The 143,786-nt window shown below is 39.0% G+C and overlaps 5 protein-coding genes and 1 pseudogene across 8 annotated transcripts; 1 reads left to right on the top strand and 5 right to left on the bottom strand.

The window, feature by feature from the left end:
• Window positions 1-10,251: 10,251 nt before the first annotated feature.
• On the bottom strand, window positions 10,252-11,909 carry LOC131674137 (lipase 3-like; annotated as a pseudogene).
• Window positions 11,910-12,967: 1,058 nt separating this feature from the next.
• On the bottom strand, window positions 12,968-14,621 carry LOC131674136 (lipase 3-like). Its single transcript, XM_058952658.1, has 7 exons — window positions 14,466-14,621; window positions 14,210-14,390; window positions 14,020-14,134; window positions 13,712-13,952; window positions 13,491-13,649; window positions 13,202-13,429; window positions 12,968-13,129 (listed from the first exon to the last, which is right to left on the bottom strand). The coding sequence occupies exons 1-7, from the start codon at window positions 14,619-14,621 to the stop codon at window positions 12,968-12,970; spliced, it is 1,242 nt and encodes a 413-aa protein (XP_058808641.1).
• Window positions 14,622-16,797: 2,176 nt separating this feature from the next.
• LOC131674135 (lipase 3-like) lies at window positions 16,798-18,473 on the bottom strand. Its single transcript, XM_058952657.1, has 7 exons — window positions 18,321-18,473; window positions 18,072-18,252; window positions 17,896-18,010; window positions 17,567-17,810; window positions 17,339-17,494; window positions 17,049-17,276; window positions 16,798-16,959 (listed from the first exon to the last, which is right to left on the bottom strand). The coding sequence occupies exons 1-7, from the start codon at window positions 18,471-18,473 to the stop codon at window positions 16,798-16,800; spliced, it is 1,239 nt and encodes a 412-aa protein (XP_058808640.1).
• A 4,380-nt stretch (window positions 18,474-22,853) lies between these two features.
• LOC131674141 (glutamine amidotransferase-like class 1 domain-containing protein 3, mitochondrial) lies at window positions 22,854-25,136 on the top strand. Its single transcript, XM_058952664.1, has 5 exons — window positions 22,854-22,873; window positions 23,258-23,403; window positions 23,878-24,163; window positions 24,236-24,399; window positions 24,923-25,136. The coding sequence occupies exons 1-5, from the start codon at window positions 22,854-22,856 to the stop codon at window positions 25,132-25,134; spliced, it is 828 nt and encodes a 275-aa protein (XP_058808647.1). The 3' UTR covers window positions 25,135-25,136.
• Window positions 25,137-26,702: 1,566 nt separating this feature from the next.
• On the bottom strand, window positions 26,703-92,921 carry LOC131674138 (uncharacterized). 4 transcript variants are annotated; one of them, XM_058952662.1, is made up of 5 exons: window positions 79,376-79,420; window positions 78,982-79,153; window positions 30,198-30,238; window positions 28,596-28,749; window positions 26,703-27,692 (listed from the first exon to the last, which is right to left on the bottom strand). In XM_058952662.1, the coding sequence occupies exon 5, from the start codon at window positions 27,621-27,623 to the stop codon at window positions 26,706-26,708; it is 918 nt and encodes a 305-aa protein (XP_058808645.1). In that variant the 5' UTR covers window positions 27,624-27,692; window positions 28,596-28,749; window positions 30,198-30,238; window positions 78,982-79,153; window positions 79,376-79,420; the 3' UTR covers window positions 26,703-26,705. The 4 variants fall into 4 exon arrangements, with proteins under 4 accessions (XP_058808645.1, XP_058808644.1, XP_058808643.1 ...); XM_058952661.1 differs by lacking the exons at window positions 28,596-28,749; window positions 79,376-79,420 and adding an exon at window positions 92,603-92,921; XM_058952660.1 differs by lacking the exon at window positions 28,596-28,749.
• A 27,763-nt stretch (window positions 92,922-120,684) lies between these two features.
• On the bottom strand, window positions 120,685-122,645 carry LOC131674139 (uncharacterized). Its single transcript, XM_058952663.1, has 3 exons — window positions 122,481-122,645; window positions 121,823-121,939; window positions 120,685-121,739 (listed from the first exon to the last, which is right to left on the bottom strand). Exons 1-3 carry the CDS (start codon window positions 122,535-122,537, stop codon window positions 121,470-121,472), a joined length of 444 nt encoding a protein of 147 aa, XP_058808646.1. The 5' UTR covers window positions 122,538-122,645; the 3' UTR covers window positions 120,685-121,469.
• Window positions 122,646-143,786: the final 21,141 nt, after the last annotated feature.

The following is a 143,786-nucleotide window of genomic DNA, read 5'->3' as shown; positions in this document are numbered from 1 at the left end:
GTAATCGTGGATGATTGAAAATCTCAGGACAGTCTTATTGGAAAATTAACGTAGTCGTATGTGTCTTATCGCTTATATATGAATATATCGCCCTACGAGAGTAGTAAGTACCCGCGGGGGCTCGACACTTCATCCGTCACAATGCGAAAGCTCTCGCGCGCCAGACAATGCCCCTCATGGCTTTTATCGTTCTAGCGGCTCTCTCTCTCTCTCTCTCTCCACTCTCTCTCTCTCTCCTCTCCTCTCTCTCTCTCTCTCTCTCTCTCTCTCTCCTCCTTTCTCACTCTCTCTCTTTCTCTCTATACTCGAGTAATGAAATGCTTACTCGCGCGCGTAACGATGAATTTTAATATAGCTGAAAATCTGTCTTACCGGAGTTATTCACCTAGCTGTGAAATTTGGAGTGACAGAATAATTGATAAAATACTAATATTTTTATAATGCCAACAGTATGGAATCAAAAATCCAACAAAATTTCTAGCAAGTATATAGTAATCAGTATAACTAATAAATATAATAATTAAATAATAAGTAAATTTATATAACATAATATAGTAATTAAATCATAATTAAAGGGTAATAAATAATTGCATATTTTTCTAGTACCGATTCATGATTATAGATAAAGATTCATGCGTTAGAATATAATTTTAGAAAATCTTAATTTTTTTAAGTACATTAATATTTAAAAATTCATCAACCTTAATAAACGAAATAGAGGGAAAAAACTCATTATCAATATCTTAGTTTATTTACTACGTATTTTTGAGTATTTTAAACGAAACGATTGTCTACTTAGAAAATATTAAAATCTTTAGATAAAGATTCGAGAAAAACTTGCAGAAGGACGTAACGTCACATATTTTAATAAGAAAGCTTCGGTAATATTACTGTTATAGATGATTTCGTTATAAGTTATAATTATTTCCTTAGTTTAAAACTTGGAGAAGAAAAATAAACTATACATAAAGATAGATTAGTCCAAATTAATCGAATTTCATTTCTACTGGTGGGAAGAAAACTTCCTGGACCTCCGATATGTTTTAGATAAGCTCTTACTAATTTATTTTAAAGAAATATAATATAAAATATCTTAAACCTATTGAATCTTTGATACAGAAAAATTTGTGAGGGATAAAAGTGATTATTTTTTTGATGGACTTTTGGAAATATCTGTATCTGCGAATTGCAGCCTAGAGGAATGCACTGACGTAAAAAGCATGAAACATAATCATCTGAGAAAATGACTTGGAAAATTATGAATTTATTTTATTTACGACATATGAATGAGTTATCAATCGAATAAATTTTGGTTACGTACTCTTTTTTTAAACAAGGAATATGTAACCGCAGGAAAAAAATATGTGATCTCAAAATCACTTAACAGTATTGAGCCAATGCACGAAAAATAGCGACGCGTCTCCTTTATGCCTTGGCAATAACATATCCAGAAAGTATAAAATCCATACAATATACATCCGCCGGCGAAGTTTATGCCGTATAAAACACATAAGGGGCGAACATGTCCGTCTCCGTTTATTCTTTTTCTTGCTGGCGTCAAACATACGAAAAGAAACTTTTTCGCCGACAGACTTTCTAAGCGTCCGCGCGCGCCACCGTGTGTGTGCACACTTTCCGCATTTATGCCCCTGCCGCCGCCGAGCTAAAACGCGTACACGCCGAAGAAGAAGCTTTCAATATTCTATTTTTTTTCTTCGCTTTCGCGCGGCGCACGTTGCATTGCTTATATATACGCGGTGCAGCTTTGATCTCTCGCGCGCTGGATGCTCACGTGCTTTTGGCACGCGCCGACTCGACAAGGATGCGTTATTATGCATGCACGCCGTGATTTTTTCGAGCGGCGCGTGGATATGTATGTTATTCACTTTGTGCGACGCGAAGAGGTGCGAAGAGATCTTGCTCGCGTTATGAATCGCAAGATCTTTGTTTAAGAATGTAATGTACGTGCGAGAGAACTTTCGCGAATCTATATATACTCGGAATGTCAAAGCTGACTTTTTTCATATTGCACCTTTGCTGCGCTTGCAATGCGCCCAAGAAAATAAGCAAATGTAGTGTTATCGATTAGCTTCTTAAAGTTTGGCTCAAAAGCGCATCGATAGACAAGCTTTCGAGCAGTAGTTTCGAGTAACCTCTTGAAAATTCTAATGACACAAATGGCTTGGCAGTCCGCCAACATGAGAACATAAAGCCACCATCTATATCGATGAAAAACTATTACCGTTGAGTGTATACACGTTATAGGTGCGCGGTGCAAAAGTTCTCACATTTCCAAATGGTTGAAACGGGAGAGAGAGAGAGAGAGAGAGAGAGAGAGAGAGAGAGAGAGAGAGAGAGAGAGAGAGAGAGAGAGAGAGAGAGAGAGAGAGAGAGTTAGGATGATAAAATCGGAGGCAAGTCGCGCTAAAGGAAATAGAGACGCGAGGCAGCTGCAAGCTATAGGTGCGTTACCGGGGTAAGATGTAATTTTCAATACTCGAGTCTCTAGAGAGGACACGCGCATTGCCTACCTTCCGCCTGTATGAGAGAGAGAGAGAGAGAGAGAGCTTGAGAGCCACAATTTCGGGGTTTTACCGCGACCCGTCGACGTAAACTCTCTTCTCTTTCAAGCGCTCGCACGTTGTCCACTCGGCCGCTCTCCAAGCTATTGCTGTATGAATTACAGAAATTTGGGATATGGCTGACTTTGGGCCAGCACGAACTCTGCGTGAGTCTTCGAGAGCGAAAATGCACGAAGCAGGGTCGCTGTAATTGCCGTTCGACATGAAAAATCCGAAAGCTGGCGAACGTCAGGGGGCCGTCCGTCGGAAAGCCCATACCTATACGATCAGTCAGTCACTCGAGCCATCCACTTTACGCCAAAGATCTGCGAGCGATCCGCAGGCTTGCGTGACGAAACGAAGCCCCGACGCTCTTGCGTCGTGTCTCAGGAAAAGAGAAAAGCAGTAGCAGTCACTTTCGACTAGACAAAAGCGTATAGGGATCGAATCGAGTTTACCGATGGTAGCCCTGGGGACCCGGGCGCGCGCGAGAGAGACTCGCACTGATCTTTGCCTTTTGTCCTATCTGCCTTTCTCGCGTAACATACCTTTGCTACTCGGCGCACACGCCACACGCCCCGTTCCCCGGCCGCTCGCCTGCTCGTTGGATATTGAAGCTAAGGTGCATACGTGCAGCGTATCTTTGGCACAGGTTATATCCTCTCTAAGGAGGCTCGCTGCCTGGCTGCAAGAGGATACCGCGATATTCTCGTGCAGACTTGGTGCTGGTGTCGCTTGTGAAAAGCGAGAGATAGCGAACATTTTCAAGAGAAATCTTTATGTCAATGAGCACTTATACTCAGGAAGATCGCGGCTCTTGTATACGAATATAACCTTATCAATATAACCTTCCTCGACTTAAAATTATTACGCACGTACAATCTAAAGCATCTGTCGGAGAATTTTCATACCTGAAAAGGCAATTTTCAGGCAATAATCAGGATTCTTTGAATTTTACTGCTAGATATCACTGTCGCAAACGTTCATTTCTTAGAATATAGCGACACGACGTGGCTAACGGCATTACGACACACATCAAAAACATGGCAATCTTTCAGTGTGGTACATGCAAACATTATATTACATTACTATGTTAAATCTAGTACATAACCATTCATTTTCATCGATTCTCATTATCGAATCACTCACGTACAATCGCGCACCGATCCCCGAACCTCGTAAATTACTTGGAGAAATGCGATCGTCATCTAATTGGAATTCGATATCGTCACGGGTACATAACGAGCACCGTGAACTTTTTTTACCTCCCTTCGTCAGCTTCGTCTTCCCTCTTCGACTTTCTTTTTCTTATTTTTTTTTATCCCGACCGTTCGCGCGTGAAAATTTTTATCTGATTTACGGGCTTGATGTTTGACGCTTGAGTTTCACTAACGCGCCACCAGGATTATTCATGAGAATTAAGCAAATTTAAATACATCGTGAAAGACAAATCATTGATAATTTAAAAATGCACAACTAAAAAAAAATTACAATAAATATCGACACGTGAAAGCCTTTCAAAAGCCGAAATATTTAATGAAGTGCAAGTAGTCGCAGTAGTAGCCAAAAAGCCACTAAACATACTACAAGCGACGATCGACCGATCAAATCTCTGTTGCTCTCGGGAAAGCTCGTGAATAAGCCAACGAGCGGAGTGTGCTCGGGCGAGATACGTCTACTCAGACGAACTACTCAGGCGAATTAGAAGACGAGGATGAGGCGAACCGCAGCATGCAAGCCCTGCGCGCGCTAAGTAACGTCGGAGAATCCTCGTGGTGCATATATACCAACTACCACTAGCATCCCATGAGACATCAACGGAGCCGAGGCTCGCGCAAGCTTTCGGAAATCTCGGCGCGAAGACGTTGTGTGCGACGTTTTGAGGAATTAGCCGCACGGATACAAAGAAACGGGATAAAAAAAAAAGAGCGAGATACGCTGCGCAGATACAGTCGCGAGCGAGCGCGAGCGACGCTTTCGTCCCATGAGGTCTGACGGTGTAATTAAGCGAGTGCACCCTCGCACACGTCTGCGTGCGCCCGCCGCCGAAGCCCTCTATCCGTCCCTTTTCATTCGGATGAGTCGTGCCAGATGTAAAGCAAAAGAGCTCGTCGCCTACAGCTTGCTTGCGACGATACTTGCAGCGGTGTCGAAAGGTGACAGACAGAACAAGAAACGAGGCTATGTGGTATAGCGTCAAAGGATGTGGAGGTACCATGTTATTTCTGCGATTTTCATGATGATATTGCACAGTACGACAAGCTTTGCGCACTTCTGTAATTCGAACGCAGTAGATTTTTTTTTTCATAACGTATTTTCTTTATCAAGAACTCGTATCGTCGACTGACTTTTCTAGTTGGGTGTTGGTTTATCGGAACGAGAAGAACGTATTTCTTGTATAATTGTAGATTCATTTGTGTGAGTCAGTTGAACTAACATTGATCTTAAGCGAAATTAAAAAATGACATAATATTATACAAATTGTTATAGTTTAAATTACAGCAGTAAACGGAAATGTAAAAGGGCCATGTCACTAGCACCCGTCGAAAGTGAAACATACGAACAATACAAAAATGCAGTTCTATTAGTCGAAATAAAATTGCCTAAGCAGTGATTTCGTAATTTCAACGCGACTAGTTTTTAGAAAGGTTGCAGCAAAATCAATGTCTCCATCTAGTGAAAAATAACAAAACAGAGCAAAACGTGTAAAAAAATAAAACGAAAACTTTGAACAAGAAATAAAAACGCGAAAAAGAAGAGAAACGCATCCACGTTGGTGTAGTCGTTGCTCGTCAATCGATCAAGCTGCAGCGGGCGGCGCAGGGCTGACACCTCCCGGGCCGTATCTACTTGCGCGCGCATTGCAGTTCCCAGGAGGACCGCCCAGCAGCTCTCACGGCTTTATTCGTCGAATCGGCGCTTTTCCCTCCTCGCGACAACGAAGACGGCGACGACGATCGCTTTCTTAAATTATCGCGGGAGACCACCGCGTTAGCAGTTTTCGATTTCAACCGTAATCGGCACGTTTCGCCGCGCGAGCGCTCGTCATTGGCAACGATAATGAGATAATTTCGAGAGAGAGAGACGACAAACTTTACCGATGAAGAGTTTGGCTTCCAACAACTTTAGTCTTCGGAGAACTTTGAAATTGGTAATTAAAAAGTCTAACACAACGAAACAGAAGCAATGAAAACTGCTATGCCTCAAAGTGGCTACTTGGTCTAACAAGCCAATTTACGAATCTGGCGAAACATTTGTCAGAGAGCGGAGAGCGACAGCCGATGGGTACGATCAATCGTCGTATTTTTTGCGCGGCGTCAATGAGGCAGCGGCAGCTAGCATGCGGCTACGTCATCTTGCGCCGGTACGCGCGTATGGTAATGGAGGGCCAATCATGCGGTAACTAGTCGCCCAGGGGATAGTCGCTGCCAGTGCGCTAGCGTGGTCAGCCCGTCAATGTGTCACTTACGTTAGCCGCATACACGCGTACGCGCGAGCCACGCCGATCCCTCGGTGCACATCTCGGGCATAATTCCGACTCGGAAACGCGACCTGACAGCCAATCGCTAATGGCCGTACACTCAGATTCGCGAAAGCACTGCGCACCGCTTCCTCCCTCTCGCTTCTTTTAGTTCATTTTTTTTTTTTTTTTTTTTTCACTCGATGCAATAAGCCCTCCCATGAATTATTTCCAGGTGCAACGCGAGCTTTTATCCAAAACGTATTTATATTTCGAGTGTGCGCGCTTGCGTTAACAACTTCGTTGATTATTTACGAGATATTAAATAAGAGATGCGCGTACGCATTGATTGACTGCGATATCTTCTCTTTCTTTTGTGCCAGAACTGTTTTAATTCGACCCGATGTGCCGAGTACATTTTGCCGATTGATATTTGATGAGGCAACTGCAAGTGAAAAATTCAGGTGCACTTCCATATGAATTTGCTGTACAATTTTCAACCATCTTGATGGGGCAAAACTCACGAGACCGGCGGATTGAAAGCGCCGCGTATATTTTGTCATCCATTCCTCCGCCTCTTACCCTCAAAATCGTCATCTATCGACGCTCGAAGTTCGGGAGACACATCATGCGATAGAAAACTCACCAGCGTCCATTTTCCCAAGCGTCCGATCGTAGCCTCCAACAGGGGGGTGCGGCGACGACGACGAGAGAGAAGGCCGCTCCAAGTTTGGGCCAACTCGAATTAAAGTTAGCCAAGTGCCGACGACGAAAAGTAGTTTAGCGGTATACGGACGCAACACGACACGGCAGCGCGAGATACATATGTGCCTGGGAAGAAACAAAATAAAAGAGAATGACTTCGAAGAAGATCGGCAACTGAACTTGACGAAGGTTCTCTCGCGGTTGACTCGTAGGAGCTGGGTATACGATCCATGGAAAAAAAGAGCTTTGACTTCACAGTTGGCTTAGAGACACAGCTTTTGTCGATTACACAACAAAAATCGAATCAATAACTTCCTCTCGACTCTTCAAACTTCTCTATCGAAAGTCTTATAAACGATATGAATAAGATGGCGATCGCTTGAGCATCGAGAAGCTTGCACGTGGTGTAAGAGCTCAGCAATGTACCAACGAGAAAGCAAAAAAGAGCAGTGCAGATAGAAGGCGCACGAAAGACGAATAGCCCGATATAGAAAAGAATAAAAAGAGAGAAGCGACAAACAGGGCGATAAATAACTGCAGGATGAAAAAGGGGGAGGGGGCGCTCTCTCTCTCTCTCTTTGCACCCCCGTGGGGCTCCTAAACCTAGACGACGATGCTTCCATCTTCTCTCGCTTTCGTTCGCTAAACCCCCCACTCCCTGACCATGTGAACTTCATGCGTGCGTATGTGTTGCTAAGTGCACAGCAGCCCAACCCCGGCAATTATTTCCTCTCGTGCTCGCGTGCAACGCCAAATGTTTTATTGCGCGGGTCGACTGCCACCACCACTGCTGCTGCTGCTGCTGCTGCTGCTGCTGCTGTTGCTGCTCGTACGTAACAGGAGAGACTGGTCATTCGGGAAGTGAGGGAGATGCTCTTGTTCTTCAAACTTTCAAGCTGGTGAACATTTGTGGCCTGTTGAGTGAGATAAATTAATCGGCACAGTAAAATATTTACTGCGTCGAAACTGCACTCAAGCTACTAGCTCAAATTGATATCTCCTTCGTTCAACATTTTGCATCCCCCAATTTCACAATCGAACAATCCTGTAATGAAAATGCCATCGAGGAAAGGAAGAAAAAAATGACGACAATGCGAGTATGTGACTGGAGACGATGGAAGTGACGAGATAGGTATGTCTATCTCACCCCTCGCCAACAGAGAGCTGCGGGATATGAGGTCGCCCGACGCGAGCGAGCTGCGACTAATTTCGTAATCCAGACTCACGCTACGTACTAATTGCTCACTAAAGCATGGCGGATCCAATCTTCTCGTCGATGCGCGCAGACACAATTCTCCGTGACGTGATTCCGACAGCCACATGCCTGCGCATAGAAAAAGCTCTTGATCGGCTTCCAAAGAGCATCAAATGCTATTTAAATAATTATCTACAAACCATTAAAATTACTGGAATTTAGCAAAATTTAATTAATAAAATTTAGCAGATATAACGCATCGAGTAAAACTCAATAAAGCCCGCAACTCATCTCGTCTGTTTCCCAATAAATAGATCATTAGCTGGTGAATAATTCGGCAGCTCGTTGCCTCAGTGCGAGGGCAAACGATTATTGCGCGAGGCACGCGAGATTGCGTTGGAAAATTTGCAGCGTGCAATGGCTCGCAAATTGACCGTTAATTAATTAAAAATGAAGAGAGACGCACGTACCAGCCCCTCGTCGTCGTCCTCGTCGTTGTCGTCGTCGTCGTCAGCCCTTCAGTCTTCTGGTAATCGGGTTAAATTAAACTCGGTTAGCGTGTATCTCGCTTGGGCGCGTGTATAGTTAGCGACTTGTTATGTGCGAAATCAGGCGCACGCGCTCTCGCATAAATAGCTAAGTCGGTATATATACCCTCGTGACACGCGCTCGCACACCGTACGCTGATGCTACACATTTAGTGGTGGCTCATCGAATTATGACTTCTTAATAAATCAATTGGATTTCGTTTTTCTCTTTAAAATTGTAATTTTCTTCATCTGTAAATGTAATAATAACGACGGATCAAACGGAAATAGGATCTATAATTTGACATACAAAATACAAACGAAACATTGATCAAGATCTGAAAGCTTACAACGCTAAGCACAATATCTAAACTGCAAAAGATACTACTGAAAATTAAATTCACTAAAATAAAAAAGATGGGTTATCATCAAAATTCGCGTTCGCGAGAGTTAACGTCTCGTTAATCGCCAAGGGACCGAATAACAGAAAATCACGAGGTCGTATCGATTTTTAAATTGCGTAATAAATAAAATTAGTAGCGACGAGAAGGGTGACTGTCGGCGTGCGCGCACCGGCCTCCTGAGGGGCTGCGAGCAAGTCCTAACTTAATCCGAAGAAGAGAGAGAGAGCGAGAGAGAGAGAGAGAGAGAGAGAGAGAGAGAGAGAGAGAGACTGAGGGCAACTTTTGGTCCATAGCTTAATAAAACTGTCTCAATTTTTGCCTCATTACCAAGCTACGCCTACTGATTTTCTTATTTGATTCGAACGAGTTTTTTATTATTGTCATTTTTGCGGCTTGAAAAACTAAAAATTCCAATTCATTTATATCTTTTGAAAGCAAATTGAAAATAATAATTTTTAATAATAATAAATTTTAATAAACTTTAGAATTAGTAAAAATATCATTCGGTCAATAAAAAAGAATCAGTGGGAACTTGCATTTTCGACAAATCGTTGCTGGCGGAATAGTACTGTAACTAGCTCTCAAGTTTCCTTTAGCGCCACAATCGAAGTTTTTGAATTTCCCGAACTCGATTAGTTGATCATAATGAGCTCCTAACTATGCCTATGATGGTGCCGGATCATAACCAAAGATAAGTTGAACAATTGACTTCAAGAAGACATCATTTTTAATTATTCAATAAAAGTAATCTTATATTTATAAATATATAAATTTTGTCAATAACTCTTACTTCAGCGTGGGTAAAATTGTAGTCAATGTAAGGAAAAATATATGACAAACAAATATTTATTAAAGCAAATTAGCTAGAAAAGTATTTTGTAATACATTGAAGTTTAAAATCTCGGTGGTAAATCTCACCGTTTTTTAAATGAAATTAAAAATCAAAATATATATTTAACTTATTTTTATTGAATTTGCGAAAAAATATGCGTACTACAAACATTATTTTTATTTTCATCATAATATTATTACTTTCTGAAGCCATTATGAAATAAACAATTGTTAAATAACCCGCATATGCAATTATTCAAAATTGTACAAAACACGTATTTCTTATAAATGCCATTTATTTATATCAATAATTAACTTCAGTCTCTGTCTAACTCTTTCCATGAATATATCGAAAAGTCTTATTAAATATATTCTTATCGATGCTCAAATATTCGATTTCGATATTAAATCGGAATCGCATTTCAATTTCAAATAAAAGTCTCGTGTAATACTTAAAGTTTGTAACGAAGAAGTTATATAAGAAAAGCTAAATTTTAAATACTAATGTACCCATTAAAAATGTATAGCAGTCGATACTAAAAATGACTATAATTATGAATATGAATACCTCATGCTTAAATTATTTAATAATATACTACTTATCGCATTTCTCATCATTAATAATAGAAATAACATTGGAATAAATTTTAGAGCGTCGATTCTATAAGAAAAATCTATGTGATTAAAATAAATATATGGTACTTTATAATACCAAGTTTTCGATCGGAGATTGTTATATAAGCGTTTCACATCGTAAAAAATAAATATATATATAAAAAATAAATTATTGTTCTAATGTTTTGTATTTATAAATATAAACTCAACAATTGGATCAGCAATATTATCATTTTCTCCCCATAAGAGTAACGGGAACTTGTATTTTTGTCAAGTTGTACTCTGGTGGAAATATACTTTTATATGCCTTCAAATTTCCTATAATTCCGTGATCGAAGTATCAAAATTTTCCCGAATTTATCGACTGGCCGTAATGAGTTGTTACCTTTGCAGCTATTGGTGCTAAATCATGATCCCAACTTATAGGAAGTAGAGAATTTAAAAATAAGCACAGATTATTAAGAACGCGGAAAATACTTACGTAATCTATTTGCGCATAATCAAATCGGACACCAAGAAAAACAAAAAACCATCAAAACTTCTTTTGGAATTCAGTCAAACTGCAGATGTATTTGATCAGAAATTCTCGAAAAATATCTTGTCGGAAAAGTTCTTTGTATATGATACGAGTAAAAATGTAAATTATAGTTAAAACAATGCAATTATTTACTAGAGATAAATAAAAACATACAACAATAAATTAACTTGAATAGTTAATGTCAGAAAAAAAAATTTCCTCACTTTTATAATACCATAATTAAAAATAATATACGACTTACGTCATACAATGGTGTGAAAGGAGCTAGAAAATGAAGATGACCTTTTATATGACTCATAAAAGCTGTAGGTGCAAAACAAAAGATAATTTTTATTTTCGATGCGATGCCAGGTCGTTCAGTACCGCAGTAATAAGCGCTGCAGTATTTCCTATTGAATGACCAACGACGAAAATATCACCGCTATGTATTTTAGATATGTAGATAATCTCAGCGGGAATATAGTACATTCCCATTTCATGAAAACTAAACATTTATTTATAATTTCATGAATCAATAGACATAATTTTGCAAAGTAAAACATCTTTTTCTCAAGTAAAGTCCCAGAAAGTGTACTCGGATGAAGTATATTTTACACGGCACCTTGAGTAGCACCTCTATCATTTGCTAGCCAGACATCGTAACCTTCATCAGCAAGAAGAAATGCTGCACAGGCACAAATTAATTGTTTATTTTTTAGTCTTGAATATTTATAGTTTTTTTTCTTATATATTAATGTTACCTACCGAATCCTACATTTTTATCGATAAAAATCCAATCAAACGACGTTCCAGAATATCCGTGATGTACAAACACGACTGGAGCACCTGCTGGACCTATAATTCTATTCATCATTAGCAAGTACTCATCTTCTGTCAGAATCAAATGATCTTCGGCTGGATAACCTTCTGCTGTTATAAGCTCAAACTAATATATTTAATAAATTAAATGGCGTGGAAATATAACATATATTTATTATTCTATAAGACTTTTACGGGAGTTGTGAGATTCTTATATTTTCCCTTAATACCGGTGATACATTTCGATATTGATTTATTTCCTCTAATAGTGCCATTATATCCAAAAAAAATTACCAACTTTGAAAGACAAAGAGATATAAACCATGATAACTACTTTACGAGACGTATTTCCATATTAATAAACATGGCTTGAATACATGGTTTCGTCTAGTAATCTATTGTGTCAATATCCAATAGTCATAGCAATATATTTAAATTGAAATAATTATAACGTAATAATCGCGAATACTAAGTTATTTAAAAAATGGAAAAACAACTTTTGAAACATTGTGTTATCATGTTATAATTCATATTTGAACATATTATCAAAAAACTTAAGTTTACCATAATAGTCATGTTGAAAATTTTCGCATATAAAATGCATAATTTAGATTTTTAGTAGAAAAATAGATTTAAAGAATAAAAAAAAGCCATAAAGGTGAAGGAACTGACTCGCCTAAACGCATAAGGACAGTCTCGCGCTCAGTTGATAAAGAAATAAAGACTCGAGAAAGTTGGCTGCTACCGTTCGGAGGGTCTCCCGAGAGGCCTTATGACTTAAAGTCTCCTTACTCCGTTAATTCCGAACATTAACAAAAGTCTCGCTAAAACTCGCCAGCGCAACTTTGGCCAAGTTCTCTTGGGGACGCGGGCGCGGCACTTGTTAATGAAAAAAATACAATAAAAGTCTAATCGGGAGATTTTCGCGTGACTGAAAGTTTTCTTTTCTTTTTTTATAACTTGGCGATTGTTAATTTTTGTCCCGACTTTTATTCTCGGAGATTTTTTTTGTAACCTTTTGTTGTTGCTTTACATTTCAAATGAACTAGAGATTCGTTAGTATAATTTTATGAGGGAAGCTATTCGTACAAACTGAAAGAAAATAAATATTATGAATAAATTTTGACATGTTAAATGTGCTTGATACTTTTTCATATAGCAAGAAAACGCTGTTGTTAACTTAGGCACTTTTAGTCAGATGAAAATGAATGAAATATTAATCGTTTTGAATTTTATTTTAAAGAGTATTTTCCATTAAAACTTATACCTATGCAGTTATAATGAATTCCTCGCAAAATTGGCTTAAAAAACAGAAACATTTTACAACTTTTATTTATTTATTATTTTGGTAATTTTTAATAGCATTTATAAGCTCTTTATATACTAATTCTGGTGCTTGTGTTCCATATATATAATCTATATGATTAAATTTTGGATCTTTTATTTTATGGTAGAGTATTTTATTTGGTATCACATCGTACAAACGTTGAACATCCTGAAACATTCTTATAAAATTATCATTCTCTAAAATTTTTAATGATTAGAATGAAATAATTATCAATATTACCTGAGGACTCGAGTAGTAATCGTTTTCAGCCCAGAAAAAACCAATTGGAACTTGTAGTTTGGATAAGTCATATTCGGGTGGTATCAAGTCCAGATACTTTTTTAAATTACCTATAATACCGTAATTATATTCTCGGAATTTTTTGGAATCTATAATTTGAGCGTAATGAACAGCTGTTTTAAAAGATGATGGTGGTGATTGGAGTTCAAAAAGTAGAGGATAAAGAGTCTAAAAATGATTGTATGAGAATCAATAATTTAAGTTGACAAATGTAAATAAAATTACGTACATAATTGACTTGAGAGTAATTAAACCCAACAGCACTAAAAATAAAGAACAAGCAAACTCGCTTATTCACTAAAGATTTACCACAAAGTTCTTGCGTTAAAAGATTTTGTAAAAGACCAGGCTCGTTAATTTCTCCAGCTGATAGCTTCTTAATTAAGCTCTGAAAAATATAAATTATCTTAATACTAATATATTACGAAGTGTTTTCATTAAAAAACTTACTTGAACCGGATTGGCAAGTTTGGTTACCAATCGAGTAATACCCCTAACGTGATTCATGTAAGCTACTGGAGCCAAACTATACATCGCTTTGACTTTTGATGCAGTTTCAGGCTGTCTCACGCCCATAATGTAAAAGGAAGTTGTGCCCATTGAATGACCGACAAAGTATATGTCACTATCTATGATTTTTGAAATATAAGTTATTACGGCTGGTAAATCGTACATTCCAACTTCATGAAAACTGCAAATATTATATATCATAATTGATAATGAAAAATATCAAGAAAAAAATGTTAACATTCGAGTACCTGAAGTCCCAAAAACTATACTCAGATGAAGTGTAATTGACATGACATAATGAAAAAATTCCGCCTCTTGCATTAGGCAGCCAAACGTCGTATCCTTCCTTAGCTAATAAAAATGCTAAACAAAAACTAAATTATTTTAATGTTGTATAATGATACATATCTAAGATATGTATTACAAACGAGGTATTACCTAATCCTTTTTTTTTACCAAGAATGACCCAATCAAAAGAAGTGGCGGAATATCCATGCTGCAAAATTACAGCGGGAGCATTTTTAGGTCCAGGAATCCTATTTAGTGTCAATAAATATCCATCTTTAGTCAAAATTAAGTGATCCTCTGCTGGATAACCATTTTCTTGAATGAACTCGGACTAAAATTAATTCAATAGTTATTTTACACTTATACGTACAGTACTTATTGTAATAATTATTAAAAGAAACCATACCGGAGTCATATTCAAATCTGAATATTTACTTTTCTCACCATTGAGACAATCGGAAATAGCTTTATTGCCCGCAATAAGTCCATGATATCCATAGCAATTTATTTCTTTAAAGATAAGTATATCCGAAAGAAGTAAAATTATACTTGACATCGGCATTGTTCTTGTTTCTCATGGAATCTTTAATTGTAATACCTACAATTAATTCTATTAATCAAAAATATTTTTCTTTGTAAATTATTGATAAATGTCGCAATTTAATCGATAAATCGATAGATACTTCGAAAGTTTTCAAGACCATGATGCGATGCGAAAGATTTATTACTTCAGTTTGAGCACATAAATCAATAAAAAAATAAAAATTTTCACAATTTTACACGGGGCTGAAAAAACTAAATAGCCCAAGGCATTCAAACTCCTCAGTAAACAACAGGACGAAGTAAAAGTTATATCACCACGAAAACTTCCCAATATCAGTTAGCCGCGTACAAACTTGACTGTGTGTGTAGTAAGGGAGAGCAGAAAATAATGTTTGATCGCGCTGAAAATTAGAGAAGCGATCTGCGGACGGACGCAGCTATATCGCGCGCGATAACGAAGAACGAGAGATGGAAAGAGAGAGAAAGAGACCGAGTGAACCCAAGTCCCTTGGGAAGAGGTGTGCGAGCGCGTGCTTTTTTTGTCGCTACTCCTCCCCACGGCTCGGGAAAAATCATCTCGCTGCCATTTCGAAGCTCATCCTTCGGCGCTTCGTTTCAGTTTCGTTAGAGATAAATGTTGGGAAAGGGAAAGGTGGACGAGAATTTGCTGGTGTATAAAAGATTTTAGACGATAGAGTTGCAGCGTGTAAAATGTATTTATCTTTATCGTGCGATTACTTTAGAATTAAATTTTATTTTCATCTTATGGAAATTATTATAACAATTTTATAGTTTCAATATATATCTATTTTGAACATTTAGATTTCATATTTTCAAAATTTACGTCTTTAGTAAAATATTTCTATTACTTTAATTTTTTCGGAACGTTAATTTTAATTGTATCTCATTTTTTTTATTTATACCTATTTTTATCATACGTATCTAAGCTTAGAAATAGATGCAAAATCACTAAAAAATAAGATTAAACTACTCGCTTAAAGTTTATTTTTAAGCATAAATAACAAGAATTTACATAAAGTACCTAAACCATATTTTAGGTCAAGTGCCTAATAAAATAAAAAAATGCACTATCCACTTATCAATTTTATGTGATCGACTGTTCGAGAACTTGAACTTTTCATGTGAGACGATGAATTAAAACTGATTTCTTAGCTCCGAAGCGTATCATAGAAAAGTTAATGCCGGTAGTTATCTATGTGAAGGAAACCCAACCCACTCTAAAATGCATTCTACCTCGAGTAGGCGAATGGCGTTATGAGAGGGGGCACCTGTTTTACGGCTAACTTTCTTTTTTAATAAACATTGTATGTAACTTTAACAAATTTGATAACATTAATATTGTATTAATCATAAACTAGTGAAAGGCGTACCTTTCAAAGTATTAATAATAGAATCTAAATCGCTGGAAACCTGAGTATGGCTAGTTTAATTATAAAAATCTAGGAAAAGCGTCATATTTTCTTATCTATTTAACTGTATATGAAAGATTTAGTACCAATATTTCATATAACTGATGTAATATGCATTGAAAAATCTCTTACACAGTTGCCAAATAATAAATCAAAGTTAGTTATACTATGAATAATAATCAGATTCTAAAGTAGCTGTTCAAGTCACAATAACAATAACAACAAATAAAATGATATTGTAATACTAAAGGATATAAGTGAACTAGAATTCCAAGTCGAATGACAAATACACGCCATGCCTTTTACGTAATTTAGAAAGTAAATTAGTGGAAAGTAAAAAATTATTTGAACCTCGTGCCAAGGTTGAGCCTTTCTACAACTGTAATATAAGACATATATAATCATTTCACACAACCTGCGAGGTAAATATACTGCTATTCATTCTGATTTCAAATATCGAGCTGTCAAAAGTCATTAGAATTCTTATGTAAGCAGAGTACGAATAGGAAAGGAAATGTTTATTCAACTGCTATATTTCACAATTCTAAAGTTTTTTGCGTGGATACGCCGCTGTCAGTTAATGAGTGATAATATAAGTACGTCCACTTAACTCAACTATAAAATTACTATTCTATCAAAAGTAATAATAACACGGCATCGTTACGTGAGTCACTTAAAATAATTTTTTACACATAAAAGTGGCACAATAAAAATTCTACTTTTTTTTTCTCATGTATAACAATAATATTTTGAAGAAATTTGTTATTATAAATGATTTTCAATATTTTTGAGGACCGAAATTACTTTTGTATAAACTAATTCCGAAGCGTTTTTTGCGTGTACAAAATCCAAATGATTGAATCTTGAATAGTTTATTTTATGATATAACATTACCGTTGGTATTTTACTGTACAAATGTATAACATCCTACAAAATCAATGCAAATAAAAGAATTATTATAAAATTTAATTTACTTTTTCACGTAAAAAAAAAAATAAATGCAGTTAGAAAATTACCTCAGAGGTAGCCAAAAGATCATTTTCTGCCCAAATAAGACCGACGGGTGTTTGTATTCTTGATAACTCATAATCTGGAGGCGTAAAACTGTGATAGGACTTTAGGTTTCCTAAAAATCCATAATCGTATTGCCTGAATTTTCCAGAAACTATCAGCTGGGCATAATGAACTGCGATCTTAAAAGCCGATGGTACGAAGCCATGATGTACATTAAGTGGGACGATTTCCTTGAAAAATGTGAAAATAGCGTTACTTTTCAATTTGAAAACCCTACTTATACTCTACTTACATAATCAATCTGTGAAAAATCGATGCCAAAAACGGTAAAACGAAAGAAAAGACAAAGTTGTTCAGTCAACTGAGATAGAATACAGAACTTCTGCATGATATCTTTTAGTTTAGTTTGCTGGAATATTTCTCCTGCTAATGAATAATTAATTATTGGCTGCAATAAAACAATATTCCAAGTAAAAAAAATTAAAAAGTGATCTGCTACGAGTACGGGTACAATACTCACTTCAACTAGAGTTGCAAAAGGAGCAAAAAATGGAAGAATTCCTTTCGCGTGTCCTAGAAAGCCTACTGGTGCTAAGCCTATCAATATTTTAAATTTTGATGTTAATTCAGGTCTCTCTATAACCATGATATATGATATAGTTGCTCCCATAGAGTGGCCGATGTAATACATGTCAACGTGGTCTCTGATTTTTTCTATGTAATTTATTTCGGCAGGTAAATCGTACACGGCTATTTCATGGAAACTAAATGATCAAATGATATTTCTAGCAATAAAGTAAATCAAATCGTAAATTAAAGCAGTTATGTAGAAATATAACTATGTAATACCTAAAATTCCAAAAACTATATTCAGATGTAGTATATTTAACATGACATGCTGAATAAAGTCCACCTCTTGAATTACCAAGCCAAACATCATAGCCTTGATCAGCCAGCAAAAATGCTGTAAATATGATGATTAATGTTGTATACATTACCAAAATTATTTTAACATTTAATTTTACCTAATGCTCTATTTTTGCCAAGAACTATCCAATCGAAAGAAGTAGCCGGAAAACCATGATGCAAAAGTACTACGGAGGCATTCGGTGGACCTGGGATTCGATTTAATGTAAGAATATAACCATCTTTCGTCAATACAAAGTGGTCCTCAGCTGGGTATCCTTGATTTTTTATAAAATCATACTGAAAAACCATTTAAAATACATTCCACTCAAATTCATGATTTCAATAGTTGAAGCAAGGATATTTACCGGCGTTACGTCAAGTCCTGAAGATTTAGTCTTACCACCATTAATGCACTCTGAAATATTTTTATTTCCGGCTATTGGTCCATTGTAAGTGTCACAATGATCAGCTATTGTAAGAAAAATCGAAGAAACGTATAAAACAATAAGAAGGGACATGTTAGTTCGTTTAAACTAATATTTTTTGGTTGCTTTCCTTGTTGTCGAGTGATAAATAATTTGACAAATTGGCTTGGCCATAAAAATACTCTATCAAAAGTACGCTTGTAATTTACTATTTGAGATAGAAAGGTAATTTCATAAAAATAGAGCGTTTCATACTTTAAACTACTTATTTATCATTCTTGATAATAATAATGACAAAAATCAAGTTTTCACTACCTGACGTTAAACTTCAAAACTCGTATTTAATATAAAAATCATGTAACAGTAACACAGAATTATTTATCGCGGCCAAGATGTTAGAGCACCAAAGACCAACATCCGGTTGAGAATTCCACAAAAGGAAGAAATTACGCTCTCAAATCCCTGGCCAAAGATTGTACTACTGCAAGCGCACTCCGCACTGCGGCATAAGAGTTTTTGCAGATCTGCTTACAAATTCCCGCCGCGAAGGCAATCGCGTGTCTTGGCAGGCAGGCTGCCGGGTGGGCGGACAGACGGACGTCCGTTGGTTCACTCGCGAGGGCAATTACGCGAGCCGTTGGGGTGCAAGCCGCTGCGAGGAGAATCAAAACTAGAAGCGGGTGGCGCAACCAACACACACGCGCACACACACATACACACAACTTCGCTCAGCCGGAACCCACGTGCGCCCCGCGAGACCTCTCTGATCGGTAAGTGCGCAGGGTCGCACATTAGCGCCGATTTCGATTGGCTTTGCGATGCAAGCATGGAATTGTCAATGCCACAACCGCACTGCTCGCATTGCGCTGAGATTGTGCGCTCGAATTCCTCAGTTAGCGTTAATTCCAGATTTTCCTTCGTTGCGGTGGACTGCCCCCTTGGTAGATCTTGCCATTTGATAACAACTCGATGCTAGGTGTAAAATTTTCCGCCAAGGTTCTTTCGATTTCAAAATTACATTGAAATTCTAATTACAGCTAGAAGTTTGCAGCGTATAACAAAATTTGCGGAAGTAGTAATTCATTAAGCGCTGCGGCCGCAAGCTCATAATTATTGCATTCATCCGCGAGATGAAACGCTGGGAAACGTTGAGGGCACCTGGCGTCCGGCCATGGTCCCAGAGGCTTAAGCGAGTTATGACGTCATAAATGTTTCCAGTCCGATCGCAGATTGAAGGCGGTACAAGCGTGTTTGCCATGGCAAAGCCGAAGAGCTTCACAGCCCGGGATTCCGATATATGAAAATAACCTACCAACATTTGAATTATACATATATATATATGTATACATCATTTGTGTGCGAGCTTCGTGCGAGAGATTTCTTTTTTCCACTCACAGGTGGAACCGTAATACTGCTATTGGGACTTTCGCCGTAAAATATTATCAAGCGATGGAATTATTTACTTTCGAGTATTTCTTGAGGAATATTACAATTTATTGAAGTGTGTCCAGTGTAACAACATCGATCTGACGCTCTGCTAAGCAAGCCAATAGATTTGCGCAAAATCATTCAACGAAAATCTATGAAAAAACATTGCCTGCGTTATGCCCCAACGAAGCCTATAAACGCCGTGACATCCGCGAAAGCTTCTCGAAGAAACTCGTTCGTCGACGTTAGATCGTAACTATATAGAGGGCTCGGCGACAGCGTCCCTTAGCGCGCGCGAGGAAAGCTTTTTCAGAGCGAGCGGGCGACGAGACACGTAGCATTAGCGTGGAAGGGAGGACAGACGTGAGTGTGACGCGCGCAAACGCGATGTGATGCGAGTAACTGAGTGGCTAATTGAATGAAGCTGGCGCGTCTCTCAGGAGCGCCAATCTCGACGTGTCACACACTTGTCAGAATTTGCGCGGGAGAGAGCGCGGCGCGCGATTTGTCGACGTGGCACACGCCAGCTCGCGCTACCTGCCCGCCTACGTGCCGTGGCGCCCGCAGGATTTCGTTTTCGGCGCCTGCGAATTATTCATTGTTTGTGCTGGGCGCTGTTCTAATTCGCTGAGAACGCGTGTCGCTGGCGGTGGGCGCGGATGATTTATATTCCCTTTCGTTCGCGGGCCAGTGGCGTAGCGTAATCGCTTTCGTATCTCACGTTGGCTCAGCTGACAAATGCAATTGAGAGATGCATACGTCGCCGATGCCATTAATAATCTATTGCCGCGAGGCGCATCGTTTATCACAGAGCTTTCGGGCATTGATTGGTCATGTCGAATTAAGTTCGAGGTATGGCTTTTTCGCTTGGAAAATTCATCTATCGACCCGAGGGTAGCCCTTACTTATGTTCAAACTTTTTTTCATTTAATATTCTAAAGTGGTTTCGTCGTTCAGTACCGAGTAAGCAAGACTATGATTGATAAAGGACTTCAGAATCATTTTCCTTGTTTCATAAAACAAATGGACTAAAGGAGGCAAAGCAAAACATATTCAAAGAACGAACAGTCTTGGTGTAGAAGCATCACTTTAACAACGTGCAATCTTCCAAGTTGTCTGTTTATAAATTTTCTCAGGCACTTATCAAATGAATTCATTTCTGGACTTCAAGAGTCCATTTAATATTGCCTTTCGTAACAAAAAATTATGTCAACAACATTCTCGGAACGTCAAAAAGGTCCGAAAAATGAAGAAACAATTGGCCATCGCGTAAATCTCTCCGTGAACAGTCGGTATCAATTGGAAACACCGCCAAAGTATACATAACGATGCAAAAATGACGAAGCCGCGCCCGCGAAAGAAGCGCAAGAAAAGGCAGAGTAAGTACACAGCCGCGAAGTAGTCGTAGGGAAAAAAGACAATGTATACCCGCTCTGCCTCTAGAAAAAAGTGTAAAACAGACATCGCCGGAGTGGAAGATAAAAAGGTGTGCGGGAGAGAGTGAGAGAGAGAGTCGCTGGGTTGGAGGAGGGAGGCTTATATGAATGTTAAAATAAGTTTGAAATTGTCGAGGACAAGTTCAGCCCCGTGGGAGTCGACCCGGCCGAGTAATTCCGCCGCCAGTTTCTGGCCCTTCGGCAGCCAAGCAGCAGCAAGAAGAACCGAGCGAGCCTCATCTCTCTCCCTCGCACTCTCGCTCGCTTGTGTTATCTGTCTCTGATACTTTCACCACGCGCCACACGCGCGCGCCATGCTCTCCGATCATCAACGCTGTTTGCATCTGTTTATCCGCGCTGCCGCAACTCCGCGGTTTGCATAAATTTTCCGAGCGACTTTTCGCGTGAGCTGGCAACTTTGATTCCCCCCCCCCCCCCCTCCTGCTCCGACTCCACACATACACACGCACAGTTGCACTAATCGCTTTACAAAACGAACGTTTCGTTGATCAATCGTGTTATCTCAATATTGTCGTCGGACCCAAGCCATTCGCGAACGCTTGACAGCAGCATATTTACGAAAACTCGCCCATCCGAAAATTAAGACGGCCAAGGCAGAGAGGCAAGGTCGCGCGATAAGGGCGTGCGAGCATAAGGGCGACGGCGTTCGCCGAGATTTACATAAGATTATGCACGCGGGATAAGGGATTGAAGAAAGTGACAAGCCGAGTGCGAGAAGAGTAGCAGACTCTCCTGGGTGCCCTCGTCTTCGGTTGATAATTAGAATGAAAATCCCGCGCGTAACTCATTTCGAGGGATGTCGCTCGACTGGCGCGTCTATATATTCGCTAGTTGCATTTCCATATGATTTCTCAGAGTTTCTGAATTTCCACTGTAGCGTCTGGTTTGATTTACTTTGTTTTCGAGTTCGCAGACCGCAATTGTGGTTTTCGTAGTGGAGCATTTGTTTGATAATTCGAAAAAACTTTTATATATATGTCCTTAATAAATGACATAAGCGAGCGGTCCATGGCGAAAAAAAAGGAGATAGCGTCGATCATTTGGTTTCCTTTGTCGAATGAAACACATAATCAACGTAGTTACAGGTTTATTCCTGCGATAATGCTGTCAACGTATTCGGCATGGTACGAAAGCTCTCATCTCCATGTCCCCTGTACACGTAACACTAATTTTAAGCAACGATAAAGAATCCCAAACCAGCGTAAACTTATCTAAAATGATTTTCCCTCGTAAAAGCCGAGCGAGCGTACATCCCCCTTGGCGTTTATCTCACCGCGTGCAATTTACTTTCAAGCAAGTTGTTAAATCTCCGAAGCGTCGAATTATGCGTTTGGTATTCATAGTCTACTGGCGAAAATTGCCTCGGAGCGCGGGACAAAGGTTTACAGGAGATCGTAAAACTAAGTCGAACACCTAACAGTCTGATATTTATTTGGGCCCGCCCGCGAAAATATTCTCTTCTTCCTGAAGGATATGTATAGATGTCCGACACGTGCTGCCATCTTTTCTCGCGTGCTGCGTTGGTGAAAGTATAATATTCCGAGCGTTGGCGCACGCAGGACATCGACGAGTTTATCGTGGTAGGATCATGAACTATATCGTCGACAGGTAAGTCGGTAAGTGACCGTTTATGATACACGGAGTAGTTGAATTTTAGTGGCATTGTTGACCGGTAGAGTGTCGGTATATTATTGATCGTTTGCACCCTCTTCTAATTATTTAAATTCATTTTCTTCTCTTTACAATGCAACTTAATTTTTTTCAAAAATTAGATGGTTACTGATTAATCAGCTTTTTTAGCAAACATTTACGAGCTCAATTGCTTTATTTGATGAATCGTTGTATGGTGATTACGAACGCGAATGTATGAACAGATATATTCAGAGCATACAAATTGTTTTGTCACATGTAAATTGCTGAATTACTCTCGTTTGTAAATTCCAAGAAGTGAAATTCTTGTTCGGTTTATGATCTATCTCATTTCTCCAATAGGATGTTAGCGGCCTTTAGAAAAACGAATTTGCTGAAGACCGCATTAGAAATTGGCAATCTGTCGTCGGTTAACCTATTGCACAAAAGTCACGTCGCTAACAACAAGGGAAGCTGCGGTTGCGAGCCTCCGAAAGTCGCAGTGGTACGTCAAAGCATTGCAATTATTGTTTACGAAAGATAGCTTTTAATTTTGCAAAGGAAATCCCGTCAACGCCATTTCCAATTTGTAAGCTACGATCCATAAGCCACGTCTCGAATAACGGGGCGCGTTACTTTGGGCGCGTGATTGCGGCGATATTGCGAAATGCGAGAAATCACGCGCCACAGTGCGCCCCACTCGAATTGAAGCTGCGCGCCCGCGTAACGCCGCGCGAGAAGGCTGCGCGGATCGATTGTTGGCTGATTTCTCTCGCGCGCCACGAGCCGCCGAGGCTTGTTATTTACAGATGTACGGCATCTAGAATATTGCGCGCCAGCCGGAAGCACTCGGTCTCGCGTGCGCGATTGCGTTACGCGCTTTGGAAAAATGGGAAATCGGCGAATTAGCTTGACGACTCCGTCGAGATCGAGCAGTCGCGAACCTTGACGCGACGACTTACTTATCCAAATTTTTCAGATAGTATGCGGTTGCGGGGCACTAGACGGCACGGAAATCTCGGAGACGATCTCCGCAGCCATCCACCTCAGCGGCAAGAATTTGCAGCCGCGCTTTTACGCTCCCGACCTCGATATCTGCGGCACGGTGAATCACCTGACAAAAGATCCCGACGAGAGTGGCCAGCCTCGTAACGGGCTGATCGAAGGCGCACGACTCGCGCGCGCCGCCATCAAGCCACTCTGCGAGTGTAAAGCTTGCGATAATGCTGCCTTGATTATCCCCGGTGGTTTTGGAGTCGCTCGTACCTTGTAACACTGTCTACGCTAAAAATGCGCGTAGTCACGAAACGGCCATTTAATGAGTAAATGTCCCTTCCGTAGAAGCGATTTCGCCTCGAAAGGCTGCGAGTGTGTAGTGCTGCCGGAAGTTGAGAGCATCATCAAGGACTTCAATTGCGACAAGAAGCCGATCGGTGCAATGTGCATCGCCTCCGTTATCATCGCCAAAGTGCTTCAAGGAGTGAAAGTCACACTGGGAATGGATTGTAAGATTTATTTTATCTGATCGTTCATTTCCCGATCGCGACTGCTCTTATTCCTCGTGCGGTGCATCTACATATACTCGTATATAGTTTGCTTGCCGCAGTTCGTTACCGTAGCTCGTTGGATAATCCTCACGGCAGAGCTGCTTTTGCATATTATTGCTGGTTTCTTTTGAGAGAGGGGAAAGATAGAAATCTGCTTTTCTGCTTTTCTCCTTTTCTCCTTCGGTCGTACAATGCAATGCTTAATTTATAGCTCGACGAAAAAACAGAGGGAGGAACAACGAAACTACCAATGATAAGGCCTTTTACGTTAACCTCGCAAGTACAACCTTCTTAATGAATTTCTCATTGCAGCAGCTCATTGGTTATAATGATGGCACGAATGAAAGAAAAAATTAATAATATTATTTAAAAGTCTTTTATTTACAAAATTACCATTTAGAAATTAAAGTATACAATAAGATATTCTCGCGATTTTCTACCTTCACAAATACGATAATCATTCGAAAAAATGATTTTTCAGGTCCAAGAGACAAATGGGCTTATGCAGAAGCCATCGAAAAGGTCAGACAAATGGGAGCAAATGTGGAGCTGAAAGACGTCAAAGGCGTCACTCATTGCAAGCAGTTCAACGTCTACAGTACTCCCGCGTGGATGGATACACAAGCGAGTTATGCCGATATTCACGAAGGCATTGGCAGCATGATTACAGGCTTGAGTCAGTGTATTAAATGAGCAACGTTTGGTAATTTCTTTTTAATCTTTAAACATTGTTGATCGATAATGACATTAGACGAAAGACACTGTTTTCGGTTTACAGGATTGGAAAATCACTCGAAGAGAAAAAGAAATAGTCTTATAGAAGGAATATACATATACCTACGTGTAATAATACATTTTTTATTCGTTTTTTGTCTCGGCACCGCCACTGTTAAAGGGCAATGGTTTTACAAGTATAATATAGTCGTTTTATAAATTTTTTTGTAATACGTTTTTTCTTTTTCCAATGCATGGATAGAATCTACTTTTTCTATATCGCTATAATAGTCAACAACAAATGATATAACAATACGCACACAAGATCCACGGTGAAGTAGAGGTTAGTTGGAGAAAAAACTCGTTTTTTATCGATTGTTAACTCGCTTCATGTATTTGCGTTTAAGAAAAAAAACTTTCCGTAATGAGTAGGTTTAAAAGTTATGAGCATTTACACAGAGTGTAAAACCAGATGCATTGAAACGTTTGTTCATTTACGCTCTAGTATGCACTTTGCCGTAAGATCTTGTCTCCCCATGAAGGTCAGTCGTAACGGTGGAATTCCAAGGGCAACTTTATACTCGCTTGGAGTACCATCGCAAGTCGTTCGGTGGTTTTTTTTTCTTGCTTTTACTACATTTTTTTTCTTACCCTTTTTTTCGATGCTTTATAATGAATTTTTAGACAGGAAACGAATTATTATTTATTGTTTGCTTAAATTCTAGTGACAGTCGCTGATTCGTATACGTAATGACGAATAATTTATTATTTTTTTTGTTTTATTGCCGTTACTTTTGCGTTGATCGACGGCACTACTTTTCTATTTTACTTTCCGGTTGTTTTTTGGAATACCACGTAATCAAGATATTTGTACGTCGTTTATGTAACTGCAAAATTTCTTTTCCTCTCATTTGAATGAAAATCGAATAATTTTCATCTAACTAATCAAGCGAGGTTTCACAAGTAAAAAAAAAATAGAAAAAAGAAGTGTCGTCGATGGTTACGATGCACGAAAAAAAGTGCTCTCATCGGAGCCGTTTGAAAAATGGATCGTTTGACGTATCTTTTTTATGTCACCGATCAGCATTTCATAATTTTCAGAGACGACTTTCCGTTTGTTTTTATAAGCTCTGTAGATCAAATCAATAATAAAAATTTGACTAGAATCTCATGTATTTTCATACGAGTTAGATTATACCTCGCTAACTCGCACGAAAAGAGCCGAATTCAATCAAATCTTTTTCCACTGAACAAAACCGTCTACAAAGAATCATCTTACTCTCTACTTGCGACCTACTTTAATTGATTTATCTAATTGTAAATGCAAAAAATGAATGGTGTTGATTATCCGAGGAGTGAAAAAATACTGAAAAGATTCGCATCTACATGTGTCAGTTCCATTTCTCAAACGCCGTGAAAAACACTTGGGAAAAGGGTTCGTCGAGCGACGGTGAAATGGTTTTGTTGATTCACGACGATAGCACGCATCGTCATTTTTTTTCTCTCACGATGAAACAAACGTCGTCTCCTTGCTGTTACGATGAACTCGTTCAACTGAGTGCGAGGAGCGGTTCGACTGTCATACGTGATTTACGCAATTTGTCCTCTTGATATTTCTTCATCTTGATGAGTTTGCGCTTGGCCTGACTTAATTTCTTCTGCGGTACTTCAGTGGTTGTCGTGGTGATAACGTCTCCCTCTTCCTCTTCCAACATTCTCAATGTCTCGAAGATATTTCTTGGTTGGTCAGGTGCTCTGGTGCCAGTGCTACTTCCATTCTTGGCTGCATACACCACGGACAAATGAGAGAAGCTGGATTTCGGTGGCGCAGTGATGTCGGCGAAGTCGCGGAAATTGGCGAAGAAGTCACCGGCACGAACTGGTTGAGGCTTCGGGTTCTTGTAATAGCTGGTCCTACCACGATGGTAGAACGGACTGAAAGCAGTTTCGTCGATACTATACTCGTCTTGTTCTTTATCTTCGGGATAGTATGTTCCGCCGCGAATGACGCCAAAGTTGCCGGAACCAAGAAGAGCCGGTTGCTGTTCCTTGTTCGAAGATGCTATGGCGTAAGGGCGATCGCGCTGGAAGTATCCCAAGAAGCGACTTGGCCTGTAACGTTGTTGCGACTGCTGTTGTTGATGCTCGGTGAACGGGAGTCTGTGATTACCGAAAAGCTCTGCAAACGACGGGAAGAAGTTCTGGCTGTCGGTCTCTAGGCTTTTTTCTTCGCTGTCAAGTTTGGTAGATTCGCTGGTGCTTTCGCTGGAAGTCACGTGGATCGAAGTCTGCACTGGACGCACTGCCACAATGGTCACACGAGCTGGCACCGACGACGGCTGCTCGTCCTCGACGGTGCGATGGTCGTCCGGATGCTCGGGAGCGGATTTTTGGGTGGCGTGTTGTTCCTGATTCTCGTGTCGGGCAGCGCTATGAGAACTTTCAGCACCGTCGGGCTCCATGTACATGTCCGAGTCGTCACCGTCGTCGTAAGCCTCTTCGGTTCCACCGGTCTCTGAGGCTGCTGCTACGGAGTCCTGGAAGCAGAATAGTTGCATTGACTACGCGACAACTCGGCGTGAGTACTACTTTGCTTTGAAAGCTCGCTTTGTCGCGCGCGATGTCGGGAAAACAGTCGAAACATTTTTAACGCGCGTTCCAGCGAAGCTTGCAACACGCCGAATGCCAGAACTGAGAGAACAAGATCAACGCGAAGCGAAAGGATTCGAGCCGTACAAATAGCGCCCGTCAGTTGTCTGCCCGGAGACTTATTTAGCACAGATTTTGACGTCTATATAACTTCCATACCTACGCACGCAATCTCGCGCGCACTACGCGATACGAACTTTTGACGCGCATTTAATCCAGTTAAAACGCTTACGTGAATCTAATCACGGAAACGTAAAGCAATCCAAGCAAATCCTCTCTCGGTGAAACTTGTGGCTCGTTATTGGCATACCGGCGCGCGACATCGTTCTCTCCGTCATTGGGGCCGTCAATTTCGAGGTCGCCGTCACGTGGATTCAAAAGCTTGGATGGAATTTTCACTACTGCACGGCAACACCGTGATCCCTCTCCCACCCGTTCTTTCTCATTTTTCTCGTTGGCCGTACGTACGAACACGCCCACGCAGACGATGCAAATCATTGCGACATTATTATACAGGCACGCCTTTAATGCATTGTTATACGAATATGCCGGGTCAACGACAGCAGCGCAGCCGCGCACGATCCCCTTGTGTATATTTAAATTGCTTGCACGGTGAAAGAGATAGAGCTTGCGAAATCAAGCCTTTCTATGCACATTACTGGTTTAAGAGGTTCAAGCCCTCTTATAGTTTTTTTTTCCTTTTTGCAACCTAATGGGTTGATTGACGGTGCGAGAGAACCAGAGAACCGCGCGTGTTATGTATTCGTGCCACGTGAAAAATTGTATCGTACCCAGAGGCAAAGATGGGCTGATTATCATTTTCGCTATTAAGTTGTTATGCTTCACTGATATGTGCAGAGCAGTATATGCGTGGAGGTATTTTGCACCCACTTGAGGTTGACGTTCAAATGAAATGTTTAGTCATTTTTATTATCGTCGATGAAGCTGTAATGTATAATACTACTTTCAAATTAAACCCATTTCAGAATTCGTCAGCTTACTTTTGTATGCTTTTCCTATTCAAACGACCCTGATCTAAATATCAACGTGCTCCGCTGTAAATAACGTTAGTTAGATCAATGAAAAATGAAGTAAAAAATTGGAAGCTCGTTATTGAACGGATTTTCTAGAAAATTAATCACATAGTATAACTTTCCTCGCGTGTTCAATGAAAATTATTTAGTTAAACAGTTAATATTTCCGATAGAATCGTTTGAGCACGCAGCTCTATGTGTTCCTAGGTTTCTTCCTGCTATATCGGTATAATTTCTCACGCAGCACCACTGTAAACTCACTCGCAACAGTTTTTCATTCGGTTCATTGCAGTGCACACGAGCCAAAGAAAATCAGATCGCTTGTATTATTATTATTTATGTGCATATGATTCTCAGGTTTCGCGTTCGCCGCGCGTTCTCTTATTTTAGAAAACGCGAGAACTATCAATGGCACACGCGCGCCAGGAAAGTTTTCAATATCAGCGACATCGACAAATTGTTATTTATCGCGGTTTTGCGTGCTAAAGCAATTCCGCGACGAGATTGATGGTTGCGACGACCACTGACACTGGCCGAGGGAGCGTTGCAAAGCTGCTTCTATTGCATTAGCCTTTGTGTGCAAACTCGCCGTCGACCGCCAATGTTTATGCAAGATGGAGAAAGAGAGAAAAAGATATATATATATATATATATATAGAGAGAGAGAGAGAGAGAGAGAGAGAGAGCTAGGCGTTGAGCAAATTTGAACTTGTGATAATTAAAAAGCGAAACAACATTGTATATTATAGGTCAATCAACGGCTATCGAAATGGAAGAAAAAGTCTTTTCGTGAAAATTAGAAAATTAATGCAGACAGGTACTGTTTAATTTATTTTTGACGACTGATAATTGCGGAAGTGTGCAATTCACACGAGCTTCAAGCATTCCAAGTACAAGATCGTAAGAAAACTGTAAAATTTGGTTTGTTTTTCTTTGAACTTTATAACCGTCGAAATGTCGGCTGGCAAATTCAATTTTCGACAAGAGCATACGTATATAAATTATTTTTTTGAAAAAACAAAACTGCGAAAAGCACGTAAACGTTTTGCATAAGAGATAACGTCAGAGCAAGCTAATCGCTCAGAAATCTAAGCCATAAAGGTTGAACGACTGCTATCGATGATGCAGATAAGTTCCTTTGTGAATCGATCGATCGATCGTTATCGCGATCTCCCGCGACTCACGAGGGATATGGAGCTATGATTTTATCGGTTTATCCCTTTGACTATCTATCTTATGCTCGCATTGTTCTTCGTTATTTAGAACTCAAGTTCTGATGGTGTATGCTGTTACATATTTTCTATTTGCACAAAATTCTTTTTTTTTAAGAAACCCCAATGAATGATCGGCACTGTATACCTCGTAACCAGTTCTCTCATGATTAGCAACAGGAGCTCCATCTGAAACAAAAGAAAATGTTTCGATTAAAAATGTATTTTTTTTTTGAATGCAAGTGTGAGAGTATCGGGATTATACAAGCTCTTACGATTTTTTTCTATTCTAAATTCTATTATTCTCTTTTCAGTTACAATAAATCATTATGGAATGAAATTATACAGTTTTTGTTTTATTTATCAAGAGTTGATTAGAAAAGTTTTACATAGCTGAGCCCTTCTATATTTTACATTATATATGTGCAATTACATATTACAATTTCAACCTCAAACACGACGCTCTAGAAAAATATTTAACATTTTAATATAAATTGTTATGTAAAAACGTAAAATTACGTAATCAAAATAATAAAAAGTACTCGTTTAGAAAATAACAATTACTTTTTTAATTTCAATACATTGATTTATATTGCCATGTTCATTTTGCATTAGATTTGATAGTTATAAGTTGAGATTTATCAAATGTTTGAAAAAAATGTTGCTACAGACTTGTCTTTACAAGCAGATAAAAAAATGTTGATGACTTTTAACACAAATTATATTATCGTTGATTGCAAATTTGTTGAAAGGAGCATACTTAGTCAGGCTCTAACTACACACACACAACACATATAATGTCCTAAGCTCTTGCGAGAATATGCATTTTCACGTAAGGGCTGTTTAAAACATCACACGAGTGGTTTTTAAAATTTTAAGTTCGGATCAAAAACATTTAATATAATGTTTTAATAATATAATCTTCATAGCTATTATATTGATCGTCGAATGCATATCCTTTTTGCATAAAATTGAAAAATATCCAAATGAATGATAAATGAATTTGACCGTTACGATTATTGATAAAAATTCACCATATAGTATATATTCAATAATCTCAACAATTTTGAATTCTCTGCTCGATCTTCTTGTTATTTCTCATCTGTAATAGCTAGTAAACCATTAATTGATATTGAATTTCACCCCAGAAAAAAATGATGAAAGATTACGTAAAGTCTTTATATAAAATATTGAAATAATTTTTTTCATTTGTCAAAGAATTTGTTTTTAATTTTAAAAACCATCTCGTGCTGTTTCAAAATTAGCGATGTACTTGGAGAGAAGTTAGCAGAAGCATTAAACAACAGCTACGAGAGCTCCCAGTATGCAAACATACACGTGTATGCGAAGGTCCATCGACACATACTGCGCGTAAATTATTATTACGAAAGTGACAATACTGCGCTCGCAGTGAAAAACATGAGTTTCCCAACAATGCCGCAGATGAGTTTGCATTATTCATCGTCGATCACCTAACATGGTGGAGAAGAAGAAGCTGGTATTCGCGAATATCCCACGTATCGTCCTCATTTTTCAATGACGAGAGTAATACCCATTCGTCTTTTTCCACAATGTTACGAAGGAAGCTGGTAAAACCAGATTACGGATGCAAACCAAAATTTATACAACATCGAGTTTTCAGGCTGTCGTATAAATTCAATTAAATAACCATTAATAATAAATTTATGACAAAGTATAAAACGCCGAAGCCGACACTTCCGTTCGCGTTAATTGGGAAAAAGTGTCTTGCGAGCGCGCAAAATATCCCCCTTCACATACTATGCCGCTCGTAATTATCGGACGAAAAAGAAAAATGGTAATAATAATTTTGATAGCGAGAGCGTCCCATTGTTGGCTTTCTCGAGTAAGTATAGGCGCATAAAACTTTCTAAGGCGCACGCTGCATAAATTTCGCTCGCGCGCGGATCAATCAGGAGCGCGTGTGCTTTCACCTCGCCTAAAAATTGCACGGGGGTCGACGAGTGGAAACAGTGGAAACAAAAAAAAAGTCCAGAGCTCTGGCTACCTTTTCAGGTAAACGACGCGACAGATATACGTCGAGGAAGTTGATTTACATTCGAGATTCGCGTCGTATACGGACAGCAGCGTTCGACATGAAGTCGTTTGGATTTGTCCGATCGTTAAATGACAAATGCGTGCATTTTGCCATTCAGGAAGGGAAAAGCGAAAAGTCAGTCGAAAAGGCCAGATGGGTGATTAGCGTTATTATGTGTTTACACTCGTAAAAAGCAGCCAGGAAGAAAGTGCAACCGCGGTAACAACGTTGTTTCTTTTTCCTTTTTTTTACGACGCCGAAAAAAAGTTTTACGCGTGTTTATAACACACATGAGATGCAGATCGTAACGATGCTGCGAAGAAAACGTAGCTTTGTTGTTTCGGAACGCGCTGCACCCGTGGTTCATTCTTTTTTTACGTAATCTCGCGGATATCTCTCCAACGGTATAAGAATTGCTTTTATCGTGTGTTCAAACGTAAAATTAATAAAATTTGTATCCGTTTTCGGCGATCGTCATTTCTTACGGACGTTCATTTACAATAGAGGATGGAACAGTTTCGCAGTCACTTATAAAGGCGCGCGACCGCGATAAATTTCACCTTACGATCTACCAATAACGACATAACGTTTTGAAAATATAAATAAATAATCTGCAGTCTATGCGCTTTTTATCTCTCCTCTCCCATAATGACGAATACGATAAGTCAGTCTCCCTTTGCGAAAAGTCATTTACTTGCTTCTTCTTTTTCGTTCTGTCCACGTGCAGATAAACGTATGCCTACTGCAAAGTTTCCCAAGAACGAAGCGGCAAAAATACCATCTTGTGCAAAATTAAACAAAAGCCAATAAAACGATGAAGCGCGCGGCACGTGGATATCTGCTTGTATTGCACGCCGCCGCGCGTCTGTCGCAACGTATAGAAAACCCTCGGTGTAATTTTCCGCTCATCTCTCTCGCTGGAGTCGTGTAGACCGGCAGCAAGTTCTCGATAATTTCTTCATATAAGCTCGCTTGCACAGTGCAGCGCGGCGGGCAAACAGCACGTACGGGCCGATCATCATCGATCCAGGAAGCCGAAGGATCGCGGCTAATGAGATGCACCACGTCGTTACTCCGCTGCTCCCTTCGCCAAAGAAAAATTCCGAGATCCTCGCTCCGATATAATTTTCCAGTGGGTTTTTACAAGAGGTTTCGCAATTGTTACTCCTTTGAATGTGCGCGCGAATCGCCAACACGCGTTTAGTCCGACCGATTTACGACCGAGAACGTCGAAACGTATAAACAAACGCGTCCGGCAAAGAACTGCTACCGCCGAAAGCACTCGCGTAATTTCGATCCGCGTTACAAACACTTAGCCCGATGTAATCCCTACCCTCGGCATCAAATATTAATCACACAACGAGAGTGAAGCTCGGTTGCCGTGTATAGCAGCTGCGCGGCGTCCAGTTTCGTCATCGAGCAGCGACGCTCGCGCGCCACTGTGTTCGTAATCAATTTATCCAACGCGAGAGAGGCGATTATGTGTGCGATGCATTCTACGAGCGAAAAATGAAATCGAGATAAAGCGGCTTAATAGGAGCCCCAACGTGAAAGAAAAATAGCGAGCGTTCGTTTACAGAAGAGTTGAATAATAATGAAGAGCGCGCATCGCTGCGCGATACATGTGGAAATCAGCGGCGCGCGCGCTGGTAATTGCGCAACAATCGGCAGGAACATATTGCATCGAATTCAATAAATTAATCGAGCGCGTTCGCGCGCGTGCACCTTAAACGACGTTTGCATCCGCGCTATCGCGCAGCCTCCTTTCGTCGCATTCCGTCACGTTTTGGCAACAGGCGTGCGCGCTGACAAATTTAACGAGCGCAACTAATGGAACGAGTGCAACTCAACGAAACACCGAGACTACTCCATTTTCTATGGACGATCCCTGTCCACCGTTCGACGATTTCAATGGCAATTCGAATGCGCATTATTTCTCTACTGGACTCGCTCTTTTACTCCGCTTTAAGTGATAGCCTCCATCGTTTTTAACGGAAAACGTTGTCTTTTACGATCTCGTAAAAACTATCCTGAAAGGGAAAAAAATCCACGACATGTTACTTTCGCGAGGCGTTAACGTTTTATGCGGCAAGCTATATGCGTAAGGGTAATTTCTAATTTATTGCACGGCGAATCGTTAAACTTAATCGACTTATTGTAGCAAAATAGAAAAAGCTTCATACATCTATATATTACGTGAGTAACGACATTCCTAGAAAAAATAATGAATTATATAAAAAAAGAGGTGCGCGCAACAAAAGCATTGTCCCGAACAATGCTGAAAGGTCTCCTAGTAAAATTACATTGGAAAGTGCTGCAACAGAGTGCAAATATTATGCGCCCGCGAAGACGCGCGCCACGGCAATAATAATACCACGATTCGCTGTGGGCGAAGGGGAGAGGACATCAAATAATGGATCACGATGCACACCGACTAGACTGAAAGAGCGGATCGTGGGAGTTTTGCTCCGAGGCACTCCTGTAGTAATGTTTCGCTGCATCGTTTGCGAGTTACCTGAACTTTGGCGAAAGGGCGCACGATGACGTCCGCAAAAATTTGGGAAGATCGACGCGAATCGTCGCCTCGAAATGAAGAAACCCAAAGTTACCCAATAGTTGCGCGTACGCAAGAGACAAGAAAAATGCACGACGTTGATCAAGAGCTGATCCGATATTACGATGCTCAACAATACGCCGCTCGGCGCAAAATCGCTTTCCAATCTCGAACGAAAGTAAAAGCTCCGCCTCGTCGAAAAATTATAAAAACGTCGCTGGCGTCCAAATTAAGAGCACGAGTGAAAGCTTCGGAAGAAAAAGAGAGAAGAAAGAAAAAAAATGAATTGACCGGTGACTTTGCATGTACGTACGGACACACGGAGCAGACGTGCACTCGCGAGAGATTGGCCGTTCGCGTCTAATCCCCCGTAGGCGCACAACTGTACTTTCTCCGTTAGGGAGGAACCAATTACGGACTACCGCGCCATTCCTCATTTTGTCCGATTCGAACAATAAAGCAATGTAGCGTGCTCGCGCGGAATTAATAAATTCGCCGCTCATTGTCCGCCACTTAAAATCAATTAAGGGGATAGGTTATTACGACTCTCGGCACATTGGAAAGGGGAGAAAAGCATCGGAGTTACGTAAAGGATTTTCAATGCCGAAAATATCTCCAGGAGACACGGAGAGGCAGAGTTCTGGATGTCGCATTCACATGTCGTGCGCGGGCGTCTAATTAAAGTGGGCCCCCTGTAGATTGACGAACGCCGCTGATATATGCACAGGCCACGGAGGACTTTTCTTTCAACTGCAGCTTTCTAATGGCGAGCCGCACGCGCGTACGCGTGCCATTTGTTGCCGATCGCAAGGAGACAAATTCGATAGCAATGGATAATCGCCGTCCGCGGGCGCGCGCGCGCGCGCAGAGTTTGCGGAAATTGCCCGTGGGAATGGATGTGGGGACGTCGATTGAGAATTTATAACAGCGCAAGAGAGAGAAAATGCCTATAAGTTATTTTAAAAATTGAGAAAAGCGCGCGCCGATTTGAAACTACGGAAATTGACGATTTGAAAACGCGTTTTTAATAGAATAAAAAAAGTGCGTTTAGTTTAATCTATTTCATATTGATTTCGATTGAATGTCTTCATTATCTGATATTTTCACTTGGATGCTGGTTATCGAAGGATTTACGTTGAATACGGAAAATCATTTTCGATAATTAAGCTTATCAGTTTTTACTGCGTAAATCAAAATAAACGAGTGACTTTTAAGATTACAAATATTCGTTGCAAAACGTCAAGTTATTTACTGTAACCGAGATGGGCTTCACATATCGGTTCATCTGCGAGATCATTTCCCGCTATTATTAGCATCATTCCAATTTCTTTTTCTATAAAAATATTATCAGGTTTACTTTGAAAATTCAACTCATCCCAGTGTTTTCTCACAGTCAACGTAAAAATAAGTTTCCAGTAAAAAGCAAACAAAAACAGCTTACTTTAACGACACGTTTGTCAATATACATCGATACAGAGAAAATCGAAGAAAAACGCCCAAGTGCAACTGAAACGAGCGGAATGAAGAGACTCTCGTAAATTATGCAAAGTGAGTAATAAAACAGCGCAAACGGAGAGTATAAATGTTTCTCGGCCTTTTACTTTTCTTCGCTCGTGTCCATTACATTTGCTAATGTAAATAGCGACGGACATAACAAACACTCGCGCGGTTGATCCTTCGACTTCCATTCGCACTTGGAACAATAAAAAAAAATGCTTGCAAAATACAAAAAAAAAGGTGCAAGCGCAGCACCCACAATAACTACTTTACAACTTGTTTACGACTTTATTTATTTAAATTCCTTAGAGGTGAGTATTAAAGAGCATTATCGTGTACCTTGGTGATAATGTGAATTAGCCTGCTTATCGGTGGAGGGAATTCTCGCAAGAACGCGCGTGCGCGCATATCGTTAAGTTCATGAATTATGAGATTTATGAAATTAGTCGTTTTGAAATATTGTCATGTAGGCGCTGACAGTATTTATCGGGAATATTGCACGGCCTTATCGATTATTTTCCGTACACGTCAGTACAAACAGTTATTTAGTTTGATTTCGTATTTGTTAATGAAGCGATTCGCTGTGTATTAGAGAATTCATTTCTCAGCGCAAACCGCGAAATGTCGAAATCATTTATAAACGTCGTGGAGCAATTCAATCAATAATCATCTTCGTGCCGCAACGCAAATTACAATCTCATATTATTCGCCGAGAATGCCTGTTTTCTTTTTAAAGCGCAGTTTTTTTTCTGAATGCCTCGGAAAGCGAACGTTCTATCCCCCTGGATATCGTCAACAACAAGGAACAAGTTGTCCTTGCGCACGCGCACAGTAAGTTTTTAGAGCCCGGTTTGAGGCGAATCTCGTTTGAGCCACGCTAACTTGTCATTGCTCGCACAAGGACGACAATCTCGATGCGCGAGTTACAAGCACGCGGCAGCCTCGAGGTCAGCGGTCAGCGTGGTCGCATCGATAGAAAAGCATTATGCAAGTTGGAAAGTCACCAATCACTTCCTCCACGAATAATATGATTTTCTCTTATGCAAATGCGCAAAACCCGTGGCTGCGCATTGTTGCCGAAGCCAAACAGGCGACGCGTTTGGAAAAGCCATGCCGGTACGGTGCGAGCGCGTGGCTGTTATTTATGCCCAGGGGCCAGCACGCATTAATGCAACCTTGACAGTCCTACGGTCGGCAGCAAATGTATGCGTTCCGAGTTCGATGGCACGTAGCGCCGCTATATTTTGCTTCGAATCTACACTTTCGTAAGTCCCGCGAACTTTTCACGCGTCTAATTTTACGAAACCGCGAAGTGCAGAAATCCACGATTAAATAAAACAGAAGAGGAAAAAAAACGGCAGCGCGAAATTCCGCAGATCAACGTTGAAAGCTAACGCTCGGGTTAACTCAGCGCGCGTGGTTATATAGGCTTAGCAATATACGTCAACGGGTCTGTCAATCGTTCGAGCTTTCGGCGATAACGCTCTTCGCCGCGTTTATAATGTTCTCAAGTTGAGCAAGACATAACCGATGTGGCTCTCGCGCGCTCTTTAATCGTCGGAGCTCTCGATTTCACGCAAACTCGCCAAAGATTCGCTGCATCCCGCGCCGCTCAGCTGATTTCCGCGTTTCACTCGATCGATTATATTGTTCGATTCCATTGGGGACGACGACCACGAGCGATGTTATTTACGCGCAATGCAGCACTTTCTCCCGCGACGCTGATGCAGACAAGTGTCGTCTCCTCGCGCGTACGTACGTTCGAGTACTTCCGCGTCTTGCCAGATGGATATTTTAAAGCTTCGAATCACGTAACAATTGTACATTCGTGTTGTACTGTTCAAATGATGAATTCTAAGATGCCATTGTCGGTGCTTTTCTACGTTACTCGATTAACTTGTGAAATTATCATTATTTTCAAAAAACCCTAACCTCGAATAATTAAGCTGTCACGTATAACCAAGCAATATTTTTATGTACTTTCATTGTTACGACCATAATTGACACATCGAATGTACTTTTTAGTACGAATGTTAATTTATCATATGCCATCTACTTAACGGGAAATGAACTGACTGCAACATAAATCACATTCCGAATAAAAAAAAGACTGCAGCGAGCGCTGGTCGTTTGAACTTTGCTCGGATGTGAAAGTAAGACAAGACTTTTCTTCAACTTTGTGAACGCAATCGAGCGAAGAAAAATTAATTAATGCGGTTAATGGAAGATCTCGGCATCGTTCATGTGATTTCAAACAAATGCGAAGTTCATGCTCGCTTCAATCAAACACTCGAACAGCAGCTTCAGATCATAATAATTTTACGACGATCCTCATTGAACATTTCACTTTTGACGCGGAGGCGAATTTCACGTAATACCCCCTTAAAAACTTTTACAATGTTTTTATTGAGGCGGCACTTGAGCATATAAACCGTCAATTAATAAAAGTTTTTCACCCAGAGTGGCAAGAAAGGCAATTTTGCCGCGCGTAGTAAATCACCTAAAACGGAAACAGAAAAATTCATATAAAAAATCATGGAAGATTACGAACGCGAAGCCACACAGTTTTAAAATAAAGCCACTTTCACGTAGGTCCCTTTTGGAAAGCGAAACAATTTCATCAATTCCACGACCAAATTATACACTATTCACATGGCTTGATTGACCGATAAAACAAGCGAACGGCAAGGCGCGCGGAAGTCCTTAAAAACACTTTACCCTTAGGGCTCGTTACTTTACACGCACGCCTGTTTACCAGGAAAATGAAAATACAGTGGCGCACACGCCAATTAAGTCGGACGGAAGCCTCTCCCGCGTTGAATTTGAATGTTTGCACGCTGGTCGTGCAATTTGCGATAGTGTTTACGTGAAATTGACTGTTTGATTTTCCGAGACGCGTAATCGCTTTTCTCCGAGGCTAATGATGCCGAGTCATTCAACGATGATGGATCAATTACACCGGGGTTGGGCTGGCTTGGTGGTTAAAGCTTTTTTTCTTCCGTCTTAATTCGTACTCGATCGTGATTCAGCTACGTAACCGCGTCGGTACTTTATGCTCGAGCTGGGAGTATCTCTTCTTTTTTGTTTTTTATTTTTTTGGTTTAAAATGATGAGCGCCAGTTACAGAGGAGTAAGGAAAACAGGTCACTGTGCCAGGCTAACTACAACTGTACTTTCCTAATCGTGGTTCACAGTAAACATCAATTTTCTCCATTTCATTTCTGTCTGTTCCATTCACCGGAATAAGGCAATGCTGCTTCGGTGCTGACTAAATAATGATAAAGCCAACTTTATTTTTATATTCTCGACATCATTCTCGACATCAAATATAGCATTCAGAACCATAAAATTCAACGGCAATAATAAAAAAGAAAATGCAAGCCAAGTGGATTATAACTGAACATAGACTTTACGGTCTACAAACAATTCGCTCAAGAACAACCGCAACGCACTCTTTCCCTCTCTCTATTTTTTATAAACAATTTCCACACACACCGTCTTTATGTAAATAAAAGCTGTTTACGCGAAGGCGTAAGAAAACTAGAGCAAGCTTAAATAGCTCGACGTTCGCTTCTGCAGAGAGCGAAGAAGAAAAAGAACGTGTACCAAGAAAAAGGAATAAAGGTAAGGTCGAGGTCCCTTCTCCAGCACGACGAAAAAAACGAAGCGACGCAACGATGCAAGAAACGCTGTCGTCGTTCTGTGCTGTAGTGGTAGGTCGAGGTTAAGCTCTTCCACAGTGCATTTGCAGACCGGACGTGGCGAAAAAGCACGATCTTCCGGAACGGTTGCAAGGACGCTCTTTGTCTTATGCAGCGAGGCGAAGTGGGTTAATAGCATGATACAAATTGTTAAGCGACAAGCTCGATGATAAAAAAAAAGTAAAGAATGCCAAGAGTAATCATTAATGGACGATAAATCGTAGCGTAGGTGCGAGAAACTTGTTTTCCCATGCATATACGTATATGGAGGCGCGTGAATAATTGAATCGTTTATCGCGAGGTGAAGAGTTGCCTGGTGAAAGTTCGGTGTCGGTGAGAATCCTTGAGATTTTCTTCGCGCGATCAACGTCGCGCCGCGAAGCTGTCAACTCTCTGACCGAGAGATCATAATTCGGTGTTCTATGAAGCGGCGCCTTAGCTAGACTATCGTTGGTGTTGCGCAAACGGAATACCTCCGATGTGTTCTTATGTGCACTTCGCTAATATGTTTGTCCGGGTGAAATGACCAATTTAAGTTCCTCAATGACGATTTCGAAACTTTGTAGTAAGGTGACGATCGCTTCAACTATACGTATATTTTTAATCAAGAAAAAGTTTTAGATCAAAATAAATGAGGGTGCGATAGGTGGTGAACAAGACTTCTTGGCTTGAAACGAAATACTAGTCTTATGAAAATAACAAAGATCTTCTCCATTTCATAATTTACGTTCTATCCGATGAAGTCTCCGTCTTGTTTCGTTTCATTTTCAGTTATTAATAATATGAATAACCTAAAAAAATCTTAATAAAATACTTAAATTTATCGAATACAATTAACGGCTGCCCAATAACACTCTTGGACATGAATTTTTGGAATTCGAGTTGACGATTGCAATCGGCGAGCCCTCGCTCGCTCTCTTATTCCTTTTCTTTACTGAAGCAATAAGTAAAAGTAAATATAAAAAAACAAACATTTATATTCAGTTTCTTTTGTTCGGACAAACATCGAGTTGGCTAGAAAATGCTTTATACTCATTTAATTTTTTTTATAAACGATCAATAATTACAATAGCATGTCTTTTGTTCCGCTGTATTTTAGAATTGGTCAGACTCGAAGTGAATGGTGTGTCGACCTAGCGCAAAAGAAAAACCAACGTAACCGTACGAAACGTCCGATCTCATTTCTCGACACTTACATTTTGACCGAAATATATATGCTGGTGAAAAGTGAAAATGTTTTTTTAATATTTTTTTCTCTTACCCGCGGTTTCGATAAAATTAATTTTCAGCAACTAATCAGATTCCGAGTGTCTTTTCTTTGCGAGGGACTCGGATTATTCCTTGAGAAAGCTCTCAAGAGGTTATCTCACCGAAGCGGTCAATCACATTTGCAAAAAAAAGTCTTCGCGTCACAAGAGGGAATTCAGTCGCGGAGCGCACGTGGAGTCGGAAACTAATCTCGGACGTTTAAAAAAAGCTGAAAAGAGCACGGAATTGGTGATTCTGCATTCTTTCCAAATCTCTTAGATCTCGACGAAACAATAATTGAAACAAGAAATTTTCAAATTGCCAACAATGATTAAACTCTCTTTTTCTCTTTTCATCTCTTTATTATTACTTTTTAAATAATAAAGAAATTGCAGAAATCGCAATTCTCAATACACCGCATCCTTTCTTACTTTAGTTTTCGCTTTATTTCGACATTGACGGTAAGTTATTAATCATAATTCAGCGAAGCTGATCATTTTCTAAAAAATGTCGTTCGTAGTAACACTCTAGCTTCACTATTACGTGCAAGTATTCCGGGGGATCCTTGCCACGCGTATCTTCGTAGGTCTCTCTTTTCTCATCCAACCCATAAATATGCTTACACCCACACTTCTCAACCGGCGGCACTATACAGCATTAGATTAGCACTCGATCTGTGCGTCACATCGCGTGCCATTGAAGTCTCTTTTATGTAACGTACGCACACACAGACACACCACATTGAAAATTTATCGGCTACCTGTTTACGCTCGCCGAAAAAAAAACAGAAATAAGCGGCAATTGCGCAATGAGAATGAGTAAAGCTATAAATTAGTCGACTCATTGTCACCCGCGATACGATTTATCACTGCAAGTGACGCCACACAACAGAAGCATCCGGCTATACGCAAGTAGCTTAGTTTATGCGAAAACGGTAGCCACAACGGACTACGATCGCCTTTGCTGTTTACATTTTTAGAGGATAACTTCAGTGGCGCCCGAGGTGATTCTTTTTTGTAATCGTTAGGTATTGGTGTTCCGACCGCTCTGAACATACCTCTGATGAGATGATTATATTAAAGACATCGGGGACACGTGGCTTTACGTATATGTATATTTGTTTATCTATTTCAGCGTGGCTTCACATACATAAACATGAATTTTCATTAAAATTCAGGAACAATTATAGGGATCCCTTGGTCAAATGTTCTCGAGCACTGTGCATCATTCGCGATAACGTCCAGCGAACAATTACGCGTAATTAAATTCCAAATGATATTCACAGCTCTTGGTTCGGGATATATCGTTTTAAACTCGATAAACCGGCGTATTTATGAAAACGTGATACAAAATGCCTGATAAGCTCTGCAGGCTATTATGGGTGCCAAATCCCGATACACATCTGCGCGTTTATTTAATCGAAATGTCTAAACGCGTGCACGAAAAAAACAACTAAGCTATACATACGTTATCTCACGTATACGAACTTTCTATACATATGCAAAACCATTTCGTTTGTCGATCGCGCAGCTACCCTGCAAATCCCAAACGACAGCTTGCGCAATAAGCGTAACGCGTACGTACGGTTCTTTTCGTTCAATTAAAACGGTAAAAGCAAACGACAAGGTGTGGGTGACAAGTCAAAAACTCCATCTGCGGAGGGTGAGGGGATTTCCATCGCAAATTACCTGCCAAAGTCCATTAGCTCAAGCGTGCTGTGTGTGCTCATGCACTCTCGAGAGAATTAATTAATTTCACCGCGCGAAAATTACGCGACGATGAAACAAGGAATAAGAAATATAATATTACTTAAAAAAACTGCATACCCGAAAACTTACGTAAGGTGTGCGTGCCCTTTCGATCATGCGCCAAGATGATCTTATCAGTTCTATGGAGTAAAAGCTCCGATAGATCAAGTGCCCTTGAGAGTTGGAGGTCACACGAAACAATCGGTAGGTTACCTAAGGTACGGTGTCTTGCATATCGATCCCCGGAAGCATGATCTGTCGGTGCTGGTAACAGGCGGAAGCTTACAACGATGAGTCGTGTGTGTGCGGTGAAAGTTGAGATTGGAAAACGATCGATGAAAAATTTCGGTTGTTTTTTTCTTTTTTGTCATCCGAAAGTCTCGGTTACACAACGAAGCTTTCGAAAATGAATGAATCTTCAAACGGAATGTCGCGTCGGGATAATAAGCCATGGTCGAACTAATTTGCATGCGTAATTATAAAAAAAATTTCGTTCGCATAATGCGCTTTGAAAATTGACGATTGACGACGCTCGCGCGTGAAAGTACATACACACGCGATGCGCTTTTTCTAACGCGGAAATGGGTAGCTTAATGGGCGAGTTATTGATGGGAAAACGTTGCGCGCTGCCGTAGCAGAGAGGCGTGGTGGCTGTTATTAGTCAAGTTTTATTGGCGCTGATGAGTATCAGGTGTCTCGGAAGTTTATTGGCTTGCTTACAAAAGTCGATTTCCATTCGCAAATTTTTTCGTACCGCGTGACCTTCTTTTTTACTTTCGTAAGGAGGCATGTCATCGCGTCAAAGCGTTTTCAAAACGAGGGACAAAATATATTTTCCTTTTATCGCCACAAGTGTAGCGTTAATTTACGGTCCTTTTCATAAAGCCGAAACAACAAAGTTTATTGAACCGCTTCGGTTGAAAGAAATTACGTAAAGCGGGCAATCTCTTTTTGTGCGCGCGAAGACGAAAAAGAGGAAAAGATATAAAGGCACGCGTCGGACATTCTGTTTATTGATCTGCCTTCACGGCAACTTCAGTTCTTCGTCTTCGTTGCGCGAGACTCTGCGTCGCCTCTTTTTCAAACGTGTCTCCAAAAATGGGTGGAAAAGTACGAAACACGCGAACTTACATAAAATTTCTTCGGCTTCTTCTCTCGAGAAATTCGGAAAAGCCTCATGAAAATGCGCACTTTACGAGGTTTAATATAAATCGCATAATTATATCATTAATTAAAGCTCTTGGTTATACATTTAAGTTATAATTTAACATGTGCGATGAATTTTTTCTCTCTCCACTTATTTCAAATAGCATAATTTCTGATAATTAAATCATATTTTATTGACTCCGGTATATATAGTTGCGGGTTGTTTTTTATTTTTCACACTACTGTTAATGTGTTACTGTGAAAGTATTCTGCCATTACACGGACGTGATACATTCACTTCGTTGAGATGCTAACAACACAACTGACAATCGCAAAGAAAGTATTTTTCGTTCAATAATTGGGCGTCCAAATTCTTCGTGCGGGTAGATGAAAGTATCGCGGTATGTTTTTTTTCTTTTAATATGTGCACTTTCACATGCGTGCGAGGACGACGCGTCAAATAACTTTTATTTTCACTCTTGGAATTCGTGAGATGGTAGCAAACGATACGAAAAATAAGATTTGCGATAATCACCTATGAAATATTATTATTACGATGCACATACCGTTACGATAGTAAAAACTACGAAGATATTTGATTGCCAAGTGAACATTAAGTACCATTCGGGAATCCGTGCGAGCAAACAGGAAATGGACAAAAACTATTAGTCTGACGGTAATTATAACCAGCGAGCGCCGCGCAAGTTAAGGCTAATAATTATTTTCCGATGTGTTGACAACTATTACTTTAACGTAATCTACAACGTGTCACAAAGTTTTTTCATTTTTATACTTGAACCAATCCAATCGAGTTTACATAAACTTCACGGCAATAAATCACAAAAAATTTTTTTCTTTTTTTACAAGAAAATGCGGGATCGTAAGTGACTAACACGCGTGTCATTAAAAATTGAAAATTCACATCAGTGTATAAGATCCTTTCCCTTTCAGTTAACTGCTCGAAAGTGAAATGAAATCACGGCCGCAACTCGAACAAACGAGCATGTCTACGCGTCAATAAACCGGCGATCCGCGAATCATGAAGTAGCCTCAATTTAACGCTCGACTGCCTATTGTAGCCTCATCGTTCATTCGTCATCGAGATCCACTGTCGGGTGTTCATCGCCGCTCGTAAGTCCCCGCGATAATCTTCAACATTCTCACGCTCGGACAAAACATACTTTGTAAAAGCATCGTCGTATAATTTTTTGGGAGATGCGTATCCGTATATGTCTGGAAAAAATCTGTTGTATAAATTTACGGTCTCTTGTCCGAGCAGAAGTACCGTGATGAATATGCAAATTCATTGGTTAACATTCATTAAGGCCCGCGCGTATTTGAAAGACCATTCATTTATCATTTATTTGATTGTTTCATAATATTCTAATTGTTAACTGGTATTAACTAACAGCTCACAGAAGATGAATTTCCTCTTGCTTGTAGGAGCTGTATACAAATGTGTTCCGTGCCTCGTAGATGATCCCGTTACACGCTACCGTCTTGATCTCTCCGACACCTTCGATATTTATGTATCGAAAAGAAAAAGAAATGTATGGAGTATCATCGACACGTAAACTTTCATAACATAAGCCGTCGAGATGTTTGCTTAGAGAACTTCGAGGTTGGAAAGTGTTGAGCGTAATTGCTCTCGTACGACGAATACACATGCGACGTAAGAAACGATATTTCGAGGGGGCGTGGAACCTTCTGATTGTTTCCGATTAGGATTTGCTGGATTATTTGCCGCGCGCGTGCACGAGTTTATTGCTTGGAGAGGTTTGAAACGTGCAATTACCTGATATCGAGCTTTCTTACGAAACTCACGGCCGTGTTTCTTTTATTTCTTCGAAGAGAACTGTGAATATAACTTTGCAATCTTATTTATCGACGAATTGCAGGGAATTTCTCCATATTAAATGTTTTCATGCACTTTGTGCAAGAAAAATATAGAGCTACCGGCATTGTGCAAAAACACGCATCGAACGAGTCAGTTGCGAAGCGACATGGATTTCTTCTAGCGAATTTTCAGCAAATTAAAATTATAAATTTCAATTTATTTCGACTGAAATAATTTTAGTAGATGGTAGTAAAGAAATACATAATCATGTAAGAATTTAGTTGCGTATAAAATCAGCAAGTGGCAAACGGTCAGTTTTTCTTTCTTAAAATAAATTAATCATTTTACTGCCTGATATAGAAGTAAGTACACTCTGAAATATTATCAATAGAATAGACATTTCAGAAAAACATGAAATCTCATAACTTTACAATAATTTTCTTCTTGAGTCGCACTTTTATTTCCACCAAAAAAAAATAAAAATCTGAAATGCTTTACTTCCACGGTAAATATCGCCGAAAAGTTTAGGCTCGCAACGACGAACGATAACTACGACAAATTTCAGCATTACCGTTAATCGGAAACAATAGCCACTCGTTAAAATTCTCTGCTCAATTCCATGAAAAAAGAAGAAAAAACTGCTTCGCAATAATATCCATCCTCCTTGGTAATGATACGGCACGCGCGCGTTCAATTGCCAACATTAGCATTTGCATTCGCGCGCGCGAAAATTCTTTTGTTACCGAGCGACCATTCATTCCGCCGAGCATATGCTTCCGCTCGCGAATCTCATACGTAAGCGCGCAAGCCCACGCGCAGATGAGTTGAAACGCATTTCGCGCGAGAGCCGAGCGAAAGAGTGCCGCTCGATCCGGTTATACCTCCGTGAGAGAAAGTTCAGCAGAGAGGCTACTGCCTTTTTATCCTCCCGTCGCGTCGGATGCGCTCGCGCGACTAATTAAAATTCTGACGTCCCTTTTGTATACGAACGAAACGCAATCGTCTTTAAATAGATCGGCACGCGAGGAAGAAAGTTGCGAGCGAAACCCGGAACGAGAGCGAAGAGACAAAAGGCAAGGAAAACGCTCGTTAACCGAGGAAGTTCGATGTATCTTCGGGACACACACATATATAACGAGGCGGACACTCGATATTGTATCGGGTGGATTTATCAATTGCTCCTTGCTCGTGCGCGAACTTAGTATAATATACTTTCCCTCCAGCTGATGGCGCACGTGCATAATGAATCGCGAGAGTTATCTTGCTATTTCTTTTATTTTTTTAGCCAATTAAATTTGCCGATTGATCTTCGAAACTTTCGATCGTTTAGAGTTGATCTTGCCAAAAATCTTGTAGTTGTCGGCGATAGTATTATCAAAGTGTTTTTGGACTGATAGCTGAGAACTTGGAATAAAGCATCGATGTGTTTGGTAAAATCACACCAACTCAATGCTTATGAAATATCAGGACATTTTGTATACTACATGACCCAACATTTCTTCCTGACTCCACGATTGAATAAAACACCAGGGGCGGTTCAACCATCGAATAGAAACGTTTATCAACTTATACCTTCATAGATGCATCAACGGATTGTTGCGGGAGTTTCTCCAATCATCTGGCAGTCGTTCCATTAAGTACAGAAAAAAATACACGTTAGTCAATAATAATCAAGTGTCTAGGTACGAGTTGATGGTTCACTTATAATCATTCCGAATCTCCACACGTACAAGGGCAATATTTTTGAAAGTCGATGTAAAAGCTCGCGCTCCCATTCGGCGCGAGGTCGTCACATCACTAAATCTTCTTAACAAGGTGTGCGTCATGTACGAATAGAGATGAGTTTTGATGGATGAGCATTTACATATACGAAATTATATGAGCATTATACTCCTATTTATACTCCTCACTAGGTGTCAATCTTAGTCCTTTTTTTTTGTAAGTCCATCACGATTGTAACCGATTTAGCAACCAGCTGCGAACGAGAGGTCAAAACTAACTATCGTTTATAAATGACTCACCCGCCGAGAGAATGAAAAATAAAGTCGCAAAGGAGTTCGCCGTCGGTTACAAATCGGTTAGTTTACCATTTTCGGTGTCGTGCCGGGAGAATAAAGAAAGAAACCAGTCCCGCACGTGCGCGGGTGAGATAAAAAATCGCTTTTTAATTTCTACACGATGCGCGGACCTTTGGTAACACGCGCGAAGAGATTAATATGTTATTCGGCGGCGACGTTTGGGAGAAGGATTTGTTATGTGATATTGGGCAAATGCACATCGCAGGTATTTTTCAATGACGGTTTCTTTTCATGCAAATATCGTTGGACATTTTACAGTAATTAAGTGTGATTGATGATAGAGATGAATTATTTGGACAATGTTTTTCACAGTTATCGGTTGGTATTTTTCTTTGAAACGCTGGGAAATTTATCGAGTGAAGTGCGACAATTAAATAACATACCTTTGAAACGTTTAAATTATTCAGCGAGATTTGACGCTCGTTAGCAGGTTCATGTAATTATATATTTTTAGTAAAATAACCTCATAGATTTTCTAAATAATTTCAGTAAGGGTGCTGTATAGACCACTTAAAAAATGTATATTAACTTTATTACTCTGTTTGGTGTTATTTATTCGCACGGGAAAGTCATTCCACCGATCCTCTTGGCAGTAATTTAAACAATACGTAAATGGATTCAAGATTTTCTTAGCTTTTGTACATGCTAAAATAGCCGCGCAAGACATGAACGCGAATAAACGAATTTGGTGCTTTTCGAAATTTGACATGAGCAAAAGTACAATCAGTATACAAGACATGCTTACAATAAGTAATGGATATAGAATCCCAAGCAAACTCCAAAAGCAAGCTTCGTCCATATAAAATCCTCCAAAGACATTTCTAATAGCTCGACTTTTCAATCTAATTTAACAGCAGCAACGTGTCGATTCGTCCACTCTACACTTACAGTTGTAATGTCCAAATTCGCTAACAACGTAATTGTGTATAAAAAACAGAGTACTACTGGCTGTGCTGAAATATTAAGCAATGATAAAGTTCATGCGCGAGTTTAGATCGCTAATAAGGAAGCGCGTCATGCCAGGCAAGAAAAACAGGAATTTCGAATTCATTAGAGACGGGAGACAGAGAGAGAGAGAGAGAGAGAGAGAGAGAGAGAGAGAGAGAACCTGCATGACTTCATTAGCAATTTCAAGAGTGACATTTTTTTCCCGCTCGTTCGATAAATATTTTGGTGAAAGCGGTAAATCCATTGGAGCAATTAGTAAACGCTTTGTGATACTGCTTCTCGTGAAATGTAGGTTGTTATTGATTGCCTTGCAAGTCGTTGCTCGATTTTGAAAAACTCTATGCACGCGTGAATGTAATATCAGCATAATAAGAAGAGAAATCGCTCTAATCAATTATACCTTGTACGGCGCGGCAAAATCAATACCGAGAGGTATTGTAAATAAGAAGGAAATTTCCCTGCTGATTATTTTTCACTGTCATTATCAGTCAGTTGGAACTTGCAAAAAACAAATCACGTACGCTTAATCGATCACACACGTATGGCTAACGTAAGAGAAAAATATGAAATCCTAGACTGTTTGTTTCTCCAGAATTTTCTCCTGGGAGATAATATCGGCAATTGTCGAAAATCAACGTTGCAAGTATTACGCAAACGGTACCCCACAATTATCCTGATTTTTCTTTGAAATTCTCAACTGCCGTGCATATAACCTCCGCTGTTGTTTTTTCGGTGCCAATGGAGATTAGAGAATGTATTCCGGCGCGCAAAGCAATTTGACAGCTCGAGAGAAAAGTATGATTGAGCGCGAGCAAACATTCCATCCGCGCGCGTGATTTATGCTTTCTATCTGTTACAAGCTCAATCGGTACAAGCAGTACGCGTGAAATTTTGCAAGGTTCAATGGAAAAAGCCGTTTCGGCCGAAAGCGCACGCACGCGGTAAAACGATTTGTCATAAAACCGCACGGTTTTACGAAGCGAAAGGTCAAGCCATACTTGGAGCGAGAAATCGCGCTGCCGAAGACGATTCATCTTACGACTTTCATAGAGCGCTATGGCTTTCCGCTGTAATTACGTATTGCCAATCGCATATTGCTTTCAAGTTCATGAGCTACAGTAATATCTTTACGAGCATCGTACCAAACGCGACACGGCAAAAATTAACTTTATCTTTTGGCAATTTTAGGAGATCCGGCAAATGTTTATGAAAAAAATGTTAATGAATTAGAAAGTTGTGCTTTAGATAACGGTAAAAAATTCTTATGCCTTATATTAATAGGGAAATATGATATCGTATTAGCATCGTGCATGTGTCTTTCCTTAAATCGAGAAAATCAACGACTGCCTTAAAGAGAGAAAAATGCAGGATTTCACACTTGTTTCACGTCAACTTTTCCAAAATTCATCGTTTTCCTTTAAAACACTTATGCGTTCAGCCGCATTATTAATATCCCTGGTAAATATCTAATTAAATATACAATATCAAGGCATATGATTCTAATCGCGTCGGTATCTTGTTCGGCTTTCCAACGGCGCTTGGGCGACAACGAAAAAAGCAAAAGCTCGTACGCAACAAAACTGCAAACTCACGGCAGCGTCGCTAATCGCGCACGACAGGTGGCCATTATTTTTTCACGCGATCTTCCCGCAAGCGTACGACCGGTTTTTGGCTTTGATAACGCATTTTTTTGCAGAGCGAACAAAAAAGTAATCCGTGCTACCTGGAAAGCTGGATTTATTTTGTAACTTTGAAGAGCGCGCTTGATCGTCACCCATGTTCTTCTATTCTTCGCAATCGATCGATAATTGTTCAACGCACGGCGGTCTTAAAAAAGGCCTTGGCACGAAATGAAAAAAAAATATCAACGATATTTTTATTTTTCTTGCGCTCTAAATAGTACCCTGTGAGGAATGAAAAATTTGCTTCAAAAGAGAATCAATCATCCACACTTACGCTCAATAAAACATCCATAAATTTACACCCTGATCGAGGCCTTCATTTTCCTTGTTCACGTGGCGTTAAATATATAGCACGGCAACTTTTCTTTTTTTTTCTTTTTACGAAATCCTCGCTCGAGGGGGAAAGTTGCAAACGACTCCCTAACAATCTCATCGATATAAAATATCCTCTGACCAACAATTAACTCCGGAGATTTATTACAGTGTAGCAACTCGCAGTGCAAAGTACATCCCCATTCCGTTATCACACTTGCGAAAATCAGATTCCATACGCTCGTGCACGGAAGTGTTGGCTGCCTTTCCGTGCGCATGCAAAACGTCTTAATTATATCGACCGGTGTGTAACTATACATCCGTTTCCTCTTTTCACGTCGGACTAATTAATCGGTAACAGAAGGAAAGTGCTGACAAAAAATTGCAGCTCGACTTTCGCAGCGCGGCGGCCGCGGCATTGTTATCGCTCAGGAAGTCCAATCAAGACTAACTTTTTTTAACTCTTCAAAAGTTGCGTAAGTGTACGTACAAGCTTCTTGACCCTCAACCTCTGATTAGCAAACAATTGAGTCAGCTACAACGAGCAAACTGGTCGCGTAAATCATCGAGAGTCGCCCGAGGGGATACGAGTGTATCTTGTTAGGAAAGCGCCAAGCGCGCCTGTCCGAATCGTTCGCGGGGAGCTCGTTTGAATGCGATGCACTTTCTAAGCGCGCACGCATCGGTTAGCGCCGTCGCCACGGCCTTTGTTACGTCGCCACTTTTTCTTTTGCTGAATAGTAAAAAAGAGTTTATCGTTTGAAATCGCCGTGCTGCACTGTGCTCTAGTTGCGCCTTTTTAAAAGTCACTTTCAAAAGTATGATTGAAATTAATCGGAGTTGGTCTACTTCTAAATCGCTGCCTCCGAAGACCCCCGCTATTCCGATAAAGGAAAACTGCCAGTAAGATATACCTAAGTTAACTTTAGACTTATTAGCAGAAACTTATACAAATGAATGAATCGATCAAATTAATTCAAAATACAAGAATAATCATTTCAATGCTGATAAATTTAAATAAGAAATATGCTAAAATTTAATTTCAGGCAGTTTATGCGCACGCGGACTGCAGATGACAAAGTGAACCTGCCTACGAGAGGGCTGTTAGGGATCTGATTTCCTCTGCCGAGTGCCGAATCGCCCCCCCCCACCCCACCCCACCCCCGTCCCACTTCAAGGTCCAAAGGCCATGGGTGACGCTTGTTCTCGCTCGTTCGACCTTAGACCACTAACACGCTGTTCTTTTCAACCCAACTCTCGACGCTCGCCTTTGTACCTTCACAGGGTTTTTTATTTGGTAAGCGAAAGGCAGACACGTTCTTGGCCTCGCTTCCGTGCTTTGCCTTCGCAGAGTTTCTGATTGACAATGCAAGACATTCGAACGGTCGTCTTCCGGTAGCCGACCGTAGCGTCATAAAATTAGGACGCTAAGTTCTACGACAACACGCTAAATCGATCGTGAGACGAACAGGCATTAAACTGAAACAATATACCGAGAACATTTTCGCTCGCAAGTCTTGGAGAGATTAAAAGCCGAATCTTTTGTATGCCCATTGCCATGTGAGGCTCTCCGTAACATCTACTATCGATCTACAAGACTATATTTTTTTGAAGATTTTATAAAACGCATCAGTTTGTCAGGACGTGTATCTATAGCTACGATCAACTCTTACTCACTTCAAACCGAATTACCTTAAATTTTTCTACTTTCAGACGTTAGGTCTTGACCATCATTATTAATTGGCAAGAGTGTATTTGTCTAATGTTGACAGGTGGTGCGATAGCTTCTGAGACTATCAACGGCAGCAGAATGATATTTTACCAACTGGATTGAACATGCGAAGCATTTCATTTTTTATCAACACAGCATTACCTACATAAAAACGTCGAATGAAAAACGAGAAATTCAACTTTTCTTCAAACGTAGCTATGGGCGCAACGTGCAATTTTCCTTGGAAAGCCACGGGCAACGACTACGGCGCACACGCACGCGCCAAATTAATGCTCGCATTGAATGCCCAATAAAAATGGGCGAAACAATGCGTGCGTGCAAGTGAAATTGCTTGTTCTTTTATTATCCACGCATTCAAAACAAGAGCCGCGTATAAGCTGTCCCCTCCCCCCTCTCTTTCTCTCTCTCTCTCGAGGTTTCTCAAGCGAGCGGCGCGCGCATCAGAGCAGAAAATGTCCCGAGCGGCTGGTGCAATTGGCGCACGTGGCTCTCCGCACTCCGTTGGGCGCGTATGCACTTGACATTTCGAAAGTGAGCGCGATGGCTCTCGCCGCGGTCGATTCGAAAGAAATGAGATGTTGCGCAATGATGCCGCGACGACGGGAGGATGTGCGCCGCGGCAGGAGGCACTTTCGCGCGAGGGAAAGAAAGCGATGATGCGGATGCACGCCATGCGTGCACGGAACAAAGCTATCGATCTAGGAAGCCCGTGCTAAAATGGAAGGCTCCCCCTTCGGCAGGCTAATTACTCGCGGAGAGAGAGATTGATTGTTTTCGTTGAGCGTGAAAACTTACGTCAACGCGCCAAGCGGCACGGCGACTCGGACCAGGCGCGTCGCAAAAGTCGTTTTTTCCCTTTCCGCGTGTGTCGCAAAGGGATGCCGGCTTCCGATTTCTTGGCCGCGTAGCTCGCGTCAAATGAGTTTTCGGCTTTTCCGAGATATGCGTGGCATGGCGACACAGTAGAAAGTTCACTTATTCGATGCGGCGTGCGAGCTTTTGTTGCTGCTGAGTTGCTATTGTGAGTGGCGCGCGCCGCCGAGTAATGATATGTTATTAATCGCTCGCTGCGCCATTTCATTTTGTTTCCACCACGCGCTGTCGGCTCGATACTTTAGGGCTTTTCATTCGAATCCATGCTCTATTCCACATTACTACAAAATTCTCAACGGCAACTCCGTACATTGTGTTTGTTTTGGACAAGTCACTTTTAAATAAACATCGTATTATTGAGCGATTTTTTTGGAATTATGTCACAATAATTGACTTGTCAAAAATTAAAAACAAGGTAATGTTCGCTACAATAGTCTAACAGTATCACTATTTCTTTTTGTATAATATTATAAAAATAACTTGAAGATTAAATATAGATAATATAAATGTACTGTACAATGAATAGTATAAAACGTTCGCATGGCGAAAATTCTGTTATCGCCGCTGTCGATGCACTTTCAGCAACTGAAATACTTGAAAACTCATCAAAATATGAAAGCACAAATTAAAAAAAAAATGAGATTTAAAAAAAAAAATTCACGGTCGAGTAATAAATCTTGTATTCTGAAATTGTCCTCCGCGTTGTCAATTTCGCTTCTGTATCAAATTGATAACTAATCAACCCATACCAATTTTGGCTAGTAATACTGAAGAATATCGATACAAAAGAATTTCCACGGGAGTCAAATAAATTGTTATAAATTATAGGGGTATCGTCATCCCGTCTTACCGAGGTAGCAGTGAAAAATTTGGCCGGATCCAATATTTCCAAAGTATAGTAAAACTGCTGAAGAACAATCTACCTGCGATGTGTAGAACCGACCTTACTCGTATCCTGTTCGAAATATTATTATGAGAATGATTGTTTTCCTTGATATTGTTTATGACTTCATGTATATATTACGCGATTGATGCATTATATTTTAGTCAACAATGAATTACCTGATTGGTAAAAAATGGAATTTATGAAAATTATTTTTACGTGTACGGTGCTTTCCTTTAAAGTATAAAATATTCACTGGGTTGGCATTCACGTTAGAAATCAATCTGTCGACTAAGCTATTTTGAATTGTTGTATAATTCTTATCGAACTTTACAATCATTGCTGATTCATTTTTGAAGTTGTAAACGTAAAAGCCAGCATCGTCTTTGTGTGTTCTCGGAACGATGAGCTGATTTGTATTCGTCGAAGGCGCGCCATTTGTCTAGGCTCAGTCTGATTTGCACAGATTAAATCAAAGCAACACGGGAAACATTGGCGTTGACTTGGAAGGAATACGTCCAAATAAGATTTGTCGATTATTACAGCTGGAAGGACGTTTAATAAACCTCTATCACCTTGAAAATGAGCAAGCTGCTTATGTGTGCACCGAAACGGGTCGATGTGTTCCAAAATGAAACTCACACTGCTTTGATTGAACATTTAGTAACTTATGACGAGGATATCTTTGTCGAGAGCCATTGTCGAGAACCAACCACGAGTTTTATCTCTGACAGGATCGATATTAGTTTTGCATGGCTTTTATTTTTCATCCGAAAAGACAACGTGAATACGCGTTTCGTTCTTTGACACTGCGTACAAATAAGCAAACCTATACACTAATGCTCGAGAGATGATGTCCCACAAGTGTGCAACTGCCAAAATAATGCCGATTCAGTAATACCTTTTTATGAAAAAGAAATGAGAAAGAATATATTTTAAGAAAACGTGATTTAGAAGGATTATAGTTCCTGGAAATCTGGAATTGGGCGCGTTGAGCGCCGGTTCACTATCCACACTGTTGTGTTTGCGATGCACACATTATTTTGTTAAATATCGAACAATTGTTACGCAATATCTTATTTGCAAAGTCAAAATTACTTGGCTATATCGCCATGATCGAGAATTACTCTGACTATTTTTTGAAAACCATTCGAACGTCTGATTTCAGTTTACTTGCACGCCGCGCACAGTGAGCGACCACCGCTTCGGTTGCCAGGGTGATGTGGAGGGGAAGAGCCGCAAATAGAGGAAAGATCTGCCGTTGGCCAAAGCAGTACGCTGATTGGTAGAAGTGATTAATTTTCAAACCCACTCGGAATTTATTGAAGATAAAAATTTTTGGAACAATCGATTTAGAAATTTTTTCCTATAACCCATTTTCAGGAACTATAATCCTTCTGAATCATCCGACTGCAGTTGCACCCTCTTATAATATTAGTATTTATCTTTTGGTTTATGGTTATGTCATAGATAATGAATTAATAATGTCGTTTCCGAATAATCAACTTGAACTAATGTCAAAGTTTATAGTTGATAAGAAATTGACTTCGTATATAATCATTATCTTGACAAGATGTAGCTACAGAAGACTGAATCGCTACGAATGCTCAACACTATAACAACTTTAATTTGGAGCTGATTTAATATACAATAATATGCAATTTCACGTAAAGTTATTAGACGGTGAATAATGAAATAAAAGATTATCCTGCTAAAGTATAGTTTGTAGTTTAAAAAAATCCGAGTGTTTTTTTTATGTTTTATAAACCCATTATTCATGCTTATACCCACCGTTCGTCGCATAGAAGAACCGAACGCCAAAAAACAACGGCAAATAAAATAATTTACTGCATGACTTACTCATACTACGTCCTTGAGGATTGAGGATTCTGGGTAATGTTTCTTACCTGCAAAAAAAATGCCATTAGTAATATTCTTTATTATCACGTTAATAGCTGAATACACATTAAAATAAAACTTGATGGGAGAGACAATGAAAGAACCCGAAACACGCAAGCAACGCAATCGATACACTTAGAGTGTAAAATATTACGAGAACCATGAATTTTCGCAAGCGATACAGTAAGTTTACAACTAGGTTGCTCGAAGCCGTATAGCGAAGTGTCACTCATAAACATTGGTCTGGAAATTTCGGGAAAACGCTTTTAAAATCGTATCCTAAGCTGCGCAGGCTGCATTCTGGCGCGGCGGCTTGTATTTATCGTCTTGTAAATTTCCCGAAAACTCATTTGATAAGTAGGCCACTAATAAATCGACTCGCACTTTCGCTCTGCGTACACGTGCTTGTAAAAACGGAGGGAAATGAGATTGTTATGAGACGGCGCGCAATGTCGAAAGTGAAACTACTTTGTATCTAGCAATGTCTGTGTGCCGGGGCTCGCGAGAGAGCAAATATTGTGTGTGTGTGTGTAAATAGCGCGGAAAAAAATGCCTATCGGAGTCAGGGGGCGCGAATTCGTCTTGTAAAAAGCGCGAAAATACAACTTTTACAAGCTTCGTTCTTTTTCGACCGACCAATAAAATCTTGGCAATAATGTTGCACAAACAGATTTACTATTTTCATTAACGACAGGTGAGAGAGAGAAAGAAATACCCGCGGACACGCAGTTTAAGCGTCCTGCGCGGACGTATTTTATTTATGTAACAGTTCGCGAGGTATATTATTGTTGCGTTTTCCCGAACGTCAAAGTGTCGCCGTTCAGGTGTGAAAACGAGCGCAACAGCACCGTTGTGATTCATCCGTGACCTTTTACTCAAGTTACTCTGCGATACGTATCGCCTGTTCAATAAGGTGCGAAACAGTTGGAATGCGCGATGAAAAAGACGGCAGGCGCGAGCTACCTGTGACGTAGTGCATTTTTATGGATACGAGTGTTGACGTCGAACAAGATATGTTCCGAGATTTGTAATTTTCTCACGATCGCTTACTCGAGGAAATCAATAGATATATCTGCGGATACGGATGCTTTCTTTCGAAACCGCGCGCGCGCGCGAGTTTTACATCGAGTTGAGGTGAATGAAAACTGGCACGTTTACATTTTTTTAATACAACCAGTCGGCTCATAAAGTGTTGGCGAAACGGTGTCGGCTAATTTTGAAAAACTCATTTTACAAACGAAATGGGATAATCGTGTAACTAACTGGACAAGTCTGGGTGTACGCTTGGCGTATAGCTTGACTCACTTTTCAACCTATATTCGAATTCAGCGTGCATGCGAAAAGCGTTTTAATAAGAACTGCATTGCGTTGTGTAAGCTTAATTAACAAAAATAAATATAACTATCAAAATTACATCAGTTGTGTGCGTGTACAGCTCTTCCCCCTCTCCAGCCAATATGGCTCATTATTTTTACCTGTAGAACACGTGTTCGCATCTTTCACAATTCAATCGATCGTCATCGCGATCGACGCAATCATCGCTACTCATTCGAGACTTCTCTTTTGATGAAAAGAGAAAGAAACGAAGTGGTTCCGCGGAATGATCCTTTGAATACCATTGAAACGCCTCCCTCGGTTACTTAATCCGCGTCAACTGCACAGACTGCTTGAAAAAAATACCCATGCGCGTGAACGCTCCTAAAAGTCTTACTCAAGCACATTAAAGTGTGGCTTCGCAAAGAAAATGAGCTCGATTCACGCTCGCGTGTAGCGTTACGTCGCGTTGTATGCAGAACAGAGGCGGCACGTTTTGACACTTTTTTTTTCGTTTCGTTGCAATTGGCATTTGCGCATACGCGACAATGTGTGAACTTCGGTCGTTTCAATGTGCGCTGTAGAAAGTTTGTCATCGATTGTCGGTATTGGTGTTACGATTTTGTGAATAATAATTTATTGCATATTTTCGAATTTAGGCGGACTTCCATTTTGATGAAATCATGACAATCGTGAAAGCAAAAAATCAAAATGTGCAACTTTATAAGGAGAGACTCAGATTGAAAATGCAATAAATGTTCACTGCAAGAAATTTCGGTGTGTAAAGTGAACTTTTCGTGATCCACCTATGGATCAAAACTAAAACTATTATTCTTTCTTGGTGGAACTTCCTCCTCTTATATATTTACATACGAAATTCTGCAATAATTTATAAAAAATTTCGAAGCAATGCACATTGAAGAAATGTATCGTAATCAGAAACTTTGCGAGAACTGAAAACGCATTTAAAGACTGAGTATTTGAATATTACTACAAGTTTAATATTAATTGCGAGCGATTACACGAAAAGTAATGGACACGAAAGAGCTTCGACGTGGTCGATCGGTCAGCCTAAGCATACCGACAATCTAATTAGCCATAAAATTATGCCGAGTGCGAAAATCGAAACACAGACAGACTTCGGCCTCTCTGTAAATCTACGTGATCTAACTGCTCTATACCACTTTTACTTTTGCATCAATATTTTTTCTTCAAACTCATTATAGCAAACCTTTCGCAAGCATCGCTCTGCTTTTCTTGTAATCAATACAGCCTTTGCGCGTATGATTGACGTGCCAGAGAGTTTTGGTTTGTTTGAATCGGCCACGGACTTGATGGCTTTATGCAAAGTCACCTCGTGGCTTTTGTAGAATAGTAAATTGTTATTTGCGCAATTATTCAAATCGAACGATTTTTATGATTGATTGGAGCATTTTACGTTTGATTATTTTAATTAGCGCGCGTTTATCTGATGGCGCTGCCTTTTTCCAGTTTATCAATTTCTCATAATTAACCGCTTTTACACACTCTGCAACCGCCTGAATCAGTGGTAAAAAGAGCTCATGATTTTTATGGATATCCGACGCGAGTGTTGCAGAGTCCATTTCATAATTTCGTAATTATATAGCCCGTCAAAACATTGTGACAAAATCATAAATCAGAATATTCGCAATAATAAACATACATCTGCTTCAAGCCGTAAAAAAGAGTTATATTTGTTCATAATTACAGATTTTTACTGGCAAACCAAAGGCAGCTTTACTTCCACTTTGAAATAAATCTACACGCAGTAATGAAAATCAAGTTACAGAAATTACGAGTCGTACAATCACTCAGAGCTAATTGCATTACACCACTAGAGAACTGTTATCACTCAACGCGCGCGAGAAAGTTCTGAAGTGAAAAAGAAAAAGAAAACTCGTCGCAAGTCGGCAAAACAAAGACATAATTTGAAAAAAAGTGGCGTCAAACGCTATATAGAAATTAAAACATCATTGCTGGCTAGAAAGCCGAAGGGGGCCGCATTTACCAACGTTCTAATTGAGGAGCATCGCCGTAGCACGTTAATTACCTCGGCTAGCGAGGAGAAAGATTACGTATAAATGTCGAACGGCGAGAAAACGCATGTTGCGTTGTCTCGAGACGGGAGTATTAATTATCGTGCGTGCGAGTATGAGTGATTTGTTGTTCAACCTAATATCAGTGTCATTCGAGGAGGATTCCGATAAAGTGCGGCTGTTCGAGTCGCGATACCGCGTGACACGAATTCATTCATAGATGCGTGCGTGCACTGCGCACTTATGTCAAACTTATATCACGAGAGAGGAAAAAATAATTGATATCGTATCGTACGAGAGATTGAAATATTACTGCGCGCCGCACGCTGCCGATTACTTATCTAACGAATACTTTTTCTAATCGGGAAATTTGCAATTTTCCCGCGTAACGTCAAAGCCTGTGCTTGATACGACGAAGAATATTAATAACCGACAATAAAGTTGGATGCGGTTGCGAAAAGCCGTTGCGCGCGTCTTTTCTCGTATTATACATCTTGGAATGCTTGCGTGCAGTTCCGCCGAGCTCGCGCGTATAATCACGCATTGAATCATCCCTACAACGATTGCGATACTTAATCAATTTCAACGAGTATTCCGATGCAAGGCAAATTATACGGCCTACAACTGTGAATGAAAGGAAAAAGAAAGAAAAAAAGAAGCGTTACGTTTGTACGAGGGCTCTTAGCATTGACATTGTTTCTAATGAGCAAATGCATCATTATCGTTGAAAGATAATTCAGAGCGCGCATACATATCAATCACAGTGACGTAATGATTGTGCGTGAGAAAACTCGACTAATAAACACTGTGTAATAGAAAAAGCGGCATGGCCAGCATTCAATTAGCAGTAGGCGATAAGTGCTGCAGTGCTTTCGAAAATAGCAGGTTCATTGTGCGAGTGAGAATTAAATGAAGAGTTGCGCCAAAACTTCCTCGTTCCTCGTTCTCGGCGCAGTTTCATAATTACTCCACGACGACGAGTCGTTCAATCATCAAGCGCGCGGACAATTAGAAAATTTATACGTGCGAGCGCGAAGTGACTCTAATTCGTTGCGCGCGCGAAACTCGAGGGGCATGTCGTCACACTAGGAAACGCTTGCGCGGATAGGTGTTGGTTGAACCGAGTATGTCTCCGTCTATTCGGCTAATTCCTTCCTTTTTCTTCCTTTTTCTTGCTTTTTCTTCCTTTTTTTTCGTTTTCTCGGCAATTCACAATACTTCCTAGGTACTCTTGGATCGGAGAGCAGAAAAAATCGCGCGTCAATCGTTTCATAATGCATCAGCTCGCGCTTTCCTTTACCGAGCCCAACATTTTGAAATGACCGTGCTTTTACTTTGGAGTTTACCAGTGATTATCGAAATGTCAGTTATTTAGAATCGAAGCGGACTGCTCGAGGGTGAGAAACTACCGTAAAGCCACTCTATCGTTATCCCAAAGGCGTTTGCGTGTGAATGCTATGGGATCAGATGTAGTTTCGGTTTCGAAAACACCAATGAGGTAATTTTAGTTTGCGTTCGCGCCTTCTGCACTTCTTGTGCTGGACGCGCGCGCTTTCCTTTTTTCCGAGGTATTTTTCCATTGCGTCTGCACGTCCCGCCACGCGCTACGCTTTTATCCTAGATGTAAAATTGTGCGCGCCCCAGTGTACGAGTTGGAGGAAACGGTAGTTATTTGATTGGTCCCTTTTCCAACGGGCCCAGAGGGTAGGTTCGATGATAAGATGCCAGAAAAAAAGTTCGCTACTAAGATTCGTGAACCCATGCGCGTTATTACGAGTTAGTGCATACGTTTCGCCGCGATAACGAAAACCTTTAGCGGTGACCTGCTGCCGTAGAGGAGGGTAGACGATATCCTCCAAATTGTCTCCAACCAGTGACTACACGATAATACCAACTCAGGCGACGAAGTAATGAGAGCTGCCCCTGTTCCCGAGATGTCGAGACCACGCCGTGCCTTTCCAACCGGAGACACTCTCCTCCTCCATGGTTTGTGCATACATCGGTGCGGTAATCGTCAATTTGTATTATTTAACTCACGACTGATTGCTCAGTGAACTTGCACTTTCATGTTTAGTTTATCTTTACAATTGTAATTCATTAAAGCGTTGTACTCGACTCGTAGTTAAATGGCTTTACCCCACCTATGACTGGGGTTTTTACACCGACTAACTACGAGTCTGTTTATTTATTATTAATTCAATTCTCCTTTTACCTCAAATCCGTGAGTTTTTATTTGCACAATCACACACCGATCTGTATAACTTACTCTTTGACTTACAATAATTTATTTTACTTTATTAATTACGACATTCTCATATTAGACCGTACAGTTTGCTACTTAATAATTGTATACAAGTAAACCGTAATTGTAATAATAGCGCTATTAACTATAGAAATAACGAATGAGACAGTGGAAGATTGTAATTAATGGAAATCATTGTCACGCGATGGAAACATATACCAACCGGATATAGAATTCCTAAAGTTATGGATTGATTTTCCCGCAGAAAAGCCTGCTTTTTCCCTAAAGAAGAAATTTTATGAACGAGCGACGCGCGACGACGAAGAGATCGTCGCCGAAAAAAAATTCCCAATAAAACTGACGCTGACGAAAGCCCGTAAAACAGCACAGACACTCGCTGAATTATTACGTACAACGAGCTCTCCTCAATCTCCGGTCGTTGACGTTCTCTCTCTCTCTCTCTCTCTCTCTCTCTCTCTCTCTCTCTCTCTCTCTCTCTTTCGACTTACTGTATTTTTGTTTCTCCCTGCGGTATAGCACGCCGTCGCTACAACGTAAATTATCAACGAGAAAATAAAAACAGACGCACGCGATTTATGACGAATTGGGATTATCGCTCATTTGAGTATAACGAATCTCAATCGCGGTAATAATAGTCTCGCTTCGATGAAATCCCCATTCGCAATGGAGACACGTCCAATGATTGGCAGTGACACCAATAGGCTTTCAGCGCGAAATAACTGACATCTCATCTTGGCTTCCTGCGCACGGACGGCGACCAGAGCCCACAATACTCGACGCGTCAATCGCAAGCGCTATGGCAATAAGTAATTACGAATCTCTCATTGTCGAGCTTTTACATAATCGATCCGCGGAACAAGAAAAGCCTTAGGCTCGATGAAGCGCCCGCGACACGAGCGGTCAAAGTATTTCACTGCGGAGCTTACGTCACGAAGTGCATCTTTGAGAGAGAGAAAGTACGCGTATCGTGGCGTCGAGTATGTACACGTGAAAAAAAACTTTTGCGGGATATATAATTATACGAAATACGGAACTGTATATGCTCTTCTTTTTCTCCCTCTTTTCGACGTGCTCCCGAAGCATGATTGATCGAACTAGTCGCCGGTAGCACGCGGCCCACACGTCTTGATGAATGATCGTTTAATGGGTTTTCGGCTTCTCTTTTTTCTCGATTCGTTTGCATATATTTGTTTAATGCTTCCACGATACCTTAGGATTGAATTTAATTACACGGGGTATTGGTTTTTGCATTAATGAAGATATTACACGGATGTTAAATGTACATACGATGAGTTTGTAGATTAATTGAATGTATGTTATTAAAATCGTGAGAACGTTTCGTTCTACGGCCGATCAAAAACGAATCTTTTTTTTAACAGTCTGTAAATGACATAAGCAGACCTCTAATTAATTATAATCGTTAAAAATTTTTTTAAAATTCAATGTGTTAAGAAAAGCATTTCATCAAGTCTGCATCTACTCTTAAATGATATGTACACGTATGTTGTAATAAAAAAACGCCTTACAGAGAGATTAAAATCGAAATTATGCGTATCATGCTACAATTGACAAATTACTATGATTAAATATTAAAGCCTACTCTAATTCGTTGTGCATTCTATTCAATGATTTTTCATTGACGGTTTCATAAGCATCATGCGCAAATACGGCTATCGCAATAAATGCAGAGAGCGAGCTTTAACAACCACATTATTACAGATATTATGCAAAGCTACTGGCAGTTAAAATAGCAAATATCCAGCCAAATATCACAATGAAAGCATCGTTGCGAAAAAGCCCCTCAAGCGTTTCGCGGTTTCCTCAATTTTTCGCGCCGATATTTTCATTCGGTAAAATTTATGGGTCCAAGATAGCATATTGGCGCAAGCTTTGAAAAATGAAGCGGTTGCCGAAAAACAGCAGAACTCCAGCTGCGGCATCCTGGTTTATATTCAATGTGCACTATGTGGACGCATTAATCAGGTGCGTAATATGCAATGACTTTTTTTCTAGTGTTTTGTCGTTGCGCGCACGAATTTATTCCTTTCGGTGCACTAATTTACGAGCGAACGTGACTATACGCCGATACATGGCGTAATCTGGGCTAATGGAATAGGGCGGCTGTTTTGTTTACGTGTTCTTTTTGTTTTTATTTTGATAAAAGAAAACAGGCGGTTTCGTTTTTCCATATCAAACGATTGCAGATACGATGAAATCAATATTTATATAACTAATTTAAGACAAACGAAATACGTCGAAGGGCATTACTTTGATTTTATGAAGTAACGATCTGACATAATGAAGAAAATTGTCGTTCATTTAGTGGTAAAACGATGAAAGTAACAAAACTTTGAAAACATTACCATGCCATAAAGATTTCATAATTTGCTATATTGAATGCACTGCAAATTTTAGCTATGATCAAAATGAATTGAAGATCTCAACCAACTTTCAATTATTATCAAAGAAAATGGACTGTAATCTGAAAAATTATTACGTGCCCAACTATAACATTCAGAAAATGATAAACAGCAGGATTAACAAATTCACGATTCCCGCGTGGAAAGTGTGACGAACATTATGACCTAACCGAGCTAATAAATAATAAATCGACTCGTAAAATCCGGATTTCGTTGTAGATCAATATTACCTGATCGTTTAAATTATTTCAACACGAAAAGAGAAAAAGACGCATGTTTTTGCGTGACTATTAAATCATTATAACTGGAGAAATGAAAAAAGTCCTCATCCAATCTAGTTTTCTCGTGCTAAAACACAGCTCTTGCACGCATATAGCAGTAGAATACTATACGTGCATTTATGAGTGAAACCGGCGAATGCAAATCGATGGAATTGAAAACCCGTGGGGACTTAACAATAACGATATTTATACGTCCACTCGTTGCCTCGTGCGCGCAGCTTGGTCTGTCTATCTAGTTAGTATGAGGCTTCGTCCTCCCGCTGTGCAAGCCGGATTTCGGCAATAGAAAGTGCTCGTTTGCGTGTTCAATGCAACTGAGTTAATACGCGACATGTATATATCGCGTACGAGCGATTGTTGCGTAAAAAGGGTGCGCGTGTAAAATCCGTGTAAAAAGCCACGGAAATCCATCGCTCGGAACTTCCTATATATATATACGCGTCCCGAAATTAAAGTGAAACTACCGACGTGACGTGGCGGTCTTTCCTCAAACGCGCGCAGTTGATGCAATTACCTTAGCGCGGTTGGTACACGGAGGCAGTAGTCGCAACTGGGCACTCTCGCAGCTATCCAGTGAGAGTTTCTACTCGACGCCACGATTCGCACGAAAGAGAGAGAGATAGAGAGAGAAAAAAGAATTTGGAATTAGTATAGCTGGCAAAGACGACGGCGCCGACGACGTGTTGCTGACAAATTGGCGTTTAATTGCGGCACGCGTGCATCGAACTACGTGCAAAGTGTAAGTTGTAAGTCAGCTGAGTTCATTCCGGAGATTTCTCTCTCTGTTCTTCCCTCTCTCTCTCTCTCTCTCTCTCTCTCTCTCTCTCTCTCTCTCTCTCTCTCTCTCTCTCTCTCTTTTAGAATTTACTTTTTATTTGATTACGTTAGACTCGCAGGTCCGTTTCGAGAAAGTCTGCATAATACAATCGAAGACGTTTTCTAATGAGGAGAATGTATGGAATTATATTGACTGGTTACAGATGATGTAACCTGAAAGTTTTTATTGCCTGCACATTTATCAACGAAAATGATAATGGAACGCCATCCGTAGTCCATTTCTGATGAACGATGAAAAACATTCATGAATAGTATTCTACTTGATTTTTATATTTATAAATACTCAATTAGCTAATATCCTTAACGAAAAGCTCAAACAAAACCGAGCAAGCAGAAGACTAAATATTTCATTGAACAGATTTATTCAAAATTATTTCAAACTTGAAGAAAATCTCAAGAATTTATTATCTAGACTTAGCAAAATACCTAGCGGTAAATTATCGTGAAATCAGCCTATATCAAATTTTTGAAAGCCATTCCAACTCTATCACAAGTTCGATCAATAAACATTTCTAAGTCTAAAGCTGCACATTTTGTCTCGCAAAGTGATCGCCACTTTCTATATATACTTTTTCGACCAATCCTTATAATCGCCAATCATATCAAACCGTGCTTTTAATCCACTATAACAGCCTTCACGACAACTGCTATGCCAAACGTACAAGTGGCGCTGTGCAAAGTTAAAGAGACAAAAAACTTGACCCATCTAGAACCACATTGTATGAACAAGATTTCGCGGAAGTGGGTTTATGCACACGAATACAGTCGTGAGTCGGGAAGAAACAGAAAAAGAAACGACAAAAAAGTCTGGTTAATGACCCAGCCGCGTGTATAGTTACCCAACGTAGAGAAACACACAATCTCCTCTCAACTCGTCGCGGAAGGAAGGGAAATCTCACCGGACAAGGTTGTCTTATCGTCGCTCGGCTTTCTCGGTAATTAGCGCGGGTGTTATCGTGGATGAGGTTATCTCGGGACACGTGTGCCAAATTGACTTGCGCCGAATACGTCATCCAGATTATTTCCACGACAAACTCATCGTGCATCGTTGATTTCACTTGCGAGCGAGCTTGCGCCGGGAATTTCTCTCGCGACGTAAGCTCGTCCGCTCGGCAAGGAGAATTCGGAAGGAAGATACTCGCGCTGCGTGAATGCAAAGACACTCGGGCACACGCGTACTTATTTTGTTGTATAAGTAATTATATACTCCATTCAAGTTCATCGACTCCAATAGGTCAAGCGTGAAAGCGACAAAGCAAAGACAGCTCGAGCTAATAATTCAAAAGCTTACGAGCCGATATGCGAAAGCGACAGTTTTTTTATACTTTCTGGAGGAACCGCCAAACTAAAAATACTACACTCGAAGAAAATGTTAACGATACAGTGATCGATTTCGGTATATTGGAAGGAGCTCGTTCATTGCGGTTTGGCATTGACGTTTGGAATGAGTTTGAATTAGAAATACACGTAACTAATAGCACGCAATTACAGCAATTTCCGCTTCGATACTCGAGTGAAAAAAGGTCGCGGTTGCTAATTTTTATTCGAATTATCATCAGCTCCTGTGGGTGGCAAATGGTATGCGATCTATCAAACATCGCAGTCACTCGTTATCTCCGATGGCGTCGGCCCGAGAAATGATATAACAGGCGTGTACGTAGACCCACGCGCGTTACCCAGTGACACACTTCAAAAAGCCGCATTCCTTCACTGCCAATTCTGTCGTATGTATATTTCGTGCGCTCAACAAGTCTCGGGCTTGCCAACATTGCAAATCCGACGAAAATCCAATTTAGAGAGAAGTCAATAAGATCAGCAAAAAATCGATCAAACGCCTAATCGAGTGCGAGCTCATTACCCGAAAGGCTTTGCACGCTAGTCTGGATTTCAGACAGGTGTGCATACGTGTGAACGTGAGGCCTGTCGCGTATCTTACAAGAAAAGAGATGGAAATAGGTTTAGTGCAGGATACAATGGTGCATGCAGGAATTATGACTCGTTGAACATATGCAAATGTGATATGAGTATCGTTTCTCGTGGCCTTCGCGACCTTCTTTTTTCTCCGGGGATGAGAAACACTGTTTTGAGAGTCTACAATTCTAGAGGATGTACCTTATCTTCATCTTTTCGTTTCTTTTTTAGCTTCCTTTTTCCCGTCAAAGGCGAAAAGTGACTCTAAGTGGTTCAAAGTGTCTTTTGTTCGCGAAATAAAGTCGACTATTGAAGATAATTTCTTTCAAAACAAGCAACTTGAAAGAATCAAACGAGTTGTTGTGAAAATATTTAAGTATTTATCGTAACATTCGTACATTTCATAATTTTCGCCTTTAAGTGAACTTATAAAAAATGTCTTATAAAGAAATCTGATTCATCAAAGTTGAACAGAAGTTATGAGTTTATTAAAAAACAAACAGTTTTCAAGTATCCAATTCAAATCAATTAACAGAACCAACTTGATATTATACGTAAACATCATATTTAACGAACGAAGAAATGAATATAAACGTCCAGTTTACAGCTGTCTACTGTATAATTCTACAGGATGCAAAGTGACACGAAGCATTCATCTATCGATGCAGATATAATCAAACCAAATAGATACCCGTATAATTATTACTTTTGTGAATAAAAATTGTCTTAACCGTATGAATACCTTAAAAAAATTGACAAGCACAAAAGTTCCAAGTACCATAGCACATGCACTGCCAATCTCTAGCAATTAGACTCGTGCGCGCACATACGTGTCCGACTGCGCCTACGTCATTGATAGAGTGAAAGAGAGCGAATAACCGCGCCCGACAGCGGCGGCGGCGGCAGCAGCAGCAGCAGCAGCAACAGCAGCAGCAGCAGCAGCAGCAGCACGTGCTTATATCGATAAGCACAATGGGTGCACACAGCGTCTATAACCCACATCTTATCCTTGCATAGGTATACGCGTACCAGTTTTTCGCGCCCACTTGAAGGCCCTTCACCGCTCCGCAAGAACACACTTCACGTGTCACACGTGCTCGACTGCCCACGTGGACGGCCGCCGCTGCAGCGCTGCAGCCGAGCCACTTTTCCAGCGAGTTTAATGACTTTATCGCACCTGGATTATGCTTTATTTGCCCGAGGGGAAAGCTCGTTCTTTGTCGCTTCGCGCACATGCCCGGAGAGGATTTTGACAGGGCAATGATTTGTCGGTGTTAATGGCACGAGGATTGAGATGTGCCTGCCTCGGGGTACGTCGATATTCAACAAAGTGCCTCTTCAACGAGAATTTGTTAAAGCTACGATTCTACAATAAATCAACGATGCGTCGAGTCAGGTGCCTTCGGTTAACGGGCAAGTTATAAGAACGAATTTTAAAGTAGAATCGCGGCATAAACCCGACGAACTACCGTGATTACCACGACTTTACGACTGCTAGCTTCAACTAATCTTAATCCCCATAAATACAACCAAATTATCGTCGCTCATCGTGCAAAGTCTGTCTAATCGTCGTTTAATCATTCATAAAACACGAAAATGCCTGTAGGCGATCAATGAATCTGCTGGTCTTATATACAGGAATTCCAGTAGCCAAAACGGAACAATGTATATCTTGCTGTCTGACAGTCGAAGAGAAATAGCAAAATTCCATCCGATTTCGGCTTAGCTACGATGCAGATTTTTCCGAGACCTGTTTCTCTCTGGCACAGCTCACCTGTTGACCAACCATTTGCCTACTAGGAGAAGAAAGTCACGTGCGCACACGACACCTCGAGTCGCTTATTGTATAATACCTTTGCCGGTCTACATTTTCGAACACAAAGCGGATGTTTGCGCGAATTGCGAAAGAGGGACTGATTAATTACATTCAGTTTGATTCGCTTCCTGTGCTTTCGCGATGTTTTGTTTCTCATTGTCCATTTGTCGACGACACCATCACTGAAATTGTACACGCGTCGCGTCGCTATCGAGCAACCTCTGTGCCGAAAAATCGCTTCACCTATAATTTATGTCGCTTGATACGACCAAGAAAGTTGAATTATCGTCGGCCGATTTTGATTGAGTTTACCCGCGGCTTCAAAGTTCACGCGCGTGATACTTTCACGCGGCTTTGCGGATCATGTTGACGCGATTTTGAAACGACCGATCGGCATTGTGTTTCTCGCACCCGAGCATTAGAAAGGTCTTCACCGTTTGTCACTCTCTTGTGAGTTTGTTTTTTTTTTTTTTTTCAAGGATTGAGTCTCCGTGTTCATAGATCCATTTTCCCTCGCGTCACGCACCAGAAGGAATTCAAGTTCTCTAATTAAAATTGCCGTGGGTGTTGATGAGCGAATTTGTTAAAAGTGGGGGTTGAAATAAAGATCAATCGAGCACCTTTCTTGTATGCAAATCACGTGGAATTAGAGAAGCTATTTTTAATTTTTAAAACGTTTGAGTGGTCGGATCGACTTACACTTTGTACGCGAAGACCATAGTGGGCTGCAGTACTAACCTGTAATCAGAGAAAAAAAAAATAGAATTAACATAGAGACACGAAAAAAAGTATCGGAAGAACGTGGATGAAAGTCAAGTGATCCGTCTTACGACAAAGCGTTTGTGTTGTTGCGTGTTCGCCCTATCGGAGTGCGTGTGCACGTTCGAAAATTGCGCGCGCGTACACACATCTGACGCAATCAGAGAAGTTGTGTGTTTCAAATCGATTCGTTGGCTTTACAATAGAGGCGCCTCTTTTTCTTCTTCTTCTTCTTCTTCTTTATGTTGCCATGCCTTTCGACATTCTCGATGGTCCGCAAGGCCCGATAGAGTGATTTGCGATTTGCTCATAATAATCCAATAACCCCGGGAGACACAGTATTATCTTCGCTGTTCGGTTGCGCCATCGAAAAATGATGGTTCGCAGGTAAGTTAGGCGAGAAGAATACCGACGAATATCCACGATTGAAAAAACAATCGCGATCCAACCGATCGCTGCTAATTAACATTGCTCCACGCGTCTAAACGCGATTACGCATCTAGCGGTATACAAGCGCAATATAATTGCAACGCACGCGTATTCTCTGACTCTCTCTCTCCCCTGCGGAAAATCGGGGCCTCGTCCGCGAGCGATCGTATAATACAGAAACTCCCGCGCACCGCGCGCCGCTCGCGCGCGCACAATGAGCCAAGAGAAAGAGCTTGTAATCACATTCCAAAGACTCAAGGTTTACTCGCACGTTTACGTTGCCGGCCAGGCGCGCTGCTGCTCGCGCGAGCACGCGACCCGATATCTCGCTCCTGTGTGCCTTTTTATTTTTTTTGCGCGCGATGCGATGTATCACCACACTCACGATTGATTCTTGGACAGCGTGCGCCAACGTCTCTCTATTTTTCTGACCTTTCTTTGTCCACAATTGCACGTCTATTCTACTATTTCAAAGGATTTATCGGCTTAAAAGGCAGAGATGTATTTACCCTCTAGATTATTATGGCGAAAGTATCACTATTTGAAAACATATGTTACAAGCGTTTCATTGAAATTCTAAAAGGGCGATCAAGAAATATTCTCTGACACTTTATTCCAAACTGTCTTCTTTTGTCTCGGTAATAAAGTTACATAAATTAATTGAATCCGTAAAATTTCTGTGAAAAAATATTGATCTTTGGAACCATTAAGTTTCGCTACATTAACTTTCATGACGACGCTCATTATCCAAAAGAAAAGAAACTGCAATTCCTGTTGTAATGTGATCATCATTTTCACTCATTTCGAACTATTAATTTTTTTCTTTACGTAAATATAAATATTAATGTGAAATAGATATTACTTCAATGCAACAGCATCCATAAAAGAACGATCTACATCGCATTCATGAATTGCGAAAAGATTTACATTGGTTCTGTTGGATATCAATCAAATAATACGCCTCATCAAACAGATTTCTAATAAGTTAATATATTTACTTACTATTTTGTTAGATGCATGTCCACCAATAAAAAATAAGTAAATGGTGTAATCTTCATAATGTCATGGACTTTTATGAAAAGTCATAACCCCTGAAAACTCCAACCGCAACCTATTTTGGTCCACTTCGAACGATCTTCAACTTAATCATCATTACAATCTCTTCAGATGCAACATGTGATTTACCTAATAACGTCGATAGCTACTTCATTCCGTATTCGTCTAACTATTTAGAACCGCGCATGTGATACATCACTGTATCACGCGCCGCTGGCGTGTTCCCTCTCTCTCTCTCTCTCTCTCTCTCTCTCATTCTCCCTGGTGCAGCATTCCACCTCCTAACAGAATCGTTACCGAAAACTGCTCTGCGCACTTGCAACACATATCGCACATACATACGCGTGAGTAATTTAATGCCCCTGCAGAACGTTCTCACAGTCGGTTTCATCCCCCACCTTTCGCCGCGAATGAAGAAAAAAATTGGCCAAACTGTAATGCTTTATCCATGTGTAATTCGTTGCTCAACGAAATAATCTTGTGAAATGGCGGAAAAGCAACGGGATTACGCAATACTTATCCACGTATAATTCGTTTATTGCCGAGTGTCACGACTCAATTACTGCGCGGTGGCCTTGCCGTGTCCGCGCACGACAATTTAGGAGTGCGAGATTGCTTTATCACCTGCGATAAGTCCATAGCGTCGCTGTATACGGTGCCGCGCTTCGATAAATTCGCTTGACAAATCGTTCCACGCTCGGCTGTGTTATTTTGGACGTGGCGTAAAGAGAGAGGGACAGAAGAGCGACTGGATACAAAGGAAGCAAGGTCACAGCTTGGTCTGCAAGGTGGCGGGTTCCGTTATTGCGATCCGAACAGGGCGAACACCCATTGTTTTTCCTTACTACTCCAAGCTGCTATGCACGTTTACACTCGGTATCCTGGTTGGATTTGGAAAGTCACGCACAGGGAGGAAGAAAAAAGAACAAGTGTACGTTGGACATAAAGGTCAAGTGCAGTTGGTTACTGAATATAAAACCTCATAAATGAAATTTTTCATAATTTTCCCTCAAACATAACTTCCCTCAAACATGATTTTGGTTAAGTTTTGAGTCGACAAAAAAATCTTTTGGTGCTAAAATTGCTAAAAAAAATTGTTTGGATGCTACAACGATTCTTGTAATTAAGATATTTGTTAATACGTTATTTGTCAAATATACATGGTTTGGAAACGCCGTGAACGACGAGGTGATTTATGATGGCAAATTTATGAATATTATATATTTGCGACTGATTTACGATTTCAACAGCTACCACGCATTTACTCAATAAAACGTATTGTCAAATGAAAAGAGTGTGACAGGATGCCCAAGCCCGAGGCCGAAAGAACGCTTTCCAAACGTTTTTCGAGACTTAAGACAAACGAACGAAAAAACTAAAATTCAGTAAATCTATCAGACGCGGTGCGAAATAGATAAATGTCCGAAACTGGTCTTATGGGGATCAGCGAGTAATAAAGCTGAATTCTTAATCGAAGCGCATTCCTACCGTGACGCGTGCAACCGAACTTTTACGAGGCCATTCTACCGAGCCGTTCGAGATTTAGGCTTTGCTTAAACTGCGACACAGCCTCGTTAGGCCACGGAGCTGTACGCTTAATTATCCATCAGCGGGAGTCACGTCGGCGTAAATCACTAAGGGAGTTTCGAGCACTGCGGGCGCGCACGTGCCACGCGCTCAATAAAATTTTATTTTTGCTAAACAGAACTGCGCTCGCTCGTTCTTTTTCATATTCAATTTTTCAAATTCTTTTGTCGAATAAATGCGCGCGCGTGCGTGCACGCCTGATTGATTTATCGTAAACAGAAGCATACAGCCAGATCAGAGAGAGAGAGAGAGAGAGGGCGGGGAGATTGCGACACCTCAGAAGACTGTGTCAACGATAAATTCATCATTCGACGACTATCCGCTAGAAAAAAAGGAATATATAAGCTACATTGGCGCGGCACACAAAGCTCCTCCGACAGGGTGTATACATATCCAAGATGATTTACTAGAAGCATATGCACGCGGTGTAATGACATTCAAAAGGCGTTTGGCACGCGATGTTTGAAAGCGAAACGATCTTGGCCGATGATGAAGTTTTAATGGGCCGCGTGCGTAATGATTCTTGTTACTTTTCTTTTATATATGACTTCTAGCGTGTCAATGATGCCTGTCAGTTGTAAAAGTCTCCATTGATAGTTGTAGGCGAGATTTTTTATCTTCGTGTCTCATAATGATTTAACGCTGGACTCTGGCAATCTACTCGTGTTAATGCACTCGTAAACGTTGCTATCTGTTACGATGATTTGTCGGAATGGATTATATGCGCCGCGCGAAAAAAATCTCAACCGTTCAGTCGTAAATATATGGAATTCAAGTTTTTCTGCTATTACTTTTGAAACTTTTATATTTTTGTTATACTGTTGTATATTGCATTATAGTTCGTTCAAATACGCGTACTTCCACGTACTTCCATCTCCACTTCCATTCTAAAGTTATGTAGGGAAAAAGATGAAATTGATAAAACAATGCAAATTAGTATAGTTTAGCTTGTACTCATGGATGGCATGTTTCTTAGAATTTTGTTGCAGGAATAATGTAGATGGTATAATGAAATACTGAACGCTTGTTCTACATACGACTATATGATTTGTTTATGTGTCAAGCCCGTTTGTTCTTTTCGATTTTCTTAGGTTTCTTAATCTAAAATAATGACACAAGGTACACGCACAACTGTACAGTAACCGTGGGAAAAATAATGCCATTAATTTCCCTTTAACGGCAGACCCTTAATCTTGTTCAAAACGATGAAAAATTCTCCATAGCATGATAAAACCATTGTTAAAGATTCCTTTTCAGTTCACTGTAATATCGAAAAATGTTAATATCAGGCAATGAAATATTGCCCAATTAAGGCTATCGAGTCTGGAATTTCGAAATTTTCATAATCTGCACTCACTAAAACCGCGTGAAGTACTATCGACCAAGCAATTACAATAACAAGCCATATTAAAATATCTCTTTTCCAAGCATCACGAAACTCGACACCTGTTATATACCAGTCTGCAGGCTTTTCATTTTTTCTATAAAATCTCCATTATGGCAATTAACCTACAAATCATGCATCGACACCAGCATCACCGTAACGTTTCCTGTTGCACACTTACTATACATGTACTATCTTACGATCAATCCAATTTTGCGAATTAACCAATTAAACTCTTATTTCGCCACTCATTGGTCACGCATGCGCAGGTGCAATAAAGCGCGCACTCACGCGACTCAAACACGTGTGTGTCCGCAATCAGCAAGATCAAGGGGAGCTGGTTTCCAAGCGTTTTCATATGAGTTCTCCTTTTTCCTTTGCCCCGTTCGATAATATACACACGTATGCCAGAATATTTGAGAGGCTTAATTATTGCCTTAGACCCGTTACGATTGCTCGTGATTTAGGGTGTGGGCTCTGATAAAGATCTTGATTATTTTCGCGAATGTCCGCTCGATAGTGAGTCGCACGAAACGGTCTATTTTCAGATAAGCGTTATTTAATAATACGCTCGTGAAAAAATTTCGACTGGCACCGTAGCTAATGCCCGCGCATATACTCGATATTCCGTTTCGAGTGTTATCTGTCGACTTCTTTTCCTCTACTTTCGGATTTAATTTATTAGCCGTGATAAAGAATCGATATGTATCTGATTGAATACAAAAAGAAATGTGCATAATCATTCGTGCAACTATACTGTTGAAAGCTCGTAAATAGCAAAGAATTTTTGTTTTTCAGCATACTGAATTAATCGCTTGTATCTGTAGTTTTCTTTTCTCACTAGTCGGATGAATCTGTCTTAAAGAAGAACAGAGAACCACAAATATTTAAACAGTATCAATCGTAGTTACTAAGGTTTCTTTGAAAAATTCAATTCACTCTTGTCAAAATTCAATTTTGTCTGAATTATTTCTATGTATTCAGGGCATTTTCATTGATATAAAGGTTAGAAGAAGACTGAGCTCTTATAAACCCCAAAAGCACAGGATAAGGGTAATTTATCATTTCCTTTTTTATTTAAAAGTTAAATCGCTTAAACTTTATCTTTATAAAACACTCACAATCTTGCATCAATAGAATATCTAAATCGAATGGAAATTTTTTAAGAGAAAAACATAACAAACGAATCAAAACATAGCCATGTATAATCCAGTTTTGGAATATGTTAATGACTTGTTGCATATTGCTATATTGCTAAAAATTTGTAAATAGTGTTGACTAAAAACGATTCAAATACTTGGGGAGCATTAAGTCTGAGATACGATATCCAAGGTTTTCATAGGAATTATGTAGGTCATACTGATGTCAGATCTCTTAGCAAGCAATCAATCCCATTCGATTCAGTAGAATGAACATACTCGGGTAGCATCGCACGGTACAATGTCAGGTGTTCAGCTCATGGTCACGATTGCAGTGATAGTCTAATGGTTAACGATTGAGAAACTTCAATGAGTATCTAATAATTGTACATCTAAAGCAATTTCAAGATCCACTTTTCTGGCTCGGATAAGGTTATCATCTGAATGTCGCTTTTTTCTGTTCTATTACATTTAAAATAATTATCTTATTATCATACAATTTTTTAATCAATTCGTGTACACACTAAGTTTATTAATATTTCAAAAGCGGAGAAGCTTATTTCGCAAGCTCACTGGCACGCTAACCAAGACAACACAAGAACAAGCCGTTAGGGCATCAACCGCACGTCCAGAAATAAAGAAGAAAAGGGCATTCGGCAACCGCGCTCGCATGTACACGATGCGCGGACCAATTCGCGCACAGCTCGTAAAAATCGTAATTGCCACGCGAGCAAGTTAGAGGAAAGAGGAAACGAAAGAAATGAGAATTACTTGCGAGCGCATTACATTGTGCAACGTTGTGCCCGGGCGCGCGTGCTGTGCGATTATGCTAATTTTAATTGGGCGGCAATTTCGCAAAGTGTGCCGCGACAGGTGACCCGAATTGTTCGTCTGCGATTAGGTGAATTGGTGGAAAGCCACCCACGCGTGCCTTTAGTCTTATTGGCCGGGTAACAGATAAAGGTCGAGTTCTGGTCAAAGTTTCATAATGTCTTTACTTTGTGACTGGAATGATTAGCGAATACGATTCAAGTTGTTTCCTTATTGATCGGTAATTTGAATATAGAACGGCAAACGTTTTATATTGATTTTATAAAGCATACCGGTAGAGGATAAATCTACAGATAATATATCATAAATTTATCATTTAAAAGCGAACATAATCTCTTTTGCATATAAATAACTGATCTTATTATTTTGGCTCAATGAATCAAAACTAGAGCCTTGACTTTGTATACGTATCATACAAATCAACTGGCTTCGTATTAGTTTAAATGTACAGAGTGATTACGTTAATATTGTCAAAGTTATTAATATTTTGTTAATATTAATAGGTTGCTTAACTTCATATAAAAATACATGGATACATTGGAGCAACGACATACGTAGTCAAGACAACAATTGTCGTACATAAATAAGACACCTAAACGAAAAATAATTACAAAGTACGGCAGTGGCAACAGATAAAGATACGGTTCGACAACGGTCAAAAACACAGTGCAAACAGCGTCTTAGGTGAAAACAAGGCCAGCTAGCCAGCTTAATTCCGAAATTCCAGAGCGCAAATAGAACTGTACTGGTATAGAAGGCGCGCCAGCCCGACGAAACGAAAACAATGACCTGTCATAGAGAGCCGCTCTTTCGTAATACCGCTTTGGCTTTTTTGAAACCGACGAAAGTGCCTTAGAATTATAAGCAGAAAATTGGAGGTCTTTTTCGCCAGTATGTTCGTAAAAGTCCTTGAACGAAAGAGAGTAGAAAAATGCCGACATTATTCGCACGGAAAAATGCATCCTGTGCCGTTTTACAACAGGTTACTGTCGTCGACCTTTCACGCTGCCCGATGAACTTATCGATTTTACGTACAATCTTGGACTGCATTCTTTTGACGAACGGCCGCACCTTCGGCGAGTTTTCATAATAATTAATTGACCGTTCGATCGACTTTTTTCTTTTTTCGCGCTGCGTTGTCGTTTGTCATTGTTGTCATCAAGCTGGAATGCATCTAGTCAATGAATCAGCGATTAATACTCGTATATTTAAGGCATAATAATTTCGTCCGCGTCAATTTCACAATGCCCATGTCAATAGTGACCGAAGGTGCCACTCACACGTAGCTTTTTCTTTGATAAATCGGTCCGGGAAAAAAATCCCTTTTCGTCTCTTTGCAACGACAGACGCGTACAATAGTGTCGTTAAAAAAGATCAGCTCAATAACTCGACGTTTAACTCGGGGAACGGCAAGCCGCTCCGAATAAAAGCCCTGAGACTTTTACAGCAGTTTGATAAGGATCGTTTATTTCACGCGCGACAGACATGAACGTGCCGAAAGTCGATTGATTTATGCTGTCTTCGGGAATTCGCGCTCGGGAGAAAACGAGTTTCCGCGTTGCAGGTAGTTTCTGAATTAACCGTTCTTGCACCGGTTTTTTCACTCCGGCTACTTTTATAATGATGAATACATTGCGAAAAATCATCGTGGCTACTCTCTTTTGACTTTACGGCAATTTATACGTCACTAATTGCGAGTCTCGTTGGCAAGCCCTCGAGGGACGATGATCGATTATTCTCTTATCTGTTCGAACTTAAAATTCATTGACCGATGAAAGCTGCTGCATCCACGCGATAGCAGAACGCAATAGAATGAACGAGCTCGGTTAGGCGCATTTGCGCACCAGCAGGCGCGAATTCGCCGGGCTTTTCGCTCTCCCATTGTTCTTTTCAATGTAGGCTGTAGGCTGCCTGCGTGCACCTTCTCTCTATCTCTCGCGTGACCCACACTCATACACAACCGCAATTGCGAAATATGGCGTGCAGGCATCACTTTTTCGATGGATGATTGAAGCTGCGTGGGGATCGCGTCGAGTCCTGTAGATAAAAGCTCGGTTGCGCAACGCTCTAACGAGGAGCGCTGCCTAAGATTCTACTTTTTTTTTCACGGAGAAATAATTGGCCGAGGGCAAGTTTGGTATGTCGCTCCGCTGTTCCAGCGATAATTTAAATATTCCGCATATCAAAGTGTTTACCTCTGTGACTGCGATATAATCTCTTTTTTTCTTTTGAATGAAACGCCGAGATACTTTGAATATTTGATGGGAATGGTTTGAGTCGTGTGAGAATTAGAACTTTTTGTCAAAATGTTTCAATTTTACCAAGAAAAGCATTAACAAACGTTTATTTTGGTTATTTGAGAATAGAACAAAGCCACATGTCGTTATGAGACTCAATCCCAACTCTCCAAAACTACGTTTTAGTTTAAGCGACTAACGCTACAAAGAATAAAAAAGGCTGATTGAGATGCCAAGGAGGCTTGAAGAATATCTTACGAAAACACAAAGTAGTGGTACCGTAATGAAAATACAGTCGTGTGAAAACAATGGAAAAATTGAAAGGTGCGGTATAATGTCTAATGCAAGCAGAGAGAATTTTGTAGTTCCACGGGATTGCAAGTCACAGACATTTAAATAACAAACTGCTCCAATTACCTTACAAAGCCCCCGGTAAAACCACATCTTATTAGAATATGTAGCCGTCACCCCCAATGCCATTGTTGCGCTCGCGTGTACGCTGAGAAAAAGCTTGGCGATGCGTGCTCATTAGACCACCACCGCACCGCAGCAACTGTTGCAAAACTGCGCGCTCCCGATACGTAGCCCCCTGGAAAAACGTCAAAATTATTTATCGTTCGCGGTAATGACGTTGTAAAAGAGCGAGCCGATTTCGGTGCGCGTTGAGCAAGACAATGGATTTCTCGCGGACGCCGTCGCGCTTTTTAGGCAAGGCGTTTTGATTTTCTAATTGCACTGATACCGATAAGCCGTTGCTCAATCGCGCGAAGCCAAAGAAAATCACAATTATGTAAAAGCCAATAAAACCCACCTCGGCCGTAAATCTTCCGCGCATTGTCAGCTCGATAAGTTCTCGCTCACTGCTAATTAACGGCGACGCGCGCGCGAGAGCTCACGAGTTTTAATTGCGCCCACTCGCGCTTTCATAAAAGTGAAATCCTCGATTTACCCCGCAATCAAGATCGATTTAGTCGATTGTTCAACGCGCGCGCGTAAAAGCGTGAATTGAGCTATGACCGGGCGAAGACGAAAACGCCGCCAAAAAAAAATTTTTTTTCTCTTTCACTTGCGGCCGAACAAGCTTGAAAACAGGTGCGCGAGATCTGGTTCTTTCGTTTCTTTCTTTTTTTTTTTCTACCCGATTGAGATTGAGGCAATGACGCGTGACTTAGTTTCGGAAAATTAGCAAGTGGATTCGATAATCCAGTTGCGTGACACTGCCGGAATGCCGTTTAGACGTAATACATTATGTTGGAAGAGATAGGCCATGGAAGAAAGTGCAGTGACTCAATGTCGCGCGAAATTTTTTTATCACCGCCTCGTTCAGTGGAACTATTCAAGTGTTTATGTGGTAGAGTTTTAGTATTTATAGAGTTGAGATCGATGAGAAGTGTGTTGATACATTCAAGTGAGCGACAGGTTGATTATCACAAAATCGATTGATATAATTTAATTCTATAATTTTTGTTTGGAATTTTTATGAGTTAACATGTCTTTTTTCTTTTTTATTATATCTATTATTATATACTGCAACCTTGTACATCTGTAGGTTTTGCTATCTAGCTGGAAAAATGAGATAAAATAATAATAAGTAATTTCTTGAATTATTAGCATTGTGTCTAAAATGATGTCGGATAACAGCACTACATTGTAAGATGAATCAGTCATACTTTTGTTTCCAATTTCTATATTTCTAAGACAATTTCTACGTAACAGTCAATGCTTTTTAATTCGTGATCGGTAAATACATGTATCCCACCTATTAATCACATACTCAACTTGTTTTTAATTTCTTTTTTTAATAATTAATTTATATAAGCATTGTCTCTTCAGTTATCTTCATTGCCATGCAATAATTTTGATTTATCTACGTAACACAAATATTTCAGCACTTACGATTAGTCGATGATGGCTTTATTACTAAAAGCCGGCATTGAACGTCTAACCAATGAATGCATTGTTAAATATCATGTTACAATCGTATTCGATAGATTACTTAAGTGGTTTTTTTATTTAATCTTCTAATGTTGTCGCAATAAGTAATGAAAAATCCATGAGAAAACGCTATTTTTCGATCGGCAGCACCTTACAAACCTACCAAATCTAACCATAGGCGCAGGTGCGATTTTTCAGCAATTTGCGCGGCTGCACCTTCACACGCTCACTCTCTCTCTCTCTCTCTCTCTCTCTTTCTATATATATATATATATATATATGTATCCCGGGCTGCTTTGCACGTGAGCTTGAGCCGTTGAACGCCGCGCAGCATAAGATACACATATAGGCGTGTATACGCAAACACGTGACGTGCCTCACGTGTGACACTGGCGTACGTATGTACGTTCGCTCGCATTTTTCGCTTTGCCAGTTTCACGTGCAGCGGTCTCGTGAGCTTCATTGTGTTTGCGCACGCGCGTGTCATTGAACTGATTTACTTGGCCGCGACGAGATGGAATGCAGATTCGTTCTCCAAGAAGATCATCGCACGAGTGCAAATAATAAACGGCTCGAACGACATTAAATTCCATAACGGCAAGAGCGGAGCCGTGGGCATAAAAACAATTGTCGGGATCTCTTTCTCTCGCTCGGTATCGCGGGCACTGTTTATGGGCGAACGGCTAATTGCGCGAAATTATTTATCGGTCGTCCAATGCCTTACAGTTGGTGATGAAACCCGACCCGAGGGTGTGTTTTGTTTGACGCTGTCGGTGTGTTGTTTTCAAAGTGGAATTATTGCGAAATTCGACAGAGAGCGTTGCGGAGATCGTTGGGGAGTGGTTTTTTTAGACTAATAGTCGTGATTATGATCTTTATCGTGTTTGTTTTTTCTCGAATGCTACAGTGCAAACAATGATCGTCGCTGCTATTAACGAATTACTGTTCGTTAGGACTTTTGATTTAGCCGATATATGGATTTTTTTCTAAATTATCTACGCATTTCCGATAAGTATTAGCATTATACAACGCACTACGCTAAGCTCACGTAGCCGGGCACTAAAATTCCTGATTTATGAATCTAAGAATAAACACATACGGCGCTGCGCTGTAATAAAGTCTCATTCGAGGCCCGCAAGAAAAAAATGAAAACGAAAAAAATAGCCTAATCGTCCAATTGAATCTCGCGAGCGCCACGCGTGTCCAGTAGCGCATGCCGTGCCGTTACAAAACCGCGCGTCGGCTGTGAATTATTAAAAAAGGCCAAGGCATTCAACAATAACCTGGCAATTTGTTTCTACGTATGTGGGAGTTTCAAAAGAAAACGTATGATCTTTAAGAGCTCTTGCGGCAAAAGCGCGCGCGCTATAATCATTTCCATCTGGCCAGGATAGCCGCGCGCGCGCGCACTTTCATGTCGTTCAGATAGCCTAATCACAAAGCCTCTCCCGTACCCCTTCATTGTCGGTGCAAAATATCAATCGGTCGTTTCGCATTCCGCGCCGCTGTATTAGATCAAACGAGAGCGGCAGCGCGCATACCACCTCAAAAAAGAAAACCGCGACCCCCTCGGGGCTGGCGGAAAAAAGCGCAACTGCACGCCGAAAACCTACTCTACGCGTGGATAGATAGGTAGATATATGTACGCATGCGCGCTACACTCTTAATTAGTAAGCTAATCGTAGTAATGGCCGAAGCTTTCGAAACTCACTAACCATTTTCGGCTCTGCAATTTTTCTTCGCGCATTTTTCAATGCACGTGAAAGTTTTTGAGTTCGCCACTTCGAAGAATAAAAGTTGCTCGCTAATTTGCCGCACGCTTGTTAATTGACGCTGTTGCTAAACCACCTGAAACATCATCGACACGATAAATTCTTTTCAACTGCGGACGTCAATGAAGTTAGTAAATTACTTATAACCATTACGCTTAATGCCGCATCTTCGTGGATTATAGATGTGAAAACTGATTTAGAAACGAATAAATATCTCTGCGACCTCGAGGCAAACTTGCTCACTACTGCTCGTATGCCTTCGTGCCGAGGCAGTGTCTTACCTGAAGAAAGACTAACAGAAAGAAGAAACGAAAAAATTAGAGAGGTGCATTGTTAACATCACGGGTCGCTCCGCGGAGTCTCTCATTATATCGTCTGCGCAACAAAGGAGTGCCGCGCGATTCGAAGCACAATCACGCACTTGTAAGCGTGTGTAAGCGTGTTCGTCGATTTTTCTTCCACTCTCTCTCCATACCTCTCTCGGCGCGGCGACAAAATCGTACAAATGAGACGCGAAAAATCTCGCGGCGCGAGCGATTTATTTTATCGATCGCCGACAGAGATATGCATTGCGATACACGCGCGCGCGGAGAATGTCGGCGAGGGAGCTGTATACAGGCGACGTAACCTAAATTGACTGGATAAAAATTGCGCGACATTGTGCGTATGTCTGCTCGAACGGGAGAAATATCCATCTCGGTAGCGTGTCAACGGCTAAGCCCTGTGGCGGCATATCGAAACTTGCCGACAATTATTGAGCAGTCAATTGTTTTGCGCACTTGAAAATTCATACGTACGCCATTGAGAATCCACGAATTTTACGATGAGTTGGTTCGCTCGCGAGTGAAAATATCTCTGCGAGTGTATACGAGCGCGCGAAGCTTTATCCGAAGAAAAATAAACAGCTCGACGGATAATGAGCCGCGGACCGCTTACGAAGTACACCCGCGCAATGGCCATTTTCGCAATCGACGCGCGCTCATTTAATAACCGCGTGGCTATCAAACTAAAAAAATTATTTTTTTTATTCGACAGTTAATTACCCGTGTGTTAATAATTTTTTCTTCAATTGCGCAAATGACGATGGAAAAACAGAATATAAACGACACATCCGGTTATAAATCCACAATGGAATGTTTTCTTTCTTACTTAATGAATTGGCGGGAGCTTGACAATAAGCTCCGGTTAATGATTTGTGGAAATAAATTTGGAAACGTGGTTGTTGGTGTCAACGTTGTTGTTGTTGTTTAATTCAAGTAAAAAAGGTGTGATAATGAAAAAACGTAGCTAATGTTAATAACTTGAAGTACACAGGATACAATCAACTTTTTCGCTATTGATCCAATTAGTGTGTTTGAACAGGTTCCAAATGAAACTTACATTTTCAGTGTAGTGAACAACTTTGAAATTAAACTGACATATATTCATTTTTATCACAACTTTCTTTTTAAATAATCCATTTCAAAACCGACAATTCCAAACCGCAATATTAAGATGCTGTCAATGTCGAAAAAAATACATAAAAGTGACAGAAAAGCAATATTTTGTTCTTTGAAAAAAACGGACTCAAGATTTACGAGACAAGCTTTGGAATTTTGACATCAGAAGTGCAGTAACTAAAAACCACAAACAACACGAGAAGAAAATAACGCGTATATATTTTTCCTCGTGCAGTCTGCTGTCAAAGCCACTGTACGTTGCAAAGTAATTCGGCAGGTTCTCAATTATACCTCCTTAAAATTCTCCAGATCCATTCGTATTCGCGCGTGCGCACACACACACGTACAGACAAAACTGACTAAAAAAAAAAGAAAAAGAAAAAGAAAAAGAAAAAAAACGCAAGCGGCAAGTTAGCAAACGCACTAATTAATAATGAAAAAGGCGGAAATGGCCGGAGGCTCGGAAAGGGAAAAAGTGCCCGAAGGTGACCGCGTCGCCGAATAATTGGGCGTAGTGTGGAATGCGAAAAAAGAAAATTCGCCCTAAAAGGCGCGATAAATCAGCAGCTCTCTCTTTCTTTCGACAATGCTGAACGTGGTGTGTGGACCTCCCTCCGAAACGTTCGCGCTCTACATTAGCATGCCTTTTTTCTCTAGAAAATAAGCGACCACGAGAGTCGACGCTGTAAGTAGGCGAAAGGCGTTTGACGCCTTTAATGGATACGTTTTCGGTTTCGCGTTGCGCGCTGATATAGACTTAACGAGGCAGTTGGCCCCCTGATATTGTCAGTCGCGTACGCGCGGAATGTCTCGCTAATAATTTGTAATTAATGTCCAGCTTTACACTTGCTCGGGATATATATTAAGATATACTTTATGGATTGAATCGTTACTGGCTTTTTCATTTGGTTTCATTTGGTTTCATTTGAATGCAATTTTCAAGTGAAAAAATTGGTACATTTTTTAACTAACAACACTGTGAATTATCACAAGACAAAAAAACAGTTTCGGCGCTTCGGATTCTACCACTGTTCTCCTGTAAACTGGTGTGTTGCATAAGATTTTATCTTCAATGTGAAATAAATACGATATGGAATCCAACAAGTCTTCGACTCACTTTTGGGAATTATTGAATAATAAGATTTCCGCATTCAAAAAGAATTCAAATAATGCGCTAGTTACACGATTAAGTAATAATAACAATTACCTTTCAAATATTTTTAAAAAATTGCAAAATAAAAGAACAAATTCAGGAAAAACTGGCACAAAATTGCTTCATAGCCATCAGTCATAAAATTTCAGACACGTACGTGTTCCGTACACAGGAGCTGCATAAAACATCATATTCAATGAGATCCAAATAGATACACTACTTACAGGGAGAAAGAGAGAGAGAGAGAGAGAATCTCTTATCGGACTCACGCTGTTTTCATTCGCAAAAACTCAACGAATGAGCTTACCGGTATAACTGCACGTACTTTATGTACTTTAGCTGAATGATAAAGTTATAAAGCATAAACTGGTCGAAGTAACTTCTACAAATACTTTCTTTCATTTTTTTTCCTCTCCTCTCTCTTGACTCATTGTGGAAATTGAGCCATAAATATAAAACGAGCCATTTCGACAATATTGCCAGACCACAGGGAGCAAAAAGGAAAAGAGAGACGCGGAAATACATCGAACGAAGAATGCATAACACTACTCGCAGCCACTTCATAAATATGGATCTCGCGAGCGCTTTTTATGATGGATTTACAATTACGTTTGTGCGTATGTTAGGCAGGGAGAGAGAGAGAAAATCAAGTCTAATGAGCGTGTACTAAAGCTCAGACACGCGTCCTTGGGACACACGTGAGGTCGTTGGATTAAGTACTTTGGCAAGGATTCAAGCGTTAAAAGTCTCGTCGAACTCAGCAGAATTATTAATTTATCGTTTAGTAAACGCGCTACTCGATATGCCTCTATACAAAATTTAATTATACGTGTATTTTGGATCAATCGAAGCGCACAGCTGATCAATTAATACTTCGTCACGACAGTAAACAATAAAATGAAAGTTTTCGAGTTAATCATCAATGTTAATTTGCTATCTATTTAACGAGTCGACCACTTGTTATGACATCGATTGCTAGATAGATTTACGATTCTGAATTTTTCGCTCACGGTGCACGCACGCGCAAAAAGAAAAAGAGCTGGCCCACGAAAGCTTTTTTTATTACATCGTTATGGATTCTAAAATGCAATGAGCTTCATAATTGGGCGTTTAATTTTAGGCAGCCGAGGAATTTGAGTTCCAACAAAGAAGTAGGTCGTCAGTCCGTGATGGATTTACGACTCGATGAGGTAAAGTGTACATGAGTTATGGAGATTTTCCAAGTGGGCGCTGTTGTTAATGATTCTCGGGCAAGCGGTTTACGAGGTCCGGCGTCTATGCTCACGCATCTCATCAAAATTGCAAATTTAATTCAGTCGAAAGAGTCAAGAAAACATAATGATTTCTAGCAATACTCTATATGCATATCCTAAACTTTCACCGCGCGCGAAGTACCTTCCATCTTAAAACACCACAACAATATCTCCAAGCCGCCGAAACGGTAAAAAGAGTTTCGTCACCCACTCGGGAAGAAAAAAAGAAAAAAGAAATCGACTTTTCCATCTCGCGCCTTTCCATGTCGGATCGAGCACTACGTGGCTCTTTCACGACCTCTGCCCCATTAAACACACAATACATTTTCCCGCGCGGCATCGTTACACTTTCACCCGCGAGAAAATGACACGTAGCTATGCCCGCGCTTGCATAACGGCGCATCTGCAGCGAACTAGAATTCGATTAGTCGGTAAAGTAGACGCAAGTGGCGTACAACGCCGTGCATTGTTACCCACGCTGTACGTCTGTTATTTAGCCACTTGTCTTCGACCATTATTCATTTCTAAAACGAGGCTTTTGGAGGTAATAGTTTTCGTTGTCACATAATGTCGATCATGATGTTGCTATTGCACCCCCGCGTTCGTACCATTGATCAATGATGTTGGATAAGACTATTATCCGACCTTTCGCTTCGAGCGTGAAAATTAGCTTATTACAACTAAATTTCATCTATTGTACAAGTGTAATTACTGTCATTTCGACGAATACAAACGATTTTTCTACTTAACCGTTTAATAACGAAATTGTAGGTCATTAAATCATCAGCGTCAAATATCGCAATGTTAAAATAAGTAAAATACAATTAAGAGCTTATCCGCTTGTAAAAAATGCCAGCGTACGTAGGAATTAATTCCGAGCACCTCGTTGACAACTAAATGGTAGATCACGCGTGAAATTGAATTTAGGCGCGCAGCTGCACGCAGTCCATTATGATTCAGTATTCGGTTATACGCAGCCTCCTTATCTACATCAGGCTAATTGTACATTTGGTCAGCATCCATTAACGCGCCCGCGTGAAAAAAAGTGAAAGCATATAGAAAAGGTTTCGAGGCGGACAGAAATATTAATCGACTTAATTCATTATCAGCATAGCTAAAACTTCAATGAGTGTTGGACGCAAAACGACCACTCAATGCCGTCAGATCGTGCTGACAATTCAGCAGTTGTCAGTTGAAATTACTATCGTTTCGGCTTATAACGCCTTAAATAACTTCGCACTGCAAGCACATTTGTTAATCAACTTCCTTATGTAAACGTAAAAAATATGATAAGAGAGTCGGATGCCTCACTCATCGTCAAGTGTCAGCCACGCGGAAGCACCCACATTAATTAGTAGTCTCGCTATCATTATCATCGAATTTAGTGTTGCAGCGAATCTGACGTTTCAAACATATAAGTGCACAAAATTAATGTTATTTGATATACATTTATAGTGAATATGAATATTCAAGAAAATAAATCACAGATAAACTTCATATTTAACAATTATACGGACAATTGCAACGTTAAACCATCGTAAAACTCGTTGCAACTACAATAACAGCAGTATAAACGCCAACTAATAGCAGGTCTTTGTAAAACGGCTAGACAAAAGACGACAATTAAACTCGTCTCTCACACTTGCACAGAGTTCATTTCCTTGGACATGCCGGCAAAAAAGTAGTCAGAGAGAAGCGTAGAAGTATAAAATCAAGGCCACACACCAGTGACGCGTAAGTACACACGAGAGAGAGAGAAAGAGAGAGAGAGAGAGAGAGAGAGAGAGAGAGAGAGAGAGAGAGAGAGAGAGAGAGAGAGATGAACGAATCGGCTAATTGACAGCTTGACGCGACCGTCGACACGACGCCGTTGAACCGGCTTCTCCTCAAAGTGAGCTCGATGCACGGATAAGCAATGATGACAGCGCGCGGATCTATATGGAGCTTCTTGTTTGTCACACGTAGCTTCATTTTGTTCGGAATGCCATGGGTAATTGACTAACTCAGTTATTTGTGTTACGTCTTGGTAATTATATAAAAGCTTTGCTTTTAATTTATTTATGCGCGAAAATTTGTTTCCAATTATAACCTCATTTATATGCCTTGATTTTCAAAGTATTTCACGTAAATTTGAAATTTCACGCGCAAAAATAATAGCAATTACCCCGTTATGCGCGTTGGACCAACTTGAAGGTTTCTACTTGCAAAGCACACAATAGAATACTATGACTCGTACGCAGTGCAACGGTAATTCATCATCTTCTCTTGCGAGTGTCTAAAGTTGTTACAGAAATCTCATACAACAGCTGTCTATGGACGAAAGAGAAAGTACGTGCATCTTGAAAGCGAGATATCGTCCTTCCTCTCCCTCTCCATGTCATCCTTCGAGAAAATGTTTGCATGTATCTCAGAGGTTTTACCGGCGTTTATTCCGCGATCGACATGTATCTAAAAAAATTGATTCTCGCGCGCTCGATGTATGCCCACAGCGCGCTCACAGAGATCAAATTAACCAACGACGCCGCGCGCGATTTTTCGGCAAACGGCAAACACATGGTCTCGTGCGGCGTGCACGTACGTATACGCGCAGCGTTTCGAAATTCACTCTGCGCATTCGCGTACATAGCGCGCCGAGCTATCGCGGATCTCCCGTGTAATTGTTCTTGCGCCGTTCGATGGTAGACGCGCGTGTCCCCTTGCACGTGGCTATAATTATCGGAATTATCATGAGCTTAATTACGCTGCACCGGAGATCAGATTTTCGCGTAAACGCGCATCGCTACGGACAAGCATTCGCATTCGTTTCGCCGTTTGCGAAATATTATTGTGCGTCGGCACACGTATTGTTGCAATTATTTTCCGGATCGATCGACAACGGCAGCGGCGAACGCAACAAGCAATAAATCCTCGAATATGAGCATTTAGATGTATAAGCCGATAGTAATCGTGCGTGTAAAAGGCCACCAAATCCGCTTCGATTTTTCACTACATGTATGGTATACGTTCGACTCCCCTATAAAGATCTTGTGTGATATTGACTTATTACAGCACGCGTATCGACACACATGGCCAGTATTCAAAACAACAATTCCGCGCGCCGGGTAACGAAGTTTCAATTACGCCGCCGCCACAGCAATTATCCCAATTTCACGTTAACGAGCCTCCCAAGCGTGATAGCTCAATAAACGCGCTCCATTGGTTGCCGACCGACCGACTTTTCTCTCTCTCTCTCTCTCGCGATTCATTTTTACCGAATCGGCTTATTTTTGTAATTAGTAAACACGAACTTTCCGACACTTCTAATTGGGAGAAACGTTGCGCGATATCGACGTCATATTTCGCCAGTTCGATTTCATTATACCGAATGACCGAATGTCCGTGATATGGATAAGTCACGCGAGAGGAAGAGAATCATTATTGCAAATCATCGAGTATTGACGTGTGCGACACTTTTCGTGTCATGTTCGATTTTTGTCTGATTGCGTACATCCCTCTCTCGATGGATGAAAACAAGGTCAAAGCTGCCTTTTCAGGGCATGTACTCGCAGAATTCATACAATTGACTTTATAATGAAAAAAAAAAACTCTATCGCATTGATACTCCGTGATAATGGCGTGTAATTAGCGCGTAGAGCTTTAGAAGTCAGCAGCTGGTGCAGTAAATTTAATTTTAATAAACAGCACGATTATATTCATTTGGACTTTCACGCTGGAAATCATTAATCGCACGCGCGTGCTTTATCTGCTCGCCCTTTTTATTTTAGAAATCTTTCATTTGAGCCGAACGCAATTGGGCAACTTTCATTCCACATTTATCGTGTGCTTTTACGCATGTTGAGCGGGGCGGTCGTCAAATCTAACGCGTCCGATGACCAGTTTTATCGCACGGCAACATCTGCGGCGCGCCAGAGAGAGAGAGAGAGAGAGAGAGAGAGAGAGAGAGAGAGAGAGAGAGAGAGAGAGAGAGAGAGAGAGAGAGAGAGAGAGAGAGAGAGAGAGAGAGAGAGAAGGAAAGTGGACCGTACTTTCGTTTTTCGCGCTGGCGGAATCCTTATCGCTCTTTAGCAATGCTCCAGTTTTCTAAGTCAAATTTTTTTGTGCTCCTTGTTCCTTTGCGGTTTTCTAGACGGAGATCGACATGCCGATAGTTTTGGTGTCACCGTGACCACGGATTCGCACGCGAAAAAACATTTCGCTTTCTATACGGCTAGAGAAAGAGCGACTGCACGCGATATTCAGAGAGGCAATAAATAGTTCAATCTATGAGCAGCCATCGCGGAAATATTCCGATATGCCAACTATCGAAACAAATAACAAGCATTAACAATAACACTAAAGCATCGCGTAAGATTGTCATCGGCACTCTGCACCGCGCGAAACCAATAACTCAACATACCCGCATGATTTCCGCGCAATAGCGTATCTAGCGAGCGCACATTGTACAAAAGCTTATCCCTCGCGCGAGAGCGGCGCAACATAAATCAGACCGAGAGAGAAAATCACTCAAACTTTCTGCCGTCTAGCGCTTTATAATTGAACGCTGACTGTCATTGTTTGCATAACTCTTTTTTTTTCATTGCATCCCATGATAATCCGGGCGGTGTTGCGATCGGTCGCTCGGATAAAAGAAGCTGACGTTGTGTAAAAGCGCGAAGCCGTGAACTTTAGTCGGTCATCGTGTAACGCCCGCAAGATTCGACCGTATCGTACGTGAAACAAATTCCCCGATGTCGGAGATTAATTTCCGAGGAGAGAGAATTTCATCGCTGAAAAATCTTTGGTTATTAGTCGCGCTCGCATTACAGGCTTGGAAGCAAAATCAGTTTTCACAGCCGGAAATTCCCGTTAAATATTCTACGTGCTCTCGAGCAAATATGATTTAATAACTTAAAAGCTACTAATGAGTTCTAAAATATACTGCAGAAAATGCTTAAATCTGTTATTATTTGTCAATTAATATATTTTTCTTGCTTTGTTTATCTAATTTTATATAACTTATGAGCTCAGCTCAAGTTTATATATATTTGTTATAGCTAAATTATACATTAATCCTCTTTCTCAGATCTATAATGTGTATAAAGCGTTGCGAGTTTTTTTTTTATTTAAAAATATGTACTCATATCTATACTTTCACCTTTCAAGAACTACTGATAATTAAATAACGATATAAAAGGTCAGCCCTCGGGAATAATTAAACACTCATCCGTTTTTTGTGCAACATTTCACTGTTATTATTGTCAGCCTCATCAGGAACTCTAATTTATTAAATACATCAATTAAATAACACAATGGCAATATATAACATGCACCTTTCAAGACTTACAGTAATCACAACTGTCTTGTCCATAATACTTTTTTCGTCATATATGTTTCGTTTACAATAGACTAGTATTTTATTAACACTGTCAAACATTATAATAATCATTGTGTGTACATTGTAAATGTAGATAACCAATTATAAATATAGATAAGTCAAGAAAATTTACGTATTACATCTATATAAGACTACAATATGCCGAGCTTCTTTGGTATTATGGATAACTAGAGATGATTACTTATATTATTATTTATGTATGGAATTAGTCTTTTACATTGGGTACTTAAGAATTTCGTACCTTCATGATTGTTCAATGTGTTTATGTTCGATTTAATACATAACATTTCAGATATCCGTCTTTTTATAAAATGGTATTGTTTATCAATAATAATTCTTGTATTCTCAAAATCAAAATTATAGGTAGAATTTTCAAAGATGCATTGAGGGACTGGCACTAGATTATCACTATTTTGATGGTCGTTGTTTTTTATTTTTTTTATAAAAAAATCCAGATAAATTAATAAAATCAGATGTTTTCTTTTACCTAAACGTACGTTAATGATACAAAACCGCTTTAAAATTTTGTATTACATTAAACTTTATAATATAATCATATTAATTCTTTGAAATATAAAAGCACTACCATAGATATACATTTTTTTCTCTTAGTTATAGTATTAAAACAATTGTTAGCGCTAAATATTTTAAATTTTTTTCTTCGATTTTCAATATTCAACTAATTGGTGAATAAACTTATTGAAATAATGAATAAAATATGACAATTTATTAAATGAATCCTTAAGTATCAACAAAACAAAATTATTATGAAAAAGATTTTGTTATTGCTAATTCATAAAAATGTTCTATAACCATTGTTAATATATAATGAAAAAATTTGTGCGTAAATACAATTTAATGTTAATTTCTATCATTTTCTTAAATTTTTTATTCGGGCTTCTAATTATTGAGTAAACATTTTTTTTAATTACGTGATACGCAAATATTTTTGAAATATTTTACAAACTAGTTTTTCAGGACAAAAAATCATGAAAATTATGATAAACAATGCAAATATTTTATGAAAACAAAAAGTTCGATACAAGGAGGCACTCAATAAACAACAACGCACAAGAACCAGATCGTATTTATGGTGAAAAAAGAAGACTCACCTGGCATGAGTCGATCCTGCGGGTAACCGGTCACTTGGTCGAAGCTCATGAAAGCGAAGAGTGCTAGGGTCAATAACTGCACCACCATGATCTTCTTCATGTTGATGTGCATTTTTTTGATTCACAGAAAAAAAGAACGCGATAAAAAATGTAGGGAACCAAGGTCAATCACTTTTGTTCTCGAGCCCGGATTGTGTGCACTTTGATGTTTCGTAGCACGCGCGAAAAGAAAACTCGCCGGCAAAAGTCAGTTGTGGAGGTGTGTGTACAGAGTGATAAGTACAAAAACGACGCTGTCGGAGACGGCTCCTTACTGACAGACTGCGCTCAGCCAGTCTGGAGGGCCGGCAGCAGCTTTCACTGGTTTTATACGGCGCTCTCGCTCGCTCGCTCGCTCACTCGGCCTCATCCGCAGCGCCGCGCACGCTAACGCCGCCGCCGCAACGTTCACACAGGGGGGGAGACATTTATATGGCGAATGGGTGATGAGGTCCTTTTCAGAGCCTCTGTATACTCATTCTTATCTTTTAGCAGACAATTAATTCTTTTATTGCGAAAATTGGATTTAAGTTTCTTTAATTTCAATAATTTAAATGGTTCTACCACTGCATTTCTCGAAATCGTCCACGGTATTTTATAGAAAAATAGGATTTTAGGCCTATAAACTTTCATGAATACCAAAATCTTCGTGTACTTATGAAGTGATGTGATTTCAATTTTGTTAATGTTATTTGTTTACACTTGAGCTCCTCGCGTAGTAATTCAGTAAATTTAAATTATTCGTTTCAGCTGGTTTGAACATTCCATGAATTTTTAATTGAATTTTAACTGTTTTCGATCTTTCATTTTTTGTCAGCACCTACTATCAACATTTTCAATATTATTTGCATTTCTAAGCACTATCAGTTTTTGATTATTGAGTGAAATACGAGTTTTAAATAATAACCTTGAGTGGAATAAAATTTGGAGCTCATTTCAAAACAACATTGTATACGTTCAAGTTTTTTCGGTTGCCAAAAGCATTCAACTAAAGCACTTGCTAAATCACGTACTCCCAAGCGCAAGAGAGCGGCTGGTTTTTCGTACATGCTTATTGTATTTTAATCAAGCTTATTCATGCTCGTGACTTTCTTCTGCGCTACACGGCTTAATTTTGTTGAGAAACTTCACATGAGAGCGCGCGTTTTCAATCTGCTACCCAACCTCTATTATAAGCTATCAATTTATTTCAATTTCGATTTTCCATCTACGCTATTAACTCGAACCACGGTCCAATTTTCGAAATCCACCGCTCAGTAAAGACAAGTTGTTTCTAGAAGACGTCAAGGAATAAAGATCTGGCTGCATTATTTTTTAATGGCTACGACTCTGAGTATCAATTGGAAATACCTATGCCTTCCTGGCACTAGACCAGTGAGAGATCGATTTCGACGTAAATTTGAAAATGTGGGTATATATGACGTCAAATAAAAATATATCCGTGTTTCAAGAATTTAAGACGTTGTATCGAATTTCTTGAAAAAAAATAGGTAATATCTTAGATAAAAAACCGTTAATAGAAAAAAAAGAAAACAAATAAATAAATAATTATTTGGGTGGATTGAAAAACATCTTGGATGATTTCTCTGTTCTTAAACGTGAAGTTCATACTGCAATTTGCTCACAAAATTAAAAAATATACATTATACAAAATATTTTCATTCATCGTGACTAAAATATAAAGCTTCGTCTTCAAGGAAGCAATAAAAGCAGCAGTTTATACCAAGTAAAAAAAACGAATTCTAACCAAACTGGATAATCCGAAAATCGTAAGTACATTGCACTGTCTGTACATAGTAAAAACAACATTTCGGCGTGAACGCTTGGGATGCCGATTGGTGATTTATATCGACTCCCCGGGTTGAACTGAATATGACGTACTCCATACCGCTGGTCAGGAAATACGTGATCGGGCGTTTATGGCGAAAACCGCATTGTTTGCGCTCAGAGCACTTGACAGACGCCAACAACGACGACGACGACGACGACGGTAGCGAGGTGAAGAAATAGACGCGCTTGCAAAATTATGCTTATGAGGCCGATATATCTTGGACCACTTCTCCCTCTCTGTCTCTCTTTCTCTCTCTTTTTTGTCTTTTCGACGATACGAAAAAACGTGATCGGCAACATAAAATATGTGTACTCCACTTGCATACTCGAATCCGTAAGTTTTACTTGTAAACATCTACCTCAACACTATTTATTAAAGCGCGACTCGGCGAATTCCATTTAGCTGTGGGACGTGAAAAAATGTACGATGATCAATCTTGCTGGCATATAAACTCGAGGGGCAATTTTTGTGAAGCACATTGTGCGGGGCCTCGTGCGCGCGCTCGTATTACCTAACCGAAACTGAGAAAAAAGAGTGCCAGCCAGGGTCCAGACGTGAAAATTTCCGCGAGCGGTTTGGCACGCGAACGCCGTGCGCTGCTCGCACGTAATGGAGCGATCATCGCGACCGTTTGATCGGCCTATCGGATTAGCTGTGAGTTATGGTTTTACCCGCCACGCTGCGATATTAAAATGTGGCCGTGCGTTTTGTTTACCTGCTGGCTACGCATGCGACTATTCGAGAATTTGCAATGCAGCCGCACGACATATTCTTTTTCATTTTTTCTCATCGGAATGCCAATGTTTTGGATAACAAAAATTCAACATCACGATGGGCCTTACTACTATACTTGTATATCATTCTGAAATTCTTTTAGAGAACAGTCAAGGTGTCGTCTACAATACTTTTTTGTCATGAAACAGTGTCACTATAAAAAAAATCATTTATCTATTCTACAGAAATTTTTCACGCCTCACTTCATTTCATCCGCTACCATTGCATCACAGTTCCATATTCATTAAGCATTCAATCATTGAAAAAAAAATTTGATTTGCGACTTTGAAAAAAATCCTCCGAAACATTTATCGCGATGTCAAGAATAATTAATATCGACGAAAAAGGCCCTTCTGAAAGACTTAAAAAAATTCGTTCATTAAATAACAAGTCACGATTAATCCTCTGCCCGAAGTAGCAATTATTATTCCAAACGAAATCGTCGGCTCGAGATTACGTTTGCTGCCCCTTAAAAATCACTTAATCAAGTCAACTTTCAAGTTCTTTCTCTCTCTCTCTCTCTCTCTCTCTCTCTCTCTCTCTCTCTCTCTCTCTCTCTCTCTCTCTCTCTCTCTCTCTCTCTCTCTCTCTCTCTCTCTCTCTCTCTCTCTCTCTCTCTCTCTCTCTCTCTCTCTCTCTCTCTCTCTCTCTCTCTCTCTCTCTCTCAGAGTAAGGATGGGATTTTCGAAAGGATCGCTGCACTTTTGTGCAGTTGCCCAACAACGTAGTACTGCATACGACACGAATACCGGCCTTTTTATTTTTTGTTTTCTCAAAGCGAAGCATTGGCATCGATGAAAGTATTGTCAGCATAAGTCACGTATGTAATGACGAAACTTTATTCTTTTTCCCTTATTCAATGGCTTAGAGTAAAATGTATAAATGCATTCTATTTATTTTATGTGCAACAAGATTGATGAGCGACGAAAAAAATTCCGATGAGCTACGCGAGATACACATCACCGTTGCACCGATGCGATGCATGCTATGCGGACGTGCATAAATGCCGCAACCGTTGGCACAGAGAGAGAGAGAGAGAGAGAGAGGGAGAAAGCAGAGCGCATTAATGATTCGAGAGACGCGCGTGCATTGTAATTAGCAGGTATTTATTCAATTAAGCGAAGCAATCTGCTGAATCTAATCGATCCTTATGATATTTAATGCGCAGTTCAATTTAATTTCATTACAACGGTTTTCACGTGTACGATAAAAACAACAAAATTTTTACTTGCCATATCTGTCTCAGTCAGTCAAAGAATTCTAGATTCTCTCCAGACTGAGCTTTCACACATCTGCTGTTAGAAGAGTAGCGAACTGTTAGTGGGTTTCTTCTACAATACTATAATTGGAATCTTGTTGGTTTTCCCCGATATAAGAGAAACAATAAGTGTCACGTTTGACGATCGACTATTAGTATCTTAAGGGAATGTCGTAAATGTCAACTTCTACAAGTCTCTTACATTTGCCGTTCACGTGGCCTTCACCGATAACAGCACGGCTATTCTCATGACGATCCCTAGTAGTTCTTACCAACAAAATACTGTCATCCTCTCGGTTGCAGGTGAAATTCACCTCACTAACATAATTTTCAAATGCCAAACGCAATGTTCCTTGAATACCGTCCGTGAATACCGTTGAATTAGCTTTTTCCGTTATGCAGTCACCAGTAAAAGTCGCCTTTAATATTCACCCAATCCCACAACTGCTGTATAAACTTTTTCTGTTTCCGATTCAAGTGTATCGGATTGAGCGAATAAAACTATAGCATCTTTACAAGGATCTGTCGTCACGTACATTTCGCCGAGGATTATTCTTTTCGATTCTCCGATGTATGCAGTCGTATAACGTCGAATAATAATGTTGGATATAGCAATTTTGTTCGTCGCAAAACACTATTTCGAAATCGTCATCATGCGCAAGAATTAAATGAGGTTTGGTCGATTCTTCGTAGGTTGTTTTTATCTAAATGAAACGGCTTCGCTTGCAGGTATCGATCGATATCATTTAACAACTCATACGTCAGTCTGAAAAAATCATCAATGGTTTTCTTAGTTTAATCGACTTCAGAAAATCTTCAATACACAGTAAAATTGTGAACTCTTCGAGTGCACGGAGTCGAACTTAGATAATGTAATCCTACCAGAAACAAAGCAGTGAAACGGATTATTATACTAATTAAAACAATTAAAACAATCCCTGTATCAAGTTCATGTAAATTTATTCTTGGTGGCAAAAACTTTACGTAATACGTCGCGTAATAATTTTGGAAAAGAAAACATGGAGCCTAATCTCATTACAGCAGATCCGCAATCCTGAAATCGCCAGCATAAATCTCGAACAGCGTGTACATCTCAGCCGTTGTACAGCATTGCGTTATCCGAGAATATATTTTTTTTCTCTGCGTACAGAGCCGTGTAAATCTAATGGCACTATTAATGTACAAAAGCTGCCAGACGTATAACGACCTACAAAACAGTCGCGACGAACATTCTTCAATCGAATTCTTTCGATCGAATAAGTAACGCGAAAGCGATTGTATATATGTGCTTTTTCCATTGTTCAACTGGGAGACCCGTTAGCCCCCACGCACAAAAATAAAGGAAAAATTTCTTAGGTCGCACAGCCATGTACGCGATTGGTCAGCTTTGCTGGCATGACTTAGCGAGAACTTGTCAATATACATCACCCTGGTAACTGGATTTTTTTGAATGCGTGAATATTTTTAAATATCAAATTTTTCGACAAGAATGTAATATTCGATTGACTTTTTGGCCTTGAGAATGGATTGTATAAAACTTTGGTAAATTGTTGAAATAAATTCGGCTTGTACGGATTCCAAGGGGAATGAATTATTTCGATTACCTGAGAAACCCATTCCAGTTTAAACAAGATTGTGAACCGCTTGGAAGATAGCATCATCAAACAAATAAAAATAAAGCGAGTTCTTTTACTGCGTTTGGTTCTTTTTGTGAATATCAAATTTATCGATTGTGCTGTAATTTTCAAAATTAATTACTAATTGAATTTGATCTTTTTCTTTTTGCCTGTCTGAAAAATATCCTCCAACAATAGCAGCTCACATTTCGAGACGAATAAAAAGCGAGCATAAAAACAAATCAAACCATTGTAAAATAAACTAAAGTATATATTGGGTATTCACGTTATAAAATATAGAAAATTGCAAAAGAGGCCATCGTGTGCGCAAGGCCACTAAAATACAATACAAGCAGATACGTTGTCAGCATGAAAAGCCAATTTTAACATCTGGAGTCGCATGTAAAAAAAGCAGCACCAGCGCGATGGATAGAACAGTCAAAGCAACAAGCAACACGTATCAATATGTAAAAGCTCGTCAATCAGTGCGGAGCTGCACGCCGCAACATTTACGACGAACGTCCTAGAATTTTGACATTTTTACGCGTCTCTAAAGTAAGCGCGAGTCGACGTGCACCACGCACGCGCGCATACACACACACATAGACAAACGAGTTGTGTAATTGCTTGCGCATAATTGCCGTCGCGTGTAATTGGTTCATTTATAATATGCATCGCGTCGAGAGTGAGAAGCCTTGAAGAAGTAGCATATAGAATATACCGCACCGCCGACGCCGCTTGAGCAAACGTTTGTCGGTGCATTCTAATTCTAAAAAGACGTTTTCTTTCTCTTTCTTTCGAGCGAGAAATTGCCGAGGAAAATAATTAAAATGTCGAGCAGAGATACGCTTATTCGTGAGAAACGCTCGGTCGACTTTAATGGGAAGGTTACTTTAAACGTCGAATATTACCCGCATACTCGACTCTGTCAAATCACACACATGACGCGATTATGTTTCGCAAAGCTTCGCGATTTGACGGCTTGTCCGTTTTTTTCCAAATATCTCTCGGGAAACCTTTCAAAAGTGAGTACAACGCTTGATACCCCAGCGAGAATGAGATTCGGTCAGTCGCGAGATTTTGAAACGATATTCTAGCGGAGCAGTCGGAGATTACGAGTAAAGCTGACATTCGGCGTGAGTATCAACGCGGCGACATTTAAATTAGTCTAATAAAAGTCGCGCTGCAGTTTGATCTTGACAAATAATCAAAGTACCAAGTGGTAAATAGCAGCGGAAGTGTGCTACGATGACGAAACTGCGCGCACCTTTACTTCAAATATTTGCTGGTTGCCAATATCGGAAAGATCATTAACGCCTGCGAGAGAGTGTTTTGCAAGGTGTGCAACCCTGAACTTACGCGCACACCGCGTGCAACGGTAAATGAGCCATTTAGCGCGCGAGACTCGTTAAATTAAAACGCTATCTAGTTTTGTATTTTTGTTTTGTTGCCGGCAGAAAGCAGCGGGTGGCATTGTACTGCAGTCGCACAACAGGAATCATTGTTATTTTTGCGAAACCAACGGCCGATGATGTCAATCTGTTTTCCAACGCGAATCAAATTGGAGACGATGTTCCGGCGGTAAGGACGCATAGAGCGCTCTCGGTGGCTTACGGACACGGCGTAGGCGATGGCGAGGTTATTCTCCCGAGGACACGCTCATCGCAATTAATATTATAAGCGCTCGAACGCGCACAAGCGCACGGTAATTTGATCGAACAAAATCGTCGCGCAGGCATCGATCGGCGCTGATTGGCAATCGATGCGAGAGCTAATGCTCAGCGAGCATTATGCGTGTCGATTGGAATGCTACGTGTACTCTAGACCCTTTGTACTAATTAAGATTTATACGCGCTGACAGGTGACATTGTAGCCGTGTGCGGATAGCAATCGCGGGCGTGCGCGCACGCGCTGCTTTTGTATCTTTTACTGCGCCGGCGAATCTTACGATTAGAAATTAATGTCGTGCCGTTTAATAGAACGCTCGGCCTCGTTAAGATCTCTCATTTTTCTTGAGGGATTATGGCCTGTTGGCGTTTGTTTTAACGAGACTGCGATACGGTTGACATTCTTTCACGGTCTATCGGAGAATTCTGCTTTGAGGAAATCGTTTCGTCAGTTTTGCTGCGGAATAATCGTTAAACTTACCGTTACGAAAGAGTCTTCGCAGTGTCCGTTTGGTCATTCAACTCGATTGCGGGCTGATTTTCTCAACATTGTAATCCGCCATCGGCATCACAACTAATTTCAAGGGAAAAAATTCAATTCAAAGCTCCTACACACTCCGGCAAAATCGAATTACTTCGCTTTGGCATTCATTCCTGCGGCTGAGTGCCTTGCAAATTCTCCCAAAACAGTCGCGCGCCTGCACGGCGTGGAGATCGATTGAATGCAGCTTGCGAACGATCTCGCGGACTTTTACGAATCTGTGCGCCGATTTTCATACGCGCGTTCATGCTTACGCAACTCTCAAGATTCGCAAGCGCGTATTCGCCAATTCCTTAGATCCATCGGATGATAAAAAAAAGGACTCTCGAAGCAGGCGATGCTAATAAGGTGGTATTGCTCAAAATGCGCCTCGGCTTGGCGATTTTCGAAGCGAAATTTCGCGTATGACGGATACTTTTTCGCGATTTATATACAAAAGTGCGCTTTGATCGACAGGTGCTAACGAGATTCGAAGCGCGCCGGTAATTATGTCAAGCGACGCGAATGGCGAGGGTAAAGATACCACGCTCGTTCGCTTGATGGAACGCTTGCCTAATTCATCCATCGATCTCTGCCAGATATTTTATTTTCACGCGCTTTACACGGATACCTTTTGCGACGCGTGCCCTGATATAGTCACCGAGAGGAAGAGAACACAGTCCGCGATTTATATGGACATAGAACGTCGACTTCTTTTTGGGTGTGGGTGTCGCGCCTGCCCCGGACATTCCGAGCCTCCTCAGCTGTTATGCAAATCTTTTGTTTATTGCTCAAGGCGAGTAACGGGTCGTGAAATTACAGGAAGCAAAGGCTCGCTGTAGCTCGTCGGAAGTGCCACGACTTTGATTCTAATTGGAATTGACGTCACAATGACGCTGGAAGTTGAGTCGAATGAGCCTCGCATATCCATTGGTCGAGCAGAGCTGACGTTCGGGAATCTACGGGAGAAGCATTCGTAAAAAGGACATATACGGCAGATTGAGATGAGAAAAAAATTCAATCTCTTCGTTATTTTAACGAATATGTTTGCTAGAGAAGTGAATTGGCAGCGAATCTAGATGAAACCAATCAAACGAACGAGGTAGGTGTCTTAGGACTGGCAACCTTGGGAAATAACTCTGAAAACATGTGAAATCCAGAGATTAACCATTGGCAAAACACGCCGAGCGAATTTTCAATCGAGAAAAAAATCGAAAGACCGCGCTCGAAGGGAAAATATTATGAAATATCAGATCGATGAAACGGCCGCAGCGCAGAAAGGAAAAACGCACGGTGCCCACTCGATCACGGGACACACACAGCGTATCTAACGCATGTGCGCACATTGATCAAAACGAGTGCGCTCTCAATAGTTCATTACGTGTGAAAAAGGCGCTTCGTCCGTGACCCCAATGAAAAGCTTTAAAAGTATACGTACCTAATCTTTTACCGGTAGATATACGCACCGTTCATCAAAAGCGGCAGTGCCGTTATTAATTGATAGCCTATATGGCCAGTTGACACGTCGAACAATGTGGTCTCGTCGTAACGAGCAATTATCCACAGCGATCGTGCCGCTCCAATTACAAAATGAGCCTACTCTAGGCCAGAGCACTTGTACTGCGTTTGTACATCCGAGCGGAACCGATTTTTTCTTCTACATATTGGTTGATTCTATTATCAATCCACGGGCTAACCATGCTGCCCTATTCAATGAGCTTTGATGAAATTCACGCCTGCGTGATTCAATTGTTATTTCAAGCTCTAATCGGTTTAGATTTTTTTTTACTTTTTATTCGACGATAACGCGACTATTTTCCTTTTCCAAATCTTCACATTTAAACATTTATAATCCGAGATTACTTAGCGGCCAACTCCAAAAGCTGTCCCGATTTTTGCAAAATGTATGCAGAACATGTAATATATAATTTATTCCGCTTACTATTTGTCGACAATTTTTCACGATAGATCCTGACGTTAAGCTAGCTGAAACATTCCTAATAATTCGTTGTATGAATAGTGTTCAATTCCATCAGTATTCAAGCAAATCTACACATTTTACTGGCTAGCGTCATTATTTTAGCGTTACAGTCTCGATTTAGTGTTTATCTTTGGCTCACATTGCGGAACGTATCTTTTTCCAATTGACATTGGGCTGCTCTTGCAGGATTTTCTCCGAAAGTCAAGGGAAACTTTGATTGATTGTAATGCATACTCGTATGTTCCACGTACCGATATATTGCTATTTTTAAATAACACGTTGCTATGCCGGTTAAATAACTGTTAGTAGCGATCAAATTGAAAATTTTATTTTTACATAAAACCTTTGACCATTACTTGCTGCGATTTTATACGAAAAATACATTATCATAATTAGCTTGTAAAATTCAGTGATAAATTTTATTAATTTTATTAATTAGAGCGAGTGATAGCCGTTTGATCCGAGTATTTACGAAAGTTTTAAAATTTCAAACTTATATTTATTCCAGAATTTCATATAACTCTTTCTCTCGCGAGAGTTTGCGAAATGATGTCTGTTGAAAAAAGGAATAGGATAAAAATTAAAAACGAAAAACAAATTTTCAAAAACAATGCCAACTCGTGAGATTCATCTTCGCATTCATCATCGCGTCATCACAAATGTAAACTCGACTGAAAGTCTGAAAGTCGAATCGGTAGGAAGAAGAGCGGCAGCGCGCGCTCATTCACCAGCGCACATAATATCGACGCCAAGAGATTTAAGGATGATGATACCTCCTCCTTCATACCTTTAACTACGCCACTTGCGCACTGTGCTGCTCATGCTAATGTGAACTTTGCGAAAAGGGCAGAAAAAAAAATTGAGCATAGATGTTCATCGGAGGGGAGAGGGCAATTAAGGCGAAACATTCGTCTTAAACTCGATGCCATGCTTGCGCGTGTACGCGTACGCGGGGATTGTAGATTCGATTATTGCGAGAAATCGCCCGAAGCTCGATGAGCGATTTAGCTACCGTGTCACGGTGAAGAAATTGCTAGCGTCATTATTTTAGCGTTACAGTCTCGATTTAGTGTTTATCTTTGGCTCACATTGCGGAACGTATCTTTTTCCAATTGACATTGGGCAACGTATGCACGAGTTGACTTTGAAAAATTAATTAAAATATGTACAGAGAATCTGCTCTTGCAGGATTTTCTCCGAAAGTCAAGGAAAACTTTGTATAGTTAACAGTGAAGCCATCATTTAAAATGATTCTTCTGTAATAGATTTCCATGCCTACGATACCGATTGTAACCTACAGTTTTATAACTCGAAACAAATAATTAGCTTTGTTCTAGATAAATAATTATGAAAAAAAAAACAAAAATCAGAAAACTGTCATGGTAAACGTCACGTAGATAAAATAAACGCTCCCTTCATTTTCTGTATTTCTTTTCTAATCTACATTCATTTGAAAATTAAAAAAAAACTACGATCGAGTATATTCCGTCTACAAAGGGGAAAATAGAAAACGCATTTCTATTATTTATGTAGACAGTTTTTTAAATATTTTTTCAGCGTTATTCGTCTGCAACAATAATAATTACCAAGAACACAAATTTTAATGTTACTAACACGACTTTTTCTAATTTAAATATGTCGGTCTTATAATTAGCTAAAATTAGGACGAAACACCTTTTACGTCTTTTAATCATTTCCAAAATAATCGAAAGATTTCAATGTTTAGATTCAATGACTACATGTCGTACCGAACGTAAAGAAGTGATATCTTTTTATGCATATTAGTTTCGAGATTATTAGTTTCTAATGATGGGTTTCTCACACTCATCTGTATTAACCCATTAACGCTCACAGGACGGTTTTTCGAGACCTGAGTTTGAACTATTCTCATGTCATGAATTCTCGTGGAAAAAATTCAGGAACCATTGTTTCTTATGTTTTCGAGTGTCCTCTTTCCAATGATGCTGGTTAAAATTGTCGCTGAAAAACTTTTACGGTCCAGAAATCAAAAATAAATAAAAAAAACATGATTTTCTGATTTAATTTTTTTTTTAAATCGACTTTTCGTTCCCTAAGCATTTTTTTTAATGCCTAAAACCCTTATAGATCGCGGCCTCGAGGTTTTAACTACAAGTTACTATGGTTCTCCGGATATGAAAATTTTTCGTATAAACAAAATGGCGGCCGAAGTGAAAATATTTATCTAAAACTTTACAAATTTTTTTCTCGAATACTATAGATTTTCATAAAAATTTTTAAAGAACAAAAATGTCTTAGAATTAGTTATAAAATACTCTCAAATTTTTTCAGAATCATCCGAGAAAATTTTGGGATTTCGGAAAAGTCTCTGAATTGAAAATTTAAAAATTATGACGGAAAATTTTGAAATAATTTGAGAGCGTTCTTTGTTTGTTTTTAAGACATTTCTATTCTCAGAAAAATGTTCCTAAAGAGTATACTTTTCGAGAAAAAAAATGTTAAAGTTTGCTAAACAAATATTTTGTTTACCAAAAACCATGCACTTTACGAAAGTTTTTCTGAGAATAGAAATATCTTCGAGAAAAAAATTTGTAAAGTTTTAGATAAATATTTTCACTTCGGCCGCCATTTTGTTTATACGAAAAATTTTCATATCCGGAGAACCATAGTAACTTGTAGTTAAAACCTCGAGGCCGCGATCTATAAGGGTTTTAGGCATTAAAAAAAATGCTTAGGGAACGAAAAGTCGATTTAAAAAAAAAATTAAATCAGAAAATCATGTTTTTTTTATTTATTTTTGATTTTTGGACCGTAAAAGTTTTTCAGCGACAATTTTAACCAGCATCATTGGAAAGAGGACACTCGAAAACATAAGAAACAATGGTTCCTGAATTTTTTCCACGAGAATTCATGACATGAGAATAGTTCAAACTCAGGTCTCGAAAAACCGTCCTGTGAGCGTTAATGGGTTAAGTTCAAAATTTATATCGTTATTTATTAAATATTATAGATTTTGTCGGATTTACAATTATTTAACATGTTAACTGAAACTGACCTAGTATTACGAAAAGCAATCAAAAACTATAATAACTAAATATTCTTCAGAAATTGATTATAGTTTTCCAAAAAAACTATAATATATAGGTTTCTAAATAATGTATATGAAGGCCGTGCATTGAATTGAAGTCGATCAAAGTATATTCATAAAGTTACAAAATAACAAATCCTTTGAATAGACGAGGATCGCGGTGAATGTCCAAATACAAAATCACTTAGTGTAACGTCCGCGTATATGTCAATGCCGACCTACATCACCGATACAGCGCGTATCAATGCCTCTTATTCCTCGTTAAAAGCAATCATCGGAACAGCGAAAAATCTGCTATGCGCGCAATTTTCCATGCTGCGCTCTATTACTCCATTCCTGGATTTCTCACGCGTGCATTATGTGAACTTGCGTCGATTCCGCCAATTAAAATCATCCGACTTTTGCAATCGAGCAGAGAAAGAGAGAGACGCGGACGTCCTCGTTCGGCCAACTTCCATCTTTGCTACGCTGCCATGTAATGGTGTAATGCACAATATGCAAACAATATTTGCTAGATCAATCATTTGGCAGAGTTACCTAGTAAATGATCGATCAAACGTTATCAATTTTTGCACAATACTGTCGGACAACTAATTAGAAAAGGAAAATTGCTTAAAGGAGCGTATGACTGAACAATGCATTTATCTTAAGCGAAGTAAACATCGATTGCTGTTCTTTCGAAGCTTGTACAAAAATTCCCCTCATGCAAGTAGTAATTCCTGTACAACATGGAAACTGTTTCAAAATTGATAGTAGTAAATTATCATCGCCGATAATTTAATTTGATAGACATGAATGAAAAACGTTTGTGTATTTGTGGAAATTGACAAATTAAAAGATATCGGCCAACTCGTAGCAAAAAATCAACCACGAAACTGATTAATTCATTCTAGATTAGTTTTTTGACTGTTCAGATTTCACACTATTATTCCCGTAGTCGTTCTAGTTTCATAATTCGAATCGAATTTTATCGAATAGCAACATTTGGAGCAACTTGAATATTTACATAATTATTTTGAACTGCCTTTGATTAATTTGGGTATGCTTTGTTAAGAGATAATATGTGTAAGGATTTGGTTATGGCGTCGATCTGTAGAGGACAGATTTTTGCCTTCAAATACAGTCCACTATTACTTGTAACTTATAGCTAGACTATATATCAATATAATTATATCTAGTTTAATATCAAAATAATGCAACTGTCAGTGCTTGTTAGTGACATTTGACCTCGATGGAATAATTCGTTATATCGAAGTCTCACGACTATATTCGCTCGATAGAGTATATCAGCTACGTGACGTGACGATTCACACTTGGATTTTCACTGTAATATGCACAGGTCAGGTGTTAGTCGTGTGCACGAGTGTGACTCAGAGTTTGCAAGCTGCATAGATCTGTGATCTAATCGAGCGTGCAAAAATAGAGTTATTCCATTGTGACTGATACCAGTTTTTTCTTTCCCTCCTTCTAGTCGGATTAATCAAGATGAAATATTTCACACGTTTTTTCCTGCTTCGCAAATATGCTAATTTATTTCTGATTGAATGATTCCTTGAACGCCTTAGCGCGATACCGATCAATTAAAAGTGTATTAGTCTCTCAAGAGTGCTTTTCTTTCTTTGGAAATGCGCGCGCACATACAAGGGAAATGCCGATTATTTATATTACTCAATTATCATTGATAAATTACTCTCTCGTCTCGAAGCCGTAAATACTTCAAACTTGGTTTCTTTTTACTCTGAGCGCAGTTTTTTGTTCTCGAGAAACACATTATTTTTATTTTCTTCGTCGTTTCTTTCATTGCCCTCCAACGAGTTTCACGATCTTATCGCGTTATTTACGAAGACAGACGCACCGCGCTTGATAAAATATTTTGCTGTTTGGCGCGCAGCGTGATTATTATTCATTCGTCAAGCGCAACAATTTTCTATCAGAGTTCTCTCAATAGGGCTAAACGTGTCGATGCGCAACTCTGCTAAACTTAATGGGAGGACAAAGCGCTCGCGCGAGCGAGCCACGCGCGCGCGAGCGTCGCAGCGGCAGCTCACGGACAGGCAGGCTATCGATCTTAGATCGAGGCTCGGTGGCGCGCGCGTGTATTCGCGCCTTCGCCATCGAAGTGCATTCCCTGCAGTCGCTGTAGCGAGATCGATCGCTACCCTTCACCTATTGATTTCGAGGCGGAGGAAACAGGCGCACGATGCACGAGCGCAGGATTCGGCCGCGCTCGGCTGATGGGAATGGAAAAACGCGGTGTCTCGGTCTTTGCTGTGCGTCGGTCCGATGCTCCTGGAATGGCTTTGGAATCGAGTGCAGCCATCCTTTCGCGGGTACCTCGTGACTTACATACTGCCGTCTACTTTCGATGATCGCAAATGCGGCGGCGTTCGCTCGCCGATCGCGATCACTGGCGCAGACCAATATTACACTTTCTATGCCTCGACAGACGCTCCTCCTCTTGTCTTTCATAATAGCAATGAGAAACTGCCGCATCACAGTCAACGGTGCAGGGCCTGTTAACGCGACGACGAGTTAAGGTGTGTCGCAGATGAACTGTAAGGATAAGAAAGGCCAAATGACGTAAAGCGGCGGCGCGGGCGTCTCGATGCTGCGCGACGTGGCGGTACATTATGCACACAACTCGGGACTGCAACAGAGGCTCAACCTCTGCCAATCTAATTACGGCTCTCCGCCAATTACGTCGAGGCAAGTCCTGGCAAAAATTTTGTAACTTTTGTGCCAAGCTGCTACGAATATCTTTTTTAACGATGCCAGTTAAACGATACCGCCTTTATTCAATTTTGTTTTCTGCAATAACGATTTGACTGTTGAAACTGATGTGTGTGTATTAATATTAATTAATCGATTGGCAAACGCAATTTGAAACGGACCATTAATTAGAGAGATCGATCGGAATCAATTTAAGATTGGACGAAATTGTAAATGAAGCGTTGTCAGTAAAGACTGGCGCAATTCATAAGCAGGACCATCAGCAACAGATGATGCATCAAGTAGGTTAAAAGCCTCTTTGACTTAAGGCTTACATAAAACGAATGATAGGTTTGGGGGCGAGAAAAGGGAATCCACGGCTAGTTTCTTAACGACTCTATTCAGAATTGGAGTTTACAGGAGCTCGAGTTTGCTCGCCAATGAAGAAACAATATATGCATTCAAAACAGAGCTTCAACGCATAAATAAACTGATCGTATTGTGGGTGGTATGTCACCTTGCGAAATTTACCGGGGCATCAAACATGTGTCGCAGAGTGCATGAAAAACAAGTAATTTACGATTCGAGATTGAGCTGTACAAATGATTCGTTCTACTTTTCGTCTGTCTGCATTTTCGGCCGTTAACGATCACTCGACTTGTGTGCACTGACCCATTTTTCGTTACCAGCGTCAAACCCCAACGATGACGCTCCAACTGATTGATATTTCTTTTCCTTTTCTCCTACCGCTCCCGATCTAAGCAAAATCCATCATTGTGAAACTTTATTACATTAAGGTCGTCTAACGCGACATGAAATTCAATTAATCACGTCAGCTGCCGCAAATTGAAAAGAGCATTGGCAAACTTCAACAATGATAACGATTCCTTTCACCTTTCAAACACAGAAGTATCGCGCGCCGTACAATTCTCATAAAAGCACAGAATTTTCACGATCTCCTTTGAAGCAGTCGGTTGGAAAAGTCATACTCTCACATCGTGCCTCGCCGCCGCGAGACAAGCAGCTGCTATAACCTTGAGCGTAGCTGCTGCTGCTGCTGCTGCTGCTGCTGCTGCTGCTCCACCTACAACAGCCGCGAATAAAATGCCAGTTCAGATGGAAATCGCTACTGCGGTCGCTCTCACAGCTGACCCTAATATGTGCACACAAGAAAATATGAACAGACTACTCTATACGTATTCTTTCGTGCAGATCGCGGGTTGCGTCTTTCCTTGAATCGACCGCTTGGATCAAGCTTGGACAAAGCTTCCATTGGACCAGCGATGCTTGCTGTTGCTGCTTTTTTTGCAGGCCCTTTTATAACTTCTAAAAGCATGCAGCCTCGAAGATATAATGTTAGCAATTATCTGATTCTTTGAGCTACATTTCAGAGTGATCATTTACGCGCCACTTTAAAGGCCATGAAAAGCTGTTTTTAATAGTGAGAAAACGTGAAACGAAAATGATAAAATATATGAGTTCTTAGAAAATGATGGCTGCCTATAAACGCTAGTAACACCGCGTAAAATCGATTTTGAAATGTCGAGGCGTTTAAATCAATTTATGAATATAACGTCGTGAATACATCAATGAGATTGAAATAATGACCAAACAATCATAATCACCGTGAGCGCGCGGGTGAAAGTTAGGAATCAATTATGATGATCTCGCGATGATCGTTTTGCTAATGAGAATCGGCACGCGCTCCTGGTGATCGCGTGGTATATATTTGATGAGTCATCCATCAATTTCACGTTAACGTGTGTGACACGTATCCTGTCGCATGGCTCATCAGCTCGCTTAACCATTTCAATGCCCACATTAGACGTATTATTTTTTTGTTCAGCGGCAAGTGAAATCCTATCAGACTTTAATTTTCACTATAGACGTAGAAAGTGTATCGAAATCGTGCGAGTCATCCAGCGACAAACAGTCAATGTGTACCCGCCAATTATACAACGCGTGAGTGCTGTACTTTGCAAGTAAAAATTTACGATCGTACGACTGACGCCGCGAACTTCATAAATAATACACATCGTGCGACAGGAGAAAGTAATTTTTTTCCCGTTGCCTCGCGTTGTTATTCAAATTAAAAAAAAAGCATCGCACGAAGTTATAACGTTCACGGTGTTACCCATCGGAATACATTAAGCAGACGAGAAAAGAACGCGAAATTTATGCTTTACGAGCATGCTTTTGTGTGAATTACAATCAGACGAAAAGGTGTTCGTGATTTATACAACGCGTGTAAGTTCAAGCTGATTACAAACGAAATTTCCGTTGAGAATGCTTTAATTCGCGTGTTCGAATTGAAACGATAAAAAGTACCATGGCCGAGAAACGTTGACACAATTTATCAAATAATTTGAATCTAAAATCAATAAATCCACTTGCTAAATGCGACTATCCGAGGGAAACTCATCGAACTCAAGCCCATAAGTTTGGCTTTTTGCTATATATGTCTGACCTCGGCAATTGCAGAATCGTTCGGGAGAGAGAGAGAGAGAGAGAGAGAGAGAGAGAGAGAGAGAGACAAAACGAGGAAATCGTCGTAGCGAATGCTTTCGCCCGTGAATCAGATAGATCTTTCAAGACTATTAAAGGGCAAACTCCAAAAACTACCCCAGCTTTTACAAAATATATAAGGAAACTGTAATACATCATTTATTGCGTTCACTATTGGCCGACAATTTTCTACAGTAGATAACAATCTGATGCTAAAAAAGTTGAAATGCTCCTAATAATTCATTGTATGAATAGCTTTTCAATGACGTCAGTATATCAAAAAGTCTACACATTTTCAGAGATTCATTGCAGGGCATGTGCTCCACGTAGATTTCATAATACTTCATATTTTGCATACCTATGCAAAACCATTGCATCGCTATTTAAAAATGAGATATGATTATATCGGTTAAGCGTCTATTTCCAAACATCATGATTGTTTTCAACTAGGTACTGTGATTTCCCTTATTAGTCTGAAATCAGTATCGATCAACTTAAACTTACGTCAAATCTAATCAAAAATGAAATTATCATAATTAACTCTGAAGTGTTATTATTGTGTACTAACATGTATACAAAATATTGTATATACTAAAAATTAAAGAAATATGATGCAAAATCTTTATAATTGAACCTAATGAATGATTTGTTTACTCAACAATGTTATTAATAGTTAATTAGAGCGAGTGGGAGCCGTTTGATTCGAGCATTTACGAAAATTTAAAAGCTTCAAAGCTATATTTATTCCGGAATTTTACATAACTTATTCGCTCACGAGAGTTTACGAAACAGTGCCGTTGAAAAAAGAAATAGAATAATAACTCTAAAAGAAAAACAAATTTATAAAAACCATGCAAACTCGTAAGTTTGCATCGTTTCTCTTCAAATCCGTCATCGCGTCATCGCAAAGATAAACTCGACTGAAAGTCCAACCGGCAGCAAAAAACGCGGTAGCGCACGCTCATTCATCAGCGCACATAATATCGACACCAGGAGATTCAACGATGATGATACCTCCTTCATACCTTTAACTACGCCACTTGCGCACTGTGCTGCTCATGCTAATGTGCACTTTGCGAAAAGGGAAGAAAAAAAATTGAGCATAGATGTTCATCGGAGGGGGGAGGGCAATTAAGGCGAAGCATTCATCTTGAACTCGATGCCATGCTTGCGAGTGTACGCATATACGCGCGGATTGTAGATTCAATTATTGCGAGAATTCGCCCGAAGCACGATGAGCGATTTAGCTACTGTGTCACGGTGAAGAAATTGCTAGCGTCATTATTTTAGCGCTAGAGTCTCAATTTAATGTTTATCTTCGGCTCACATTGCGGAACGTATTCTTTTCCAATTTACAATGGGCAACGTGCGCACGAGGTAAATTTGAAAAATGCATTAAAATATGTACAGAGATTCTGCTCTTGCGTGTAGCTTGTTAGAATGAGACTTGAGGAAATTCAACAATGCGATTGTTCGAAGGATTGTATTTTAAGGCCTAGAATAGTAGTGATATTTAATGTGGCTGCTTGGCTGGGTCATCCTACAGATAAATTTAACTTATAACATCAAAATCTCACTACATTTAAAATTATGGTTACTCTCTGATAATCAAGCTATAATAAGGGCGAATTGAAATTTGAAAAAAATTTTTTTTGGAAAAAATGATGACCAGTAATCTTCATTAGATTATTTTAAACCATCGATTATAGTTATGAAGCTATAAATTGGAACGTATGATTTTTTTAAATCGCTGTTGTCACTCACTATAAAAATTTGTTTCTTATAATTGTAAAAAAGAAAAGTTTTGGAAAAAGTACTTCAAAATTTTTTTGTGGGTATTTTTCAACATATCTTATTGAAATAAATGAGTTTCAAAAATGTGCTTTTATTATGCGAAAAATGAAAAATTCTCACTAGTACTCACCTGTACTCTCTCTCTCTCTCTCTCTCTCTCTCATTTGTACTCCCTTTCTTAAAAATCGGAAACTTCATAAATTTTATTTTTTTTACAAGAAGTTTTCTGTACCTCATATATAAATAAGTAGAACGTATTCTACTCTAAAATATCAATCTAACACAATTTTGTTTATTTCTGTGCCTTAAAAATAATCTGACTTACAGACTTTCGTAGTCAGTATAGTCAGTGAGCCCGTCACGTTAGAAAGAGGCATTTTTTATTGGCACAACGGAAAAACCTTTCTGACTTACGTATAACCTCAAACCAATTAATATTCATTCTATTTATTCGCGTTTTGAACTGTACTTAAGTTGCATATTCATGGCGTCGACTGATTGAACGCAATTATAAAAATTATAATAATCCAATAATTTTGTATAAGACATTTTAATGAAAAGGTATATTTTTATTGAAACTTTTAAAAAACAAAAAAATTCGATTACTTGTTGGTTTTTTTGGTACAAAATAGCTTCTAATACACTTAGCATAAAGTAATCTCAGTAATCGTAGAAAAAGTTTTTTTAATAACTTTCAAAACTTTTGGAGATTTGCTCATATAAGCGTGGAAAATGCTTCGTTTGAAATTCAATGAAGCCGAAATTATAACTTTTAACTACGCGCTTTTAATTGTATATTGAGCGAACCCAAAAACTACTTTTACAAATATTATAATGAAATGAAATTGTTGTCACTGAAATATTCTTTAAAACTCGAAGAAATCTTGTATACATCACAGTGAAGCCATTCTTTTAAACGATTTTTTATAATAAACAGATTATTGTGTCTATGTTACTGACTCTAACCTGCAGTTTCATAACTCAAAACAAATAATTACCCTTGTTCTAGACAAATAATTATGAAAAAGAAAATAATCAAAAAACTATCATTATAAATGTCACGCAAATAATATAAGTGCTCCTTTCATTTTCTGTATTTCTTTTATAATCTAGATTAATTTGAGCATTCAGAAAAAACTACGTTCAAATACATTCTGCTTACAAAGGCAAAAGTAAAGAATGCATATGTTTTATTTACGTAGGCAGTTTTCTCAATATCTTTTTCAGCATCATTCGTCTGCAACAAGAATAATTACTTAAAAATATAGTTTTAATACTTCTAACACTTTTTCTAGTTAAAGCATATCGGTCTACTTCTTTGAACCATTTCCAAAATAATCAGAGGATTTTAATGTGATAAATCAATGACTACGAGTCGTGCTGAACGTAAAAAAGTGATATATTTATATGCATATTAGTTTCGAGATATTTCTAATGATAGGTTTTTCACACTCATCTGTATTAAATTCGAAATTTATATAATTATTTGTTCACTATTATAGAATTTGTCGAATTTATAATTATTTAACATGTTCGGACAGTCATGGAATTGAAAGAATATAACAAAAAACAAACAAAGATTATTATAATAACTAAATATTCTTGAGAAAGTTATTATAGTTTTCAAAAAAACTATAATATATTGGTTTCTAAATAATATACACGAAACTGTGCGTATTGAATCAAAGCATAATCATGTCGCGATTCGGCGTAAATACAGCTAGTACTTACGTCGAAGCTAATGGCTGGATGGCAAGGCGCTGCAACAATCCAACATGCGGTTCTCATTAATTGTGAATTATTATAGGAATTTAATAAATCGACAATTTAAGAAAAATAAAGTTTTCAGTTTCGTGGAGAAAATTTAACTGATTTTAGATTCACCGAGTGTAGCTTGTACGATGAAAAAGTCTCAACGGTAATATCATGCGGATGCACAGACAAAAAAATCTCAGAAAAATATTATAATTTAGTGGCAAACACCTTAAGATAAGACCAAATGAGTGACAAGACAAAATTATAGTTATGGTAGAAATTCACAATTTGTCTTAATCAGCCACCGCGTCACACATTCACGGCGAGTGACTGTTGTTTTCCTAAAATATTTTCGTTTCATATATAGTAAAGAATACTATCATACTTTTAGGATTGCTTAGCGAAACACCGCCTGGCAGTCAGTCAACGAAGCAAACGCCATCATTGAACAATTGCATAAACAAGCTTTACAAGGGATTCATCATACTTACATGTGTAAACTTTTCTTAGGCAAAAGGGTGCATAATCCGAGCGTATAATCTCTCAGCCGCTCACTTCTCGCGTAACGACAATAAAGAGAAAGTCTCTTTGAGTCGAGGTAAAGAAAAAACGTGCTGTAGCAATGATCTAAGCTCGTTGACATAAAACTTCACAACACACACAATATAATTCAGAGATCGCGCATAATAATAAAGCGCGGCAACTTGCAAGTCGTTAACCTTCTCTCTCTGCACTAGAGTCTTTACGATAAGTCGTTTAATGGCTTAAGATTCGCAACAAAAAAAGTCTTATTAAATCGACGAGTTTTTTTTTCTTTCTTTCTTCCCTCTCGTTGAATTCAGCTATTTTTTTGCCATTTGCTCGGCCGGTAATAAGTAGTTATTATCGAGCATAGCTTAATTATCTCCGATTTTTACGAGTTTGTTAATTTACCGAGGAAGTATCGAATAACGATAAATTATACCGAGTCGATCGCCGTCGATCGTGGCTTTCATTAATCCTATTTATGAGCCAAATTATATAATTAATTATATAGATCAGTACAGCGGAAAATCCAATTCCGAGAAATGTTAAGTATTACGCTTACAATGGGAGAAAAAAATATACTGTCGGAGAGTGGCAGCTATAACCGCAATAATCGTAGACCCCATTCGGCTCGGGTGCGCGCCAATTGCTCAATTTCCAAGCGAATCACCTGCGTGCTTACTGCGGGAACGGATGATCATCGCGCAGTGCGCATTATGCAGCGAGGGATGCGAGGTACTGATTTTATGTAAGGCTTTTATACGTGACTGCTCTCTTTTCGAGCGCTATGGAAGCAATGAATTTATTCTATTTACATAATAAGCTAAATTCGTTTCATTCAGTTCATTTTGATGATTGATAATTTTTGTCTTCAAAATTACAAATTTTCGATAAATAGGGTATTAAGGAAATTCATGACATTTTTTTAAATGTTTTTAAATAACAGAAACTAAATTATACACATTCTTGTTATAAATTTTGATTTAATTAAGTTCTAAAACAATTTTCAGAATTCGCACAAATTAAGAGGAAAAACAATTACAAAAAATGCTTCGTAAAAATATTTATTTAATAATGTATCTAAACTGGATTGAAAAAAAACTAGATACATGTTAAAAAAGCTTTATCCTATTGTAATGGTCCTACTTGCATATAAAATATTATTAGTTTACTAAAATATTGCGATATAATATATTATTATTTCAAACAAACCAAGATTTATGTGAACAGAGAACTGCATATTTTCATTGTAAATTCTTCTAGTTATTTTATTTTTGTTTATACATTGGACGATTATCTTTAGAAACTAGTTTAACACATTATTTGCCGAAAAGTGATTATTTTTCATGTTATATGAACTCTGAATTATTGGCCTGCGTATGTCGTATGTGTATAGTTCAATTGTATAATGTATAATGTATTTATTTTTATTTAATTTTTTGCAGAAGTTTCACAGGCCTTTAGAGTCATAATATGCATTTAATATACTTTTATTTTATTTAGTTTATGCACTATACTAAGTTAAGTACCTTGTACATTTGATGTTTGAAAAATTATAATGTCGACCAGCACATTCAGATTAGGTAATTACTTGCTGTTTATATCCTATAATCGTATATTTAATCGACGACAAATATTTTCGTTTATAAACTGAGCATTTTTATGGAAAAATTTATATATTCATGACAAATACTGGTGATATTTTTTAAAGGTAATATAAATTAAATAATGTACATATATTATATTTTTAATGTCAGGAAAATAATTTTTTATTATTTCATATTCTACTGTTAATTAGCACGTTTCGCGCACTCTTTCTTCCGTGTTTTTCTGTTATTTATTACATAATTTGAATCTTTTGCATGCCAACTTAGAGATTCTAATAGGTACGAATAAGTCATGTTGTTTCAAATAAAATACATACATCAATATTCATTGATGAATAAAAATAAAACTTGCACTCATTTTTTCACAAAAACTGATGAATTTTCACTCATTTCAAGATATATTGGAAAAATTATTCAAAAAATTAATTCAACCTAAGATCAATAAAGCTATTATACTACTGTACCACACTAAACTTACATATTCAATAGTAGTGATTATGGCTCGAATTTTATATTAGTACGAGTAACACATTCAACACCGTGTACTTTTCGTTGCCTCTATGAAAAAACCCGTAAATATTTTTCCTGGTTTAATACTGTAATAATTAGTTTCCGTTATTTGCATACGTCTTAATTTACAATGTACAAAAGATAAATATGTAATTCTCTATTTTATTCTATTCATTTTCTTTACTTTCTACCAAATTTTAACACGGCGATATTAATTTCAGTATTACAGATGGTAATAAAATTAACGATTTGTACTGATAATTTCAAAATACGAGTATAACGTATTACTTTCTCAAACCTATTTATTAACGGCATATTTCCATTCTTGCAGTTAATTATATGCATCCATGTTAATTATTAAAAAATTGAATTTACTGGTGAAATATAAATCTCACACTTCTAAATATATAATAATAATATTTCAAAGTATAGGAAAATACAAAATTTCGCGCTCTTTTTTAGCATCAACCAATCAACGTTGGATGTCGGCGACTCATCATTTTTTTAAGATAAAAAAAAATAATAAAATAAAAAATAAAATTAGAATAAATTACATCGAATTCATGTTATTTTTTATTTTTACTTCATACATTATTCATCTGAATGATATATTTTTTGTTTTCTATTTAAAAAAAAATTTGATCATTCACATACTAAAGAAAAACCATTTAAACTTTCGCGCTTTTTCAACGCTCGACCAATTACGACGCGGGATGTCGGTGACGATATTCCGTCCATTTTTTTAAGGATTCTGTCCATTATAAAATTTTTGTTAACAGAGAACTACATATTTTCTTTGAAAATGTTATCAATTCTTTATTAATATTATTTATTTAACAAATTTACAAGTTTCTTTAAAATATTGATATAATATTTATAGTAAACATTTTTGTAAATATTATTTTGTGTATTATTTATTTTTTTTAATAGATATGGACAATTTTTTAGAAACTTTTGTAATACTTTTAATATATTTTTGACATTATGACTATGTTGACGTAATTTTTTACTTATAAAATTTGAATAAACTTCTTATATAATTCAAGAACATTTATGAGTTCTAGGAAAATCAATAGATAATATGCAGTAATATCTATTGATGGTTTTATAAAAAGCTTGAACTTTAATCTACTTGATAATAAATTGCATAGTCACATGACGTTTATCAAATAGCTCGTAAACATTTCATACGTAACTAACGAACTCTTGTTACTAAAATTGTTTTAATACACACTTCAGTGTAGTTATTCACTGTTAAGAAAATATATATTCTACATACATTTATAATCATGTTGAACTATTTAATCATTATTTTACTTACCATTGGTACACTCACTGTTTACAGTAAGCTCAATAAAATTATATATATTATTTTTCACGTTTATTTTGCTACTGTGTAAGCCGAAAAAACTTAATTTTTTATATTTATGACTTTCAGAAGTAAAATATGAGTTTTAGAAGTAAAGAAATTAAATAGCATATAAATATAAGTGTATTTTTAATCTTCAATGTATTATATAAAATATTAAGATCAACTATTTTAATCAAATTAAAACGTTAAAAAAATTCATGAATATTTTTTCATTATTAATACGGAAATTAATAAGACATAATAATGAATGAAAAAATGTGTTAATTTATTACTTTTGTTCTTGATTGTTAATAATTATTTATATTAAAAGTTTTAAACATGTTTTAGCCTTAGCTATATATAGAACTCCATGTAGTATTACATCGTGTTTAAGAAGATGCGCTCAGATTGGAAACCAAAGAGGTTTTTGTACTTACGCTGATGGATGCCGATGTGGCCACCAGTAAAGACAAGGTTCAACTATCGTGTATTATGATAATTTAAGTATAGATTTTTTCAGTGTAACTTAAAATAATTCTAATAAAAAAAGATGAACATAAACAGATGAATTTTGTAAACATTTTAATTACTTTATTGATTCACAAATATAATTTAAAATATACCAAAAGATTTAATTTTCAATACATTGTAAATTATTACATTACAATCGTTCGCTATATGTATTTCATCAATCCATGGAATTAAATATTTAATATACAAGTAGTCGAAAGCGAGTGTAAAAGAAAAATAATACTAAACATTAATATACAAAGTTTATTATTTACGCATCAATTCTGTACAAATATCATATAAAAGGATTTCACTACAGATGTAAGTAAGTATGGTAAATTTGATGAATTACAGTGCTCAATAAAAAATAAAACTGATTCTGCGCACTCAAGTGATGAGGGTGCACGTCACGCGACATCTATCGATTTTTGTTAAAGAACTTATCCCTAATTCGTAACAAGCGCGTGTAAAAAGAAAATGAGGTATAAATGTAGGAATAAAATGGGCAATAAAATAATAAATAAAATAAGTCAACAATAGAGTATTTACTGAATTTGTGATTTTGAAAATGTAATAAAAAGAAATTTTAATTATTTATTTATTCTTTGTATAGATATTTCTTTTTCATAACTATTTAAGCTCTAAATGTAAAAAATTATTTCATCTAACACTTACAAAATAATTATACTGTTCCCCTTTTCAATTTACTTGGGCAATTAAAAAATTCCGACTTTGCGTAAAACGTAAAACATAGCATTATTTTAATTTTTGGTAGTTTGTAAAATTTGCGATAACTTTGGATTTTCTGTTAATCTTGAAATAAATTGTTCCAATTGCACTGAACACAAAACAGAAGATCAATATGATTGTAATCAGTAACACTCGATACCATGAATATTTTATATCGTCAAGTATTTCGTTTATCAACAGCAATAGTGGGTCATGGCAAATGTTATTGGCTATCAATGTCAATAACGAATAGAAAACTAAGTCGTTTAAATGTAAATATTTTTGATTTTTTAAGTATAACTTTATTGTATAATCTATAATCCACGTCCATAACGACCCTATAATCATCAAGTAATTAAATATCCTACTCTGCAAAAATCATCAAATATAATAAAAAAAAGTGTTATTTTTGTTATTTTATAAAAAGTTAAATATATACCTACTTATACCTTATCAATAAAGTAGGACAATATTAATCCAATAAATATTCCAGTAACTTTTATTAGTCTTGAAAACTCTATTGTAGATAATCGACTGGATGTCTCGAGAAGTATATTCCTTTTCTGTAATTATTGATTAATTTAATTATTATTTATTTAAATAAAAATAAATATACAGTATTTTGGCAAATTATTTAATTATTTTTTGTGTTTTGTACTTATTAAAATAAACAGAAAAATATACTTCTATAGAAAATGTTAATTGACCCTTTTTTCAACTTAATGATCTGTAATCTTTCCATGAAAATATAGTAATAAATTATTGAAACAAATATACCCCAGCGTAATTCTTCATTATTGATGAAAATTTAATTATGTTAGTCCTCTATATTATGTGATGAAAAAAAACAGCACATTAGCAAAAACTTTCGTCGTCGTTTATGAAAACTTGTAGTATTATCAAATGAAAAAAAAAATTTTATTATTATAAATCGTAAGAAAAGAATACTGTAGCCTTATGAAACGTAAAAAAAGAATATTGTCAAACTATTCTATGAATACGGTCAACAAGACTGAAGAGCGCGCCAGACGTTATATATATATATATATATATATATATATATATATATATATATATATATATATATATATATATATATATATATATATATATATATATATCGATTTATTTTCAAGAGCCATACAAGTAGATTCCTAATATGAATGCGCAAACGCAGAAATCGAAGAGACTTTGTGTTGATAAACAATTGAGTTACATGTAATGAATTATAAATCTATATGCAAGTGAGAAAGAAATTGTGGTTATTATATTAATAAAGCTAAAATTTCTTTAAAATCTACTATTCGCACAGAAATTATAATCTAAATATTCCTTTACACGTGATGTATAGATCTGCGTCACTTTGAAACTGCGAACGATTTTGCGCAAAAACAAATCATGTGGTACAGAATGTTTAAGTGATGATTTTTTGAATTCATCAAATAATTCAAATTTCTCACTAAAGTTGCATAAATATTTAATTAAATTTTCTTTTCATATTAGGTGGAAAAGATTTATTTTAATTCACAACGGATATATATTTGAACCTTTATTACGATTATAATTGTTCACAGAAGAAAAGGCATTTATTTCACGATTTATGAATGATCCAAGCTGTCTTCGCATAAATCTAACAAGCATTAAAAATTCTTTCACAACCCTCAATATTTGGTGCAAATGCGTGAGAACCATAGATGAGCAGGGTCGGTGGGTAATTTAGATTTCTACCATTGCATTATATGGGTCATCACTTTGGAACACTTCGATCGATATTTTTTAGAGGAAAAGAAATACAGCATGTGTGTAAGTGAAGTTGGAAAATGTAGGTTTCAACTGTCCTATAAATTTAAAAAGAGCGTAACGGTTTTACCCTTATAGAATAAATAAATAAATACTCAAATCAGCATGGAATGGAAACAGGTAACTTGCCTGCTGAATAATTAATAAAATCACACCTTTTTGATTAAAATTTATTGTCATTTTTAATTTTTTATAAAAAGATTACGTTCAATATAAAATATTTTTGATGTGAACAATAACGAAAAAAGAAAGAAAAAACAATAAAAATTATTGATTCTTTCACTACCGATGAACTGTGCATTTTTTAATAACATCGACATTATAATTCGTCTTTTGATTGACCCACGCGTCGAAAATTGCCTGGAACGTGAGGATGCATATATGCGTGTACTTTTCGTACTTTGGGTGGATGGTGTGGCATGCCTGAAAAAGCTAGTACTTGGCAAAAACTGATGAACGACAGTACCATAAGAAAAATTTCGATAGCTTTGAAGTATGATGAGTACTTGTGTCGATAAAATATTGTCTGACGGGCTATTGCAAAAATCCACATTACCACTTGCATACAAGTGTAATTTGTTGTAGAAGTCTGTTAAAAAATCACATCGAATATTAAATTTTATTCGTGTTGATACATCAAACTATTGTAAGCCACAGATATCAATAACTTGCCATGTTAATAAATTTCAATAATATTAATCCACTAATTATAATAGGTACCGTTTTGAATATATTAGAGTATCTAAATATATCTTTCAAGCGTATTCCAGAACGTTTAAATTCTTGTAACTGTAAGATAATATAAAGATTTATAGTAAAGCACAGAATAATTAATTTAGATTAGATAATACAAATAAAGAAAACAATAATTTGATAATTACTAATTTATTCCTTCAATTTTTCACGAAAGAATCAAAAAAGCTTTATTTGATAAAATAACGTGTCAAAGGCATTAGCGATTAAATCAGCTAAACATAAATACTGTAAAAAATTTTACAAATAAGAGTTTCTTGTCAAAGAAAAAAAATCTCTTTTAGTCAAATTGATGTGCTTTTGAGGTTAGAGTGAAAAATTTCTATGAAGATGGAGTATATTCTTGTAATCAAAATATTGATACACCAAATAGCGTATAAAATATATTTTTTAGACAACAATAATTTTGTATTATTTTTGTTACCAGTTATAAAATTTATTATTATTTGTAAAAATAGTATAGAATAATTAAATTCATCATTAACATTAAATATCTATAATTTTAAAATAGATTAATTCTTAATACTTAAATATCAATTGGTATTAATCACTTGTTGGTGTTATGATTTCCACTTACTAAGAATACAGATGGAGAAAGTATCATGCAAAGATATGTCCAATTAATATCCTCCATGCTTGATAAATCAACTACTATTTGTTAAAAGGAAAAGAAAAACTATCCACAACGATGATAAAAGCCCAAGTTTCGATGTTGCTTGTGGAAAACTAGGAAGCTGCAGAACTGAAAAGATGAATCTTCTGGAATGATTCTGCGCATTCAGCTCCAGAGAGGCTGGTTTATCGATTCATCTTGGAAGTGTGCTGGTATACAGACTCTACATAGCTTGCGCAAAGGTGCAAGGTGAGGGATGCTGACCGGGCTTGAGAGGGTATTCAATAAAGGGTCGATACATAATTTTATTAAATGTCTTTATATGAAATTGAGCAAAACAAATGGGGAATCAAACTAGCAATAGCAATTGGGAATATCTATAGATAACTGCAAATAGTTGTATAGTGATTGATAATTTATGTAATATTAATACGTAAACAGCGACATATCAAATTGTATAACTTTGGCGCTCAAATTTTACTGAAAGAAATCCATGAAGTTTCCATCATGTCACTGGTGTCGTTTTCGCTCTTGTAGTGTGATCAGTAAACAGGAAATCTTGATAAGAACTTTATATACACCGTAAATTGAAAATAGAATAGACTTTTGCGTTTTATCGCAATTACGGGTTTCGATATTTATACATCGTTTCATTTACAAATTTCCACCTAACATAAGGGAAAAAGACAATATGCATTTATAGAAATTGAATTTAAATTTTATTCATAAAAAATATATTTCATCGTTAAAGTAAAAGTAAAAATTATCCAGTTATTTATGAAATATTAATTTAATATATAAAAATTCACTTCTAATTTTCAATTTAATGATTTGATAGATTAATCAAATACATGAAAATCACTGCTAAGACATTTGTAAAATCAAAGAGATTGCAATAAAACTATTTCTTGAAAAAATTTCAAATGATAAAATATTGAATATTGATCAATATTAAATAAAGTATCGCTAATAATTTATTCTTAGGTTTAATGAAACGTTTAGATGACTATTTAGTGAATATGTTCTAATTAGTAAAATTAAAAATTTAGGTTTCTTATAAAATACAACTTCTGTTTTCGATTTCAATTAAAATCGGACGTTCAAGATACACTTCAATAAATATTAATAAACGACTATTTGTCTTGGCTTTAAAACTTTTCTTCAACTGTAAACGGTATAATTGATTCATAATTTTCATCAGTTTCTTATTTTGCTTTTTATTGCTATCGCGAAATATTCTTCATCTTTCCTAAGTCGCATATTACAGAAATTACTGTATGTTGCGTTGCAAAAATATTTTAAAAAACTTTGTAATAAGAAAAATTATGGTCGTAATAAAATCAAAATAACATGCACATTATAAAACGAAAAGTCCATAATACCCTTGCATACCAGTAATGGGTTTTGATTGAAAATTATGCCTGTATAATTTACTATGGCCAGTCACACATACTGTAACTCTTGCGAAAGAAAATGGCGAGCGCATTATAAGAGTTCAAGTACCCAAATAATTCAGTATGTGGGTTTACAGTGGCATATCAGTTATACGACATTATTTTGCAGATAGTGGATTGATGACGGTATCGAATATATTTTTCTATAACCAGATTCGCTGTCGAAAAATTTAAAACATTCAATTCTCACTTGTCAATGTTCTTCGTGTATAGGACTATAAACAACACCGTAGTTATTCTTTACCCATACTTACCTTTTGCTAGTTTAGTGATATTGAATAAAAATGTAAATTTCATGTAATTAATTAATAAATAGATATTTGAATAAAATAATAATAAAATTTTTCAAACAATTTGAAGCCACCGTGACTTGACAGGATTATAAAATGTTCAGAATGTGTTGTGGAAGTGAAAAGTAACATAACCAGCAATAGATTTTTCATTAGAACTCGAAACGATCAACAAAATTTGTAAAACATCTCATTATCATTCAAATAGAAAAAGAAATAGCCAACATAATGCTCGTTGTCGTACAGTTATGAAGAGAGGCTCTATCCACAATCCATAAGAGCGTACGAACGCAAAGACGCGTCTTATTGGGTTATACGCGCACCCTGATATTGCGCGCGAACTAGCTAGCTGGCTGGCATTGTCAAAGAGTAAAAACACACTACATGGCGAGAGTGAAAGAGAGAGAGAGAGAGAGAGAGAGAAAGAGAGAGAGGTGAGATGAGTCAGTAGCATAAATCGCGAATGTACTCTATGATGTACTACGGGGGGCTGCTTGCGCAACGGCGCACCTGAATTTCTCTCATTCGTGAGAGCTCACGCGAGCAAAGCTCACGTTTCGACTTTATACAACGCGCATTGTTGCCTAATTGGCGTCTCCTCTCTCGCTCGCTCTCCCACCTGTGAATTGAATATTTTCGAAAATTGTCGTTCGCACGGGGATTTATGAAACGATTGTAAGCAAAGTGTTATCTGATACACTCGGCTTGATTTAATTAAATTCTTGCGCAGCTCGGAAAATTATACACGTTTTATTTTTTTTCTGTGCTGCAAGTCGATGGTATCAACGCGGCGTACGCGCGGTAGCGCGAGCGACGATTAACAGGATCAAAGTTCCGTAAAACTATCCAGATATTCTTTCCCCCGAGACATTTGTTGCGAACGAGCGAAAATTAATTCACACGTGTTCGTCGTCGTACTCACGTAATCCTTTTGCCACTTTGCTATTGGAGAATAGTGACATAAATGGCAACCAATGGTGAGAGGAGGTTTCAATTAGGGTACATACGCTTTCTCGCGCTCTCAATGAGTGACATAATAACTGTTATTAATTTTTACGCTGGTACTGCGAAAAAGGCCACGGCTAATTTCTTTTTTTTTACGACAAGGAATGTAGTGTGGACTACTAAATTTTTACTTGTAAACAAGTTTTGGAGATATGACTGGTAATGTTTACAACGTGGAATGAAAATCGGAGGAAATTAGTAATTTACAATCGATGATTATCAGTGCTAGAATTGTCATTGATCATAGCATTGGTGAACAGTTTGGTGCGTGTGGTAAATGATAACTTGTTTCGACAACGCGGTTATTTTGGCTAAAAATGTATTATATCAGTGATAGAAGGAAAATGAAAGGTATCAACTCTGGTGATAAATAGATTAATACACAACATATACAATATGAAATAAAATTTCATATATTGATGTTATATATAAAATAACTATGATTTAAACGAAATTAATATAGTAAAGACAATAAATTTATTATCGATTTCCTAGAATGATTCGAAACTCCTATTTCTGTGTGTCATAGACCATCTTTTAAATGATCATGCTTCAGCTTAGTAGAAAATTACTTATGTCGATTGAAAATAATAAATAAAATAAATAATTGGTGACTATATGTGGAAAGTCAAATACGACCCAATCGATTTTCTACTCAAAAACAAATTCAAGCTATTGTAGACAGAAATTATGGATATTTTGCAAACCGCACGTATAATCATACTCATCAAAGCTATAAAAGTGTTATCTATATATTGTCACCAATTTCAATCATTCCTTATTGAGTAAAGTCATTTGATTATATTGGAAAATATTACAAATACACATTTTGCATAAAATCAATTGACGAAAACAAACTACTTAGCAAATACTTTAATTGGTATCGCACTTTGCATTATGCACTCTTATTTCTCCAAATAAGAATAATCGAATTCTTCGAAGAGCACACTGTTCGAGTATATATAATGGACCTATAAAATGGTCGCGGTAAAGATCCGGTTAACGATCGATACACGAAGCAGTTAACAATCTCAATGACCGTAAAGCAAAAAACGTCGTTTGTTCCCTCTTATTTCAGTAGTAAACGGTTCATATGCCGACAAAAGTTGGAAAGTGATAAAGAAGAGCAATACGGGACCTTAATGATTTTACGTAATGATAGCCTTGCTTGTAATTGATCCAACTCTCGCGGGCATTTCTCTTCCCGATTAATTGTCTTGATGTAAGATATTTTATTGCGATAATTTGGTTTTCATTTATCCCGCTGCTGCTCGCAGATAGGACTCGCCGCAAAAATCGTATCATCCGAAACAAAGTGAAAAGCCACGGGAGAGCCTCGAATCCGTTACGTGCCGGTGTGTAAGTGAGTGCACCGCCTACAACATTGCACAACCTAATTCCGCGCGCCGAGGTATCGTCTCGAGGGATCTCTTTTTCACGACACGCCGCCACGTCGCTTTTGTCGGTTACAAGCTCCGATGATGGTGGGACGCGCGGAACGGACAGAGCTTCCCCAAATAGAAAATATACAAAGGCTCGTGCAGTGTGCGCGCGTTATCCGATGCATTTTGATAAAGTGACGACCATCGATCAGCTATTATCTCGTTATCACGCTCCGCTCGCTGCGGTTACGCAAGTTTCGCTTGCGTGACAGCGTCGCGCACAGAGTACATCTAAATCACCCGAGTGGACCGGGCCGCCGCGTCGCTCGCTCTCCATTTGTCATGAAACGCGCGCGTTCCAGCGAATCAGTTTTTGCCACTCCGGCTCAGTGAAAGCCTCTTAATTTTTCCAATTTATTACTTAATACCCGCCCCGCGCGATCAGGACTCGCCTTTTCTCTTTCTTCTGCCTCAGTTTCATTTTCCTCGTTAAAGATTAAGTTTTTCGCCGATCGCTAATTGCCAATGGAAATGTCGGCTTCTTTCGATGTCGAACGCATAAATTTACGCCTGCAGATAGCGCGCCGTCAAATTGCACTCGAAAAGTTCTCGGTTAATTAAGGCGTCGCCCAATTGGATCGCTCTTCAAATTTTCAGCGAGCACACGCGCGGACCTGATGAATTATTCAATGCAACGCACGCACTATTGAGCGCCCCGTCGCTAATCTCGCTTACTGCCTAAATAAGAAAAATTCAGCTATAGTCTACCCATACCCAAGCATGTGCATGTGCATACCCGCGCGCGCGCGCACACACACACACACACACATATGCGCACGCATCGGCTTATGACTTTTTGTTTTTTCGTTCATTGTCGCGTGATTTATTGTTGCGCCATGTGCATAGAATGAAACGCGCGTGGATTGAGTTCGTTATTATTGTTATCAAGCCTGTTTCATTACTCTACTTTTCTCCTTTCGTGTTCAATTGATTTATCAGAGCCGGCTTATACCGCCGAGAGAATATTGCAAGCGAAAAGTCCAAAATGATAATGGAATTAATACCTATATCGAGTTACCTAATTATGTAATTTGGCATGACTACAATTCTGTTGGAATGATTTTCACGATTTTTAAAAATTAATTTTGAAAATGATATTTGAAAAATGTAGGTAATAAATCGAAACTTTTTTGGTGGTGCAAGTGTAATTAATAATATTATAATGGACATAATATCATATGTTTCAATCTATGATAAAAAAATTTTCTCAATTAACATGACGATGTACCGCTTTTATTTGGCAAGAAACTGTCATCACTTTGTCGGCAGAGATAACAATTAAAATTAAAAGCCTGCCGTAAGATTTTCAGAAGTGCCGCACATAATATTTTACAATGTTAATCTACTTAATCGAATGAGCAATCAAACTGAAATAAAACAGTCGATGATTCCTTCTCACGTCCAGCGATTTCGAGCCTCAATTACTATTCCTAAGAAGCATCAGATCAGTATATATACTTGTCAATCACGTTTGTTTTATTTTCCTTTTTTTTTTCGCAACACGTGTCGGCTTTAGCTCGACTGCTCCCTCGTGATCAATTCTCGGATTTCCCTGGTAGTTTTTCATCTTGGGATTCGCGATGTCAAAGAAACGCGTTCCCCGTTGTGCATACATGCGTCTACCGCCGTCGGCGCACACGAACTGGAAACTGCCGTTTAGGAGTCTCGCTGACTTCTGGATTCCAAGTCGCGACAGACCTGCAACATAATGCTGTCAGCCCTTTTTATGAGTTCTCTCGCTTACTTCTTTCGGGTGAACTCGTTTTGGCAGGTGCACATGCTTGAAATACATTATTGATTATGTTCTGAATTCACGACGGATGGATCACACGAAAAAAAAGGTACGTGTGCTTTCGAGTTCGCCAAGGTCTTTCTTGTCACGTAGATCACTTTGTAATGACTGGCAAAAAATTTTGGACATACGTCCGCAGGCGTTTTTTCTATGTAACTAATTGGGAAATTTCCTTTTGACATTCAAATCGCTGTGTGTTTAGAGTACAATTTACATTGCTATTCTTTTTTGTTGAGTAAATTATTAATTATAGCGGAGCTTCGCTTGTCGATCATACATGTCATTGGACAGAGACGTCATGTTCAGTGAAAGACTAAACGAATGGCGTTGTAATTAGAGTTATTTATATCAAGACAGTTTGTTCGACAAAGAGAGCTTGAGCGATTATCTTTAATCGATGTGATTTGCTAAGTAGATTAAAGTATATGTAACGGTGCAGCCGAGTTAGCAAATGTAACATTTACTATTGTACCTAAAATAAATAGGCAATTGAAAAAATAAGAATATATTGAGAGAATGGTTGCTATCTAAGTAAAGTCATTGGGAGGAAGTCATTTGAACTTGTTATATAGTAAACGCTATAATACGAAAATTTATCTACTTTTTTCAGTCTTTTCATACCAATCTTTGTTTAGCTTCGTAACTTTTAACCATATCATTCACCAAATGCTGACTAATTGTCATGAAGGGGGCTGCCTACTCAATGGTCATGTAAAAATTTTCAAAAAATTTACGATTCTCTTGAAAATTTAAATAGTCACAATTATCGTATTAATGATTGAAGACTTTTTGGGAAACGTTTCAATAAACTTGATACACCAATTGAGAAAGCAATAACAATAGCGTATACAACAGACCAATCCAAATTACTCCGAAGTGGAGAAAAAACATCGAATGTAATAAGAAAGATAATAAATACTCACAGAATTTCGAATCCTTCAAAGTTAAAGATGTTTCTTCTTTTAATCTGCTAATGATGAATATGATGAATATAAGTAGGTTGAATATTGCTTGATCAATGATTCCCAGTGACCGAAGCGGACATCGCACCTCAAAATTGTCATCAAGTCAAATGATTCATGTGACACTATGGGTAAATTTCCAATCAATTACAACAATATAGCTTTTAGCCTCAACTTAATAATGAAAAACACTTCGATTGCATTGAAAAATTAGTATTATGAAATGATAGTTCGTTTTTTCTGTGTTCACGGAATATTTATTTAGTTAATGATTGGTAAAATAGAAATCTAATTTGGAAACCTTACGTCGATAACGAGTATGGGTCAAATGTAGAACAACCTAAAATATCACTTTTCTTTTTTTATATTTTTGTTGTGTAGAAATACTTCCATAATTTATCACCGACGATCAACTTTCCATAGTGACTTATTTATGATTCTATGGATATTGGAATAATTCCTCAAATCTTCTACCTTTGTTTGATAAAGCAGATCCCATAATATCTCAGTGTTTTCTCCGATGATAAAACAGTGAAGGGGGCAGCACCTTGATCGAAACGATCTGATTGAAAAAATGAATCGTGAGGCATAATTCACGTTTTAACAAATATGAAAAAAAAATTATTATAAAGGTTTATCTGTTCTATAAGATTTAATTATAATTAAATAATGATTTCAAAGTAGAACACTGTATGCCTCGAGCCATTAATTTAACTGCCAAGCAATTGGAAAGGATAAATAATGATAAATGAACGTACATGCAGTCTAGTTTAGCTCGCAGCAAACGATAAATAAAGGCGTTTGAAAAATAAAAGAAGCCAAAGAGCTGGAATTGAATCCAGTGCAAAGGCAGCGCCAAATTTTTCACGTCAAGTCAACTTGACGGGCCTCGCTCGAGAGATAAGAAATAAGCTGAAACAGCCGTGAGAGTAATAGAAATGTATATGCCCCGAGGAAAGAGAATGGGAGATACACGAGCTATTCGTCAGGATGACACCTCGGAAATCGCGAAAAACGAGGCGAGAGCGTTGGCATCTCTCTCGCTGCAATTGTTCAGTTTACGTTGCCTTTTTGCAGCAGCGAGTTGTGCGACCTGAGATTAACAGAATTTCGCGCTCGAGACTGCAATTCAGCTGGCGTTTGATCGTTCCACCGGTTAATTCGGATTATCTTTATTGAGTTTGCAGTCAGTGCAGATGCAGACGCGAGTGTATTTGCTATAAAGGCCGCGGTATGATATGATGTTGCGCTTGAAAGCTTAAAAGCATATAGCAGGCTGGACTCATCAATCACCTTGATGAATTTATTCAATTTATATTTACGTTTCAGTTCCGTTAAAGTGCATGGTGCTCAGAAGCACGCGCCGAGTACCATGACCAATCCCATTCAGATTTCAAACGAACGTCGGAAAATTTTCAATGCACAGTATCCCCCATTTGTTAAAAAGTACAATGCAATACGTGTCACTATTCTCTCTCTCTCTCTCTCTCTCTCTCTCTCTCTCTCTCTCTCTCTCTCTCAAGTTGGCAAATTGATGCGATTTCTTGACTGCCTCTTTCTCGCGAATGGGAACGAATGAGATTGTACCTCCTCGTCTGCGTCGTCGTCGTCGTTGTCGTCGTGTACGTGTATATATTGTCTCTCGCGTAAGGGAAATTGGAGACCCTACTGTCTTATGTACGTCAGGGAGAAAGAGAAAGAAAGGCAAATCGATTCAGAACTGGATTACCGCAGGCTACGGGCTTTGCTATTAATAAAGAGTCTATTCGAAGCGTGTTCTTTTGATTTATTCTCGATGTACACGTGATGGCAAATTCGAACTTTAATTGTATCTCTCGCTTTAGCTCAAAATCGTAATTGAAATGAGCAAAATTGAAATTTTAATTATTCATTGTAACCATGCCGGAATAATCGGCGTCAGAGCTACACGCTCTAAATTGATTTCAATGGATAACAAGTTAATTAGTTCGAGGCATGTTGCCAGTTACGATACCAACCCAATGACGAAGCTGTCTTTGATTGTTGGTACAGCGCGACAATAATTATGCTTGCAGTAATTAATTCTGTGAAATACGTCGAATGAACGTACGCGCTCGTTACAAATTAACGTAGTTGCGCCGTAATTCGATGCGCATTATAATACGTCGTCGCTCGATCGACGGAACGAGTCGCAGTCACCACGTGACTGGGTAGTTAACTCGTGAACGGCCGCGAAATACTTTTCTCCTTACTCGCTATCGATTTACAGCTGACAAGTGGAATCGAAAGAGGGGGAGAAAAAGTTTCCCACGTTCGAGCGACGAAAATCAGAGTAGCCAGAGCAATAAAGTACAGAAAAATGCGCATCCGCCTCTCACTTTCTTTCTTTGTCCCTGGCCGGCTACGTAGTCTTCCATTTCTTATCGCGCCGATTACGATGCGACTCTTCTCGCTCTCCGCCCCTTAATTACGCGTCTGAGAAGATCCCAATGGCATTTCCGACCATTCTTTCGAGAGAGCGAGAGAAAGAGTGCAGGTCACTACGTCGAGTCGCGAGGACAAGGGGGGAAAAATCAGTTTACTGTTAATGAGGTTTTCGCTTGGTAAAAGCCTCTACTTCGTCGATATTTCTCCGGCTCCACCTTGTTTTAAATCCATTCCTCGTACCCGCATGCAGACTCTCTTCGACTCTTTGTTTCTTCTCGCTGCGTAGCATGGTCTTTATTTTCCGCAATCACTACGTGCCGCACATACTCCCTTGAGAGCATACGTTCGCGCGAACGCTAAGAGCTTTTCTTTTCTGCTTGTACGAGCGATTGTTTTTTCTCTCCTGCTGCTGCTGCTACTACTTCTTCTTCTTCTTCTTCTTCTTCTTATTTTTGATACCAGAATCTACCCCCTAGAGATCCTCGAAAAACATTATGCTCTTCGCAGTCTCACTCGTAGAATGCAGTTTTTGCTCAACCTTTTTTCTCGCTCTCCCTCTTAAGTGTGCTGACGTTTTAACCGAAGTCTGCATGGAATTCACATTTGTATGGCTAATATCCGCGTACTTGCATCGTTCTTTTCTTTTTTGTTATTTCCGATTTCCCGCACTGTTAATTTGGATATTATCATGTTTGAATTAAATGCAGTTATCTCAAATCACTTGGGGCCGAACGTTTAATTATTATTTCAATCACATTTAGCCGCGGATATTTACAGTTATTTACTAGGATTAATTTACAGTTTAAAATACCACTTTCCTTTCAAACATTGAATATCACTTCAGAATGATCAATAACGATTGAAAATACAACAAAGCAACTTTCACAACTTCTCCGAAATCTAGACGTATTCGTCAAGACCACTCCTCGTCAGAATAAAGAAGAAATGTTACGCGAAACGGCACCGGAAGTGAACCGCCCACTCTCTCTGGGATTATTGTCCCGAAAGTAGTCGTCGTGAGAAAGTTTCACGTGACACCTGTGCTGCCCCATAAAAGAGTGAAGAGGCCACTTAATCAGTGCGCGAAATCTCCGAGGCGTATAAAAAATGAGAAGGGGAGGAGGGTAGGGGAGAGTGATTACTCAACGCCTGCGTGTGAAAATTAATTTCGAAACAATGGCCTCATGGAACGAGGAAGCGAGAGAGAGAGAGAGAGAGGGAGAGAGAAATTAGCTTCTTTGAAAAGAGAGCGTAATTGAAAGTCGTGGCTGTATGAATTTAAATAGTGCATTTCACCGAGCGCAATAGAAAGTTTTCCTCGAGACATACTCGCCGCCGAGCAACGACGAGAGGTGAATCTTGATGAGGAAATTTTAACGGGTTTGTGCGTCTCATGAATAGACGATACCGAAGTTGGTGTCTCGTTTTTTCTCCTTCTGTAATAATTTTCGCGAACGACAAACTGAATCAACATTGTCTTTGACGAATGCCGGCTGTGCAACACTCGATTGATATATATACATTCCTTGGGGAGAAACAGGCGGCTTGTGTAAATGGGTCGAGTGCAGATTTTTCAGCGGTTCCCACCAGCAGTGACCAGCTATGTAAACGCCCGCGCCGCCGCACTTTTCACTGGTAGTGTAATCTATACAGGTTATTGGCTGTTTTTAACTGCTCGAAAATACATTTAACGATTTGACGTTCATACATTTTTGAAAAATGTTATTATCTTGTTCCTTCACGACTGCAATACTCACGATCTTTTCATTTAATTTATATTAATTAATTTATTCTTGCAAATTATCGAGGTGATTGAACGTCGAATGATTGATTTGCGACTTACTGTTATAGGTGGTCGAATCCTGTCATTGCTATAAACTATCATCATTATTTTAGATACTGCATTAGAGCTTTCGGCTTGGCGACTGTTTCATTAAATGTCGCAAATGTTAAAACACTCGTAATAAATAAGGTGCATAGCTTTAAAAAAAGCGATATCTATACCTTACGAATTTTTACACGTAACACATATCGTCTATATATTTCAACCGATTGAGAAATTAAAACGGAACGGTAATATCCCTTGATCTGTTCCTTGGATCGCAAAAGTAGTAATAAAAAATAAAAGTGCAACCACCCTCCTTGCTTATAAATAGGCAGACATTGAAGAGCCATCATTACACCACAGAATTCACCGATAAATTTCGAGTTTACGTACTCTCTCGACTCGACGTAGTTCCTCGAAAAATAAAGTGAAAGAGAGAGAGAGAGAGAGTGCCAAAAGTTAATGGCCGCGCTTCAGAAGCGCGCGTGCGAAGCCGCTCTCGCCCCTTCAATTCGCCGTAAAATTTAACGACCTTACAAACCCTTCGAAAATACTGCGCTTTTCTGTTATCAAAAAGGCCCGTCGCGCGCAATACTCGCGGTCAAAGTTCCTTCTTCCTGCTCACTATCCCGAGCCCGCCTGAAATTGCTTCCCCGTTATCTTTACGATCAATTAAGTCCGTTAATTAGCTTCACTTTATATTTTAATTAAAGCGATTTGCTCCGCGGAAAAATTTCATTAGTCCTTTTTTTACTCTCACTTGGTGATTCGACATGAACTCGAGAAATATAGAGTCGCGGATGAATATCGAAGAAACAAAACAGAGAGGGAAGGGTAGAGAGAGAGAGAGAGAGAGAGCGACAGATATACAAAGTCCTGAAATGAATTGGGAGGGAGAGCTATGCAAAGGAAAACATTATCATTCCGAAAATCCCTTTCTGCTGAATCGTATCTCGATGGGGCAATCCGAGCAAGTATATTTCCCTGTTTGTATTTTCAATGGCAAGTCAGGCGAGAAACGTGGTGGCACAAAGCGCGTGTATGGATCCCGAACCCATTTCATTTTCAAATATATATATATACGGCAAAAAGCGAGCGAAAGCCAGTGGCATCTACCTAATCTCTCTCACTCTTATCTTTTTTCATTCGGCCTTCTTAGACATGAGTAGTATAAGATTCTCAGCGATCGACTTCGGCCAGCAAAAATTTGTTTTTTACAGCCGAAGAAAGGTAACAGCTTGTATTCATCGGATTTTCATTTCCTTTTTATCCCTCGAAAAAGAGAGAGCGAGGAAGAGAGGACGAGAGAGAGAGATAGAGAGAGAGAGAGAGAGAGAGAGAGAGAGAGAGTGCATCGAACCTTTTACGTCACAATGTTTCGAATTCTTTCGGCTGTGGTTTTTGCTACCGAAAACACGATATATTCCCACACGAGAGAGTGAACGGAATTCCAGGTCCGCGGGCAGGAGCGCATTATTCAAATATGCGCGCGTCACGCAATCGCTGTTATGCCTAGATTGCTTGCGGTGAGCCCTTGCCACGCTCGCCGATGTATGTAGCCCGACGACCCGGCTCTCGTCGTCGCTTCTTCGAGCCCATCAATCCGACAAGCGCGATCAATTCCAACCCAGTACTAAATCTGCGAAAATGATTTTTCGGATTTCCTTTCCACTGTTCCCTGTTAGTTTTATCAATTTTCAAAATTCGATTGCAAAGGTGCACTATAAAGAAATAATTTTCTCACTTCAAATAATTTTTTATTATACTTCAAATATTTTACGTCTACGAGAAAAGGAAAAAAAATTTGCTCATCTTTTTCATAGTTTTAAGTTCACAGAAAACTATCCGACAGACATTCCGACTATTTGAAAGCTTACTGGCATATCGAATACGTTGATTTTGCCGCTTCTCGATAAATTAAAAAGAGATATAACAACTCCCTAGTTCATTATCAAATCACGAGACTAATTGGCGTTATTATAAGTATATCTGATAAGACATTTCACGATATGAAATTCTGCTTTCACAACAAACTCTGTCAGCTTCAACATTGAGAACACTTAACAATTGGTATTTTGCACTCTGAGTGTTACCTTCAATAAAATATTTTTACTATCAATTAAATCAAATTTTTATATAATAAGTGTCAAGTAGTGATATGAATTAATTGCGAGATAATACTATAGATGTTTGAAATTTCCTACTTTTAAAATCATTGGATTTTACTTTAAGTACTCTATATTTATACGGACAAACAAAAAAAAAATATTCATTTTTTTCAATAACCATTTGGTATATCTTTTTAACATACTCATTATTATAATATTTCATTATTAAAAATAAGTTTAGTGAAAGATAAAGTAACAGTATTTCATAATATTAATGTCTCTAATGCTTACTTTCTTTGTTCATCATATCTCTAATTATAAAGTGATTTAATTGTTAGTAAGCGAGTCTAATTTAAAAGCTGGAGGCAAATTGACATTATTACAACATACTATCTGATAAGATATTTTTCATAACACAAAATTCTCCATTTACTTGGCGTCATGGACGATAATATGGAATTTGTCATCTGCCATGTGAATTAAATCCAAAATAAATCGAGTACACCACGATCACACGAGGATTACGTCCGAAATTCAATGTCCCATCAAACTGGCGAATAAAGAGAACGAAAAGAAAGAAGAAAAAGCAAACGGCAGACAGCAAGCCCCCCAAAACATTTCAACTCCGTTCAATTAAACTTGAGCAATAGCCGGAGCGACGTGTCGCGCGCGCTCGCCAACACACACGCAGTCGATCGATCAGCAGCGGCAGCAGCTTGACATACACTCAGCCTCATAAAACTTGTCCATGCCTCACTCTCACCTACATATATATATATCCATTAAGAGAGAAAGAGAGACAAAAACCTGTTTGTACAAAAAAATGAAAAATAAAGTGCGCATACGCAATTTTTGAAAAAAAAAATCGTCGTATAATATCAAACGCACTTGAGGGCTTGATTAGGACATGCCAGAGAAAGCCACAAGAAGCCCCTTAAAGGCCGAAAGGAGGGGGGGGGGGGAATAAGAGGATATTCGCGTATATGTCTAAGTAAGGGCACATCGCACGGCTTGCACCGCAGCCAAGCCTCTCCGCTTCGGTTGCTCCGCGCGGCGGCAATATTGTGTTACCTTGAAAGATTCAGTGCGCGGCAACGGCGAGCGAGCGAATTTCGAGACGCCACGAATTTTCATACGATATTTCGGGAATCTCATGACGGCTTTTGATGTCAGTTCGCGTGACGCGAGTAGCAGCTTATATTCGCTGATACTCGGCTGAAACTCGGGGACATCTTGTGGCTTTGATCAGTTTTTCAAATCGAAATCAAGTTTAAGTTGCTATTCCTAAAACGAATCTTTAGTCGCTTTCAATAGTTTCTCCTCTGGGAGAACAATTCTCGAACCATAATCTCTGCGAGAACCGTGAATCCATTGACAAATACATCCACCATCCCTTTTCGAAAATAGTCTCCTCCTCATTTCGATATTATATACTAGGGGGGTCTGCCCTGCTCGCTTCGCTCATCAAATAACTCAAAACAAATGATAATGTTGTTGATAGCAGGAACATAACTTAATAAATTTGATCATAATACATAAAGTTAAGGCGATACATAAAATAATAATTGCAAAAACGATATCGTTTCCATACCGCCATTGAGGTAGTTATTAAATTGCGTTTTTTTGTTCTTCAATAATTTAAAAACTAACTATTTACAAAGAACGCAGTTATTAAAAAGTTTGGACAATGTAAAAATCTTTAATTAAGTTTTAATTAAAAATTGTTTAAAAACTACAGAAACATTATTTGTAAAAGTAACACTTGTAATATTTGCAATATCACAATCTAGTTGTTTGTAATGTCAATAATGTCTATTGTTTTAAGGAATACATCATGTTCAATCAAAAAATTAATAAATAAAATAAATAAGAAATACAAGAGGGCATAAAGAAACAGAAAAAGGGAGCAAATATAGGGTAAAAAGGGATGGTTGAAGTGTCAGAAATCTTTTATCCCTATATATATGGCAGGTAGGTTCGCGGCAGAGCATTGATATTTGATTGAAATCGAAGTGAGCTTGCGAGGGAGGGATAATGTACATAGATATCTGTCGCTAGATGTCTGGAGAGGTTCGGCCGACTTACACTCGCAATCAAGCGACGCGTCGCCCGAGGAGAGAGGAGCTTTACAGTCTCCGCAGGTTAAGGCGCGCGTGCAAGCTTGAATATTGAAATAGTCTCTGGAGAGCTTGAAAGCAGCCGAGCGCGATGCGCGTTTACTCTCCAGCTCTTCTCGCTCCCTATATAAGCTGCTAATGTCTCGATTTAATCGGCAATTATGTATTTAGTAGAGCGCAAACTGCGAATTGATTGTTAAGGATTGGACTGCTCTGTGCGAACGGCGCTGTCGATTCTGCTCCCAGTACTATACGCACGAGGCTCCTTTAGTTTGGAGTCTGATGAATATTGCGAGAAATTTGCGTGATATTAATTTTTTTCCGTGCCGTGGTTAGATTACCACTACTATCTTACTTTACTTGCACAGAAAAATCCGTTACACAGACACACATTGCACTCAATACACATCCAGCGTGCTGGATCGGTACAAAAGTTATCCACCTCAGCGGGATACAGCGACTCGACTTCTTTCTCTTCTGTCACGGCAAATTAATAATTTTTCCTTTCGTCGCAGTAGCAGTGCGAAGAGAGTAAAGCAACGATGATCCCCCAGTGGCTTCATAGGAGAAATGTGGAGCGCACGACCACGTCTCGGAGAAATTCTGCAGAGGCTCGCTGACTCTCCTGATTATGTGCAGCGCGCCCAAGTTGGCCGTCGAGTCGGCTGAATCGATGTGACGTTACGCTTTTATGAGTCGACCCTTTCTTCGAGCGAGAATAGCTCTCTCTCTCTCTCTCTCTCTCTCTCTCGCTCTGGGACGAGGCAGTATTTCCGCGAGCTTCGCTCGCGCTACGGTCGAACGGTCGAGAGGACATTTTCCGGGCAAAGGGAAAAAAGTTATGCGCGCGAGTGCTGTAAAATAGTGCCGCGAGAACTCGAGCGAACGCGTCATTCGCCAATTTTCACTCTGCTCCGGAGAGAAGATTGGTCACGCTCTATCGCAGAAGCACTCGCGGTACAGCGCGCGCGCGCGCGCCACGTCGTAAACTTCGGATAACGAATTCACAAGATAATCGTGAGCGGCGACGAGAAGACGACAGCGAAACTTGGCTAACGCACGCGGAATGCCACAGTACGGTATTGATTAGCTCATAAACCACAGCAGCCGCACGTTCTTGGTGCCGACATCGTCAAAGCTTGCGGAAGAAAAAGCGTTGGCCAAAAGCTTCGACATTCGGACGAGCGGGTGCGCGTTTCTGGGTGTCAAGACACTCGTCTCGATTGTGCATTGTGCCGCGGCGAATTGCGCGGAGCTTAATTAAGCGTCACGGCCAGCGAGCGAATTATAACAGGATCAAAAATTATCCTGACGCTGCCCGAGCGCCTCGTGTACCTATAAGGAGAAGCAGAGAGAGCGTGACTCGATCGTACCCGGAAATCCATAAGGAGCAAGGCCAAGAACGACATGCCCGCAGCGCATACTGCGAAGCAGTAGAGTATGTGTAGCGGATCTTTTCAAGATGGAAACGGATTACACGTAGAAGAGCGCTGAATACTTTGCCGAGATTTTCAGTTTCACGGGCAATTTGTTTCTCGGTATCGATGAGGATTATCGTGGCCGCGCGTCGCTTCATTACGCGCAGCGTGCCTGGACCGTGAAGCGACAGCGCGTCGTTATACAATCGAAAATCCTTACAATGGCAGCTCAATCAATCAAGATTGCGTAAGGTCCCGTGGCAAGCCTGTAAGCGAAGCTGCATCGCGCTGCCTGGTTCGTTTCAAAAGTCGCGCGTACTACGCCAATTAAATCGCTCGAAAATGCCTTATCCTCTTGCCTGCAACGTTGCATATTATATTTCACAACGCCGCAGCGATTGCATATACCCGGCGCCATGAGATTTACATTTGTCACTTTCGAGAAAGATAATTAATCCTCGAGCGAGGGAACAAGTGGTAAACGTCTCGGGGCGGTCAACTTTGCTTGAATCGTTTTGCATAACATGCATTGTAATCCCACCTCCCCCGCAGGCTCCAGTTTTGCCCTGGCACACACGCACACGACGAATTTCATGTTAATTCGCGAAATGGAATTTCCGCGCTCTCTCTCTCTCTCTCTCTCTCTGTCTCTCTCTCTCTCTCTCTCTCTCCTCACTTCGTCACTTCATTTGCATCCAAATATGGATGCTGCTGTCGAGACGCCAGAGCACGTGGCTATAAACGAAACTTCAGCCGCAAATTACGGGCATCGTTACCCATCTCGAATTTTCCTCGTGCCTGCCTGGCTTGTCTCTCTCTCTCTCTCTCCCTCTCTCCCTCGCAAACGTCACGCATGTTACAACAGCAGTAGACGTAGATGATGATGCCCAAGCTGCGATACTTGTGGGCGAGTGAATACTGAGTTCCAGAGAGGTTTGCAATTTCGGTTTGCTCAGTGTATTTCGATTGAACAATGCTCGATGTGGAAAGGAGTGTGCGTGTTTACTTAATTTTGGAGTGAAGGATGCCCTTCGTATGATAAAAAATTGATAAGCGACTCCAATAAAATTTCTCCAAAAACATCCAATAAATTAGATAATTCATCAGTTCCACGAGATGAGATGAAACTTATAATTCTGTTTTAAAAAAAAATCGCCTACCAAGAATTGATCTTCTGAATATTTTTATAGACACGTATCAAAGAACTTTAAAAATTGACGTTAGAATTTGAACTCTTAATGAAATAATAAATAGAACCTTTTAATAATCATCCTGGTGTACCACGCTCGATTTCTAGCAAAGAAATAAATTCAAAATTCAACTTTTTTGGCATACTCGTATATCATAACTTTTAGGATACTAAAATAAAAATTTTTTTTCTGAAATACAAAATAATATAGTTACTTGGTGGCGAATATAGTGCTCAATCATACAGACTTGATAATATTCCAAAATTCTGAATCATGCCTCGCGTGATATGAGAATTCAACATATCATGCTACCCGAATAAAGCATTCGACATTGTTTCGTAACTAATAACAACGCGCGCGATCCACCCTCGACGCAAGTCAACATATCGCCCATGTAATTTAGGTGTTTCAATTAGCTTCGAATTCAACTTCGCTGCATCAAATATCTTGGTCGCGAAATGAAAATCATTTGCTCGATAAAGACAACGAAAAAGAAATAGAATTCGAAATAGATTACAAGACGCTCGTAAAAAACAAATAAGTGTAAGGAAGGCGAAGGAAAAGATAGCGAATGAAACATAAATCCTTCGAGCGCAATCAAGAGAAAGAATAAAAAAATTGAGAAAAGGGAGAGAGGGGGGAGGGGGCGGAAGGTGGGAGTACCGAGATAAGCGAGGAAGTTCATTCGTGCGCCAATCGTAAATGTATGTTCGAACAATCTCTGACGATGGGGCTAGTCCAGCTGGAGCTAATGCGACTTAGTCGCGCGGGTCGTCGTGACGATCGATACGCCATGCAGTACTTCGTATGGCAATTTATTGACGAATTTACGATGTTTCGACCTCGCCTCGCTTCGCACACGGAGACAAATACCGTGATTAATAGGCTTCTGGCGGAGTTAGTTGCGCAAGAGCTAATCGCAAATTGGCGAGGAAACCACGATGTCTTGCGTCGAAAATCTCGAATTTTATATTAGAGAGCTCGAGCTTCAAACACAGACGGTTTACCCTTGGAACATCACACATTATCGATTGGTCGCAAGCCAACAAGATAAATATGAATATGCGAATACGAACAACGTTTAAAGACAATAGCTCCCTCTGCCAACCGATCGAAATACCGAAAGTTTTCTATTCAAAGCCATCGAATGAATCTCTCTGAAGAACTGTTATTACCCAGACAATTAACGTAGCCGAAGAAAGGAACTGTCACGTATATTCCGAATTTAAACGCCGCGTGAAGCTGGTGGATTAGAAGACAAAAGCACTCAAAGCTCCGGCTTGAAAAAAAAATTTTTTTTTTCGCAAAATATTCACGCTCCTCCTATTTCACTCGTCGTACGGAAGTCTTGTTACGTATACGTACGCGCGAAGTGTGCTGAACTTTTGCCCGCCGAACTTAAATTGACTGTGTAAGGCGTCGAGCTGCGCTGTGTGTTGTTTGAGTATCTCGACGGTTTTCCGAGCCAAGTTTCGCGAATGTGTATGCGCGCCATACGATGTCGATGAAAAAGACTTTTAGGTGCTCTACCGGCACTGAAATACTGCACTTTTGGTAAAAGTTCCCGAAAGTTTCGCTGATGAGGTGGAAGAGAATTTTTATTCAATCTTTAAACTTTTCTTGGCGGCGAAGATTTGCTCGCATTATGACTATCTGTTGCTGGTGCGCGTGCATTCCTTTTACAGGATACATTTTTGCAAGTGAAAGCAAACAAATAATTATTGAAAAACTAGTTGGAATTTTTAATTTATTAATAGGATTCTTTTTTGCTGATTAAGATCCTTATTTATAGAAAGAACTCAATGTTAGCTCTTGGTTCGATTCAATAATTATATCCTAAATTTTTATTTCTTAAGTTAGTCAGTGAATGGATTTCTTCCTATTCTCTAAGTAATTAGAATCAGTCACTTAAGATTTTCATTTAAATCGCTAAATCCGTCGTTCAATCAACAGATTAATTCAAATACAAACAGTTTCTATCTGCTATTGCGCGTTTCTATTCAGTTTGCAAACTACAGAGTAGCACTGTTACATCTAATCATAGCAAAGTTGGAAACTTCAGGAACAAACGTTCTAGATCTGTCCATTTATTTTCCAATTTTTCCTGACTTTAACGGCTGATGAAACTGACGCTACATTTGGCGAAATCTCAACATTGTTCTCATTTTGAACTTCATATTTTGTATTCAATCCAAAACAATAAAGTTGTTTGAAAGCAATTGGGAATAAGAAAAGGGCAAAATTATGATTTAGTAAAACTATTATATTTTGTTATTGCAAGAAATTAAAACTACGTCTTTCCAAAATTCCGAAATCTAGAAGAGCCATAATCTTTCAAGGGACTTTAGGGTAGAGAATAATGGGTCGCTTGATAAAAGAATCTGACGCATAAACATAATCTATTCCAATTTGAAACATAATTGGTGTTTCGTTACACCCGCGGGATTTTCAAGATGAAACGTATCCTAGAAATCCGAGAGAGGAAAAAAACGCGAAACGAATCACGGAGTGTCACGATGAGCCGGCGAGAGGGAAAACGAGAAGGAGAAAAGCAGACGGACCAGCACCACCACCGCAGGCGGCGGCATTCTCCGGAAAAGCATCGCATTCTTCGCAGGCGCCCGTCTCTGAAAAATCTCTTTCACGCTGCGTAACACTTGTCTCTCTCTCTCCCTCTCTTTGTCTCTCCCGCCCTTGTACTATATTCCCGAATCGACTCACCTGTTTTGCTGCAGCTGCCGCTGCAGCCAGAGCAGGCTGAAGGGAAATCCTGAGGTGGCTTATGACGCATTGGAAATTCCGTGGGATACGTCAGATCGTATCCCCGTACCCCGCGTGTTTATGGTGGAAGCGGATTCTCGCTTTTCTTCTATTCGACTTTTTTTGTGACGATAGAGAAGGGTTACATCGCAAATAGGATCATAAAGGATTGCATTGTTTGTTGATTTTTGAATAGATGGTGTTTGTTGGGCTTGACGTAGAGTATGATAGAGATGACGTTGCTTGTCCGTACAAAAACGCACCGAAAACGAATCTTTCGCAAGTGGAAATGAAATGTTATAAAAACGAAGTTCACGTATATATCACAATATATCACAACAGTAAATTTCACATAAATTTTTAAAAAAGACAGTAATTTTCCTTAAAAAAGTCCTAGAATTCTTCCACGTGAAAACCAATAGTTGCCGAGGTTCGCATCACCCTATAAAATCGAGAACGGCACTCGAGCGATCGTTAAGCCAGTGGTCGTATACGCGCGCA

This window comes from Phymastichus coffea, unplaced genomic scaffold, assembly GCF_024137745.1.
Source record: "Phymastichus coffea isolate CEN01 unplaced genomic scaffold, Cenicafe_Pcof_1.1 PCOF00213, whole genome shotgun sequence".
NCBI lineage: Eukaryota > Metazoa > Arthropoda > Insecta > Hymenoptera > Eulophidae > Phymastichus > Phymastichus coffea.
This window is presented reverse-complemented; position numbering and strand designations above follow the sequence as displayed.

Bases quoted from the DNA above. Each gene is read 5' to 3' on its own strand.
- LOC131674139 (XM_058952663.1), bottom strand. From the start codon at position 122,537: ATGGAGGATATTAATTGGACATATCTTTGCATGATACTTTCTCCATCT. The intron at 121,940-122,480 runs GTAAGTGGAAAT...ATTATCTTACAG, and splicing joins TTTCTCCATCTGTATTCTTA to TTACAAGAATTTAAACGTTC. The intron at 121,740-121,822 runs GCAAGTTATTGA...ATTTTTTAACAG, and splicing joins TATTGAAATTTATTAACATG to ACTTCTACAACAAATTACAC.
- LOC131674141 (XM_058952664.1), top strand. From the start codon at position 22,854: ATGAACTATATCGTCGACAG. The intron at 23,404-23,877 runs GTCAAAGCATTG...TTTTTCAGATAG, and splicing joins TCCGAAAGTCGCAGTGGTAC to TATGCGGTTGCGGGGCACTA. The intron at 24,164-24,235 runs GTAACACTGTCT...TCCCTTCCGTAG, and splicing joins TTTGGAGTCGCTCGTACCTT to AAGCGATTTCGCCTCGAAAG.
- LOC131674136 (XM_058952658.1), bottom strand. From the start codon at position 14,621: ATGCCGATGTCAAGTATAATTTTACTTCTTTCGGATATACTTATCTTT. The intron at 14,135-14,209 runs GTAATACCTCGT...GTTTTTGTTTAG, and splicing joins TGGTAAAAAAAAAGGATTAG to CATTTTTATTAGCTAAGGAA. The intron at 13,430-13,490 runs GTACGTAATTTT...AATCATTTTTAG, and splicing joins ATTACTCTCAAGTCAATTAT to ACTCTTTATCCTCTACTTTT.
- LOC131674135 (XM_058952657.1), bottom strand. From the start codon at position 18,473: ATGTCCCTTCTTATTGTTTTATACGTTTCTTCGATTTTTCTTACAATA. The intron at 18,011-18,071 runs GTAAAATTAAAT...TCATATTTACAG, and splicing joins TGGCAAAAATAGAGCATTAG to CATTTTTGCTGGCTGATCAA. The intron at 17,811-17,895 runs GTATTACATAGT...TTGATCATTTAG, and splicing joins TATAGTTTTTGGAATTTTAG to TTTCCATGAAATAGCCGTGT.
- LOC131674138 (XM_058952659.1), bottom strand. From the start codon at position 92,714: ATGCACATCAACATGAAGAAGATCATGGTGGTGCAGTTATTGACCCTA. The intron at 30,239-92,602 runs GTGAGTCTTCTT...CTTTTGTTTCAG, and splicing joins GCAGGATCGACTCATGCCAG to ATGGAGCTCCTGTTGCTAAT. The intron at 27,693-30,197 runs GTATACAGTGCC...TTCTGCTTCCAG, and splicing joins ATGAGAGAACTGGTTACGAG to GACTCCGTAGCAGCAGCCTC.